Raw genomic sequence first — 144,179 nt, 5'->3', positions numbered from 1 at the left:
TATTGGTATTGGTATTGGTATTGGTATTGGTATTGGTATTGGTATTCGTATTGGTATTCGTATTGGTATATGGGTATGGGTATTGGTATTGGTATTGGTATTGGTATTGGTATAATGGCATTGGTATATGGTATTGGTATTGATATTGATATTGGTTTTGGTATTGGTATATAACACAATATTCATGACAGGAAGTGGATGGCTGTGGTTGCTGTGTTATCAAACCGCAAAATCATGTTAGATATTCCCCCCCCCCCCCGAAATGTGTCAAACCAAAATAAGAATGACAAATTTGGCTCGTGCTGGCATCATCACCTATTGTATCATAATATGTGCACGTTGTACAAACATCACTGTTCCATGCAAACGAGGAACGAAATGTCTCATTTTGTTTTATTTCTTTGCTATGTTTACATCAGGTTGTCATGTTCGCTTCGACGGACAAAGCAAACAATAACTGGAAAAGCTACGAGTGGGACAATTTTACCACCTTGGCCATCGGGGCTGGGTTCGATCCACAAATCATGTGCCACGCCCACTCAAAAGGGGTGCGAATCGTTGCCTACGGTAGGTAGCAGAAGGGATGGTGGAAAGCTTGGTGAGGGCAACTCCCTTCGATCTTCAGAGTTCAACTCCACATCATGAACTTGATCACTTTAATAATGAGTAGACTAAGATTAGAAGCTGCAGTTCCATCAAAGTCTGACTTACGCGGATGGGAGCACCAACGTTAACATTAAGTGTTTCTGCCGAAGAGTTATATACTGATGGCAGCCTTGATTGCATTTCACCGGAAGTGAAATCTTCAACTAGAAACACTCCCATTGGTTTGTCCAAAAAAAGATAATAAAAAAAAAAACAAAGAAAGAAACTTGTTTTTGGTTTGCAAGTTAGAAAGCGTCTTCCTACAATCCTTCGCCCAGAAAGTCACCCATGCCGTCAATCCCTCGTTTGAGGCGAGTCCCCAACTGGGGCATACCCAAAGTGGGGTGCGTATATTTGTCGTTTGGGAGTTGGGAGTCGAAGGACTTGTCCATTGCAAATAAACTTTCTGCTCAGGCGTGACAAACCTGGAGGCCAAGCCAGGGTTTGATGACTCCAGCAGCTGTCGTATTACGTAAGAGCATGATAAGGATATCTGCCTGTGGCAGACCATTCAAAGTGAACTCAATTTTCTCTATCCTTTCTAAAGTTTTCAATTTTATATTCTATTGAGAAATTCTATGGTCATCCATTTTACATTTCGAACGAAAAAAATTGACCCGTAAATAACGAAAATACAGGAATAAGAAGGAGAGCATTGCTAGTTTGCCGGTGCTGACAATGTGCTATTTGGCAGTGAGTTACAACGGGGAGGTGAGACTACCTCCCTGGTTACAATCAGCCTGCTGACTGGATCATTGAGAAAGCAGCTGTCGTATTACGTAAGAGCATGATAAGGATATCTGCCTGTGGCAGACCATTCAAAGTGAACTCAATTTTCTCTATCCTTTCTAAAGTTTTCAATTTTATATTCTATTGAGAAATTCTATGGTCATCCATTTTACATTTCGAACGAAAAAAATCGACCCGTAAATAACGAAAATACAGGAATAAGAAGGAGAGCATTGCCAGTTTGCCGGTGCTGACAATGTGCTATTTGGCAGTGAGTTACAACGGGGAGGTGAGACTACCTCCCTGGTTACAATCAGCCTGCTGACTGGATCATTGAGAAAGAGAGAGAGAGGGAGAGAGAGAGAGAGAGAGAGGGGGGGGGGGGGGGAGCGAGGGGGAGAGAGGGAGGGAGAGGGGGGAGAGATGGGGGAGGGAGAAGGGGAGAGCAAAATGGAATGACAATAGTTCCGGTCACTACAGTACAGGCATGCTCTGTCTGCATACGCTGAATGTCTACACTCACACACACACACGTACACACACACACACGCACCATGGAGCTACATGGCCCATGCCAAAACAAAAACAATCTCCTCCTCTCGCGGTGCCCCCCCCCCCCCTCCTGTGGCGCTGTGGCGATGACTGATGCTTAGATTAGGCCAGGGTCAAGAAACAGGTGTTTTATATCTTTGACTTTAAGTCATTGATTGCCAAGATATGCACTGGCATTATTTACTGGGGTGTAGCCTCTTCAAACGAGAGATTTGCGTCATGATTGCTAGATTGTTGTAAGACAACAAAACGTTCTTTGCGATGGGCACAATAATTTCTCTTTGATAATAGTTTATGTCTAAATGAAATTTCGTTGAAAATTATGTTTAGGTAAATGGGATATTTACTTAACCCAGGATATTGACAACTATCTAATGTCAATATCATATCGTTACTTCAAAATATCAAGGGGAAATTTCACCGGAATGATTATGTGGATTAAGGGAACTTGCAAAAATAACGTTGGTAGAACACATCAGTGAAGTATAAGAATACCCTATACAATCCGTCCAAACGTTTTACAGTTTTTAAATTTCGGTACCACCAAGGCTGGACAAGAAGACTGCAACAAGTTCTGATGTCACAGCAGTATAAGACAGCCATCAAGAGACGATGAGTGAGAGTGAGAATAAGAAGTGATGAGTAAGATGTCATTGATTGAGAATTCATAATTATGTCAAGCCAAACGTCCATAAATCGGTGCGATAAATTGTTAAAGTTTATCAGTCTATTAACCAAGTATTCGATTTATGGAACATTTATCTTGCCATAAGCGCAATGCTTGCGCGGAGCGTCTGACGTGACGTCATCACGCGTGCGGCAGGCAACTCTATGTTTAACGGACATTCTTTGACATTTTTGCATGGTGTACAGGAAGTTTCTCCCCCGCCACGCTTTTCAACGAGACTGCCAGCAACTTGTGGATTGAGGAGAACGTGCGCTATGCAGTGGCCAACTTCACCGACGGCTTCAACATCGACTACGAGACGCCTCTACCGGCGTCCAGGGCTCACTTTTTGACAGACGTGGTGAACCGCACCGCAGCCGCCTTCCGCAAAGCCCTGCCTTATTCAAAGGTATACAATAGGCCTATCCCGTGATATGGTTTCCAACAAGGGGCACACATAATTTTGGTTCATTTGTTTATGTATTGGGTTTTGTTATCTAGTAACTTTGCTGGAAAGGGATGTCATTTGAAAATTCTGTACTAATTAAGAGACGTGCGATCCTTATAAAAATTGTTCGAATAACATACGAAATCTTTTCTCATATTTTCAAACTTTTGTTTTCAGGAATTTGATCATACTGAAGTTCAGTGCTAGGAAAATAACAATCGTATGTATAGTCAAAGAATTCCAATTGCTATTATCCCGCCCCCCCCCCCAAAAAAAAAAAAAATCAATAATACTGCCCTGATATCAAGGTTGTGATGATGACAGGTTAAGCCCGCTGCACACTATACGACTCACGACTATACGACTGACATACTTTGAATCCTAAATAAATCACTGAAGTCTCAAAATAAACACGCTTCTTTATTTCAGATCCAAAAGTATCTCAGTCGCATAGTCGCGAGTCGTATAGTATGCGGCGGGCTTAATACACTATTGTTTATACTAATGACAGCAATGAGAGTGACAATCATGTCATCATAATAAATAAATGAGCGTGTAGCAATGTATGAGATCATTCATGCAAAGAGATCGGACGATGATGAAGGAACATTTATATAACGCCATTTATCTGAGTACACATTCAAAGGCGCCCTATATGCTCATGTACAAAACTGATTTCACTAAACGACTTCTCTCTCTCTCTCTCTCCATCTCTCTGAACCTGTATGGATGTGCATGGACTTATAATCACGCTTTTTCTGATACGTGTAAAGGATAATGTTGACTTTGAAGGAAAAGGCATTGTACAGTGGATCGACCCGTGAACGAAGTCCTCGGTACCGGCCGTTTTCTTTCGTTCTATCGAAGTTTCGTTAAATATAACCATAGAAATTAAACAGTAAAATACATAGAGTGGATAATGTTGCGGCCTGGATGATTATTCTTCGTTGTAACCGGAATTTCGTTATAACCGTGATCGTTATAACGGGAGACCGTTCAGTGCACTGTATATCAAACTATGTATGTTCCCCAATGTATAGGTGTCGCTGGACTCGGCGTACACGGCAAACTGCACGCTTTTCGGTCGCTGTTACGACTACGTCAAAATCGCCGAGATCGTGGATTTTATCTTCATCATGGCGTACGATGAGGTCAATCAGTTTAGCCCTGTAGCCAATGCGAACGCCCCACTTCACACAACAACATCTGGTAGGCAGGTTTTCTCGTCTAGCTAATTAAAGGTCCTATTCACCTTTTGGAGCAGTGATTTAAAAGATGTTCAAGATAAAATTACATTTTGATGCATAATATGTGTAGGTCAGGTGTATCACAAAGCATCCTACCGTATATATATATATATATTTATTTTTTTGCAGTTAAGCCTAAAATATAAGGAGATATAACTATTTTTCTCAATAAACCATAACTGTAGATGGTTTAGCCTTGAATCAGATTTATTATAACTATTGTGAACAGTTTGTATATCTAAAATACTTGACATCGACTACACTGGTTCAAATTTTTACACTGGTTGTTTCTATCCCTAACTCACATTTTAGAACCATTTTGAAGCACTAATGCTGGGTTTTTGTTTCATCTGCAAATGGTAAATAATGCCTTTAACTAAAGAACATAGTACAAATAAATAAAATGTTGATGTAAATAAACAGACAAACAATCAAACATAAGCGGTAAAACAGCTTCGACGAAGATTGGATATAAACAAACAAACTAAATTTATAAAACTTATATCTGGTTGAGCAGTCTTTTACGTCCAAAAACATAAAAACAAAAAACAAAAGGAAATTCCCACTGTATAGTGCTTTTCATATATTCTTCCGATAGTAGTTTCCATTCTAATTGTACATTTTACTTTCCCACTTCCACGGTTTTTTTTTCTTTTGTCTTTTCTCCTTTGTCTTGTTTTTACAATACCGTAACTTCTTGCTAATTTCAGGTGATATTTCTATCCCACCCATCCAATTTCCATTTCCCAACTTATTCCAAACAGGCCTGGGTATCCTTAGTCTGACTTCCAGATCATCTGCCCGTACTAACATGACTAATTTGTTTCCCAGAATGTTAACGCCCTCTAACGACGATAGAAGTTAGTAGCAGGTTGAGATGGATTGCAGCCCGCGGCACAAGTCCATGCCTTTGTCTTTTAATCATGGGCTAAAGCAGTTAGGTGGGAATAGACTCGTCCTCCCTGGCTAAAGCCTGCGACTCCGTCGAGGGTGGCGATTTTGTCGCCGCGGAGGGAGCATTTTGTGGAAGGGACTTAAGTTGGCAGATTGTCGAGAATCAGACTAGGGTTTAACGTCAGTAAGAAAAAAAGGAGAAAATTCTACTCTATGAAGGCGTATTATTGGTTCTACACACAGGTGTTGATGATTTCCTAAGACAGGGGATTCCTGCATCCAAACTGGTCCTCGGGGTGCCTTGGTATGGCTATGACTTCATTTGCAACAAACTGACGCCGGTAGGTCCATCTTGAAGCGCAAGTTACCTCGAACGAGGTTCACTGTATGAAGAAAGAATCAGTGAAACACTCGGTGAAATTTCGAGGAAAATTTGAAAAAAATCGTTCATAAAACATCGAGACCGTGGTTAATTCGATATACCGCCCTTTGTAGCTGGGAACTCTACACCAAATCGTGATGTCACAATAGTACAATATCATATCAATTCTCTTTATTTTTTCACATTGTTGTCCATGCATGACGTCGCTAACCTTAACTGTGGAAGTCTTCTACTCACTTCAGCAAGTAGTGGTGGCACCGATACTATAAACATTCAAGTTTTGAACGGATTTCCCCCATTTTCATCAAACTTAAAGGGACTGTACAGTACTGGCTGAGGTGGGGATTCATGTTTTGAATATTCCTAAGTGAGATAGTGAATAATATGAAAGATCATGTAATTTTAAGAAGGATTCAACGTTTATTTGATGAAAATTGGTTTTCAAATGGCTGAGATATCCCAAAAAGTGCTAATAATAAAAGGTGACATGCCACAACTTTATTAGGATCTCTTTGTTTCACCATGTTTTTGGATATCTCAGCCATTTCAAACTGATTTTCATCGAATAAACTTTTGATACCCCTTAGAACTGCATGCTCTTTGACATCTCATAGAGTGATTTCTGAATATCTCGCAAAACGTTAAAAGCTAAATCCTCACCTCGACCAGAACTGTACACACCCTTTAATCCACTGATTTTGTCTAACAATAAATATTGCTGCATTCACTCAAGCCACATAATGTAGATGTCATTCGATCTCCTACCTTGTACCTTGTACCTTGTACAACTGTAGTAGTTATTTGTTTGTTTGTTTTTATTTCTGCATTCAATCAGATGCAATTTGAATACAAACTTCAAAAAGTACAAAGAACAAAGAATTAACAGGTGCAGTGAAATAAATCGATAACAGTAAATAGATACACATAGGTGACTGCATTGAGCAATGTAGATACACAGAAACATAAAATAAGATATACAGTATTTTTTCAGTAAACAACAGAGATCATTGAATGCAGGAGACCACCATCATAAGCGATTAAGCTTGAAATGGATGGAGGCCCCGAAGACCTCCGCTAGGAAGGGTAGCTCAGGGCTGACGAGAGTGGTAGCACAAATTTATTGTACTTTATATGGGCTTTGATTTTTCAGTTTGGTTCTGAAATGGGAAATTACATCTGGAAGAATGAGTTTGTTAGTTCAGGGAAATTGATATTTCCACTTTATTGTAGCACAATAACTTTTCAGAAAACACTTGTGTGTGTGTGTGTGTGTCATGTCGTGCTATTGAGAATAATGATTTCGTAAGGACTCGACGTGGAAAGGCTGTGGTTGGGATTTACAATCATTGTTCTAATGTTATTTTATTCTCTCCTACATCCCACCCCACCCCGCTGTCTCTGTACCCTAATCTATCTCTCTCTCTCTCTCTCTCTCTCTCTGTCTTTCTCTCTCTTTCTTAAATGTAGAGCAACGAATGCTACAGAACGATTCTAAAATCAGAAGAAATATCTTACGGGCCACTGATGAAACTCCTCGCGCACAACTCATCGAGTGGACGACTGTGGAGCGATGCTGATAAATCACCGTACTTTAACTACAAGGTAATATTTTTTTAAAATTCATTCAATTATTCATTCATTTGCTTCTAAATGAACTGGTTCTGTTGTGTGGCATACAATGAGTAAGACACAATTAATGACTTTCAATCGGAGACCCCGTCGAGTTCGAATCCAGTCTAGTGTCTAGGGTGTACATCCTTAGACAAGATGTCCCTCTCGACCCAGGTGTATGAATGGGTACCTGACAATGCTATATTACATTTGGTACATTGTATAGGCTATGGTATTAAAAATGGCAGGTTCATAATCTGGTAGAACAGTAGGAACACTGCATGAAGTGGAAATCCTGGATAAAGAATACCACATTATTGTTATATCATTATAGTTATTAAACATATCAGATTCAACTGCATGTAGATCTTATCATATACGACTTTGACTTATGTTATGTGTCATTCCATCTACGACTCCCCATCTTCGTTTCCAAATTAATACAGGATTCTGATACCAACCTGACGCATCAGATATGGTACGACGACCCTTCTAGTCTTAAACTTAGGTACCAGCTGGCGAAGGACAAGGAACTTTATGGCGTGGGTGCGTTCAACGCCGATTGTCTTGATTACAGCACTGACGAAACGGCTAGGAAGGAGACCAAGGCAATGTGGGATGCAATCGGCGAATTCAAATACGGCTTATGAACGGGGACATATCGAGCAGCTGATGACCTATACGCGTAGTTTCATCATTTTGATGGTCGCTAGTTGCCTTATTCTACATGGTCCAGCGTACTCTCTAACTGACGAGGCTCTATTAACCAAATTCTCACGGTTTCCACTGAAATTGAACCACCATTTAAGCCTCTCTCTAAATAAACATAAATGATTAAAAAAAGAAACCCAAAAGTAGCCCGTTAAAAAGATGACAACCATACATTGTCTTCTGAGAATCAAACATTATTACAATGTATTATACATGCATACTCGGGAAAAAAATGTCTCGTTTAGCGTATACTACACGACTTGTATTTTTGTTGAACAACTTATTGATAATGATTTATGTAAGATTATTTTGTTTACCGCTTTGCCTTTTGGGTTTTTTTTTTCTGCTCAAACACGGCTAAGAAGTCCTTGAAGGAAGACTCAAGTCTCACGAGACTACCGTCTCACAAATAACAACAACAAAAAATCCGAGTTTGTGAATCTACCAATAAATCAAATAAAGAAGTTTCTCTATTTCTGAGGTGAAACATTTCCTGTGTCAAAATGAACTGATTTTTTGTTGTTGTTGTTGTTGGGGGGGGGGGGGGGGAGGCAATATTCAGAGAGATTTAATGAGAATTCGACATTGCAGGAGAGAGAGAGAAAAAAAAAAGGACGAAAAAGGGAAAGGAGAAGAAATTGAAGCTAACAGCAATGACAGAAACAGATAGAGAGAGAGGGAGAGAGAGAGAATAAAAAAGGAAGAGTGCAGAAAAAATAGAAGAGCCTTTAACAAAAATCAGTGTTATACATTGTGTTTTGATGTGGCTTGTACTGTGGATCGCAAGATTGATGTGCAAACGTCTTTCTTGTTATCGTCGTTATCATCGTTATCATTTGGAACACTCTCCCTACTCACATTCAGACCTCCACCTCCGTTGACATCTTCAAAAAGAAACTTAAGACTCATTTATTTTTAGAGCAAAATTAATGATTATGTAGGCCCTGTATGCATTTGTAGTAAATTATTTGTTTTCTAAGCTGATTTGTATGTTTGGTTGTTTAGCATTGTAAAGCGCTTAGAAACATGTTGTATTAAGCGCTAAATAAATATTTCATATTATTATTATTATTATCATGACTTCATTATGATTTCTTCATCATTCTGATCACCATGCTATGATTTCACAGCAAGAATGTTCCAACCCCACTGATTATGATTTCAAAACCCCGACGTCCCCTCAAAATAAATGACGAAGAAGAAGAGGAAGAAGAAGAAGAAGAAGAAAAAGAAGAAGAAGAAGAAGAAGAAGAAGAAGAAGAAGAAGAAGAAGAAGAAGAGGCTGGAAGTAGTAGAAAAGCTGGTCTTTCGCGGGTTCTATGGAATTGGCTGTGATTTTGTACCTATAATCGCTGCATGGGTAATGGACCATGCTCTTTGCGATGAACGAATAAAACGGGATCTCATACTGTATGAGATGTGTGTCTCTCTCCGGGGAGGTGAGACCTCCCTGCTCTCACTCACGGGTATCCGGGGGACAGAGTCTATGCCTCTTTTATCATGTCTGTATGATACAGGTTTATAGAGAGGAACGGCCGGGGAGATTACGCAGACCATTGCCCAGTTAGACTATGGAGCTTCTATAGACTATGGAGCTTCTATCATACTATGTGTATAGCTCCATATAATAGTTAGACTCAGGTCCTATGGATCTGAAGGTAGACGCACTACGAACTCAATCAAATAAACGCCCGTTGTTTCAATAGATTTCACTAGATTCCATGTATCATACTAGGGAAGAAAAAGAATTAAATCAAATTTGAACTGCTTCTCGTCCTCCTCTGCTGTCAGTTGCCATAGCAACCAATCAGACTTAAGGTTTTCCTCCTTGCACTTATAGTTTGGGTAGAGGCGATTTTGCTGTGATATGTGCGAGAGGACCGAGTACAGTATCATTTTATGGGGAATAAATATAAGAGGCTGCACCAAAGGCTTCATAATTGATGTTCCTAATGAAAAACGAAGTGAATAATGTAGAGAAGTGTACAAAGTGATGTTATCATAAATTGCATGTACGTCAATGATTATTATATTATCTATAAAACACACACATTCCCCCTGAATTCTTACAGGATACGTTCGTATCAGAATTCAAAGCTCTTTCATTATGCGAGAAAAAAACAACAACAACATATCATTAGTTTCTAACACGAACACAGCGGGCTTTTATGAAGTCTTGTCTATGATATAGGATTTCATCAGCTTGACCACTCAGCTTATTCGGAGAACACAGCTCGCTTATTTCACATCGTAAGATAACATGCAAAGTCCTGTCCAGAATCATGATTGACAGTTAATATAGTCTTTTAAACTTTTTTCGTGCATTTGCGTCAAGCGGTGCATTATTCTGGCTTGATATCGTCGCACTAGTTTTTCCAAGTAGGTAATAGTCGAGCACATCCTTTCTCGCCTAGTAGTTCCTTGGTGTTTGTATCAGGAGGTAGTACAACAAAGGAGGTACAACTATGTACCTCCTTTGTTATATCAACCAGATGAAGAACAAAGGAGAATCTCACAATGTTTGACCAAGTTTTGACGAAGGAGCGGCGGCTCTAGCCTTGATGATCACACCCACTCGCGCTATTATGACGTTGGAGAATGGGGGAAAAGTCTAGCGCCTATAGACTACCATTTGTAAGTGCCACACTTGTTCCTCCGGTTCCAGAGATTGGACCAATCAGCTTCGACGGCTAGAGTTTATTGACCTTCATCCTTTCAGCGTCATCACAGCCACCGAGATGAGACCATTTCTCTGAAGCGGTCAGCGTCTATAATGTACGGGTCCTCCTCCCACTTTCGATTCTCGGAGGAAAGGCCAGGGGGAAACAGTGCACTTCAATACCGTTACATGTAAGACGACGTTCTTTGGTTGTACATCGACAGATGCTGCAGAGCTGAAACCACGTCAGGTTCATTGTGCAGTTGTGTGCAGTTTACCAATTTCATCCAAGCAAGGAAAGGTTGACATCGATCGAGGGTAAGTCGTGAATGTATTTTAGGGCCTAACGTACGTTTCCCGACCCCAGATGAATGATAATCAAATAATAATTAACCATATTTTAATAGCTGTAATATGAAACTATGTTACTATCATCTTTAGCTCTTTAGGCACTACCTTAACTGTTTGTGCATGTGTACAAGCGCCAGTGTACTTCATCCTACATTGTTTGTAATTACAAAAAGACAAACGGAGCTCATCGTATAATCAGTGGGATGAATCAACGTTTGCGGTGACCTGAAGACTGTCTCTTTTTTCTTTTCGAAGAAAACTGACACTTCCCCATTACTTGACCATCAATTCTGGTAATGACATAACTATACACAGCCCAGTCGCTGTTGTTGTATTCGCACAGGGTATACAAACAGCGTCTGGTCGGGCTATATATAGTAATGACAACACATGGATGTAGATATAGATCGAAATTTAGTGATATCATATATATATATATATATATATATATATATATATATATGGATAGATAGAGAGAATATTATAGAGAGATTTTGCTATATTAATAAAAGAGAGAGAGGAAGAGAGTGGCTTTGGGTAACTGTACACTAAACAGTACCAACGTTCTTCTGTCCGTGAAAACCGATGAAACAAAGGCTCTCGATTGTGTGGACTGGCAAACGTCTCGCCACGCACACAGAGGACTGTGAGATGAACATCTGAGTCATATTTTGAGGAATGTGCGCGTGGTTTGGGGTGACGACCATGAAGCCACCGCATTTTTCGTTGAAAAGGCATGATTGTTTGGTCTCTCTCTCTCTCTCCCCCCCCCCCCTCTCTCTCTCTCTCTCTGTGTTTAAACACGGGTTTCACTCATAGCTGACACACTCTTCACTCCATCTCCCAAGCAAGTAAGTGCACTTTAGATAAGCATAAAGTCTGTCTTATATATCGCTTTCGAACAAGCTCTTCTTGTTCGAGGGAGATATAGAGGACCAGTCATGAAGGTCACGAGAAAGACGTTTATCGCGCTGCAGCCGGAGTATAAAGGAGAAGGACGTCTTTGAGCACATAGATGAGGAGCTCAAAGTCATAGGCAAGGAGAGGATACAAGGACAGGAGAAAGTCAAGATAAGAAGCAAGCACAGAGGGCTGAAGGGCAGTGAGAGTCAAGGGCAAAGGGAGCAAGCTGAAAAGGCTGAAGGACAGTGAGAGTTAAGGATGTAGGGAGCAGGCTGAAAAGGCTGAAGGACAGTGAGAGGCAAGGGCGAAGGATAACGGCAAGGACTCTGAAAGTCAAGACAAAGTTGAAGGTAGGAGAGTAAGGCAAGAGTTCTGAAAGACAAAGCAAAGTCAAAGTGAGAAGGGACAAAGCGAAAGTACTGAAGTGAGAGCAAGGTCAAAGCGAGGGAAGGACAGAATGACATGTGAAGGTCAGAAGAACAAGGTTAGTGAGCACAAGGTCAAAGTGGTGAGCGTATAGAATAGGTCAGAAGAACAAAGAAGATGGGCAAAGAGAGAACTCCGCTGATGGCAAAGCAATTGAGATTGGGCTAGCTAAACTTGTAATTTGCAATAGTGTTGGCGAGACATCCTTCACATAGACTTGTACAATAATCATGAAGGCAATGAAAAACATGCAATGCTACATACATAATGTTACATCAAATATCTGAACCAAAATGCGTGACAATACTCCTTAAAACAAGCACCACGACCAATTTTATTATATCCAATGTGGATGTGGGCCTACATGACATCGAGTTCTAGATGAAATGAAAGTTCGAGCTAGATATCAATTTGGGATAGGCCTATAAAATACAGCTCTTGTGATAGACCTCTAACATGCCCGCATTAAAGATTTAATGCGAACGTAAAATCATTCAGAACTGTCTGTCACTGCCAATGAGTTGCCATGGCGGCTTTCAACGAATGCACGTCACGAGACCGAGATCCACGAGTCATACAGCCCACGGGTTATGCAGCCCGCGAGTCAAGTCATACAGGTCACTAGTTATACAGCTCTCAAGATCGACACTAAGTGAACAAAGTCCACGAGTTCGACATCAAGTAAATAAGGTCCAAGAGTGATACAGTTCGATACTATAGGCAAATTTTAAAGCCCCTAGAGTTCGACACTACGCCAAAGAGGCTCACGAGACCGACACTACCCAAACGAAGCTCACGAGACTGACACTAGGCAAGGAAAGACCATGAGACCGACAGGATAAAGAACGCCATCTATAAACTAATAAAGAGTGCGTGATTGCATGTCACGATAATGGCACAATGAAGAAATGAGTGATGGAAAAGGGGAGTTGCTAAGGTGTTACTGCATCAGTTGCCCTCCCTCACCCCTTGGAGTTTTCAAAACCTTTATTTGTGTGTGCGTGTAGGAGTGTTTGTGCAAAAAGCGACAAATTTCACCAAACTTGTGCACCAGATTTTTCCACTTCAATTCCAGAAATGCAAAACCACGGTCTTTGCGTGTTAACTCTTCGACCTTTGTAAGTATTTTTGCCCCCCCCAAAAAAAAAAAAAAAAACTCTGCACGGCCATGATAGAAAAAAAAAGTGACTGCTTTTAATATCAAAATTCTTTGATATCTGGCTCTTTACAGTACATGGTGTATGAGTTTATAAGAGGTTTTTTTTAATGACATAAAAATTGCATCTTCGCCTTCCATTTGTATTATCTTTTTTTTTTTTCTAAAGGAGGTAGAGAAATTCAGCCCCGAAGCCGTCCTGTCCTCTCCTACAGAACATCCACTTACTCAGGTGAAAAAAAGTAAAATGATGTGCATATCAGCCTAGTAGATAACACGTCCAGTTGTGAAATGAGGTTAACAGGGGAAATTTCACAAAATGGTCAATGTCGAAGCGTACACCTGTTTCACCTGATCTGAAGGGGACGTAATCATCAGCGAAGGTGATGGATTTAGTATGACTCATAGAAAATGACGTAATCAGCTATCAATACACTTGTTAAGACTCAGGAAAGGAAGATGCATCCATGAAAACAGCAATAATATTCCTTTAAAAATGTACCGTTTTGAGGAGAATAACCATGTTACACAAAAACTCTCCTTAATGTTCACACAACGCCTGCAGTTAGATGTTGCTAACAATATTCTACCGATACCAAATTATGTAATGAACTGAATAGATGTTTTGCAATTTTAGGAGAGTTGTGCACACCTAACAGTAAAAAACAAAAACAAAAAAGTGAAAAGTATAACGATAGATGTAAGGGTGTAAAAACAGTAGGCCTACATATTATAAAGCATACACCAGGAACGGAATATGTTACAGACCTCCAAAAATGACTTTTAAAAAGTGACTACTAGTATTTGTCTTTACCTGTACTGTGCTCACTCATATATGAATGAACACATCAGATCCATTTTTACACAAAAGTTAGAACGTGCAGGCATACCTTTCAAACGACTTCACCTTCTACAAATCTTTCCCAACAAAGACTCTGCTAGTGATTTCATCTGTCTGTGGGTGGGTTTATCAACTCTTTTTCTCGGCAGAAACAGGTTTCCAAACAGCTTTCAAGGAATTTTAACGAGTTGATAAACGCAAAACTGTTTTGAAAGCCCTTTCGGAGAGCCTTTTCGAAGTCGCAAATTTGTGGCTTTCCAAACAGGCTTCCTAAACAGGTTTTCAGAAACCGGTTTGTAAAAGCCTTTTGAAGTTGATAAACGCAAAGCTGTTTTGAAACGGCTTTGTAGTATTGTACTGCAGTGAACAATGCACGCCTTATATGACCTCTTCTCCTCGATAGGGTCGAATTGCGCAATGCAGCTGTGCAGTGACACGCCAGTTATCGTGTTCGCGAAGAGTTGATAAACGCAACTATTTTGGAAGCCGTTTTTAAAGGGCTTTGGAAACGTCTTTTGAAAGCCGTTTAAACAGGGGAAAGTTGATAAACGCAGCCAATGACCTCTAAACTACTATATAAAGTAACACTATTTTCTAACGGGAAAATAATTATATATATATATATATATATATATATATATATATATATACCACATTACAAATAGACAGTGTATAAACAAACATATGCTATGACACACCCCAAACATGAGATCTTACTTTGACGTGGCCTGGTGTCTACCAGGCCACCGACTCTTGCGGATCTCCACACAATTCAGGTTTGATCTTTCCGTAGATAGCGCCTACTACTTTTATGTATCGTGTTTTGCAGTCAATAACCATAGTCTTACCCTGACACGCATATTCATTGTGATAGCTAGAACCTGCAATGAGAAAATTTTAAAAAAAAGAAACAAGCGGCAGACGGTAATATTCCAATGTTGCAGCGTATTCCGTTGAATGCAAGTTGAAATACATTTTGTCATAGAGTGCATGGCTACCCATCGCAGTTGGAGTTTCAGAATACAGGCGTTGTTGACTTGTTTTTGCTTCTTTGCTCCTTTTTGTTCTCATCGCTCGAAGCAATGAATAAATTAGAGCCTACAAAGTATAAATCCAAGGTCTTTGATAGACAACCATTCATTTTGCCTCAGAGCTCTTGTGTAATGCAACTGCATGTTGACCTGTATTGATTCATAATACCCTGGTCATCAGTCATGTTTCAAAAAGAATATCTAAAGTGTAACTTATTTATCATATTTTGAATATGCTTGGATATACTTGGATAAGCCAACAAAAATCCTTCCAAACTATGATTCTTCCAATGACTTCATCTGTCAACCATTGCCAAAGTTATATTATGGTCAACAAGAGAAAGGAGAATCCACCTTTCCTTGGACTTAGAATAACTTGCACGTTTCCATCTTACTTTAGTATCATTGACAAAAGACACTGCAAGGAAACATGCACGCTATGCTCTGTCAAGGGGAAGGTGCGCTCCAAACTGTTTCGTTAATCATATCAATGGGGGCGCTGTGGCATAATGGATAAGACTCCCGACTCCCGTTCGGAGGACCCGAGTTCGAATCCCGCCCAGTGCTTACGTCCTTGGACAAGATGTTTGTACCCACTATGTCCCTCTCGACCCAGGTGTATAAATGGGTACCTGGCAACGCTGGGGTAATGATAATAGCAGGGCCCTCTGGTAGAGCAGTGGCAACACTGAAGAGGCTACCCTGGGTAAATAAGACCGTATCATTATTATTATTATATATCATTATTATCATTATTATACATTATTATTATTATTATTATTATTATTATTGTTATTATTATTATTATTATTATTATTGTTATTATTGTTATTATCATTATTATTATTATTATTATTATCATTATTATGTATTATTATATATCAATAGGTGTCTAGATTAAACATCACTCTACTCCGCTAGGAAATCGTAATGGGAAACTGCACTCCATGTTCAAGTAAACTTAAACATGAAAGGAATATTTCTTTCAATGTATCTTCTTTGTACTTTGTTTTATAGGATTGTGGAAACACATTGGTTGAAAGGTGTATAAAGATGTGATAAAGGGTGCATTTGCCTTAAACGCATTATGCCTGAACATACACAATTTGCAAATACGTTGTTGCATGCATTTTGAGGGTCCTGTCTACGCCGTTTCCGCTCATGGGAATGTCACTATTGTGGTAGTACATCAATTTTCTGTTTGAACATAAAAGTACTTGAGAAACAATAAGAAACAATAATTTATGATCTTCTTCTCTTCTTCAGCATGGGTAACCTCTTCATTGTTGCCATTAGAGAGGGCCCTTATGTGGGGATAATAACCCTGGCGTTTCCAGGTGCCCACAATGTGACCCGTTCGTATATTTGCATGGGCCCCATTTCATAAAAAGGTGCTAAGATAGCAAATCATGTTGGAATGGCAACTTCCCATAGCAACAGCCAATCAGGAAGTTGAATTCTCTTGTCGTTATCACGACAATTGCCATTCCAGCGAGAGTTGCTGTCATATAATCAACTTTTGGGTTTGTTTTAATGAAATGGGGGCCAGATGGGTCGAGGGGACATAGTGGGTCAAAGTATCTTGCAGAAGGACGTATAGCACTTGACGCCGAATCGAACTCGGGACCCACAAGTGAAATTCAAGAGTTTTATGTACTGTGCTATACAGGGCCCCTACTGAATACGTAAGTACATGTATATCATCTTTTCATATATTTACCTGCCAATGCCGGATCAAGGATACAAAAGGCGAGAAGCCATAGGGCTTTCAGCCACGCCATCCTGTACGGCTTCTGTCACCAAGTCCTGTGAAAATAGTGTAAAATCATGTACGTCATTCTAGGTTTATGATTCCGCTGTACTCTAAAAAGTAATGATAACAATATGCTTTTATACTTATCTGTTATCGATGCACTCAGTGTACATACATGCATTTTTGATATACCATAATTATGTCCCCCCCCCAAAAAAAAAAATTACAACGGGGCCCTCCCCAATAATATCTTTAAAAGTCGTGAATCAATCGAAATACAAATTGAGGGTATGAAACTATAACTCATTGCCCACATCGTACAGAAAACCCCATTCGATTTGCTTCAGTGGTCAAAGAGAAATGAGGAATTTTGTAAAGGATATCAAGAATCTCTTTCCTCCAAGTTCTGTCTATTGTATTCACACACAAAAGCATCGAAGTGCTACACGTCGCAGAATCATACTCGTGACATGCTTTACAACTTTCCATATTTCTCTGTGACTGCTTAACCAAATTGAATGGGTTTTCTGCAAAATAGAGCTAAGATGTTACATTTTAAGACCCTGAAGTAGCATTTCGACAGTTTAATTATATATTGTGTGTTATCAATGCGAAAATTTGATTGTATTTTTTTTTCTTTGGGGGGGGGGGGGGACATACTGTATAGCCTACATTACCGCCACACTGTTTTTTTCCCCAAGTGATCTACGTTTTACAAGTTCAGCTTTTCCATCGCTGTTTACTTTTTTTAATCAACATATGAATGTTTGCATTGTTTCTCGTCATTGCTCGTATTCAACGAATATTTGTATCATATTCTATGACTTGTATTTGTACGATATAATTTTACAATGTATACTTTGTATGATGTATTACCTTTTAATTGTTGGATGGAATCAAAATATAAAAGAAATGAATTGAATTTGAAATATAAACGGATAAATGCGTGGGAATTTCGCTTCCGCGATCTGTGATAGCAAAATACAAAATACGTGTAATCACTCCGCCCTTACATAAAGCTGTGATGTCGCAGTTGAACACAAAAGGAGAGCACTCTGCGACTGAAATCTAGCTATGGATAGAGAATCAGAATCAGCTTTGCCAATACCTGTCGAGAAAGTATGTCATACAAAACGCGGTTGGTCTTCTAGCCAGATCTGTTCATTGGTGATATTTTCAAAACAGAAGTTAGCAAACACTTTGCTACTGTATTGTATATATATATATATATATATATATATATATATATATATATATATATATATATATAGAGAGAGAGAGAGAGAGAGAGAGAGAGAGATCTCTCATAAATACAATCATGTTCAATGATTGGTCTGGTAGTACTCTGCGTCACAAGACCAATCATATCATTGTTGTTATGTTCATAATGTTGAAAGCATTTCGTGTAGGCCTATATGTGTTATGAATTTTCTTTTTCAAACTGAACGAACAGTGTGATGGTGTATTACATGCTTTGTAATTTTGTTGTACTCTTTGTAAGATGTTGGATGTAAAATGAATGGAACTGATATGAACTGAGAGTAATATTGAAAACAATATTTCGATGGAGAAGAAAAAAAAATGTGATTTAATACCGTGACGTCATTTATGGTGACGTGCACTATAACAAGGCTCGACATTAGTGGCCCAGAGCCACCAGATCGCCGCCAAAAATGACCAAACTCAATCTATTTTAGGGGCAAATTCCTCAAGTCAGCTTTGTTGCCGGCAGATTTCACTTTGGGAGTATTTTTAGTCCTTCTTGTAACTTCATCCATTCCTAATATTAAGCTGTATGCTTCAAGTAGTGACATATCTTTTATGAGCTGCTGACATGGAAAATGCTCTACAACAAAGCAACATAAAAAAGCTGGGAACTTGACCGCTCTAATTTTTTCCCCTGATCTTCACAATCGGCTTTTTTTTTCTTCTGAAAATACATGCAATTACCTTGGGAAGAATAAACTATATAGACCCTACCCCCATCATAGGGATTGGGTAGAGATTTGAGAGTACAGCGTAGGGTGAAACGAAATAATTGCAACATCAAAACCTCTAAAGAGGGACATCATAATGCTTTTTTTTCACAACTTACCGTATCTACGGTCTCCTCAAGTTGGGCAAATCCTATAGGAATCAAATAAGGATGTAAAAAGTGATGCTATTTCACGAACTTGTAATCGTGTACACGACGATCAAAAGAGTCTCCACATAATACCTCTGACGTTGTAAAATGCAATGAAATCTGCAAGATTGCACAGTCCAAGGGAGTGTTCAAATGGTTTATCTTTTTTTACTGTTCTCCTTTTAGGGAGTGTTTGCGTTTGTTTTGTCCTGAGCGAGAAAAATCAATATGCAAGGTCACGTGTGATTGTTTGAAAGATTTCTGAATGCCCATGGTGAAGGGCGAAGGCGTAGAAAAATTCACAACAGGATGATTGCCATTGTTTGGGAGCGCAACACCTGGTCTGCGTCGGTTTGTGACATGATTGTAGAAAAAAAGATATTTCTTGCACAATCCAAATGTAGAGCCCGCAGTATTCTGTTTTGCATATAAGATGCAATAACTCCAATACATTGCGTCGATATTCCAGAGGGAAGGGTTTTGAATTTTCTTTTCTTTTCATTTATGTGCAAACTGCACTTTTTGTTTGTACAGTCGTATTCATTAGAACAGTTGCAAATTCATTTTGAAAATAAGTAATTGGAGATCATTCACACATAATGTTACAAAACTTGTCACCTCAATAAACAGCTAAACAAAATAGTTTCGTGGGATTTCACTTATTCAACCACACAGGCTTTCCCTTGATTTCCACTCATGAATTATCATATCACAAACAATGTTATCATTCAAAAAAATGAGGAAAACGCACTTAGTTGCTGTCTTTTACGAAGCCATTGCTATGGCACCATTCATTATATCCAAGTATTTATCTTTTCATTCATAATCAACGAAGTATTCCGAACGGAAAAAAAAAAACCAGCACGGTGGTAAAAACTATGCGTTCTTTATGCCGCTATCATGAATATGGATAAATAGTGGTCTACAACTCACGAGAATTGCAACACACTACCTGTATTTCATGCAAGAATTAAAGACAACGAAGCGTTTGAAATACCATTTTTTCCTCAAAGAACAATCTCTCCGTGAACATTCAGACATTTTCGCAAAATTCATGATGATTCTGTGAATTTACACATAAAATTCCAGTAACATTAGTCATGTCCAAAATAAGCAAATTCAAATTGCAGAGTTTAGGTCACAAAAACCATTGCTATTGAAACCAATAACATTGCTCGAATTTTCGTAACGATGTAATGTCATTGTACGAATTCGATTCCATTTGCCGCATATTCTGTACTTAAAGGGAAGATAAACCCCAAGAGCAATGTGGATTGAGTGAAAGCAGCAACATTAGTAGAACACATCAGTGAAAGTTTGAAGAAAATCGGACAATCGATGCAAAAGTTATGAATTTTTAAAGTTTTGGTGTTGGAACCGCTGGATGAGGAGACTACTAGAGGTTATGACGTATGAGTGGACAACAATACCAAGAAAATATAAAGAAAATACTACAAAAATCCATTTTTCATGAAAATTACAAATTCCATCAACTTGATATTGACATACGTTAAGGGTAGCAATTATTCCCCCTGCTTTCTGAAAGCGGTTGGTCCATTGCTCTTTCATAATTCTAGAAAAGTGAATTTTTGTTGAATTTCCTTTATATTTTCTTTGTATTGTTGTCCACTCATACGTCATATCCTCTAGTAGTCTCCTCATCCAGCGGTTCCAACACCAAAACTTTAAAAATTCATAACTTTTGCATCGATTGTCCGATTTTCCTCAAACTTTCACTGATGTGTTCTACTAATGTTGCTGCTTTCACTCAATCCACATTGCTCTTGGGGTTTACCTTCCCTTTAAGTAGCAGACGATATGCCGTTAACGACAAAGCGGTTTACACTTCCGTTCTGTCCTTGAACACAAAAGGCTCGGCGTTAAAATTGGGGCAAACAGCTTGTGTGCCTCCCACATAAGCCTTTACGACATATGGCGTGTTTACCATAGTTCACATCCAAAGACGCATCGATATCTCCTTGTTCACATCTATTGGACAGTCTGATTATGACAAAATGGTTGCTGTTTAAAAAGACCATATAAAACCATCCCAAGATGGTGGTACAATGAAAATAAACAAAAAAAAAAGGTTATGGAAGCTGACTGAAAAAAAGTTTACAAAAGACCAAAGACATCGAAACCTTGAAATCCAAAAAATAAAATGACAACTCTTGTTTTTCGGAATTGTCACTCAATTGGGAAAACGGAATGCCTTTTCTTTTTGAGATAAATTGATTAATACGATGGAAGACATTTACTTTTTCCATGCATATTACACGAGCTGCACAATAAAAAGAAGAAAAAGGTCCTTGAGTCATACACCCAGTTAGACACCAAGTTAAACAGGCCCACTAGCTAGACACTAAGTAAAACACGCCCATGAACAAGACACTATGCATATTAGGCCCATGAACTCGACATTAGGCAAATAAGGCCCACAAGTTCGACACTACGCCAAAAAGATCCGCGAGCAAGACATTGCGTACATTAAGTCCATGTATGTAATGTCCAGGTTGTGGGGGTCTTTTTTGCGTAGTGTCGAGCTCTGTGGCCTTATATTTGCTCAGTGTAGAGCTCATGGGCCTCACTTGCCTAGTGTCTAATCTGTGGACCGTATAGCTCGTGGGCCTATTTTAGTTCATGTCGAGCTCGCGGCTTGTTCACTTAGTGTCTAGCTCATGTATGGGCTGTAGAATTCTTGAGCTGTAGGCCTTTGACTCGTGGGCCTTATGATGTATTCGTGGGCAGGATGACTGGTGGGCTGTATGGCTCGTGGGTGTCGAGCTCGTGAAGTTCACCCATCACGTGATAGTAAATCATTTGCAATGCTCTCCCATGGGCAGAAAATTCGTGTAAATGTTCTCCAATCTGTATAAGCTGTTATTATGGCGTACAAATATTTTCGCGAATGAGGAGATGACAGAAATTTTCGCGAGATGTTGTTTTCGCGAATTGACATCGAGGCTAAAGATTGTAAATTCGCTATTAGCCTATACCGTGCATGACGACATTTTCGCGCGTTGTTACATTCGCCGTCCAACTGTGATTCGGGAAAATTAGACCCTCTTGAAAATAACAGCAAACGACCGAGAGGCTGTGCGAAATAGAATTAGGGGGCTCCATTAAAAGCGTGTGAGTGTATGATACTATTTGCATAGGAGCAACGAGAAGTATTGGAGGATTTGACCTGATGCTCTATTATGCATTTCTTTTTTTCTTTTTATTTCATCCGTCGGAGAAAAAAAGAATTGTTCCCTCTTAGCACATATTCACCTCTGGCATCAATATTCTATTACTTTATTTCGGATATTAGTACTTGACATTTTCTTTGTGTATTGTGTTTTATCTGATGCTTTGCATTCCATTTGCTATTGTTTTTTTGGGGAAAAAAAACACGTCAATGTATCAATGTGTCAATATACAATAACAAAAGCCCAAAAACAACAAGTGAACAAATGCACACATTAAATCAACACCTATTTCCATGATTATGACAAATTATCCAGTATCGGCCACTTGAGGGCAGCCTATCCCTATCATTCTCATCATCATCATCATCCCCTGCTAGGCGTTTTGTTGAAAATCTGCTCTCAAGCCTTTTATGAGTGCATGAGTAGACCTGCGTGTAGTGAAATCAAAAGCCAAAGGGCTTCAGAAGTTTGATTAGAACATGTGTAGAATAAAAACCTGCGTTTATCTCACAGTGTATCTAATCTTATTTCTTGTGTCTCCCGATTTAACATTCATTTGACAAAGTAGTTATTTTGAGTTATTTTCATTTTGCAGTTTACATTTAAGGCTCACTGGCGATATAACAATTCTTTTATTTTATCTATGCATTTACGGGAAATGTGTCTTTACATACTTTTCATTTGCTTAAACAGTTACTTAACTAAACAAAAATGCACACGTAGAAAACAAATATAACCCCCCAAAAATCATCAAGATACAAAAAAACAACTCGGGATCAAAATGCTATCCAAAATATGACATTTCGAAAAACTTTGCTTTGATACCGTTTTAAATTTTGATTAATCACTGGGTAATAGTAATAATGACAATTTGATTTATATAGCCTACTTTTACAACACAAATGCCGTGGAACCTTTTTTTTTCTTTTTCTTCTTCTTTTATGGGGGGGGGGGAGATGTATAATATATTCATTGAGAAAATAAAACTAATTACGAAATTAAAAAAAAAAAGTTCTTGTCCAACATTATTTTGACGTCGGACTGGACCGATCATATCGACCCTGTGTTGATTGAGATCGGGGGCCCGTTTCATAAAACTTGTCCACATTTCTATGACAAATTTGCTCTCAGCCAATCAGATGCAAGGATTTCAGTAGCTTGTCACATCTATCACAACTTGTCACTGATGACAAGTTTTATGAAACGGGCCCCTGGTTTTACGCGGAATTCCACAATTGTTACAGTGCTTCCAGTGCCGTATATACATGATAATATACGGCACTGAGTGCTTCCACGCAACAGCGCCCTCTACAATTTCGACTGTCCGTTTCCCTTTAACCCTTTGTGAGCTATGACTGCCAATTTTGTAAAGAACCACCAAAGTAACAATCGATACTCATTGACTCTTTACCTATTATGCGAGCACTAGTCTTACACCTCTCCATTATTTGGTTCACTTACATTATTGCTTTCGATCATGTTACTTTATCTTTGACGCTATGCTATGCTGTTGTAGGGCCTATGTTTTCGTTGATTGCAAATGGAAAAAAAAAAAAAACAACCTTCGAAACAAAACATAAAAATGCACTTGCCGTGCTTTATTTGACGGTTAGCTAGCTTCGCATCGTCGATATTCCATCCCAGTCTGTGACAATAGCACGATCATTGCACCACTTTACTTAGTAGCACCGTCTTCAATCATGGGTCAGTGTACCTTGAACAGTTACGGGCTCTATGGGGCACATTCTGAAGTTATGGGAAAGCACACAAACAAATACGAAAGATTGAATAAGATTCAAAATCAGTTTGCGGAAATAGTCCAGTATAGTGTACTTGCTTGTATATTCCATCGAATATGCACGAAATAAACACAACGTTGCAGCACATTCAAAGCAACTCTTTTAACCAAAACAGAAATATCTTTGCGGCTGCTCTCTCGCAGCTTCTACTGTTCTTAATTTCCACTCTCACAATTGGGCACATAATGAGTGTGTCCTATGCTGCGACCACAAACAGATATCGCGTGTCGCGCTTCCCAACGTATCTGTGTGTCAGCAATGAGCACTATGTGTGCAACTTTATAGGCTCGTCAATTCTGAGTGAAACCCAATGCATGATATGTGATGACCAGCAGTGATTGTCGTGTTATCATTACAAATGACATCTCCACTTCGCATCTTGGGTTTCATATGGGTCTCATATCCATCGAGTTGTTTTAGCATCAGCACATTACAATCGCTTGATCTTTGGAACAGACTACGTGACATCAAATTTAATGAAAATATCCGCAACACTGTACAATGAAGCTTCTTAGCTTACCTGCAGCTGTAGGTCTATTACTCATTCGACACCATTTTCTTCCGTTTCATTCAAATGGCAATCTGATATTAGATTTAAGACTCTTAAGGGGGAATATCTAAGTAGTCCACGCTCAAGTGAACAGCCACTTCAGGTTTACGTTGTTTTTACTTACAAGAAATAAACAGAACGCTTTTTGTTTATGTTTCTGGTGGACTTGAAAAGGGAGTTACAGAATCTTAAGTTTCAGGATAGATCAAACAATATTGTACTGTGGGTCATGTATGCAAATCAGTTCAGAGGTCTGTTGCATAAAACGTTTTACCTGAAAAACAAAAAACTCTGGTAAGAACTGAAAAGTTAGGTTAGTATAATTACGCCATTGTCTTTAACACAGAAAAAGATTGCTAAAAAAACAACATGCGTTTTTCTCAGGTAAAAGGAAATGTACAACAATACTTAAGTGATGATGATAATATCTTACTGTCGGACTTGGAAAAAAAAAAGGTTATGCCTATAGAATCTATAAGTTTCAGGACAGATATCAAAATATCTTTGGTTACGGTCACGTGATATGCAAATTAGATCAGGTGACGCAGACTTGGCATCAAAGGTTTCTCATTTGCTTGAACACGGACTAGGGATGTAGAACAATTTGTAATATTTTGAGATGCAAATTTATACGGCAAAATATGTAGCATACAACTTCATTACAGAGTTGCAATTTTCATATGATAGTGGCCGATAACGTTGTATACTGGAAATAAGTAAAAAAGATGGAGATTTATCATCTCAGTGTGTAATTTTCAGTCCAATTTTGGAGCATTTTTCAGACTTTAATTATCACGTCACAGCAGCACTCTCTACAATCATGGTTCCATGATCCCTTTACAAGCTCTTTATTACTAGATGTGAGCGGTGTGGAGCACATGTGAAGACGGAGGTGGCAGAAAATCAACAAAATTAAATGAATAACGCAAACAATATACGAAACACAATATTTCCCTTCAACAGTGATCAGACGTCCGCAGCGACAGCGTTTAATTACCAGGTAACCGTTCATTTGCTGTATACATAAAGAAGACACGGAATTTTAATGATGAGACGACTGCCATAACGACAAACATAAAGTAGTACGATGTACAATGATTAGCATTGTGACCATGCGAATCATGTTTATCCTGCAGAATGTCCTGTGATATGTATATATGACAAAGTAATGTATAAGTATGTGTATGTGTGTGTTTGTGTGTGTTGCGTGAGTGTGTATATGTGTGTGTATCAAGGACATTAGGTATACACTCAGATGAGACTGGTATCTTTCCCATTATTCGACACGCCCACCATTTCTATGTACTTTTTGAAAGAAAATCAGCCCAAACGTTTAGACGTAGAATATTTTTAGGTATATTATGTATGATACAGTGACCTATCACAAGAAACGAAACGACTACAAAGCCTTATCGCGCCCACATCAACCTCGCAAAAGCCAATATATAGAAAAAACATTTGAATTCCTGAATATTTATGTCAGTTTTACGTCAGATTATTCAGGAAATCAGAACCCACCTGCTTAATGTGCAGATTAATGCTCCGTCACTGACCAGGGACGCTAACCTGGAAGCATTAAACTGCACATTACTTGAATATGAGACCATTCTGAAGCAAATCATTTTCACACAACAATAGATATACAATGAACTCTTGAATGAATCCCATAAGGATTGGAACAATCATCTCCCAGCATTTCCACTGATTCCCACTGATCAGTTACTAGCCTTCCCCTTTAATCGTCGGTGAGCGCAGAATCATCCGAAACCGAACTTCCCCGACATATATACCCATGCAGATGAGGTATACAAGCCTGAGGCTGAACGTATTTTGAATCACTGGATTCACATACTTACGAACACACTATTTGACATACCTTTATGCGCATATAAACAGGATGAACAGACATAACAGAATCACAATTTTCATATCTGCTGCATAAACAAAAGTCTGTGCTAAGAGTTGAATATATAAAACAAAATTGATAGCCTATGTCACTGTCATCCATCAGGCATCGTATTTTGTTTAAACAGTCATTGTGCTGTCAAAATATAAAGAGAAAACAGACAAAATACATGAAAAGATTGGAATTTGATATGAACATTATGTAGTGCCCTGTTTTCCTGCAGCAACTCAAAATAAAATGTATACCATAACATTTCAGTTTGTTTTATACTGATGATACATTTCTGGGAAACAAGAAAGTAGAGGAGCTTAATTCAGTAAAACCTTGAGCTCGTTTAGATAGGCTCCATACTTCACAAATTTGAAAGCTAAATGAGCCTTCGATTCTCTCTTCTTCTTTTTTTTTTTTGCCAACTAATGGCCATGATTACGTGATTATCTGGGTCAGTGTGAAGTCTGACAAGTGCAAGGCGTCACGTGAGACTGCATTACCCGGATGTAGGCAGTGGTCTTCAGATGCAAAACATCATAACACAAAAGGGTGGAGTCGTACCACTTGCCACGCTTGCGGATGCGGTCACATGGCGTAAAGTTGACGCTTCACGTAATAGTAGCAAAATCCGTTCGACTTCTGTCGACGTGTGATGCAGGGGTATAACAATTTATGATGACATAGCTGTTTCTCAATCCGACTGTTCACGTGTCCATATGTTTGTTTGTAAGGTTTAAAGGTACAGGGGAATTACCAGCCAGGCTGACCAGCTTTCCTAGGTGTGTAGTTTTCTACAAATCCACAAAAGTCCACAAAATTCCTGCTAATGTTGATCCCCTATAGACAAGTAGATTTCTCCGAGGCACATGTTACAAAATGATGTGTTCGTAAGGTACATAAAATTGTTGCATGAATACACTTTAAAGCTTGTGAAATAAATCTAGGTTTTTCTTCTTAATATCAAAAATGGACTTAGCACCACGTCGAAAGGAACTCTTTATATCTTTATTTCGTATATTAGTACATTACATTTTTTTCAACTCTTGCGCTTTTCCAAAAAGGAGGAACAGTAAGAGGAATAATGATGTCAAAGCTACGCACCGATTTCTCCTCCCTTTCTCATATCTCACAATATATATATATATATATATATATATATATATATATATATATATATATATATATATAATATATATATATATATATATATGGATTATAGTATAAAGTATCATGCAACCAATACCAACAGCTTATTTGTGCTATTCAAATAAACTATTGATACTGACAACATAATACATTCCTGGAGTTCTCTTCTGTCATTGATAATATCATTTGACCAACGCGTGGGCTTTGGTTTACTTAATATATCTTTATTCATTATGGCTATTAGTTTCAATCGGGCTCCTCCCTCGACAAATTTGTCGATCACATCAAACTGCATCATATGGCTATGTAAACATATACTAATTATTGCTCCTCCTTTTTCCGTTATACATGTACTACTCCTTCGCCATATCATACTTTTCTGACTGTTTCCACGGTTACATCTCGTTATTCCGAAGGCTCTTTAGTCCAAAGAGTCGTTATTCCGAAGGTTCGTTTTTCCGAATTTCATTGTCGGATTTTAACGAATCTCCGGAATAACGAACCTTCGGAATAACGCCTCAAATGTTCCGATTAACGAACCCTTTCTCATCTTCTGATTAACGAACCTCTAGGTATAGGGAATTTGCATGTTTCGGATAAACGAACCTTCGGAATCACGAACAGCACCCGTTTCCACTACTTTGCCACCACGAACTTTCTATTCTGCATGGACACTCCCAAACTCATTTTTCGCGTCTAATATGTATTCCATGCATAACTCCTCATCTATTGTGCCCCAAAACCGCATGTGATCTGTTCGACTTTACTCAGATACCAAATGAGGGAATAGGCCTACTTGATCGTTCTTAGAAAATAAGGAACACTTTCGCTTCTCCTGAAAATGTTGGCGACAATTCAAACATGCTAAAGGTATATCAACCATCAAATATTCTCGAACAATTCTAGAAATTGCTATACAAGCAATGCTGTATGAATGTTTGTATAGATGCGAAGCCACGTTAGATCGATCCTTGATTGGTTGATTTCATTTCTGCAATTTTGTTTTCATACATAAATGTAACACAAAATCAACTGAACAAAGTAAGTTAGCTATTGTTTTGGACCTAATTATTAAAACAGGATAGTTGTTAATTAAAGTGTATGGTTAATTAAAGTGTACGACATTATTTGATAAAAAACCCAGAAAGTACAAAAACCCATCATACTCATATAATATATCGAACAGTTATCAGTTACAGGACTCGCATCTATTAATCATTTTCATTATATATACATATATTGTTCTTTTTGAGGGCGAGAATCGGCATGTTTGTCTATCTATCAATCTATCAATCTATCTATCTATCTATCTATCTATCTATTTATCTATTTATCTATTTATTCCCCCATCTATTTAGCTTTGATTAAAAGTGTTATATATATATATATATATATTTTATTCAGAAAGTCCTGATTTTGGGCAGAAAAAAAGAATGATAATGTTAACAATGATATGTACATTAAAAAGAAACAAAAGCTTGCCAAAATCTCACTATTTCATAATCAACATGCATTCTGATCTATAGCATTCCAGATAGTGTATGTGTATCTGTGTATGTGTGTGTGTGTGTGTGTATGCTTATCTGATGAGTTATGGAGGTGGAAAGATATCTCTTCCTTCGTCTCTTCCCCCAATTCTCTCCCCTCCTCTTCCATGTCTTTCTGTGCACGACTGTCTGCTATACTCCACATAATATTTCTCATCAGCTGTTGTTGTTTATACCATGGAGCTACTAAAGTCCATGGTATATACCAGGAATGTGGGATCCCCTCCTCCCTGTTTATACCAAAGATGAGAGCGCCGCGCAGCTATACCATCGGGGAGGTGTCTAGATGTGACACGAAAAAACAAAATACTGATAATGGTAACAATAACAGCTCTAATGCTAAAATTTGTAACAATTTAATGACATTACAACTGATTGACACACTGCTCTATACATCGATGTAAATAAGCACTGAATTGATCAGTGTAATGAAAACATCTCGAAGGAAAAATTTCGTTAATTTATTTAATGACTATAACATAGTGATGATGATGATAATGCTGAACTGGTATTGGTCGTTTATGTATCATATACTATTATAATGATCCAGGAATTCCGTAAAGAGGGGCGCCTTTACAAAATTAAAGGGGGGGGGGGGTGCGCACGCTTACCACCCACATTTTTTTCTTTTTATTTCGTATGTTTTAACAAAAGATAAAGGGGCACGCTCCCGGTTCACTCCCGCCTGGATCCGCCACTGATATCGACGCGATATGTCCTTTAAATGTCGTTATCGATCGTATACTAGTCACCATCGTTATCAATATTGTCAAAACAAACAAATTTGGTGAAGAAATCGAAAGTGAGGGGAAGGCCGACTTGTGTATCAATGACACCATCGCGTTTTTTATGACTGTGCCCGATTAATATTCTGGAGAAATATGTGAAAACAAACAATTAATCATTATTGTCTGATCTTAATTAAAAACTTTTCTCTGTTAGTATTGTTTGATTTTACCCCAGTCGTGCAGTCACGATTCATTGGAGTTCATTGTCACAAATTATCAGGAAATGGTTGCAATAAAGACATTTCACAAGGTAATGACCATTGCAAACTGCAGGTTCGCTATTGCGTAAAGAAGGATTACGAAATATTTTGTTTCATATTATTACTGCATTGATATTCTTGTGATTATTATCTAGAATCTTTATTCTCTCTGCCTGTTTCCAGATTACAGTCCTCACATTTATCGTCAGAGGTTTAGCTGCGATTCCGGGATTCCGAGATATTAACTTAACAGGTAAGTTTGTTGTTCTCTGCTGTTGTTGTTGTTTGTATTTGCTCCAATTTACTCCGCGGACTCGACGACTTGACATGATTTTCCAGCTTATATTTAGTAGTGCCACTTCCGCGTTTTATGAGCTGACAAAAAAAAAAAAAAAGGGGGGGGGAGGGGGCTTACTGCGTTTTTCTGGCGCCACTTCCGGGGTACAATTAAGAAGTGTATGATGTGTGTGTAGGGGGGAGTCCTGGGGGAATCACCAATGGTTACACATACCCTATGTATTTTTATGTATTATGCAAAAAAAAAAAAGCCTTTTACCCCGTACATTTCACTTCAGTGTAACACCCATCCCTCTCATCTATCATTCTTTCCCCTAACCCCTTTTGTTTAAAGAAGTATTATACATTTTACGCCCACGAACACACACACACACACACACACACACATAATATTACCTAAATCATACATACATAATTATGAATGATTATTTCCTCCTATATACTTATGTTATGAAAAAAAAGCGTTTTCCCCACTTCCCGTATAATGGACAATTTACAGCGCCTTATAGGCCTATAATGTCATTCGTTCGCTCTCCTTGCATGCGTTTTATTGTTTATGATCAATTTGCTACACGTTTGTACGCCAGCTTTTGGGCAGTCTGTTTCTTAAACACCTCCCTTTAAGGCCTTTTACGGAGATACTACAAACAGAAACCTATCGTTCCTTTGTTGTTAATTTGATGACCCCCTTCTTATGGTGGATCACCATTGTGTTGTTCCTGATCTTGTCAGAGTAATGCCTCCCCCATTCAGAATAATTTCTTTGTCCTTCGCAGATTACCCCCGGATCATCCGCTGTTCCTACCTCTATTTTTAATTGCTCGTTCCATTGCTTTAATTTCCTTCTCCTTTGATACCTGATTGGCTCCCTGCTTTTAGACACCCTTCCCTTTTGTTTCTCGTTCTGTGTATCTACCAAGAGTCTCCATGGAATGCCAGCTTTGTTTCTAGCATAATAGTACTAGGCTTATCAATGCTGCTCATCCTTTTTGTTCGTCAATTTTGCCTCTGACGAAAATTCTGCTTTCGGGGTCGAAAACTCAGGCCCAAGCCTGGCCATTTCACTCCACTGTACACTCGACTGTTAAATACGCAGTTTGCAGCTGCAGCGGCTCCCCCCCCCCCCCCCCCCCACTTCCCTGCATGAGATAAAGACAGAGACTCCAACTCTCCCGTATTCGACGGGAGATCTCCCGCCGAAAACCCATTTTTGCAAAATCTCCCGTTCTCCCGTTTGAGATTTAATTCCTCCCGCCCTGGCTCAATGTCTCCCGTTGGAAAGGATTTCTTATTTATTGCCATCGTATGTTGCAAAAATAAGCCTTAGATAGCACCAGAGAGCATCTATAACCTAGGAACTTCGCGCTTCGCACACATAAACTTGGAGTCTCCAGTTTGCTAGGGGTTTCAGGCGGGAGAATCTCCAGATCAGAAGGTGCTTGGGGTTGGAGTCTCTGTAAAGATACACTTTGAAAGATGTAGGCCTACTTGTATCTGTGACAAAGCTGTCAAAAACAAACAAATAAACAAGAAAAAAAACTACTACATGAATTGAATATTGCAGATAAAGCAGATACCAGTGTTGCTATTTCAGACAATAGAAAATTGATTGATTGTATAAATTATTATGCCTTTCCAAGGAAAAAGCAGTATCTGCAGTGTATATTGCAGATATTCCCGACAGTAGGCCTATAAGGCGCATAATAAAGGTCAAATACCTTCAGCCTTCACACTGTCATATCAACCTCTTTGTTTCTATTTATTAGGGCCAGCAGCGAGGGAAATAGCGTTGAGCTCAGGATAGTAAAGCATTTAACAAAGTACAGTGCATTATCTATTACAAAACTAGGAAGAAAAGCGTGGTATACACAACTTTGGGTCCTTCCATTTCATAAAAGATGTTAGGATGGCAACTCTTGCTGGAATGGCAACTTCCAATAGCAACAGCCAATCAGGAAGCTGGATTCTTCTCATTGTCATGGCAATTGCCATTTCAGCAACTTTTTTTATGAAACGGGGCCCAGTGAAGTCATACCGTGGGTACAGACCACAGAACTTAAGTTCTGTGCACAGACTGAGACGACAGTGCCACCAATGCTAGTTTACTAAATTCGGCCGGACGCATTTTTTTTTAAGACGGCACAGATTGGGGCATGGCGCGTGTTAAACCTATGGGAAAAACGTTGGGTTAGGGTTTTTGGTTTTGGTTATGGTTATGGTTAGGGTTAGGGTTAGGGTTGGGGTTAGGATTAGGGTTAGGGTTAGGGTTTGATGGTTAGGGTTAGGATTAGGATTAGGGTTAGGTTTAGGGATAGGGTCCCCGATAGATTTCTAGTTTCGATGTGAGCCCTCTATAGTCCAAACAACGCACTCCATAATATTCTTTGCAATGCACTGACTGTAATGACTGCATGGAGTATTGTTACAATGTACTGACATTCGTACGCTTGCTTTCGTCGGTTGAACTACTTTAGTAGCATGGGGAGAGCTGCTTACTGGCCGCGCTGCATGTGCATCGAGCTAGAAGCTAGCAGCGCAGCGGTCAGCCCCACACGTGTAAAACGGTGCGTGCAGTGAATCTCGATCAGTGAGTTTGTCTACAAGTTTGGCGTGAGAGCCAGCTAATTTAGCTGTTCTACCAAAATTCGGCTCTACTAGAGTGAGCTCATATGAGAGTCTGAATAGGACCATTTGCACGTAAAGCAGAATGTATGTTGGTAAGTTGTAGTTGTACCTGGCCTTGGCCTGGTAATGCAATATTTAATTATAATGAATTGTATTGTAATGTAGAACCTAGAAAACCGGTAAATTTAATTTACCGGTACTCGGTAGAACTAGCAGAACTCAATATTATGTTAATGTTTGCACACACTGTGTGTAGAGTTCTGTAGTAGAACCAACAGATGTTAGATGTATAGCCTGACCAGACGCCATGCGAAGCACAGTAATGCAGTAAATATTGCCAATGGCAATGCCAATGGATTGTAAAATTGATAATGTGCTGCAACGCGCTACTGTACTGGTATTAAATAAATGAAATGCAAATCTAATGTAATTTTATGTACAAGTAGTCAGTACTGTGCGCATACTAAACGAACATTCACGCATGCGACTACAACTAAGTTAAGTACGCACAGTGGTTTTGCATTCTTCACTGGGGATTTGAAGATGCCTAAATACATATTACTGAAAAACCCAATAATAAACACTGACCATGTGCTGGTGTGTGGGATCTTGCATTGGAAGTGTGCACGTGTGTGTGCGTACTACTGTAAAAGTGGTTTCTTTCGCAGTGGTTCTGCGGTTGAACCGCGAATTTAACATCATGCGAAAATGTTTTGAACTCATCGCTTGTTACAACGCTATCATTACCGACCGCGAATTTAAACACACGCGAAAAAGTCGGCACAGATGGAAACCACGAAAGTTTCTGTACGTGAAAGAAACCACTTTTACAGTACGTGTATAATGTGTGTGCATAATGAAAGCACTGACGGCAGCGCCCACACCGTTGCTGTAATGGCATTTCCCCTGTGCGGCATGATCGAGCAGAGACAGGCTGCTGTACATTGATGACTGTAGTTTCAAGTTGTTCATGGCGGAATCAGGGGTGCTCCCATTGGGACCCAGGGAAGGGGGTGGGGAGGGGTCCTAGTGGGGCGTAAATTGTACATTTTCTGATCTTCTTCTTGAAAACCCCATGGATGATGAATATTCACCAAACTTTGTGGGTAGTATTCCTAGGGGGGTAGAATCTCAATTCTCTCAATTCTCTCAAATGGGCACAATGCCCCTCCTGCGGGGCCACCAGGTGAGCCCAACCAACTCCCAGTAAGGAATTTTTTAAAGATTTTCTTTAGAACCAGAAGTTAATACAATGACTTCGTATATTGATGACTGTTGACAGTGTTGTTTCAAGAGCGAACCTTGAGGGGTGCTCTCTCACAAATTGCACCAGACTTGAGAACTTGGAGACAATATAAACCTTGCAAAATATTCGCCGTAATGGACGTCTGTCCGTCTGTCGTCCGTGGTCCGTCTGTCGTCCGTCCGTAATGCAACAAAAACTTGAATAGCTCTCTAATTAAAAGGATCTAAATTTCAATCAAACTTGGAGGGAGGAGTGGATATACAAAGTTACACATTTTTCCAAACATGAAGGTCACCTCAAGGTCAAAGGTCACAGGCAGGGGTCAATGAACTTTAGGGCCCAATGTTAAGTTTTTATGGCATGTTTCGATTATGGCTCATAACTTTTGATGTATATATGTCAGTTTGTGACCAAACTTGGATGGTAGATGTCCCTTAGAGAGTTGAAGGTCATCACGAGGTCAAAGGTCACCGACAAGGGTAAACAAATTTTATCGCCCAATATTAATTTTTTTATGGCGCGTTTGGATTATGGCTCATAACTTTTAATATTACTTCCTTTTGTGACCAAACTTCGATGGTTGATGTCCCTTTGGGAGTTGAAGTTCATCACAAAGTAAAGGTCACAGACAGGGGTCAATGAACTTTTAGGGCCCAATGTTAAGGTTTTACGGGGCATTTCGATTATGGCTCATAACTTTTGTTCCATGTCCGTTTGTGACCAAAGTTGGCTGGTAAATGTCCCTTGGGTAGTTGAAGGTCACCACAAGGTCAAAGGTCATAGGCGTGGTCAATGAACTTCCAGGAGGTAGAAAACATTAATACTTCTTCGTGAATGGGAGAGACACATTTTGGCTCTTGCCTTGTTTATCAACATCTCAGCCATTTCAAAATCAGTTTTCTTCAAATAAACATTAAATCCCTCTTGGAATTAATGCTCTTTTACATTTCACAAGAGGTTTCTCATTATCTAACCAAAAATATTAAAAACCTGAAGTTAGGTCCCAACCAGAACTGTACAATCCCTTTAAAATGTCAAGTGGTCATCTACATTGCAAATACGTCCTGCATTCTCCTGATACTAGAACATGACTTTCAATTCCATAACTTGTTTCCATTTTTTTTTTCTGTTTGCATGCATGAGATGCAAGGTGGGAGGAGGGAAACCACATTAATTTGATTCCAAACGCATTGGGGTACTACATGTAATCTTCAAGTTATAACCTCTAAACTTGATTTTACATTAGTCGCAAAATGGCAAAATGCTTCATTCAATACATTACATGGACTTGGTTTGACTTTTTGGAAGTTATTCTTTAGTAATTAACAATAAAAAAACAACCTCAGTTGTGTTTACAGATGTCTTAGCATGCTACATGTGAATTTGAAAGTCAGTTGGTGCTTCCAACATAGTTACAACTGCCTACAGTGAGAAAACCATGATTGCGTACCCTTGATTGTGCTTATCTGATCACCTATCTGATTTTCTTCTCATTTTTTCTTTTTTCTTCTTCATTCAGGCAGAACTGGCAGGAGGACTTGAACATGAGTGACACAAGTGAAGAAGAGACCCAGGTCAAGATGGAGTCATCATCCTCCGATGAAAGCAGCTTGACGAGTGAGTCAGACCAAGCGAGTGCAAGGGACAGAGTGTCTCCCGTTCCTGCCTCAAAGGAAGTAGATTTGCCTTCATGTGTTCAAGAAAAGGAGGATCAGACAAGAGGACGGCCTCCTGAAGACAGTGAATTTCTTGATAGTGTCACTTCGTCTGCAGGTGGCTCAACTGACAGTAGTAGGGATGATGATGATGGTGATGATGATACAGATGATGACAGTGCGGGCAGTGGAACGGATGATACTGCCGATGATGATGCATCCAAAGAGATCTCAGAGCAGTCATATCATGAAATAAGCAGACAACGTCCAGTCCAGGAGAACGAAAAGGCACGCAAAGGAGATGGACAAGAAAGTGGCGAGAGCTGTGATGAGTCTTCCATAAATGACTGGGACATGCAGATATATCGATGCATGAAGTGTGGTATGGCATTCAGCCAGCACAACCATTTGATAAAACACCTTCTCGTGCACACCTTCAAGTGTAAGCAGTGTGGCCAGCAGTTCTCTTCAGATGAGGACCTCCTAGAACACGAGGACTCCCACAGGGTGGGGAAGCCCCAGCAAACACCTGAAAAGTTGGACCAGAGACCTGGGAAGTCCCAAGTGCAGAAGCATGTCTGCCATGAATGCGACCTTGAATTCTGCAATGTAGCCGAACTTCTATCACACTGGGGGAAACATATCTTTGCCTGCTCCTTCTGTAGGAGGACTTTCACCAGCCATGCAGGCCTTCTAAAGCATGAGAGTGAGCACAGTCAAGCTGATTTTTCCTGCAAGGACTGCGGGAAGGTTTTCCAACGCGTGAGCAATCTCAAGGTGCACATGATGAAGTATTGTCAAGGGAATCCCATCAGTGCTGATGGGACAGACTCTGAAAATGACAGTGAAGATGACAAATCAAAAGTAAAGGAATCCGTGGGACAGAAAAATCTGTTTGATCTGTTTAAGCTGCCTGTAAAGGAGGAGGTCTTAGATGAAGAGGGCACATCAGGCCAAGCTCAATCATCTTTACCGCATCATTCAAATACGTGCCACGATGTTGAGGTAGACGATTCAGATGATGATGTCATCATTTGCGGCGAGACCTACACCGAACCTCCAAGAAATTCTGTTTATTTTAACTGTTCAAAGTGTCCTCAAGCCTTCTCTAGGGAAAGTGATTTTGTGAGGCACATGAAGACACATTCATCTGAGAAACCAAAGAAATCCTGTAGTGAGGCAGCCAAAAAGATAGCCAGCCCAGGAAGAAAGCATGAGGCTAGTAGCTTAGACTTTAAGTGTGAAACTTGTCAAATATCGTTTGCAACTGAAAGAGATCTGCAGAAACACATGTCCAAACACAAGTACCTCTGTGACAAGTGTGACCAGACTTTCACTTCCATCAAAAAGCTGAAACACCATATTGCCCTCCACAATGCTGATCAGACACACGAATGCAGCATCTGCCATCGACAGTATGCCAAGGCAAGTTTTTTGCAAAGACACATCTTCTTGAGACACCCCAATGCCAAACGGGTCTCCTCTCAACAGAGACGCAAGACCCAAGTCACATCTAGGGGGGAAAAGGTGCCCTCTAAGAGTCATGTGGTTCAGAAGAATGTTCCTTCCAAGTTCGTGCCTTCATCACCCAAGAGGAGACTTGCTTCCCCAAGGAAGGACCATGCAAGTGGTGGACGTAATACTCAGACGGGAAGCCCCTCTAAGAAACGCAAGTTTGCTAGTCTGAGTGATAAAGAGTTGTACACTATGGTGGATCCTGCAGAACATCAAGCAACAGCAAGGCATGCTCAGTTTACATGCAAACCTTGCAAGAAGTCATACAGTAGACAGGGCGATTTAACCAAACACCTGATCAAAGTGCATGCTATGAAGTTCACTGGTCACAAAGTCCCAGACAGTCTGGGACCCACCAAAGAGACACTAGATGCTGTCCAGAAAAGGAGGTCACCAAGTAAGGTTGCTGCAATTACAGGAAAACATAAGAGACAGGAGGTTGAGCAGAAAGAGGTTTCAGAGACTGCAGACATCAAGTCTGGTGATCAGGATCGCAAATCTCGTAAACAAGGTCTTCCTCAAGGCAATTCAAAATCCAGCAGTCACAAGGTCAAGACGGATTTCACCTGTAAAAAATGTGGGAAAAGCTTCAGCTCCAGAGGGGACTGTGAGAGACACAAGAATTCTGGTGTTTTCATGTGCCCAAAGTGCCAGCGGTTCTTTACAACGTGTGCCAGCCTCAAAGAGCACAAGCTAAGCTACCATGGTCAAGTCAACAACTCTCAGGGCAAGGGAGTCACGGATACAGGGGAGGAGAACGGCAAGGGTGTCAAGGTCAAGACAACTGGCAAGGGCAGGGAGGAAACATCGGTACTAAGTGTATCCGAACAGCGCGACCAGCAGTTGCAGTGCGGAACTTGCAAGAAGCAGTTCAAGAGGCGATGTGACCTGTCTCGTCATGCCAGCAGTTGCCAGGTTTTGAGCAGTGATGATGACAGTGAGACTGAGGATACAGCAAGCCTCCCCAGCAGGCGACAGCACAGTCTCAGATCCAGCGATCATGCATTGAGCAATACCGGAAGGAGGTGGTCTGATTCAAGGAGGGACAGCATAGAGGCTGCTGGTCCAGCAAAGCCAGTGTTTTCCCCGAAGCGCCCAGTACCAGTAGCCCTCAAGTTCACCTGCAATGTCTGCAGTAAGGCGTTCAAAGAGCTGGAGGAACTGACCAAGCACCAGCAGGTCGCCAAGCACACTGCTGGTAGGAAACGGAAAGCGCCCCCACCTGCAGCCGCTGTAGGAGCTGCAGCCTCCAGCAGTAATGAGGAATACAGCTGCGAGCTCTGCCAGGAGGTCTTCAGCACAGAAGCTGAGCTGGAGGAACATCAGGAGTACCACACCCTCAGTGAGTTTGGCAGTGAGGCCAAGGACGAGTGGGACGAAACCATCGTCAGCCAGCGCAGCCTGATGGTGAAGCGGAAGAAGGAGCTTCGCGAGGAGCTCTTCATTTGCCGCTTCTGCGACCAGACCTTCTCCTCCCTTGAACATGTCCACAGACATGAACGTTCTCACCCTTATTTGACCTCCTAGTTTCTCTAACGCTGAGTTATAATTGATTTATGTCTAATTATTGAGTGTTAACTCCACTCAGTTTGTTGAGAATGTTTCATCCGACTTTATTCGAGATCATCATTTATAATCAGTGACTAACTAATAACACCACCCAAATCATAACAACCATCCGAGCCATAGCCCCACCCCACCCCACATTGCATGCTTCAATATTACATGTTTTTACATCCTCTCAAGATTTGACACATCTTTCGAGGGCTACAGACAGTTTTTCTCAGAACACTTCCTTTAACAAAGTGTTCCTATAGTAAAAAGGAGCTTTTTAGCATTGTTGCATTAAGTTGTGTTGATGCACTCGATGTACATATTGAACAATCAGTGTACAAAGTTCACTATGTGTTGTGTTACTCTGTACAGACTATATATTATACAGTGCATATGTATTTACTTTTTTATGTATTTTTTGAACATTTGAGAGTGGATCTCTTTAGCATATTCTGCATATTAACTTGTTGCAGTACTAGAGTGAAACTTCCAATATGTGCCATAAACATTATCTTATAGTGTACTTTATGGGATCAAAGACTGCTGATTTACTCTAATTGTGACCCGCTACAACAAAAGGATCCGAAAGTCAGGGAGGACAGTTTTCCAAAAATGGCATGATATTGCTCCTGTACTCTTCTAAATTAATTTCATATATAGCGCAACTCATAAAAGTACTCGGTTGCGGAGATATTGATGATTTTATCAGCGCATTTCAAGCGGTTGAGGAAATCAGAGTTTCGAGAAAAATGCCTTCAAAGTTGTCCTTCCGACGCTATCATGGTCATGGGGAGGCGAGACAGTTTTCATCGCTTGACAATAGAAGGCACGCCCTAGCGACCTCCGCCATATTCAGTCAAGTTTAGCGCCAGCGGTCTACGCACGACCAATCGATAATCAGGATGCCATGCACTGACCAATAAGATCACTCCCTCGTTGCCAGGGGCGGATTCTAGCTGCGGCGCTAAATCCAAATCTTCGGACACGTTTCTCTTACATTGAAAGTCGGAAAATCATGGCCCAGAAAAAGGCTAATTTCTTGCCTTTTATTTGATCATTTAGCCTCAAAATTTTGGCAGATGATGGACAAAACATTAGACTACAAAATTATGCCAAAAACAGAAATCCGATTGTTTTGACCAATTTTGATGATGTGACTTCAAGCTCGATTTTCTCGGCTGGGCCGTCAGCGACTTTAGGATCCTTTTGTTGTAGCGGGTCACAATTAGTTTCAGTGTCACAATGTCATTGTATGATTCATGTTTTTCTTTTATGTGTGCTTTATGGTACAATGTATCAACCTTTCAAGCAGCATTACTTGTACTGTATTCTATTGGCTTGTCTGTTTGCAGAAGTATATTACTGTCACCACATACAGTAGAATAGCACTCCTATGATAAGCAATAACATGAGAAAAGATATTTTAAATGTTAGCCAGCAGTTCATGCATGCTTTCAGCAACAGTTTTTAACAAACTGTTCAGTGTCACTGTCAGTAAAGATCTCTCAGCTAACCTCTGTCCCTAGAATGACTGTCTTGAATGTGAAGGTCAAAGGTTACCAAGATGTAGCTGAATACAACATAATATTCAGGCTGTAAATGTTGATGGGTACTGGTTCACGTGCTGACATACAGGTACAGGGGTTTGGGTTATACAAATGTAGCTTGGGTTTGGGCTAAATCATGATAACTGTCCCCTCTTGTTCAGCATGTGCATCTTCACTATGTACAAAGTCTATGGAGGTTGAAAGCAGTCACCGGCTATGACGAGATGAATGGAGTGGTGGACTATTTCAAGATAATGCCTGTCTCGGCCATTTCTAAGCCAATTTTCATCAAATGTTGAATTTCTCTTGGAATATGGTGTACATGCTTTTCAGTACCTCATACAATTGTAAGAGGTTTCTCATTATCTCACCAATAAAATTAGAAACTTTAAGCAAGGTCTCGATCAAGTACATGGCCAAATGATTCAGTGCTAGTTTCAGATGATGATACACTCATTTGAGCATATCACAATTGAAAATTGTCGTTGCATAACAGCCACAACTACAATTATTTTTTCCTGTGTTTTTGTCTTTTTAAAATTTGTGTGTTATTATTAGCACATACAGTGAAACCTTGGTTTGAAAGATGTTTGATAGACAGTAACATTACGATGTTGCAGGTCCCAACTGTTTTAACTTCTTTTATTTACCTGTAAGTTACAGTGGTAAAGTGATAAAACTGATATAACAAGGGAATTGTCATGGTGTTTAGGTCCATGGAAGTTTAAGGTGGATGGTTTTATTTCAAAACAGCTGTATGCTGGACTGAAGGTGAAACAAACATTTTCTTCAGGGAATATGTAATTCCATCCAACAAGTTTCCTTTTAGTACAGGCTTTTGTTTTGCAGGTAAAGTGCAACAGCATTAGCCTCAGTTTCCTATGAAAATGGAGGAGCAGTTGTTTTTATTTTATTTTTATATTTTTAACAGTATAAAAGTTTTTATACTCTACAATACATTTGTAGAGTTGATTGTCGTTTTTTTTTTTTTTTTTGGTCTATGAGAGCTAGAGAATGTTGTGTGAATCTTACATTCAAATATCAATCATTTTTTTAAAGGTACTTTGCTTGTTGTATTGCATGACAATTGAATGATTACAATCCGAGCTTTGCTGAAGATGTGATGACAATCAAACATGAAAAAGAAAGAAAGGAAAACAGAGGTACATTATGCTTGTACAAATTAAGAATGGTCTGTTCAGGGGTCGTCATTTGAAGCACTCAACTTCTTCAAGCAGTGTTTGGGTCAACATTTAATACCATTCCAAAGCTTCCAGTAACAGTGTAGTATTGTCTGTGAGTATGCCACAAAGTATGTGTATGTTATGGTTTGTGGTAGACTTCAAGTTAACAATTGTACCTGTACATTTGGAAATGTGTAGAACTGAGATGTGTTCAGGAGTGTTTACTCATTGATGAATGTATGCAAATGTACACGTAAAAAATGGAAATGAAGCAATACAGAGTTGGAGCTTGAATAAGATTGCAACTGTTTCACTTGGGTTTTAAAACTACAAATGCAGAAATATGCATGAAGGAATGCTACTAGGTATGAGTGGAATGATTATAATCAACAGATATGAAACTGAAGGCTAGAAGAACACGAGTCTGCACTGTCAAGTTATTCTCACTAAACTGCTGAAATCTTATGTGCTAAAATTTCTTCATGTCTGTACTGGAGAAAATCAAAGTAGTTTTGCATTTCAAAATAATTTGGCCTGGACGAGCCTTTAGAGGCATGTTACATGTAGGCCTATGTTTCTTTCTATACCATTGTTACTTGCCTTTTTTAGAACCTCGAGATCAAAGTTTTGGGTGTGAATGTTGATAGCCAAGCTAGGTCCTGTTGCATAAAAGTTGAGATCAAAGAGAGGTCAGAAAATCAAACATTGGTCTCTTGATGCTCAATTTGGATTGTCTAGTATCTGATTTACCATAGTATTTTTGATTTTCTGACTTATGATTGATTGTAACCATACACATCCCTGTTGTTGTACACAATTGTCACAGCGTCTGGTCGGGCTAGATTGACCGCATCTTCAATGCGCAATAGGGCCCAAATAACATGGGTGTGATCTAGTTATGGTGAACATAATTGTTGCACAAAATATTGTTAGTGCAATTCGACGCCATGTTCAAGTTGGCTCAGGTTTCACTTGAATGAAGAAATTGGTAGGAGTTTCTTCATGAGGATACTGTATTAAGTTCACCTTAATATAAGTTCACCTTAATATACATGTCCTCTGAGTGATCGAATGCAGCAATGTGTTATTAGAAGTTATCAATGACAGTTTGATGAATATTGGACAATCAGTTCAAAAGCTATGAATTTCTGAAGATTCAGTGCTACAATCGCTTGATGAAAAGACTAACTGCAGTTTGTAATGTTACTTGCATAGAAAGATATGAAAATTCAATGTATTTCACTTTTCTTGCATGACAAAAGACCATATGACTTGCCTCTTACAGAAAGCCAATGAAATGTTATTACCCCCAACATATGCGAGTTACAAGGTAAGGAAATGTGCATTTTTCACAAAATTATTACCATTAAAAAAAAAAAAATCAATCATATTCTGCAGATGTGACATCACAAAACTGTAGTAGTCTTCTCATCCAGCAGTGACTGCATAAAAATGTTTAAAAAATCAGAACTTTTAACGGATTATCTTACTTTCATCAAACTGATGTGTTATGCTGGCATTGCTGCACTCACTCAAGCTATGTGTATATGAAAGTGAATTTGTCCTTTGAATATCCGTACAAAAGTCATTGAACTGTATTGAAAGTTTTGCACTTTCACCAAACATTCATCATATGTCAACTCAAAGCAGCAACAGTTTGCTGTGATGGAAACATGTCTTTTGTTCCATTATTGTGTGTTCATAGAAAGAAGGGGAAACCAAGCAAAGATATTTGAGGAGGTTAGTCCATGAAAATTGTGATTTCCTGTTACCATTGATCCATCTCATTTGCAGCTGTGGTTACTACTAATGTTACTTTTGTGCAAAACTAAATTTGATTTTAAAGTTGAAGTATCATAACTCAACCGTATGTTTGATTTCAAAGGAACCTCCACCATTCTTTTTTGTTTGATTTTGATCACTGCCCTGTTTCATACAGCTGTCCATATAAGTTACTCCTGACTTTACCAATGACTGGAATATGAAGTTCCAAATGTGCCCATTTTTTCCCCTTACATTTTAACAAAGTACGACTGTATGTCAGTATTTCATGTACATTGGGGCAAACATACACTTTCATCTAAAAATGTGTGTTTACATGTGTGAATAATCATCTGCAAATTTCAGTGTAAGCTGTTGAAAGTAACAATGATTACGAAACCCTCTTGGCTTGCCATATATTTACATGTAAGTTGTTTGTAAAGTTGTGCGTAACTTTACACATAGCTTTGTGAAAAAGGGCCCAGGTTCTTTTCACCGAGGCCAATTCAAACGTACTTGGCTCTCTTATTCTGCAACTCAATGTCGCCTTGCCTCGTTCCACCCTTGCACAGGGGCATGAACCTTCCACTTAGCCATATATATGATGCAACTCCATGCTTGAGACAAGTTTGATGATGCTTTACAAAATCACAAATCATTTCTCCTTGAAAAGTTCCCCCACGTATTCATCTGGATTTGTCACCATTTCCTTTGTGTGGTTGTAATCTTTATGTACCGGTACATTTGATAGCTGAAATTAGTTAATAAAAAAAAAAAAATGAAACTGTAAGAAAACTGGAAGTGCCTTAAAGTCATTTTGTATGCAAGTCTTAATAAAGAGAGTGCATGTACCGGTACTTTGTGGAAAGCAGGCACTAATACAATTGTATACATTTTGTGGAGACTCTGTCGATTTCATTACAGTGACTAGTAAATGTATCAGTGGTAAAGGAACAGAAATTTATGTTATAATTTTGTGGCCAAGTGCTGCTTTGTGTTTTGATTTTTACCCCAGACTTCTGTACCCAATATATTTTGCTGCTAGCATTCTTGCCACAGGCGTTTCTATTGTGGCCATCTTTTATCTCAGGTCATTTTACCTCAAACATGACTTTCTGATAGGTGTACAATGTACATGTACTTGAATTGTTATAACTGTAGGCCTGTACAGCCATTGCTTGATTCCACTCAACTTGTCACTGACCTCATATTGTGTGTAATTTTTGCTTCTTTCATCTAGATAATAAGAGCCCAATGAAGCATGGACATTTGAGCATCCCATTTTTAGGACACTGCCGTGTACATGTATAATCTTGAGCCAAACTTATACGTAGGTCTATGACATGAACCTTTAGTTAATTTCTAAAAGCACAGAAAATTAGTCAATTTACTACATGTACGTGTAGTTGTATATAGACCATGAGTCACAAAAGGTGTTCAGATCTAGTCCATGGATTGTGTAAATGTTAACAGTGCTAATAAATGTGCGTGTTAAGTCACATATGCCAGCATGCCTTCTTTGAATGCATACAAATGTCACTGTGCAAGGCATTAAAGCCTGTTTTACATATTTGTTATTGTATGGCATAGATCTAAATGCAAACAGTGCATTTGATTTAAATTTCTTTGTGATTTAGGATATAAGGTTCGGCCCTCTGGTAAGGCATCCCAGGAATAAGACCAAACGATATTAGCCCTGTCATGGAAAATTAGGCCTTCTGTTTCCCTGAATGCAGTGGCCTTTTGGAGCCCTGTGTTACTACCTGTCTGACAGAATTTCATCACCTTAACCCATTCCTTATGATAACCTAGCGACCTGTGTATAGAGTCTATATGGGGATTCCAGAATTCAGTATGGAAAGGGTTAATATAGGCCTATACGTGTATATATTTACAATACTGTGAAATGATGCAGTAAACTTTATAAGTCTAATCTATGGGGTCAGAGAAGAACATACCATGTAAATACCATGCAACAGTATTTGACATAGTCACAAATATGACGATGATAATAGTAGCATTTGTGTAGTGCCACTTATCTGCAGAAACATTCTGGCTTTCACATACGGGACTCACATAATTAGTATTATCTTCTTTACACTTTGTAAGATCGTATCTACCTTTCACATTGGAATTCCAATGAGATTTGCTTTTTGCGACCACAATGTGAACTTGACTGCATTTGACTTGCTAAAACATTTCTCTGGTCAAAGGTTCCACATTCTACTCAGTTCCTGCTGTATGCAGTAGGCCCGACATGTAGATGAAAATCAGTTATGCACCTTTAATATAGAAAGATGAAAATATAAGCTTTTGGAAGTTCACACAAAAAGAACGTCAAAGAAACAAAAACAAAACAAACACAAAACAAAACAAAATACCATACAAACTTAAGTTCACAAGGTATGAGGACAGCATGTTTTTATACACAATGCCATGCACAATTTGTGCATTGAAAAGTGCTGTACGGCTGTATTTGTACCAGGTAATTATTGTAGTGCTTGTTTTCCACATACGTATTGTACATTCATGTCTATCTTATAGCATTATCTTCCTTCTATTTCTACATCCAGTACAAAATACGAGGTTGATTGTTCAGTGTATGAGTTGGTGGGCAGCTGAGTACATGGACACTGTTTCTCCTATCCACATAAATGTATGTTTGAGGTTCAGGTGGAAGATTCACCAATTAAAGCCAAGATTACATAAGTTTGTTGTTCAGCAGAACAGGTGTGCTCTTGTTATTGCCTCTAGTAAAGACTGAAGATGATACATGTGGTTGATGAATGTCTGCGCATGTGCAAAATTAGAAGCCTTGGCCCTATTGCATTGATTGTCTGATTTTCCTCAAACTTTCACAGATGTGTTCTACTTTGTTGCTGCTTTCACTCAATCCATGTTTCTCTTTAGGTTTTGGTTTCCCTTAACACACATCACAGGAAAAAGGGTGAATCTAATCCTACTGTAGGCCTACAAAATGTGTCATGTGTTTGTATGTATGCGTGTGTGTGGAAGGAGAGACTGAGAGAGAAGGGCACAGGAAAAAACCCTCGGGAGTAGAAATTTGAATAGAAACACAGGTACAACATGTCAATGAGAGGGGAAGAGCAAGAGAGGAAGGGGAGAGGGGGTTTGATTTTGAGTTCATTTTCTTTCACCAAGGGTCCAGGGCACTCACTTCAGCCAATGGCTGTTCTTCTGTGAGTCTGTGAAGTAAAAGCCATACAATTACAAAGTACAACATTTTATATATACTATAGGAAATGTATAAAACAAACAAACAAACACACAAAAGCAAAACATACAAATGCATGCATATTACATAAAGAAAATGGGAATTACGATACTGAAAAAAAAGAAAAGAAAAGGATTGATGCACAATGTTACAGTTCAATGTAAACAATTACTATGCATATAATTTACCTAATTTTTAAATTTTAGAAAGGGATACCATTTTACTTTACATCATCTGATGAATTACAAGTGTATTTCATAATTTAGTGCCTCGATATGTTACACTATGTTTCTTGAAATTAGTTCTCGGGTGAGGTACATCTAGTTTCATTATTCCCTTTCTCAGATCATTTTGGCACAGCGGGTGGGCAGGGCCTGGTGGTGGTGGTGGTGGTGGTGGTGGTGTTGGTGGGTGGGGGGGGGGGGGGGGGGGGGGGAGATGAGTGTGCGTTTCATGGCTGCGAAATCACTTCCGGTATAGCTTTGGGGGAGTCCCCTTGGCCGTCGGGCTACTAGTCTGAATTCTAAACTGTTTCTCTAATCTTGTTTATGGTATAATTACGCTGTACATTTTATTTTGTATTAGTGTTTGTTAATTTTGTTGCAATATGATGTTTATGTGCGTAGACAAAACGTCCAGAATACAGAATATATCTAGAATTCTAGTATTGTTCCGAATTGGGCCAAATTCGATTTGACAAACAGGTGAAGTTCTTTACCTAGCTAGCTGAGCTGTGTCAGTTGCTGCTGTACTAGTACATTGCCATTACGACGCATTTGGCTTGCCATAATTAACCGTAGTCGTATTCAAAGACACTTATCCTTTACACATTTTTTTTTGTTAATGATCAAATAAAGCTAGGCGTTTTTTCAAGACTGGACACTTCAGCATTTTTTTTTCTAAAAAGGGAAGGGCACCCAACAGCCTATTGTAAGCCTATTTGCTGTTTTCGGCTACTCATCTCTCATGACAGGAATCTTTAATTTCCGGCTTCAGGTCACAAATTAGAGATCTATGCGCCTACGAAATTCACTGTCGAAATTCGGCGTTTCATAGATTAGGTGCAATCGTACTGCACTGACTGCACCTCGAGCTCGGTGCTCGTTCGTATCGGTATCGTCCGTATGCGTACACAACGTATCAGTATCTGTATCAGTATGTACGGGTATGTCAGTATCTGTATCAGTATCAGTATCAGTATCACTCAACTATCTGTGATCAGTATAAGTAGCGCGCCCGCCCGGGCGCAGATAATCAGATTGATTGAAAAGCGCCAATAAACACCACCACCAACCAACCCCCGTACCACAAACCAGTGCCTGCCGTGTGAACTCTTCGCTTTCCCGAAAAAGCTGTCGTTTGCTTTTCAAGTCGTCGTACGTCGGTAGTACACTTGCCGATATCCGATTTGTTCAAGTTCACGTGAGTAATTGAAAATAAGATAGTAGACCAAGTGTTTCGTGTGGTTTTGGTTAAATTTAGTTTAGCGGAATTAGATGTCTAGCACGTTTAGATATCGACATGCCATGGGTACAGTCAAAAGAACCAGCTAGAGTCTAAGTAGTAGAGAAGTCGCGACATGACAGCTAGCCATGCTGCGCACGGACCGGACGGGCGCGGCACCCAGTACGGCCGCGTCTGGCTGGTAGAGGCCTTAACTTTTCTATGATGTGCACGGCCACGGGGCAATGTAACCAGTAGGGTCTAACTATTAACATGTTAGAAGGTTAGAGTTTATCATATTCCACATACTAAGAATCTTGCTATGCTACAGGTGATAAGCACAATTGGCTATCCTGGGTTTTAGGGGTCTAAATTATTTTGGGCTTCTAACTTCAGCACAGCCTGCCACAGCGGCACAGGCATACAATACGGACTATGCAATCATGACTTTCTCACTTTAAAAAATTGTAACATCTAAAACTAGAATACACCAACTGACTTAAAAATCCACATGCAGCATGCTAAGACATCAGTAATCACATGCGGTAATACAATAGCTAATTTCTTCTCATTTACTGTTAATTATTAAAGATTAATTACCAAAAAGTCCCCCCAAACCCATGTACAGCTGTAATGCGTCAAAAAAAGCGTTTTACATCTTACGTAAAATCAAGATTTGAGGTCCAAATTTTTATTCTACCCCTAGTGTTTGGTACGGTACCAAATTAATGGATTTTTTTCCTGGCATTGCGTGCATGCAATAAAAAAACAGTGGTCCTTTCAGCTGGAGAAAGTTATGGGGTCTGAAGACCCGTCCTAGTAGGACTCTAGGAGGAGTGTAATCCTGGCTTATTTTTGTGACATTGTGACCTTTTAACCCATGCTGTACAGCTATACATGGAGAAACAGCTTATTTTTCTGCTTTTCCTTAAAGTACTGAAGATACACTACAATATGGTGTGCTGTTCGCCAATAAATGTTCAGCCAGTTTTGAGTTTTGAGCCATTTTCAAATGCTGAGGAAAGTCACAAGTGCAGCCATTTTTTGGTATTTTCAGTGAGGTATTTATATCCTAATTTGACTTCTTAAAAGAATCTTTTTCCCTTATTGAATATCCCTGGATTTTTAGCCATGAAATGTACATATGTAGTAATCTATTGTGTGAACTAATTTTAGCAAATTTGAGCAATAAGAACTTATTTTTTTATATTTTTACAAATTGCTGAGGTAAAATAAGACTGATCCACGCCCATGTTCTACTGTATGATATCATGATATGATATTAGTGTTCAGTGTTCGTATTTCAATGCTTTTTCAATTTGTAAAGATATCATATGCAAAAACATAGTATTTTGGCTTAATATGTCATTATTTGAGTGTCACAGCTTGGATATCAACTCAAGTCATCATAAATCTCATATTCATTCTTCTATCTGTGTTTACAAATATGAGAATGGATCCAAACATTATGCGCACATTCAAGGTCAAACTGTACAGATAATTTTTTTTCATGAAAAATATCATATCTTCCAAAGTACCGGCCCTATTTCCATAAAACTTTGTAATAATGGCCAATGTATGTCTGTTACCTGTTCCTGAAAGTTTCATCTTTTTACTCTTCGGCAAAAGTGAAATATTATAAAACATATTGTGGCGAATCCGGTCGCAGGGCATATCCCTCAGTCCTGACACCGCATCGTAGAAAGGGGTAGATCCCTCTGGTCCTGACACCATATATGTAGCGAATGACTTGTGTTTGGTGGCAGATGTGTGATGATAGATTGATTGGTATCAAAAATGGGGCCCTACGTCGAACTTCGATCAGGATGGCCGAGCTAGGCGTAAGTTCGTTTGGCCGCAATATACGGCCCAAGATACCAGTTAATTCTTGCTACCAATTTATTTCTACCAGTTATCTACCAGTTCTTCATCAACAGTCCGACATACCAGCTTCGCACTTTATCTATTATATTACATCTACCAATCTCTTTACCACCAGTCACCATCAAGGTCCACTCGACTCACCTGCACTCGCTCAGGATTCTTTGGTAGGAAAGATTACTCTTCCAGTCACTTCTTGGTATAACGTTCAACAGGTAGTCTTTAATTCGGGAATACTTCTGTACAAACACAGTCCAACTCGTTTTCGCTGTAATGTGCACAGTTCAGAATGCAGACCCGATCCCGCAATTTCCAAAGTCCCGAACTTCTAGTCCCGTCCCGGCCTTTACTCGTCTCGACTCGACTGCTATGTACGTTTTATACACAGATCTAGGCTTGGCTAGCAATCAGGAGTACACTATCCTGACCGTCGCCTTCACTAGACTGTTTGTACACAGCTAGCTCGAGCTTTGACAGCTCGATCAAACTCAACACGTACTAGACGTGCCTACCTTATCCGTCCCAACTCGACATCGAAACAGAATCTGAATTACCCAATTGTATTTTTACTGAATAATTGTTAGCGTAGTTAATCAATATTTCCACTATTAAAACACCAAACTTAAGAAGCGATTCTCACCAAAACCCTACAAATTTGGTCTCAAATTACTGGTATCCATTACCTCTCTCTGAATCTTCAATCATCTTACCTCCCTAATGCCCTTATCTTACGTAATAAGCATAAATGTGACCAAAACCGTGATTTTTGGACCTTGCCTATACCAACGTTACTACCAACAATGATCGATTACACCTTCATATAATCGATAGTGAAAAATCAATACACAGCTTATATACAGGCCATACAGCGGAATTGATCGATTTCGCTACACGACCCACCGACCCACCAAGCTCGGTCCCCGAGCTTATACCACTTCAATCCTAAACACTTTAAACGTCAACACTTTAAACACAAACTGACCTCCATCACATTCCGACTGGTATCAACTACCAAAATACTTATACTGGTGTCCACCACCAAATCCTTTTAAAACATCACCTTATGATTTATAATAACACTCATCATTCCTTTGAAACCATTAACATTATGTACATTTTTAACGCCACCTCTCCAACCTTGTCTAATACCCCCTTTCTTCCAACATGGACACAACCAACTCAAAATTTGAGAAGAAGAAGGCTAAGACACCAAGACCAGTCGTTACCATATATACCAATTGTAATGTGGATACCAATATGGTTCTACCAACTCTTCAAACCAACTCTACCAACACCTGGTATTGCTTCAATGACGTCCCTCCACTACTCCGTGGAATCACTACATCTCCGTACATAAGCTTCATTGAATCCAACTTAATACCATCGTTCTTCTAGAACAATTACATTAACAATGTCCATCAGTCCTTGGGAAATGTTCGCTTTTTAACAACTTAATGTCCAATTCAAAATTGGGCAGATTAAATTTAGCGTCCGTATCTACCCTTCTCTACCAATAATCGCTTCCACATCTTCCTTCCGGTATCCGCTACCACTTTCACTATCTTCGCGAACAGTCCTCAGAAACGTCCAATTATAACTTATTGTCCAAACTCAATTTGGGCAAATTATGTTTAACGTCCATATCTGCCCACGCGCTTCTACCAAAATTTCGCTTCCACTACTTTTCCTCCACGGTTTCGGTTACTACCTCCAAAAACTCGCCACCAGTCGTCAGGAACCGCTCCGTCTTCCTGGTCCACGTTCGGCCAGGCCGCAACACCAGCGTCTCGGTAGCGCTGAAACTGGTCTTCCCTCTGCGACGTAATTCTCCTAGCCTCCCTCAGATAATCCCCCCGTCAATGTCGGATGGTGACACCTGGACCCCGATTCCACATGTTACCGGGGATTTGACTTCAGGTACCACGTCCTCGATTACTAATCGCCGCCTTCTGCCAGTCAGGTCGAGGAGCCCGCTGCCACAGCTGTCCTCATCCAGCACCGGGGTACTGCTTCTCTCAGAGGTGACGCTCCTCACCGGGCTGACACTTCTCTCAGGGGTGCACCTCTCAGGCATGCACTGGGAAGGGGTTGGAGTAGAGGGGCACAGGGGGGATCTACTCCTGGGTCTGGTTTCCGTTGACGGCGGCTTCTTACTCCTAATTGGCGCATAAACTGGGGTTTTCAAATGTACCCGCCCTGGAGCTACATCGGTGGCGTGAGTCCCGTAGTGGCGTTCTAATTCTCGCTTGTGCAGCGTCTGGAAAGCACAGCGATCACACCTAAATTTGGGGGTGTGCACGTCGAATTCGTGTCGTTGCATCGAGCTTTTACTGGAAAAGGACCGCCGGCACACCTTACAACGGTAGACTTCTCCCCTGTCTGAACAGGACTTGGGTTTGCCGGGGGTAGACATCGTTCTGCATATTCAACAAATAATACCAATCGAATGTTACTCGTGTCTTTAGTCAAATTCCTACAGTCATTCATACACATCTTACAATCAACTCGTGCGAAGCTGGTATCTGACATGGTCCATATTTGCTGCTGCTTCTCCCCCTTCCGGTGTCCGCTACCTGGTATTACAGCTCCTCAGCCGTCCGGCAGCATTTCGTGGGGTTTTAAAATACAGCGCCGCTGTGCTGACGTTACTGGTAGATCCTGGCTCTGCTGACCCAGGCAGCTTTTTCTTCCTAGATAACGGACAGTACTTAATGGTGTGAGCCTCGTCCCCGGTGGCGCGACAAATCGGGCACCTGTATGCCCGAAGTACAGGACAGGTAGTTTTCCCGTCTATGGACTTCAGCGCGTGGCTTCCGTAGACCTGCAAACTTTCACCATTGTTTTTGCAGAAAACGCACCAAGAGACTGATCTGCTGAGTGGTCCATCACTTCCATCTCGTCCTCTTAGCGCGGTGATGTCTGGTAGAATCCCCTCGTTGCTCAGCCAACGGCTACCAGTTGACAGACACCCAGCTGCATCGCCGTCCCTCCGTAAGGTCGGATACCGGTATCTCGTCCCTAGGTCCTGGGATCCACTCTTCTTCGTCACTGTCGCTTCCCCTTCGTCTAACCCCAGGTAGCTATTGAACGAGCCTCGCACCTGTTCAAAATCAAAGAACTGGTTGCCCGTCTCTTGGTCCACGGTCTCCCTCTTCTTCCTCCCCGTTGATACCAGCTTACTCAGCCCGAAATAATCGTTGAAGGGACTGAACAAATCCCTCTTTTTGGAAGATGCCATGTCGTTGCCTGCACTGCACCTGTACATTAATAATACCACAGTCTTTAATCCTTGTTATTTAGCTCGTCGAATATATTCGAGTACCACTCGATTATTTAGATTCGTTACTTAGTGCCTAATTATAATACTGCGGCCGACGCCTATCCCTCTTCGGATAACGCCTTCCTCCATTCCAGTCATCACTGTCGTATGCCGTTGGCACAGTCGGAGACTTCCGGTTCCTAACTGGCGGTTGAGAATCCACTTCTCTCTCTTCATAGCTAGAGGGGTGAGTAGCACCAGCTTCTTCCAGCCCTGACTCGTCCAGCTCCACGTCGGCAGCAGTGACTTGCTGCTGGTCTCTAGCCTGTACCACCTCCGTGTTTGGTTCGAACTCCCAAACTGGTCTTGGTACCCCTGTGTACAGCTTCAACCGATCTACGTGGACAACCAATGGCTTGGAGCGAGGTGTCAACTGGAGTCGAACAGTCACATCCGATATTTTGGTGACTATCAGGTACGGTCCCAGCCATTTGGTCTGAAGTTTTGGACTCTGTCCTTTCACCCTCATCTTCCGCCGTAGCCATGCATACTGGCCCTGGTTGAAGGCAGATCCATGGGCCTTCTGGTCGTAGAATCGTTTCTGCTTTCTACAGGCCGACATCTGTTTCACCCTGGCTCGGTTGTGGGCCCTCTGCATTCGAACCCGTAGCTCCTTCGCATAATCGGTCTGGAGGTCCTGCTGGCTGTCAACATCATCTGGTGTGACGAGGTCACCGGGTAATACCACCTCTCGCCCCAACATTAGCATGTTGGGAGTTTCCCCAGTCGAGTCCTGAGCACAGCTGCGGTAGGCACAGGTGGCCAAGGGGAGAAGTTGATCCCAATCCTTTTCCTGCCTCTCCACGTCCAGTAGTGCAGCAACTGTGTCTATTAGAGTGCGGTTGTACCTTTCTACGAACCCGTCTGACTTTGGGTTGTAGGCTGTGGTCCTGGTCTTTTTCACCCCCATCAGCTTGCAGACTTCACTGAAGACTTCAGAGATGAAATTTCGGCCTTGATCCGAATGTACGAATCTTGGTACCCCAAATCGACAGATGTACTCCACCACCAGTTTCTCTGCCACGGTCTCCGCCCTTTCATCTGGTATTGGGTAGGCCTCCATCCATTTTGTGAAGTAGTCGCCAATCACCAGGATGTACTTGTTCCCATGCTTGGTCCGGGGGAAAGGGCCCATGATGTCCAATGCCACCCTCTCCAACGGGAACCCACTAATCCTTTGTTGTAGTGGTGCTCGAGCAGCTTTACCAGGACACTTCCTTCTGGCACACACGTCACACTGTCTGAGGGTCGAACGAACATCAGCTGCCATGCCGACCCAGTAGTACCGCAACTTCAATCGTCCCAGTGTCTTCTTGATACCAAAATGTCCCCCAGTAAGAGCAGAATGGACCTCATGTATCGCATTCTTTATGAGCGCCCTTGGTAGGATGGTCTGTCTCCGGGTGTTGGTACCATCCGCTGACTCCCATCTGCGGACCAGCACGCCGTCTACCACCTCCAATGCGTCCCAGTGCTCCAACAATCGAGTTGCTTTTTCCGGCCAAGATGACACCACTTCATTGGCTGGCTTCACCCCTTGAATCTTTGCAGCTCTCACCACCAGTATGTCCCCATCCTTCTCCTGAAGACTCCCAATACTCGGGGCTCCCAACGCCTCCTCTGTCAGTGCTCTGACTTGCCCGGGTGGGGTTTCTTGGTCCCGGCCACACTGCCTACATGGTCTCCGAGATAGACCATCAGCATTTCCATGGCTCCTCCCCTGCCGGTGCTGTATCTCGAAATCATACTCCGATACCAGCTCCAACCATTGTGCCAGCTGCCCTCTGGGGTCCTTGAATCGAACCAACCACTGCAATGATCCATGGTCAGTGCGGATGATCACGTGCCTTCCATAGAGATACTGTCGGAACTGGTTGAGGAAGGCTACCACTGCCAGTAATTCCTTCCTGGTGACACAGTAGTTGACTTCTTCCTTACATAGTGTGCGGCTTCCGTACGCAATAACTCTCTCAGTTCCTCCCTGTACTTGCGACAGCACGGCTCCGATTCCATGCTGGCTGGTGTCTGTGTCCAAAATGTAGTCCCCTTCTGGGCAGGGATACGCCAGAATTGGAGGTGACACCAGTCGTTGCTTCAATTTGTCGAAAGCCTCCTGGCACTCCTCTGTCCAGAGAAACTTTTGGTTCTTTCTGGTGAGTTGGTGGAGTGGTCTAGCGATCGAAGCAAATCCTTCCACAAACTTCCGGTAGTAGGAGACCAGTCCTATGAAGCTCCGCACCTCTTTGACACTGTTTGGTTTCGGCCAATTTTGGATGGCCGCGACCTTCTCTGGCTCCGTGGTTACCCCAGTAGATGAGACGATGTGCCCCAGGTATTCCACACTAGTGTGGAACAGTTGGCACTTAGCAGGTTTCAGTTTCAGACCAGCCCCACGCAATCGCTGGAACACAGTTTTCAGTCGACCAAGCTCCTCCTCCACCGTTTTACCAAAAACGATGACATCGTCCAAATACACCAGTAGCGTCTCCCACGTCAGGCCCGCCATCACTCGATCCATTAGCCTCTCGAACGTGGCCGGTGCATTGCATAGGCCAAAGGGCATGACCCGCCATGCATACAGACCACCATTGGCAATGAATGCTGACTTCTTCTTTGCTTGTTTGTCCAGCTCCACCTGCCAATACCCGCTTGCTAAGTCGAGTGTAGAGAACCACTGAGCCCCACTCAGTGCGTCTAATGTCTCATCGATTTTTGGTAGAGGGTATGCGTCCTTCAGTGTGACAGCGTTCAGCTGCCGGTAGTCCACACAAAAGCGCTTACTACCATCCTTCTTCCGTACGAGAACCACATTGGATGCCCAAGGGCTACTGACCCGTTCGATCAAACCCTGGGAGAGGAACTCGTTTATCTGCTTGTCAATTTCCTGTCGTTGCTCCATTGGGTGCCGCCTTTGTGTTTGCCTCACTGGCCTAGCGTCACCGGTAGAAATCGTGTGTTGCACCAAATCAGTTCTGCCCAGGTCCGTTGGTCCTTTGGAGAAGACATCAGCAAATTCGCACAGCAATTCGGCCACCAATGAGTGGTATTGCTGCGGAACCTCTTGGATACTACGATGTAGCAGCTCCGTCAAATGTGATGGCACCCCATCACTAGCTTGTACCCCACTGTCTCGAATCGCCTCCACATCTTCAGTATCACGTACTCCAGTCAAGCAGGCAACTGTCGTCCCTTTCTTTACTACTCTCTCTTCCTTCGTTGGGTTGAAGACTCGTACTGGTAGTATCTCAGCGTCTGCTTCGATTACTGCTCGTGCTACCAGTAGTCCCTTATGTAGAAGCTCGGTGGAAGTTGTCGGTGCTTCTAGCAGACCAACCCCAGTCGCCTGTCGCCGTTTGTCTGCTACCTCTCCCTTTATTATGGCCTCATGACCCGCTGGAACAGCCGTGGTTTCACTGGCAACTATTCTATGACAGAATGGTTGGCCCCGGTAGTCTCGGCATGGAATGATGGCCCATGGCGTCCGGAGCTCCATCTTCTGACAGTCCAACACTGAATTCGTCTGCATCAGGAAGTCCAACCCCAAAATTCCTTCACTGTTGACATTAGCTACCACTACTTCCAGCACGAACAGTAGCTCTCCAAGCTGGATCTCGGCCATGGTTTTACCCCTGGTCCCCAGTGGAGTACCGTCCGCCTGATGCACTATGCTGTCCACACTCTGCAGCGACGGCTTCCGTGCCTCTGCAATCATGTCATAAATGGTGGTAGACACGATTGACTGGGAGGAGCCTGTGTCGATCAAGAAGGTAATTGGCTGTCCGTTGATTTTGGAATTGATGAAGAGGCCCAGTCGTCTACCATCTGCGGTACCCAATGGTCGTGCCTGCTCCCTTCCAGCAGGTTGTGGTTGGAGAGCTGGACCAGTATTACCCTGCGCAGATACTGGTTCTCCCCCTTGGTTGCTGCTCACTGGTGGTGGTCTCTCCATTTGCCCATACGGACAATATCTCCACCCATGGCCCACCTGATTACAGTTGTAGCATCTTCGTGCATCTATGACGGGTGTATTGGAGACTGGCCGTCTTTGTGGAAAGGGGCAATCCTTCCTCCAGTGCCCCATTTGGCCACAATTGAGGCACCTCTCATTCTGGTAGATTCCTGTTGGAAGAGCAGGTATCTTTCCCGTGTTGGCTGCTTTCTGGTTGGTAGACTCAGACCGTGCAATTAGACTTTCTACGGCCTTTGTCATTTTGCTGACTACTCCCTCAGCCTCCTTGGTGGTCCCCTCCTTCTGTTTTCCACTGGTGTTTGTTAACACCCTGCTGTAGCGTGGTCCCCTTCCGTCACACCTTTCCGCCTCCATCTTTAAGAATGCCTCCGTGCTTAGTGCAGCCTCTATCGCCTCATCTAGCGTGCGAGGCTGCGCATGGAACATCCCCTCTCTTATTTCCGGCCTCACGACAGCGTCCATGAAGTGTCCCCTAGCTAAGCGGTCCTGCCCCGCCTCATCAAACTCTTGGTAGGCTAGAGCCGTCAGCTCCCGAATGCTCTGGCCCAGCTCTTGAAGTGACTCTTTGGGTCTTCGTCGCCTCGTTCGTAACTCCGCCAGAAACATCTCTGCCTTCCCTGCAGGACCAAATCGGTGTTTAAGTCGCCCCACCAGCTCTTGGTAGGTTAATTTCCTCCCTGTTTGCTGCACCAGTACCTTAACTGCAGGACCTCTCATGCTGGCCGCAAGGTATTGCAGGGCCTCCTCTTCTGACCACCTGTTTACCCCAGCACATGCCTCGAAGTGGGTTAGGTAATCTAGAATAGGCCCTTTGCCGTCGTACCGGTCTGGTGTCATCTTTATTATTACATCACGTCCCCTCTCGTGATGCTTGAATTGCCCTTCGTCCCACAATTCAGAGCGGCGCCATGGGGTGCTGATTCTTATCGGGACTTCTCTCTCTGGTACCGGGTTGGTTGCCGTTGTCTCTCTGGTTGAATTTGATGCAGTCTGCCATTGCCTTTTGTCAGCTGGAGGTGGGTAGTAATCGTCTTCCAACGTTACATCTGCCCTGCTACTGTCGACCCAGCTCCCTGCTGTAGCACCAGTCGTCCTCCCACTGCTGTTGGTGCTGGTTTTAGCACCCGGAACGTCATATTGTGGTGGTAAAATACCACCCCTGACGCTGGTCCCGTCTGCTGGCTTCACTCTACCAGTACTTCCTGATACTGGTGGTGGTGGCCGACTCATCCCCATCTCAGCCCGAAGTTCGTCCATCATCCGCTCCACTTCTACCATCTCCGATTGCAGCTTCCTCCATAGCTGCGCCGGTGACAGCTGCTTTGCCATGGCTGATTCCTAACCCACTGGTAGCGCTGGTTCTTTCAATCCCACTCCTGACACCACGTGTGGCGAATCCGGTCGCAGGGCATATCCCTCAGTCCTGACACCGCATCGTAGAAAGGGGTAGATCCCTCTGGTCCTGACACCATATATGTAGCGAATGACTTGTGTTTGGTGGCAGATGTGTGATGATAGATTGATTGGTATCAAAAATGGGGCCCTACGTCGAACTTCGATCAGGATGGCCGAGCTAGGCGTAAGTTCGTTTGGCCGCAATATACGGCCCAAGATACCAGTTAATTCTTGCTACCAATTTATTTCTACCAGTTATCTACCAGTTCTTCATCAACAGTCCGACATACCAGCTTCGCACTTTATCTATTATATTACATCTACCAATCTCTTTACCACCAGTCACCATCAAGGTCCACTCGACTCACCTGCACTCGCTCAGGATTCTTTGGTAGGAAAGATTACTCTTCCAGTCACTTCTTGGTATAACGTTCAACAGGTAGTCTTTAATTCGGGAATACTTCTGTACAAACACAGTCCAACTCGTTTTCGCTGTAATGTACACAGTTCAGAATGCAGACCCGATCCCGCAATTTCCAAAGTCCCGAACTTCTAGTCCCGTCCCGGCCTTTACTCGTCTCGACTCGACTGCTATGTACGTTTTATACACAGATCTAGGCTTGGCTAGCAATCAGGAGTACACTATCCTGACCATCGCCTTCACTAGACTGTTTGTACACAGCTAGCTCGAGCTTTGACAGCTCGATCCAACTCAACACGTACTAGACGTGCCTACCTTATCCGTCCCAACTCGACATCGAAACAGAATCTGAATTACCCAATTGTATTTTTACTGAATAATTGTTAGCGTAGTTAATCAATATTTCCACTATTAAAACACCAAACTTAAGAAGCGATTCTCACCAAAACCCTACAAATTTGGTCTCAAATTACTGGTATCCATTACCTCTCTCTGAATCTTAAATCATCTTACCTCCCTAATGCCCTTATCTTACGTAATAAGCATAAATGTGACCAAAACCGTGATTTTTGGACCTTGCCTATACCAACGTTACTACCAACAATGATCGATTACACCTTCATATAATCGATAGTGAAAAATCAATACACAGCTTATATACAGGCCATACAGCAGAATTGATCGATTTCGCTACAATATAAAAGTGGTTTTATTTGAATTCAAAGTAATGCCTACAAAATTGATCATCCATTTTGAGTAGTGAAAATATGACATTAATTCATATTTTGTGATATGTTATGGCTATGTGCTGGCGGTGAATGAAAGGGATATTTATCAGGAATATCTAAAAGCAATTTCAGATGAAAAAAAGCATTCTGCTTTTTTTAAATGAATTTTTCCAATATATTAGCCATTTCAATGTAATTCAACACCCCTAATTAAAATGCTAATTTATGCGCAGTTTAATGCAAAATTTTGACTCTTTTTTTACAAGAAATGAAAATTTGAACACTCAGCTACAACAAACAGCAAAAAAAGCATTTTCACCAAGTTTTTTCATTTTTCCCCTGTTACACAATTGCATACCCTGATTGTGCTATTGACCTATAGAGGATTGGTCAAGAGCTGATCACGTGATAAAGCGTAATTTTGCCCATCACATTACCTAAGAATAAAATTTTGTTACACTCTATGAGGATAGACCTGGGTCAAGTGATAGACCACAGTGCAACGCACTTTTATTTCGGTGCCACACACTGGGCGCGGAGCAAATTCAGTGTTTTGTCATCTACGCGCATATGTCTAAAAAGTAAACTACACTCAGCTGCGCTTCGGAAAGATAGCTACATCCAGATCGCCTCGGAAGTGATAGTTTGTCCCATCGCCTTCACCAACGTTGATTATTTGCTTACTACTTAGTAATCTACATGTACTTTCATTTCTTGTCAACAGCTTTCTAACCTTGTGTTCGTCACTTCTGAAGGATTCTCTTTGAACGTAAATTGAGGGAATTTACAACTATAGTGAACGGGAGTCGAGTGCAGAGTGAAGTTAGTTAAACATGATTAGTTAAGTTACCCCTAAAAAGTTAGTCTGGTTGGTAGCTGTAGGCCTAGGCCTAATTTACTGCAGCTGGTCTAACGTTACAGTTACACAGGCATTAGAAAAGTCTATGTAATCGTGTGTGAGACAACTGCACACTGTACACCTGTATGATAGCCCTACTACATATCGACCACCCTCTTTTAAGCCGACAGCGTATCAATTGGCGCACTGAACGCTTAGTACGCACTTCACTGCACGCAAAGCACATAAAAATGGATTGGCTTTGACTGTTGATGAGGATGGTGTGGGAAAACGCGAAAATTCACTGATTCATTAATGGTTTTAATCAAGGACAAAATTTCGAATGAATGTTTTCACCGAATCGTAATGACTAATGTAATGTCTATGGAAGTTTCTAAAAAGCTTCGTACAACACGGTGTTCAATACAACTCGGTTTGCGTGCATTGTCAGTGCAAAAACAGCGGTCGATCTCAATAAGGAGTGTTATCGCGGGGAGCTGAAACGAGGCCACACAAGTTCGACGGCGATATTTTTGCACTGAAACTTCGAATCGAAAAGAGAACAACGGCATTTGATAGAGCTGGATTTTCTCAATCATGTAGGTCAAGTTTTTTACGTGAATTTCAGTGTTAAATATTCTTATCAAGCAAATAAACATTAGGCGGTCGATGAGTAGTAGGTCCAACCATACATGTAGACACTGTGAGACAGTGTACATGTACCGTTCCTTTTTTCAACAATCATCAAAACTGTTAGTGTTAGTATAGCTGTTTATAAATATAATTTCTACAACCAGATAAGATTCTATCTCCTTTTCTCTATTTTTTATGTTGATCCTCCCTACCTAGATACAGAATGGCAGTGTCGGAAAGTACGCCACTAGACTCGCTGGAGCTCCTCTCGGTGGCTGAGAACCTTGGACCGTACGCATGGCGCAAGCTTGGCCTGTACCTGGGCCTTACTGAGGTGAGGCTAGCCAACTGGGAACGGCAGTTCCACATGAACACGGAGCAAGCTGCCCACCAGATGCTGATCACCTGGAACAACAGCCAGGACGAGGAAAAAGGGCGACGGTTGCTGATGGCTGCCCTCGAGAGCTGCAAATTACGCAATCTGTCTGATAAAGTCCAGAATGGTAAATAAAAGGAGAGTGTACAAAGTAGTTGTCTGCTTTTATGCATAATTTACCATTTATGCAGATGAAACAAAGGACCATCATTAGTGCTTTAAAATAGTTCTAAAAAGTGAGTTTGGGATAGAAGTTACCGCTGTAAAAGTTTGAATTGGTAAAGTGGATGTTAGTTATTGTTAAATATAAAAGATATGAACAATAGTTATAATAAAATTGTATCCAGATTAAACCGTGCACAGTAAAGGTTTATTGAGAAAAAATACAGATGTCTCTTTATATGATAGGATGCTTTGTGGTTCAACAGACCTGTACACATGAAAGTATGCATTAAAAAATGTAATTTCTTGGAAGTTTTTTCAAATCACTGTTCCCAAATGTAAGCGGGACCTTTAATCTACTATTTTTTTAAACAAAGTAGTTTTCTCGTCCGGGTTTTTTGAAAGCAGTAATGAGGGCGGTCCTTACTATTTACTATTTTTGATCGAGCAGCCATGTCAGGCTCCATTTTGGCACTTAGGTGAAGCATGCTCAACATATGAATACAGTGAAATCTAGAAAGTAAGAGGTCTGATATAAAACAAAACCATGTATGAATATGACAAGTTAATTTTACTGGTCCAAGCTCATGTGTTTTGACCCTGAGTGATATAACAAGAAACCCAATCATAACAATGTTGGTTTCATGTTCCGATGGACTTCAAACACAAATTCAAGTTTTCTGATCTAAAAGGATTTGGTTTATTTCAAGGATAATTTTATGTTGTACCTAGCATTCATGAAATATTACTTCCAAGACTTGTAGGGTGATTTATAAATTACCGATTCATAAGCGCGACAATTCATCATGTACGATCTGGCTCAGGGGAGAGTTGTACCAGATCAGTACAACTTCTACACGTTGCATGTTGCACATGGGTACACACGCGCGTACGTACCGAGCGCGCGAACCACTCGCTAATGGTCAATTCCATTGTGACTTATGGGACAAAGTAACAATTTTCGGCAATTTCAAACCAGTATTTTGAGAAAATAGTTGCATCAAATGCATTTTTCTCAGTTCATGGTTAGATCCATCATATCACAGTTTATAAAAACACCATACTTAGTTTGAAAAGTATCATTGCATTACGTACAGCAACGAAAAATTGCTGTCGTGACTTATGGGACATTTGAGGACCACCGTTTTTCACATGGGAAAGTAAGTTCTGAAATATTCTTACACACAGAGTCTCTGGAAAGATATTTTCTTTCCTGAATGTAGCAAAGGGTTGGTGCTTACCCTGAGCCAAGTGGTATGAATATCTACTCATTGGTACAGTAGCAGGATAGGGAAAACCAGTGTGACTGATGGGACACAAAAACGTGACTTATGGGACGCTATCAACTACCACTTTTTGAGATTGAGAGAATAATATTTACTGATGCCGGAACAAGTTCTAGAACATCATAAAACCAATCTATGACCAAAGAACATTCAGAAAATAAGCCATCTGAGAATTACACAAGCTGTATTACGGTCATAATAGTGTATCAGAAATGATACAAAAATTCTGCAAAAATTAGCAATTTTCGTGAAAAATGAAGGTTTTTCGGACATAACTCCACTCCACGTTCACCGATGTTCACAAATGAGGTATCAAAATATCCGTTGTGAAAGGCTGCTTTGAGTAAACACACTCAGATCATCTAATTAAGCTTCATTAATCATCTATACTCAATAGTTTGATTTTCATAAAATGCAACCTTTCCGTGGAATTGACCTAATGAGAATGACTTCAATGGCAAAGCATTTAACATTTTACACACAACAAACATCCTTCACAATTATTGCTACGTTGAATCATATGGCACTTTTGATTGAAAAAGACTACTTGACTCAAAAAAAGGCTAATGTACATGTATACATGATACAATGTACTTACCGTACCACGGTGAGCTGAGGCGCGGAGACATACTGGAAAGTGTATGTAGACCTACGTAATTTTCAGTGTAAACAATCGCAGTCTGTATGGAGGATTTTCTGAGTTTGCAGCGGGACAACCGCCCGATAAAAAATAGTAGATACATATATCATGTATCAAAAAAATTGATGCAGCAATCAAAAAGGGGTGCAGGTGGGGATGAGAAACAACAGTTTTTGATATTTTTAAAGCCAATTTTAGAAAATAGTAAATAGCAAAGGGCGGCGGCCAAAATAGATGTGCGAGAGGATGAGCAACTATGTACTATCTTCTTTTACTTTGTCTTATCTATTATATTGAACTGGCTTTTCCCACAAAAAGCAACAAAATCAGGCTATTTCTTAATTGAAATTTGGATAGGAAAGTGAGTCCTTGACATCAATTTTTGTTCATAGATGTATTTCTTTTTTTCAACTGTAAAGTCAACTTTGACGTGGTATGGAATTGCTCTGTAAGGAATGTCACATGATCACAATTGTTTGACTGTCCATGTCAATCAGAGAAGAAAGTAAAGCATGCAAATGGTGTATATTTGCAAATAAGGCACAAGATTTTATGCTTTACTGTGGTAGTAGATTTGTAAAACTTTGGATAGTGGCATTATGCATTTTTTTTTGGTATTTTCTAATATTACTGACATTACAGAGACTCCAACCCCAAGCACCTTCTGATCTGGAGATTCTCCTGCCTGAAACCCCTAGCAAACGGGAGACTCCAAGTTGATGTGTGCGAAGCGCCAAGTTCCTAGGGTTCTAGATGCTCTCTCGTGCTATCTAAGGCTTATGTTTTTTCAACATACGATAGAAATAAGTAAGAAATCCTTTCCAATGGGAGACAAAGAGCCAGGGCAGGAGAAATTAAATCTCAAGCGGGAGAACAGGAGATTTTGCAAAAATGGGTTTTCAGCGGGAGATCTCCCGTCGAAAACGGGAGAGTTGGAGTCTCTGCTGTGAAACAGCAACTTGTACAGTATTAGGCACATGTCAGGTTGATTGACATGACATAGTCACTTCGTTCTGAGCCATAAAAGACAGGCTGATTTTCTTATACACATATATCCTATTTGCCCCAACCTAAGAATACTCGGGCTAGTCTTCAACAGGGTAATTGTAACAACAATGTAGCTGCCATGTCCATACAAAATTTTTGAAGTTTTGCAGATTTACCACTAGTTTGCAGAAATGTGTGAATTACAGTGATTCTGCTCACTGATGATAATAAAATGACCATGATAAGTTGTGCCTTTGTTTCTTGTTCTCAATGTTCTGTATTTCTCTGGGACCACTGTCAAAAGTTATATTTCTTGCAGTTGTGCATTCTGTGCTCTTTGCACATTATTATGCAGATTAATTATCATTATTTCACTGCATTTTTTCACTTTGACTTTTTCTTTATCTCATGTACCTGATTTCGCACCCTATAGGTCCCATTTTAATATTATTATTATTATCATCATCATAATGCCCTTTCTGTCACAGGAGCATTCCGAGCCCGCCTACCAGACGGAATGAAACCTGTCCAAACAACGGAGGCAAACAGCTCTGCGCATCAGATGCCCCATCCTCAACAAGCCCATCGGCAGCCACCCCAGGCCTATCCCCTGCCACCTCAGCAGACAGCTCAACCTGCCCCGATAGCAGGTGGAGGAGGCGGAGACCACCTACAGTTGGAGTTGTCCGAAATTCTCTTGTGCGACGTGGCGATGAAACTTGGTGCAGAGTGGCGATTTGTAGGAACGTATCTTGGATTTCTCAACTCGGAAATTGAAATCTTACAGCAGCAACACAACCTTGTATCTGTAAGCATTATATTCTATTTACTTTTTGACCTTTTGTTTCGAATGTATTTAGAAATTCTATCTAACTAGCCAGGGCTTGTGCCCAACAAGGGGTTTGCGCAGCATCTATAAGCCAGTTTGGAGAAAGCTCATGTGCACACAGGTACAATTGCTTTAATAGGCACTTCACTCAATTCAAAGGGTCATAATGCTCAGCTTGCCTCACATAGCAATTTATAGAACTCGTATTCAAACAAAGAATGAACCTGCATAAATCTGGTGACCAGAATGGTTCGTCAATCAACTTATAAGAAACTATTACCCACGTGTTTTTCCTGTCAACTTGTGATACTGTTCACTCTTGATTTTTAGTGCTCTCTGGCATGGCGCGGTAAGGTACGGCATCTTTTGGAGCGCATTAGCAAGTTATGTGTAATTTACAGCCTAGTGTCTTGACACACAGAAGGTCAAACAATGCGCGATAAAATCTATTGATATCAGAGTTTTTAGTGGATTAATTCAATCACTCATGTGTGTGTTTGTTCTCGTAAACAGCTTCAATGGGGGACATTGTAGTGTTTCACTCCAGGCAATTGTACATTTCACACTGGGTACCACATGTATATGCCCATTTGTTCAGAGCCTTTAAAATCAAGTAATAAAAAGTGCCCTCTTAACCCATTCCTCCCGCAATTCTCTGAGCACCTTTAACTACATGTGCCATGGAACAATGAAAATATCGATCGGGTGCGATATATGGATAGAGAGTGCGCTGATGTGCTCACACACTCTACACAAAAGAGGCACCTTAGTGGAGTCAGTGAATGCAAAAATTTACTGTGATCAGCCTTGATTGCTATGTACACCTTCAAACAAGTTTTATATTAACAAGCACACACTACATTGGAAAAAAGGCAAATAATACTGTGATACATGCAGCTTGTATGTATACAGAAAGATAACAAATATTGATAGAAGAATCTCTAATCTTTCTATTAAAGCCATTTTTCTGGGCAGCATAACACTTGATTAACATGAATTTAGGCCACCAATGCAGGCCCTCCTGTCTATATTTTGGGAAAACCTAGTATATCAGGTTCCCATATATCAGTTGAAGCCACAGGTTAACATATAATTTGTAATGCGTACGGCCTAGGGGGTACCCCAGCATTAATGCCCCTGCCCGTTAGACAGGTGTAGGCGAAAACTCTTTACACTATTCAAATAGGAAAATTTGAAAGTTTGTACATACATGTATATCCTCCATTGTTGTGTATGCACCTATACATAACATGATGCCTGTGTACGTGTATATATATATATATATACATGCTAAACTAATAGTATTTTTTCATGGTGTGCAATTTCGATTACCGGTAGTCAATTTATTTAAGAAAAAAAAAATGAAAACAAATTCCAGAAGCAAACAATGCAATATAGCTGGTTACTTAATACCTTGAGCAAACTGTCGTATCCCTGGCTGCAGCATCTTACGAGAATGCGTGTGTGTTAGCCTTACAACTTGATTTAAATACTGTGTATGCCTACATTATTTTAACATGTATGTGTGTTTCACTCTATTTTTTTTCTTTCCCAGGAATGCATTTTCCAGATGCTCCTTCAATGGCGGAAGAAAAATGGCGTCAACGCGACCAAAGCCAAGCTCAAGAAAGCGTTAGAGAAAGCGGGCCGGAGTGACCTATCACTGTATGTGGACAATCCAGATGATTAACCATTATCTACCATTATTTTATTATCTTTTTTAAGGAATCCAATCATGAGGATGAGACATTTGTTGAAGTGAGGATGCGATGAAGAACGTGAAACGTCAGTTGATATCCTCAGGGTTTGCCTCATACGCCAATGCCTTCAGGGACGGTAGCTGCGTCTATGTGAGCTTCGCAATGCATGATGTACTTTATACTTATGGAGGCAAGTCAAAGCAGTGTACGAGGTCCTGAACAGAATCATGAGATGAAAGCTGAGGGTTTGGCATCTGTACATTGTAGAAACCATTTCAGAAAAAAAAAAAAAATTATGAAGAAGATACTTTTCATCATGGTGTGCAGCTGGGCATATTCCATGACAGAATTTGCTGTATCCGTGGTACACGTTCACTTCCATTTCTTTGTAATACTGTATATGCCATTTATTTAGCAAGCCTAAATTTTCTCGAATCGGGACTTCCCCACCCCACGATTTCACATGTGGACAAATTTGCGATTGTGGAGTACAGTACTATTTCTGAACGGAAAAATGGATGCACGCATGTTGCATTCATGTACGTAAGCATCAGAGCTAATATATGCACATGTTTTTAACCCGTTGAGGACGGTTTGATTTTGCTACAACACGCAATTCCCATAGACACCTGCCCGAGTATACTCGGGACTCGTCCTCAACGGGTTAAATTCACCAATAGCATGCAACTCGCAAAACTCATTTTTGTGTGAGTCACAACTTGCAGATATATTCCCACCTGTAATACAACATATTAGTGCTTTGTACCTAATCGGCATGATGGAATCTCTTAAAAAGGGATAATGCCTTTTTTATCATTCTGTCACTCTTCTTCTCTAGTGGAAGAATTTCATTTCTGGTCAGTTTTCTTCTGTTTGCGTTTGTTACATACTCTAAAAGCTGCATCACTTCGGTGATCCCTCGCATTTATCCCCCAAGTTGAATTATCCTTCGGGTTTATGCCAGGTTCAAGTGTGTAGGTATGTGTCACACACAAACACACTGCTACATTGTATAGCTTTTGACCATCCAAGCATTGAGAATTTAGGGTTTCTGGAACAAACGCTGAATTAGGGCTTTCAATAGCTCAGTCGGTAGAGTACTGGGCTAGCTCCGGAGGCCTCAGGTATGAATCCTGATGGAATTCCCATTTTCTTTGCTCATTTTTTTCCACTTATAAATTATATTCATTTCTGGTCAGGTTCTTCTACTTGCACTTGTTACTCTTCTCTTTTTAAATATTAACCTCATGCAATTTGCAAGTCCCAATTTGCAAAATGTTCAATCAGTACCCAAGGAATACATGCTACATGTACTGTTGTATTAAAAAAAAAAAAATAGTCACACCAGATCACCAGCACTATCCTTTGAAGTAGAGAAGTCTCCTGAACTTGCATTGTTTTTTTGTTTTTTTTGTTTTTTTTGTTTTTTTGTTTTAAGATGAAACCTACCTAGGCATGAGGAATATCTGAAATTTTGTACCCATAGTATCCAAAATTGTGGGAAACTATAGTTACTATGACAGAGCTCCCAACCATTCTGAATACAGGGAAAAGAGTGAATTTTGACCATTTTCAGCTCTCATTTCACGATATTCTTTTTCTTGATAATTTTCTCACACATTGACTACAGTTATGACAAATCTCAATCCTCTTGACCGGCAGGTTTCTTATGTTATATCAAAAATATTATGAAGAAATAAACAATACAAAATAAAGAGCTGACAATGTTTGGGCCTGGATTTTTACTTCTTTGTAACCGGAATTTCGTTATAACAGTGTTTGTTATAATGAAGATGTGCTGTATTTTTTAGTCAGACAAACATTAGGAGGTCTGCAATGACGAGGCTTTTCCAGTGGAAGTTGTGTGGAGTGTCACTGTTCCCTCAAAAAATAAAAGAAATAAAAAAAAATAAATAAAAATAAAAATACAATAACTGAGGTCACAATTGCACTCACATGACGGAGCTCATTGTCTCACCAATCTTGTTTGCCTGCAGGAACATCTTCACTAGGTAAATTCCTCTTTTCTGGTGCATTAATGAAGGAGAAGAGTGCAAATTTGTTCATGTACCAGTATTTTGATATCTTCATTGCATAAAATCATAAGAGTAGTTACGTAACGAGTGAAAGAAAAAGTTGGTATGCTTGAGTACAGATCATCGTGAGAGCTTGGGACACTGGTGGGTATAGGAGTAGAGGTATACTGCTATTTGTATGGAGGGGGGGGGGTGAAATGGGGTAGAAGGAGAATTTGAAAAGTGGTGAAAAATAGACATTTTAATGATATCTCTCCTTTCAACTTAAGGACAGTTGTATGAGAGTCTTGAGACTTGATTTTTCTGTTTTTAAGTTTGGTCTGACCTTTTTAGATACCGAAGTCAACTTTATCGAGGGAGTATAAAATTCTGTGTGTGTGATTTGCAATTACTGCTGACTTGTGATATATTTACCATAGTAAAAAATGTTTCAAAAGAATACAACTGATAATTTTGTTCATGTCTGCTGCCATGTTATTTGTATTAGCAAATAAAGTTAATCAATCTTACACAACAATACCATGGCAAACGAGGAAGATTAGTTGGCCACTTCCTAGAGTCACAAGTAGAAAAAACAAGAAATTGAACAAAACAAACAATGTGACACAGCATCATTGCTCAGTTGTGGTAGATGGGAAATGTATACAAATTTCATTGTGTGCAGCTTTTCTTGAAAAAATAATTCTAACAAACACTATTAAAGTTATAATGTCAGAATAATATCAAAGTATTTGATCTTAGTTTATTTTCATTATTGTTATTTTATGATGATGATGATGATTATTATTGTCATCATCATCATTATTATTATCATTATTGTTATCTTTTTTTTAATGCAAACGATCCCTCTTCTTGTGTTTGAGATGATTACCAGTAGATCGAGGCGAATACAGGTATGATATACAGAGGAGCTGTGTCATAACGAGCTACCATTCAAAAAGTCCTTGCTATATTGAGTATCTCATTAAACCAGGGAGAAAAATGAATGAATTTAGAATGAATGGGATTTGCAAATTATGTCCTTTTATTAAGTATATTGCTATTTCTAACCTTAATATATCAAGGTTCTATGGCATTATTTTCAACACCTCTTGATAGAGTTGCATTAAGGGCTCTTTTGTCGTCCAAGAATTTTTTTTTTTTTTTTCATGTGAAATTGTCACACAGAGGTATTTGTCCTGTTTTCAAGTTTAACCATGACAGCAATACATAGGCCCTTGTGTTTTTTTTTTTTTTTTGAGAGAAAAAAAAAAGTAAATAAGAGATTGCTCACCAAATTCTTTGATGATAATTAAACTTGAGTCTTTCATTGTAGAAAAATTGTGCTTGTATACTGGTCAAAGTACAGTTAGTGCTGATGTGCTTGCATCAAAACCCTTCAGTAACTGGCCAATACATGAATTGCTATGATAATGCTATATAGTCTGTGCTGTTCATATTATATCTTTGAAATTTTTCCAAGTTTACTTTGATTTACAAAATGAACAACTTTTAAAATGTGTCTTTGAACACAGAAGCATCATGTATGTACTGTATGTAAAGATGTGTTGTAATCCAAGTTGGGAAATTTGCTGTATTTTTCTCTGGATGAATACTAATAAGACAGTGGAAACTCAATATAAGGAGATCTGATATAACAAACTAATTTCTTTGCAACTGATTGACAGATTGCCCTTCACAATCGATCTGTTGCAATGAAAAACACTTTAACGGAAGAATTTAAATATATTCGAGTAATAACGCTGCATGCATTAAAGATAAGAATCAACACTTGTTGTCAGGCGAAAGCTTGGTGCTCTATTGGAGATGACGTCTGTATCAGGAGGTCGTAGGCTACTCGAGTACATATGTACGCCCATGATTTTTTATCATGGCTACTGCTAAAACACTGACCAACTCGGTGTATATTTAGTCGATGTGTGTAGAGCAATTTGTCAGTCATTTGCAATGAAAAACATCTCGACGGAAGAATTTCATGTATTTGAAAAACTAATTTCTAGGGTCCAAATGAATGTCTTTCCTTTGTTTTGTATTGGTTATTAACTACTGATATAACATATTATCTGACATGAAGAACAGATTGCCTTGGGCCCAAGGATCTCTTGGTACAGAGTTTCCACTGTACAGCTGTGTATGCACGTATAATTTCTCATTCTTTCATTTTGTTCCCAGTTGCTGCTCACAAAATCATTAACTCTTAAGAAGTTCCAACTCGAGATATGTGGTGTGCTCGCAAAATATACAGCATGTACAGTAAGGTTGTAATTCGTTGTTTCACTATATAACCTAATGTTCACTTTCAGTCGTCAGGCTGTGTCTGGACCGATACCCATACAGATGAGCGATTTGGCCGAATGTGAGACTAATAATTTGGCATTTAATCATTTTTCATCATTTTTTTGCATATTCTCCATGTGGATTCACATCTTTCTTCTGTACTTTATAGGCTTTTAGAGCATTCATTGACAGTGGTTTGCTCTTTGGCAGCGTTGATTAGTCCTTTCATCTTGCTTTCTCAGTTTTCTTTTCTTCAGCCTTGTTATTATTGATATTATTGTTATTAATGCCAGGGTTATGATGATGATTAAAAAAAGAAATAATAATAATAATGATGATGATAATGATGATGATAATAATAATAGTAATAGTAATAATAATAATAATAAAATAATAATAATAGTAATAATAATAATATGAATAATAATGATAATGATAATTGTTATTGTTTACTATGTTACTTGTTTACTATTATTATTATAATAATTATTATTATTATCATTATCATTGTTATTTTAGTATAGTCATCGATTATCATTATTGATATCACTACTACTGTGATATGTACTGTACGAGCTGAAATTTTCGCGTACAGATATTTTCGCAAATTGCTACATGGAGGACATTTTCGCGTGTTGTTAATTTCGCGATTGCGAGGGTCTATTACTGAACTTAGCTATTCGAGCGTTATTTTCGCGTGTTATTTTCGCGGTTCAAAGGCGATTCGCGAAATTCGGGAAAATAAAACCACCACGAAAATTTCAGCTCGTACAGTAATATGGAGTGTAACTGCTCAGTGGAATCATGTCAAATGGAACATTCTGTAACTGATTCTTGCTTAGACAACATATTTTCTTGCCTTACCAGCAAATTTTGATGCTGTTATACAGTAGAATGTTTTAAACATTGTGTCACAAATTTTGCGTGATTTATTAATATGAGTTTTGTAAATATTCTCATTCCATATCCCAAATGCTATTCTATTCTGTACCCAATATAGCCAGTTTGCTGATGTTCAAATGCAAAAGTCCGAAAGTCATGTGGATTAAGGGCTCCTGTAGTGGTCACGTACACTGTGAAGTTATCTAGTCCAAACACAAATCATGACAAAATATTGACAAGGAACATACGATTCCCTGGGCACAATGGAGGAAGATAAAAACAGAGTAGTCCAGTATACTTTATATCAACCTAACACCTTTCTTTCTTTGTACCATTTAATGTTGAAGGCATGTGTTGTATCTATATCGATATCATGTGTAATTAATTTCTTATGTCACTTTTTTTGTTTTTGTACGTCCTGTATGAAGAAACTTGCCCATACTTGATAGTATGAAAAAAAAAAATACATAAATGCTTTGAATTTGATGTTGTATCAGGAATGGAGCTAGGCTTGTCACGTTTAATAGCAAGGAATGAACACATTGCTAGAGATACAGGCAGATTAGAGTAGAAAATGGATTTATGCTGTATATAGGGTTGTTGTAAAAAAAAAGACTATGAAATATATTACCTTTGGTTCATATTTACCAGTTCCTGTGATTGTTTTTATTGTGTGTTTCTCATCTAATAATAATATTGATTGGTCGCGTGGTATGAATTGAGCGTGCACCGATGGCTTTAAATACTGTTCTTGAAAACAATTGTGTTGAATCCTCTTCAATACAAGTACTGTTTTGTTCATATTTTGCCAGTTCACTTTTTACAATTTTGACTGTGACATAAATTGTTTGATCCTACATAATACACAGAGCCACAAAGTCACTACATTGCATAATTATTTTTGATTGCAGTCAACTTTCTTGTTTTTCGACCAGTTGTGTGATTTTCTTTTTGCTTCTACTGTATTTGGTGGGACAAAATGCTAAAGCATAAGGTCTGAAAATTTTGTACAGTGCACTCCTGTTGTAACAAAAACGGTTATAACAAAATTCTGGTTCCAACGAAATAAAAATTCAGGCAGCAACATTATCCCCTCTATGTATTTCTATTCTGTCTTTCTTTGGTTGTAACAAAATTTTGCTATAACGAAAGAAAACTGCCGGTCTGGAGCTCTTCGTTATGACGGGAATCCACTGTACTGGCAATGTAACAGTAAATCGGGATACATGTATTAATGCTTGGCAATGTCATCACTCATGTTGAGATGTCATATCGTCGCTGGGGTGACAAGATCTCGTAGCTACAAAATGCCAAATGCTCATAGGAGAGCCAAAAAACATGGCTGCCAAAGCATTGACATGCTGTGGTGGGGTGAGGCAGTTAGGATTTTGACAGGACATCACTCAACCGATTATTTGACCATTAATCTAAAAAGTGATTTTCAACAAAATTTGAGATACACAGTGTACAAGGTATTGTCACCCCAGCGATGATATGATTATGTACTGTGTACGCTGTGGGGCGCTGTGGCATAGTGGATAAGACTTCCGACTCCTGATCGGAGGACTCGAGTTCAAATCCCGCCCAGTGCTTACGTCCTTGGACAAGATGCTTTTACCCACCATGTCCCTCTCGACCCAGGTGTATAAATGGGTACCTGGCAACGCTAGGGTAATAATAATGGCAGGGCCCTCTGGTAGAGCATTGGTAACACTGAAGAGGCTACCCTGGGTAAATAAGACATCATTATTATTACTATTATTGTTATTATTATTATTGTTATTATTATTATTATTATCATTATTATTATTATCATTATTATTATTATTATCATTATCATGTTTAGTGAACATTGCATTAATGAGTGAAAACTTGTAAAAAAAAAGCAAAAGATGAAAAAACAAAAGATGAAGAAGAAGAAGAAAGAATACTTAGAATTCTGGACTCCTAAACAGTCCAGGTTTCAGCTTAAATGCATTCATGTAGGCTCAGAATGTAGGGCCGACTGAAAATTTTGGCTGAGAAGTGGCCAAGTCAAATGAAAAATCCAGCCTTTTTTCACTTGAAATAGCCTTTCTTTTCACGAGTATAATTGTACAGGTCAAGTCTTCCCCCATCAACCTCATAATGCAAACTTGTTTGGGTCCACTATGAACAGTCAATCTTAACCTATAAAACCAAAGGAGTGTTTGTGTTGGATGAGAGTTCCTCTGCTATATGTTAATGAGTGATTTTCATAATAACACAAGTACTGGAGACAGGAGTGTATTTGTTGTTGTTGTTTTTTTTCTGCAGAGTTTGTTTGTGTAGTGTATTTCTCTGATTAAAATCATGACCGCAACAGAGTTTATATGGCTGTGGTGATTGCAGGTATATGAGAGAGGTCTTGCTAGTCAATGACTCCGTGTCTAAACTGAGCATACATTATGGTATCAAAAAACATAGTAATAACAATGACTGGCAATGTCATACAAAGGCACACACTCAGATCAAAGCACTACTTTACAGGACATCAATACAATGTGTGTCCAATCCTTACAGGAACCATCAACAATGCTGAGAATCACAAACACACAACATGAAATAAACAAATGAAGTATTACAACAAGATGCAATCACAGGGGTTGATGGAAGATGATACATATCACGATTTACTCACATCATCGCATTGGTCAAATCAATTCGCGAGTCAATTATCAAGAAGTTCCATTTGTGGGACTCTTAGTCATGGGGTAATGCATGGTGAACAAATAATACTGCATCACAAAAACTGGACAAAATCAAATTGATTCTGTTTTGAGTGAAAAATAACCAAAGGGAGGCACATGTATGGTTTCACAACATTTGCTCCTGTGACAATTACTCCATGAAATATCTACCACGTTAAGCCAAACATAAATTCTACCCACAGACATATTATATCCATGACCCTAATCCTAATCTTCACACTAAACTGCAATGTATTGATAAGGCAAAAAACCCTATCACTAACCTAACCACAAGTTGCAACTGTCGCAAGAGAAATGTTGCATTAAAAAAACAGGACAAAAAAAGAAGGCAATAAAATCATGTTTTTTGCTATAAAAGTGGAAAAACTGTGCAGTGCATTCTATGCACGCTGAGTCATGTTTCATAAAGCACACAAGTAACATTTGCTGAAGAGAACATACTCTGTTTAATATCATTACACCCATTCTAGTAGGCAGATCTGCAGTACTGACAACCCACATACAATGTAGCTGTGTAACACAACTACATTGTGAATCCATGATACATATCATAGGTGTATATAGTGGGCATACATTACATCCAGGAAGGGCAATTTGCTATAATCAGTTGCAATAAAGTCATCTTCTTCTTTTTTTTTTCAACACCTTCTCTCTCAAGCATGTGCATTAGCACTGGTACTACATAGGATAGTAACTCAAGCTCTGATTTGTTCACACTGACAATACAGTACACAGTTTTGATTCCTTCAAAATTTGACAAATTCTTTGCTTACAGAAAGATGACATTGATATATGGGACATTAAGTGCAAATTGTATCTTCCCACTAACAACCCTGTACTGCTTGGATAATGAATGCTACACTATCTATTAAGGTAGTGACAAGCCTTCACTGCTGGTCCCGGTCTTTCTATTTAGCCTTCTTCTGTTCCAGCTTCTTCAGGTTGATGCGACGTATATTGGTGTGCAGCGACATCTGTACCCGGTTCAGCAGCCACTCGGGAGCCAAATCCACCACGTAGGCCTGGAAAAGTCAGCGAGATCACAACATTTAGTTAGGCACCGGTTGGCGTGGGAGGAAATGGTGAACAGGCAGTATATTTTTTTTGTGAATTGTTCAAGTTCACAGATATTCCTACAATAAAAATCTCACAAAGGTAACTACCGGTATTGTCTCAAATATGTGACCTTGCATCACAAAACGAACAAAAAGTCGCACCAATTGATGTTATGTGAGGACTCAAAAAAGGTGAAACGGCTCAACCAAGTCAATCTTCAGTTTTTCATTTTCTTTAAAAGAGCTATTATTCTTCTGCGTTATTTCTAAGATTGGGATCATAAAACAAATGGATAAGCGTGTTTTCAGCAATTTTTCTACAATCGTTTTTTGTTTTTTTGTTTTTGGTAAAGTTATGACATCAGGTATGTCTTAGAGGCCTCTTTTCATTTCTTAGAAATCCTTTGCACACTCTTCACTTTCAACTCTAATAACTTTTGAATGGACAATGCTACTGCTTTGAAAGTTGGCATTAATCATGGACAGAATGTGTTAATAATGCATGCCCAATTTCAGCTTAATCTGATAATCCCTTCATTGTTGTTGCTCCGGTGTTTTGTCCCTTTCCTCGCACAGATAGCATGGTTTGGTTTAGATTATGAAAGCGCTTGAATAGATCCTGTACTTCAAAGCCTCTTTTCTCATTTCATACTTTTCCAGAGTGTGTGCTTTCTTTCCAATATCTAAATAGGTTAGGAGAGTCCATTTGAATTGAGTTACACATCATTTTAAAGCTTAGAGACTGCTCTTCCTGATCTGGCGACTTTTAGTTGGTTTTGTGATGCAGGGTCACATATGATAAATGTGCTGTGTGTCCTATTAAATCCAAAGCAGAAAGTTTCTGAGATTTTTTTTCCCCTTGAAAAGAGGTAGTACATATATAATTACAGCTTTACAATTATGTATATTCACAGCATCAATTTGTATGTCATTTCACTGTTATATTTGTGTTCCTTTTAAAAAATGCACAAACAAAATGAACAATGTTTATGTCTTGAGGTTGTGCATACCACAAACATTTATCCGGATTTTGTCGATAAAGCATCGCAAAATTCTGATGAAGTGACAGATTTACGTTGAACACTTTAAATGGCACTTTATTCACAACATCAACCTGTTCATAGTGCTACCACACACCATTCTCCCTCATTTACTTCACCATGCAAACCTTCAAGCAACACATCAACCTGTATGCACAAATGTGTAATTTTATTTTAATTTCAGCATTCATGTAAACAAATGCTGACGAACAAGGCAAGAACATTATACCTGGAGGTTGTGCATAAGGCAGCCATTTGTGCGATCCTGGAGACCGACGGTTAGGAGGGCGCTCTTTACGTACGTCTTGGGACTCGGTATGGTAATAGTCTCACGGCGCAGCTTGCTCAGTTTTGTAGTGACGTAGAAGGGCAGCACAGACTGCACAAGATACCATGAAAATTCAAGTCAAGAGTGAGCTGTACACTGAATGAAGTCACCATCATCTTTTATTTTCTTTTTTTTTTTGTATTTTACAATTCATGTATACACATGAGGCAACCTTGTCATTATGTAATCATGCAAATTTGCCTTCATATACCGGTACATGCCTGTGTGTATGCTTGTGTGTTTAGGTGTTCACGCAGCAATCTGCACACACAATAGAACTTTTTTTTTTAAACTCTCAGACATTTAAAGAACACACAGTGGTTTCCATTCACTACGACAGGAGGGTCCAAATATTTAAAATCTACTTTTCCTTCTCGAAATCAAATATCAGCATGGCTTTCTAATGCCATAGAAAACAGACCAAATGCATCACAAACCCCTGGTGAAGGTGTGATCTGCACATAAAAATCAAACAAGCTGACAAACTTCCCCTGAGTAGAAAGAGTGTGCATGGTCAGTATTAAAAAGCCAATTATCACTTCTCAAATATCTTGAGAACGAGGTTCCAGGACATCAAGAAACGTGTCACCTGAGGGGCAAAAGCAGGTCATGTGTCTATTCATAGAGCGCAGTTCTAGCATGCAGTATGTGTACCGCATACCCGACTCCCCAGCTGGCCTGATAAAATCTCACGATGATGATGGGACATGGGATGCAACGCTTTCTCGTTTGCCCCCCCCCCCTCTACTTTTTGCCCCTCAGCAAATTGAGCCATAGTTTGATGACATAATTGAACTTGTCTACAGCACTATGAGTGTACTCACCTGAACAATGATTCCTTTGGAAGCGTACTCTGTGTTGAGGCCCCTGGAGAAAAAGTCTACAAACGCCTGAAAAGAGGGAGACAAAAACAAACAAAATCTTTAAAAGCATGCGAGTGTGAAGAAGCAAACTTCAATGATAATTTTGTTTGTCAGACATAGATATGCTTTATAATATCAAGCTATAATAGCACTTCCAAATGAGTAGTTTAGTCATAATAAATGAATTTCTAACCAATTTGGTCATATCCCTATACTTCTGAATCGAAACTAACTGCTATACATAGAAGAGCACGGTCTTCTGTATGTCCACAGGTGTTCTGTTGCAAACGCGGTGTGCTTAGTCTTTATTCAAGGCAGCGAAGGGAATATCCAAAGGGTTATGATATCCACAGCTGTCACGCGGTGCGCTTAGTCTTTATCTAGAACAATGTACCGTTATCATATCTAAAGTTCCTATTCAATAAAAAGGATTATCTATACTGTTTTTACACTACCCTCTCAACAAATACATCAGTTTTAAACAGAAATCACTCTGTTCATTTACGACATTATTTATTATAATGTATTGTACTGTACCGGTACATTGTTTTTGCATCATCTTTCATTGTTGGATGGAAATAAAGCAACATTGGCGTGGTATTAGCATTTTCACCATTGCGTTTTCACCGGAAAATGATAAATAATTGAAAAATACAGTAAAATTCACAAGGAATTGCTTTTTGTTGTTGTTTTTTTTTTAGATAAAGGGATATACACTGTATCATAAGCTATGGATATTCCCTTCGCCATCTTGAATATTAGACTAAGCACTGTGGACATCATAACCTTTGGATGTTCCCTTCACTGCCTTGAATAAAGACTAAGCGCACCGCGTTTACAATAGAACACGTGTGAACATATATACAGAAGACAGTGCTCTTTGCTGTTGTTGTTGTTTTGGTTTGAATGGCGTGTATTTTTAATGGCGTGTATTTGGTTTTAATGGCGTGCTCTCCTTTGTATAGCGGTTAGTTTCGATTCAGAAGTATAGGGATAAACAATAAGACCAAATTGGTTTAAAGGGGATGGCTAGTAACTGATCAATGGGAATCAGTGGGAATGCTGGGGGATGATTGTTCCAATCTTTGTGGGATTCATTTAAGAGTACTTTATATATCTATTATTGTGTGAAAATTATTTGCTTCAGAATGGTAGCATATTCAAGTAATGTGCAGTTTAATGTTTCCAGGTTTAGCGTGCCTGTCAGTGATGGGGCATTAAACTGCACATTACTAGAATATGACACTGTTTTGAAGCAAATAATTTTTGGATTGGAACAATCATCCCCCAGCATTTCCACTGATTCCTACTGATCAGTTATTAGCCATCCCCTTTAAAATTCATTTATTATGACTAAGCTACTCATTTGGAAATGCTATCATAGCTTGATAAGCATATCTATGCCCGAAAAACAAAATGACACCAAAAAGGTTTTGCCACCTCAGGTGGTACCAATATCTGGCCTGGCCCATGGACTATTATGGGTTGGAAAGAAAGGAGGTTTGTAAATAAAAAACAAAACCACACATCACAAACATGAAAAGCAAATCTCTTCTCACCTCCCCTCAAAACAGAAAAATAAATGAAGAAAGCGTGTAACACAAAATAGACTAAAATGCACTATTCAGGCCCGAATTCATGAAGGTGGTACAATCTTTGTCCATGGCTTAAACCATGGACAAAGATGGAAGTTTTGTATGGGGTGCAAGGTGTCCCATGGCCTACAGTATGTCGTTACAAGCACATCTTGAATGTTGTTACCTTGGTTGCAGAGTAGGCGGTGAGCATCGGGCTGGGGTTCATGGCCGACGCTGAGGAGACATTGATGATGACACCCTTTCTCCTAACGTGTGGATGGAAAGCAAATTTCATGTGTGAAACATCCTGCACACACAGAGAGCTTTGCGGCACAGTTACAAAATACCAGGAATATTCATACATATAAATATCTTCCTTTTTTTTTCACTGCATTCTAAAAGTACTGTTTACTGTTGGGAGCAGTGATTTGAAGAAAATGTTCAAGATATCACATTTGATGCATATGTGTAGGCCAGTTGTATCACAAAACATCCTACCATGTAAAGATTTCACAATGAAGCCTAAAATATCAGAAGACATCACAAGAAACGTTTTCCATTTTTCAAATTTTGTATACTTAACATTACTTAAAAATAAGTTTACTGATTCAAATTTTTACATAGGTTGTTTCTGTCTCTAACTCACATTTTAGAACTACTGTATAAGCTGTTATTTTCGCGACGGTTTTATTTTTCCTGAATTTCCCAAATCAAATGGTTCACGAATACGATTTTAATATCTCGCGAAAATGTCTCCATTGATGCGCTAGGGCAATAGTGCCTTAACATTGGCATTGGAATCAATTCGCGAAAACATCTCGAAAAAATGTCTATGACCTCCTCATTTGTGACAATATCTGCATGAGAAAATAACAGCGCATACTTAAACCACTAAAGCTGGGTTTTTGTTTCATCTGCAAATGGTAAATAATGCCTTTAGTTCACTGAGAGTGGCAACACTATTTAAAAAAAAATGAAAGGTTGGAAACTCCTTGACAGGCACCTTGAAAGAGTACCAATGCAGTTGAACAAAAACTTCTTTTACTGATTTGTATGATCCCATATCAAACCAATGCTGTTGTTTTTTTAAATATTGAAACCTATCCCAGAAAAACCTCAAATATGTGGGTTAAAACTGAGAAAATTGCACAAACCAAGCCTGCTTAATATATTTTCAGAAAAAAAAAATCAATATAAAAATCATACATGTGTTCTCACTTTTTGAAGAGAAAATAAGACAGCAAAGCACCACACACTACAAGTAGAGTCAAAAGCACGCCACTTGAAAGCCTTGCTTTTGTTCCCTATACAATAGACATTGCCTCAGCGCACTTCAATATTACCCTTTGTCAAAGCTTTTTTTCTCCATAGTAACATCAATAAATGCTTCATTTTTCAAGTTTTTTTTTCCACTTTTTTGTTCCTTTAAGTAGGTACATGCATGAGCATAAAATTGTCACGGGTCATATGCACCGCTTCAACGCCAAAGCAACCCTCTTTGAGAATGCGATTGTTACCCACATTCCCTCTTTGTGCGTTTTCTATCTAATAGCAATTATGAAATGGGAGTAGCTCGGAATCTTTTACTATTCCAACTCACATTATGCACGTCCTGTGAGCTACTGTATTTGAATGAAAGGAGAGCTTTCAATTTGGGTCTGTAGGGTATACAGAGCGGAGAGCTAGTCGACTGTTATATATTAACGCGCCGTGCGCCATTATGATTTGGTAGCCGTTTCAATTTCTGTGGACAGTGACGCTTGCATCCACTGATCTGTGTATCAATGCTGTCACTAGTGTGCGCTGAACCATAAGTACAGCAGCTAGCGACTCCATCCAGTTTGTTAATACAGAATGGATGCTATTTCTGTCAACAACTGTCCTGATAATATAAAGGATGGAGAGATGTTTGAGTATTGTGTACATGCTCCACCCTCTTTGCCTAATGTCTGGAAATCACAGGCTTGCTTTATCATCACTGACAGAGTGATCTGTTTGGGTTGTGCTTCAGTTAACACCTCAGTTAACACCTCTTCATGTGCCATTGTGGCAACCCCCTGTGTGCCACATTATTCTGAGACACCAACGTAGTCATGCTTTGAGAAAACATTATGTTTTTCAAATCTATGTAGATTTTATCTATTTCCGTTAAGGTGAACATGTAGTGAGTAAAGTTGTAGAGAAAATGCCAAGCTTTGCTTTGATGGAAATTTGCAAGACAAATCGATGATTGTTTTTCTTGATATGACCAGTAGCTACATTAATGTAAAGGCATGACATTTGCACATAAAACAGTGCCAGAAACTTAGAATTTACACGCAAATCTATTGGGAAACACAGCTTGATAGTCAATCAACACATAAAATTCAAGCTCTATGTGAGACAAACGGAAGCGCGAGAAAAGCTTTCATTGCACTGAGGCATTTGGCGATTTATCGATAGGTTTGGGCGGGTTTGTGGGTTTGAGCAGAATATGCGAAGTTGGTACGCCGTCGACTGAGTCGAATGTGCAAACATGGCACATAAAGAGTTAATGCAAAAGTGTTCAGTAAATGGCTGGCACAAACAGAGTTTAACAATTATATCTGGTAATCTCTTACTACTGTTTGCTTCTCTTTTGTGGGGTTGGGGTTGGGGAAAAGAGTCAAATTAGTAAATCATAGTTACATAGAGGTCAAACAGTGTTCCAGTTCAAAAGTTATGGAGACTGTTTACTTACTAATCTCCATTCAAAATGTCTGCTCATTGCTGGAAAATAAATGCTTGAGTAGCCACCTGTCCACTTTTTACCCAATCTATTGATGTACCGTATTCTTTCATTAAAGTTACTGTTTTTTTTTCCAATTAATGTTATGCATACCTACCTTTCTATCATGCTGGGTAGAACCAAGTAACTCATCTGCAAAAAAATGACCGACATGGTTTGCAGTGTAAGCATGGCCTCAATAGGTTTGCTCCGATTATAATGACAACAAAAATAATCACACAAATGCTAGTGTTAGTAGCAGAGACTCCAACCCCAAGTATTTCTTAACCTGAAGATTCTCCTGCCACATGGACCCCCTAGCAAACAGGAGACTCTGCGGTCGTGTGAACATGCGCACCATGTTGTGTGCGTATGGGGCACAATCGCAAGTATGAAGTCCTTTGTGGTTGGGGTCCTGGGATCATATAGGAGGCATGGATTTTCTAGTGTTACGGATGCTCTCTGGTGCTCTTTTTTTTTTAAAAGCCCATTGAGGACAGGCTGATTTTGCTGCAACATGCATTTCCCATAGACCCCTGCACGAGTACACTCGGGACTCGTCCTCACTGGGCTATGGAACATACAATTCAATTCAATTCAATTCAATTCAAAGTTTATTTCATTTTTTGACAAAACATGTTTCACTTCTTTTGATAACAAAGAATAAGGTAAATAGAACATAGTGATATGAAAAGACTGTACAACAATTGAGGACCTATAGTAATCATACATTGTATAGTAAAAAAGAAACAGAAGTGATCAAAGTGAAGTACATGTATACCGTTGCTTAAAGTGCGAAAAATGGAGGGACCCACTAAAAAGACAGAGCTTGTAGTATACAGCATGTGACAGAACTCGGACAGTGGGTGAAAGTAGGAGACGTGGAATCTCTGTAAGAAATTATAGACATTTCATAGATGAAGGAGGAGAACAAACACTTCTACTACTACTACTACTACTATAAATGATTATAATGCAAAGGGAAAAGGGTCATTATTAATCCTCCTATGATGATGATGATAATAATAATAAAAAATAATAATAGTAATATTATCAGTATTATTATTACTATTGTTATTATTATTATTACAGTCACTATAAAAAATAATTAGAATATGATTTTACTATCAAGGCTATCCTCTTCATGGTAGCACTGCTCTACCAAAGGGTCCTACTAATATCATCTAGCATTATTGGAGAGACTGCTGAACCACTGCTGAAACATTGCCTGTTCTACCAACCAACTGACACATGAAAGAGACTTTCAGCATTCGTAAAAAAGGAAGAGTTGCCACCTTGCTTTGTAACACCCCTGCATCTATGACACAAACTATTAAAGACATCCACAAACTCAGAAAATCTTACCATAACCACGGTGAGACAGTTAATGTTGATGATGTTTGGCAGAAACTGCAGAGAAAAAACCATTAATAAGAACACAAATTACGGTGGGTATAATACTTTCAGTATCTCATCCGATAGAGCCATTAAAATAGCCCACCTCAACATTATTTGCTACAATTTGAACACAAAACGGTCCTCATGCTGAAATTTCATGACTTCATTTTCTTTCATATCATACACACATTTTAAGACCCTACTTGTGAAAAGCAGGGTTTGGATTCAAAATAACACAAATTTACGAACAATGCTAAAAATCTGGCAGGTGCCAATGATAGCACTGACTATACTGGGATAATCTCTCTAGCAGAATTGCCTCGGGGTGTGATGGGTTAAGAATACCATCATACAAGCAGCAGAGCTATAAATAGCCCTGACCCAAAAACCTCTGCCAGAGCAATACATTCAGACCCATTCACCCAGTCTCACTGTAGTCCCACGCTTACAGTAATATGTACCTTTTCCACATCCTCAATCTCTGTGAGGAACTGCGGAAAGCTGTACGACATCCCGACGTTGTTGATGAGGACACCGATCTCGAGTTCGGCCAGGGCTTCCTTGATCCTTCCGTAAATGTCGGCATTGCCGCAGAAGTCGACGGCCAGGGTCTTCGTCTCAACGTTGTATTTCTCTCCTGCGAGTGGGCAAACCAGACACATTTACCTTCCTGTTCATTTCCAGGTGCAGATATACTGTATGGTATTAGGAAATTACCCTCCCACCCACGTCAACCCAAGGACAATTAACCCCCCTTGGTTAAATACTTGTTAGTGATAAGAATATCATAGTGTAAAGATTGGGGTTAGGTTAAAGGTTAAGGGTTACAGTTTGATTTAGGGTTAGGATTAGGTTCAGGATCAGGATTAGGGTCCGATAAAGGGTATGGGGTACTTGTCCAGAAGGTACATGTAACTTGGTTAGAACCATACTGCATATATATGCCATATATTTAGCAATTTATGTGAGTTAAGCGAGTCGGGTGCCATTTGTGAATTGAAGAACATGTGAAAATATCAAACTCTGATCTTAGAGTCGACATCAATGCAATGTGCACATATACATTTCTGTGTTTATTACTGTACTCCACAATCGCAAATTCAACCACTCTAAAACTTTGTTGGAAAGTCCTGATTGGTGAAAAATTAGCCTCATTAATTATGTGGTGAACACAATATTGCACTGAAGTCCTTTCAAGTGACTGGAACATTTTTGTGCCAGTGCCCTGAGCTTAACTCGCCATGCTCTTTCATCGGAATTCAGTTAATCCCTCTAGATCTGACCCAATTGTTATAAAGATCCCAAGCCCATATTAGTGTGGCAAAGTGCCTCAGTATCACACAGGAAAACTGTAGCAACACATTAGTGATAAGGGGTTTACATTATACACTCGTACGTTATGTCTGTTAATCAAAGACAAATTTGACTGTATTTTTTCTTCTTTTTGCATCCAACAGAATGAGAAAAAAATGTGAAACAAGGTAATTTTCAGGGGTCTTTAGGTCCTTCATATAGCCTTATAGGTACTATTAACCTGTTGAGGACGAGTCCCGAGTATACGCGGGCAGGTGTCTATGGGAAATGCATGTTGAAGCAATATCAAACCGTCCTCCACACGTTAAACAAGGTTCTCCCACAGACATATTTGACCCCTCAGAGCCTTACCTATCTGAGTAGCCACATCCTTCAGCTTGTCCGCTGACCGACTCATAAGAAAAATACTCATTCCCTTTGAGGCAAGCTGCAATGAACCATAAAAAGCAAAGTTATGCAAAGGCAAACACAACAATTCAAGAGCAATATAGTTATTAAAAAAAAATGTGACAGGCATTGAAAAAAAAAAACATTTAACAAAGAACATAACAAAATGAAAAAAACAAAACCCTCATATTTTAGTTACGGTACCAAGAGCCATTTTCTATTGCAGTGTTTTCAGTCACCACTATAAAGAGAGGATATTTTCAGGACATTTCAACTATAAAAATAAAATAAGAAAAACTCTATGAATACAGACACCTACAAGTAAGAAAAGAAAAGCATAGAAAATGTTCTAGTTGGTGCACAAAGTTGATCTGCCTTCAATGGCATTTAGGATTTCCAGCGCCAAGTTGTTCATGGATTGAAAGACAGTGAATAATGAGCAGAGTTGTGAATTAACATTCGAGCTTTGTACAATTATTTCACATTTAACATTAACATGACACAAATAGAACTTTAAGAATCATTTTTATTCTTAAATATTCTTTTCTGAGAAGATCGTGTTTTGGTATGCATGCTGTCATGCCTTTAACTGGCAAGCACCATGATGCCACAAGTGTAGCATACAAGTTCATGATTGTGGGACAGAATAAATATGGGACTGTTCTCTCAGCCTCATGAGACTTTACATAAGACTCTAACAACGTTAGGATCTACCTACCTGTTCTGCATATGCTTTTCCAATACCATCAGTAGCACCAGTCACAACTGTAGTAAAAAACACAAACAATGAAACAATTCATGCGGAAGTTCTGCACTCAACTTTGAATCAGAGATCAAACTTATGTGCATGAGCTCTAACGTTAGCTATGTGTAGCTCTGAATACAACACCAAAAAATGATCACACAGTCTTTCACAGGACAGAACAGGATAGTCAATGTGGAGTTGTATTCAGTCCGGGAAACCTGTTTGTGGCGGGGGCTCTTGCTTGTAACGATCCCTCCTCGTGAGCAGGTTTCCTGGGCTGGAATTGGTTCTTAACTAGTCCCACACCCATCGCTTTGAGGAAGAAACACATGAACTAGAATCTATGCTACATTCAGGCAGTAAAGTTTAGTTAGGGAACAATCTGTACAGTCACTGTAAAAACGCGACGGTGACGCCGTGCTCTGCATGATTTGATGGTGTCTGGTCGGGCTAACCGGCTGGCTAGTATACTGTATACGCTATAATTTTCGCGTACATAAATTTTCGCCAATTGCCGCTGTCACACATTTTCACGAGTGGTTAAATTCGCGATTGGGGGACCAGAGAAAATATGAAGTGGCAAAGAAAGTGTGAATTTTCAACTTACTAGCAAATAAGAATGATACTAGTTATACACTGCATGAAAAAGACTTGCCAAACTCTGCGAACTAGTAAGTTAGAATTCAACATTTTTGAAGTGGTTAAGTCCATCGCGCTAGATTTCTGATGAGTGGTCCCCTTGCGATAATGGATTGGCTCTCTATAGTATTTGTAAGTAGACGTGGACGTGCGTAAACAAGCTTAGCCAGTATGGTCTGTTCGGTAAGTAAGCCGTGACCAAAGAGGGCCGTGACATGGTATGCTAGTACTGAAATGTTCGTATCATCAACGCAAAGGATTCATTTTGGAAGGTAATATTTTCGCGTGTTGTTAAATTCGCGAATAGCTCCCGACTCGCGAAATTCACGAAAATAAAACCCCCGCGAAATATATAGCATAATTGTTGTTAGTACAGTAGGGACAAATGCAATCTTACTCTTATGAATATTTGCCAAAAGTAGACCTAATTTTAATCTAGACCCTTAGCCCTTGTAAACAATTAGTTCTAAAGATTATACCCCACTGATTTGTTTGTTAATTTTTATTGTTTCTTTTTGTTTTCTTCCATTCTTACCAAGTTAAAAGCCATTTTAATCCCGGTATTAGTGGCAACAACTCATCAAACGTTAGGCAAGACATTGATTGACACATGCACATGCACATTCTGCTCTGTCGACCGAGCCCATTGATATTATTACTTCGATGTTCTAGAATCTAGATAAATTTAGTACCGATGTGTTGGCTCAGTGAGTAGAGTGGCTGCCCTCACAATCGGGAGGTCATGGGTTCAAACCCCGGCCGCGTCATACCAAAAGACGTTAAAAGATGGGAGTTGCTGCTACCTTGCGTGCCGTTCAACAGTTGAAAATGACCTAACTGTTAGAGCAACGTCGATCTCAGTCCGGGAAACCCGCTCATGAGGACCGCCCCCGCGTACGAGGATGGTCCCTCCTCATGAGGACCTCCCCCCGCCTCATGAGGCCCCCCGGGGAACGCCTCATGAGGCCCCCCATTCACTTCTTATTCATCTCACATCTGACGTATAAATTGTCGCAACTTTGCACGGTGATTTTTTGTTACACACACATGTCCACTATCCATGATGAAAAGAAGAAAAAATCCTGTCTGTTTTTTTTTTTTTTAAATCGAGTTTTAATCACCCGATGCAGAGCGCCCATCAAAACACGGGCGCCAGCGCGTTCGCACAATGCAAGACTGCCGCACCTAGCGGCCTGATCCGACTAAATATTTTCGATGCTTTTTTCTGCGGCTCTCACCTCTCCGCGCACGAATCAGCCTCGTGAAGCTGAAGTCTGACATCTTTTTACACAAATTCGTAACGAGAAAAATTAAATCAGTACTAACCTGATCTTGTCCATATATTCCAAATTACTATTCCACACTGATAGAGTAGGTGGGTAGATGACATACTCCCAGTTTGTTAGCAAAATAATCACTTTGTAGGTATGACGAGTTCACTTTCTTCGTCAATTCCGCCCACGATTCCGCCGTTTGGGCGCTTTTTCTGGAATCATCCCGCGACGCGACGTACGTCGCATCACATCACGCATCCAGCACATACTAAGTACCAGACTGGTATGTGCTGGATGCGTGATGTGATGCGACGTACGTCGCGTCGCGGGATGATTCCAGAGAAAGCGCCCAAACGGTAAGCGGGCCGCGGAATCGTGGGCGGAATTGACGAAGAAAGTGAACTCGTCATACATGTACCTACAAAGTGATTATTTTGCTAACAAACTGGAGTATGTCATCTACCCACCTACTCTATCAGTGTGGAATAGTAATTTGGAATATATGGACAAGATCAGGTTAGTACTGATTTAATTTTTCTCGTTACGAATTTGTGTAAAAAGATGTCAGACTTCAGCTTCACGAGGCTAATTCGTGCGCGGAGAGGTGAGAGCCACAGAAAAAAGCATCGAAAATATTTAGTCGGATCAGGCCGCTAGGTGCGGCAGTCTTGCATTGTGCGAACGCGCTGGCGCCCGTGTTTTGATGGGCGCTCTGCATCGGGTGATTAAAACTCGATTAAAAAAAACAAAAACAGACAGGATTTTTTCTTCTTTTCATCATGGATAGTGGACATGTGTGTGTAACAAAAAATCACCGTGCAAAGTTGCGACAATTTATACGTCAGATGTGAGATGAATAAGAAGTGAATGGGGGGCCTCATGAGGCGTTCCCCGGGGGGCCTCATGAGGCGGGGGGAGGTCCTCATGAGGAGGGACCATCCTCGTACGCGGGGGCGGTCCTCATGAGCGGGTTTCCCGGACTGATCTGGCGCTGCTCAGTGGCTGCCGGGCCGGGCCCACGATCAATTGGGCAAAATGAATTTCCATTTTCTTGGACAATAAAATTTGGAGTTTATATCCAAAACAATTATTATTATTATTATTATTTCGGGTAAATTACAGAATACCGGCAACCAATCACGGAGAGCGCAAATCGCTCTGAAAAGAGCGTAATTACGCTTGCCGATAGCAACCATCTGAAATATTAATCCGATCTGCGATACGGTCCGTGATTCGGCTGCCGACGATTGCATTTGTTTACGTGTGTTTTCCTTGATCTGTGCGGTGAGAAGTGTGGTATCTTACGTTGTTGGGGGTTTCGGGGGTGTCCCCCGAATAATGTAGTTCTAGATCCTGACGATGCTAGTCTAGACTAGCCGTTAAAATTTACCCGAATTTACGATGAATACTCACGTTTTTAGGAGTTGAGGATAGTCCGTATCACAGAAATCGATAGCAATTTAGGTGAGACTAGAAAACAATCACTTATCTAATTGCTGGTGCTAGTTTACAGTAGAGCTTACGCACTGTGTGGGTGCTCTTGACAGCCCACCATGTTGACTCTATGCAGTCGTACAACAGTACCTGTACCTACACACAACAGCTTATGATGCGTACGTGTGCAGTGGTAGCGCGTATTGAGTCTGCAGAACGCGCGCATGTTTACTAGTACAGTGTACAATACGTAGATCTCTATAGCAGTTGAGTGCGCACTTGTCTCTTGACAATACGCGTATACGCGCTGCCTTGCCAAACTACAGTAGTGTGTAGTGTGATTGATCGTGAATGACTTGTGTCGAAAAGAGTGAAAGGAAGAAGAGCTGCTAGCTGTGATGACGTCATCACCTTTAAAATAGTTCCGTCAAAATCGGCTCGATTTTCTTTATCAACGATTTACTCGAGTTATCTTGATTTAGAGCAGTTTTCCTCCGAAACCACGCAATTTTCATAAAAATTGTGTGGTCAACCTACTTTTTGAAGGCCGTTCCGTTCCCGGGCTTTTTGGGGGCCCCAGACGACGGGAAAGATGAATTTCAGCCCTTCGGGCTGAAATTCATCTCTAAGGGAGAGCCGCCGGAGGCGGGGCCTTCGGCCCCGCCTCCGGCGGCTCTTATACGCACCAATATGCTAATTTATATGAGGCAAAACCGGTATTCTGTAATTTCCCCATTATTTCTAGTTCTACAATGCTTGATTGGGGCTACGGCGCGGCGGCAGGTAGAATCATGGAGCTACCACCGAAACGGTAATAGGTTTGGCTCCATGTAGAATGGAGTGTCTACTTTCATTTGCATGTATTGCACCGATATGCGATAATACAGCCTACATACTCAAGTAGTACAGGGCCCTAAAGTGCATGAAAGATTACAAATCTTACCTGCCCATTTCCCCTGACGAGCAGGGTTAGTCCCCAAGCCCAAGGGACCGGCCAAGAAAAAGGTGTTCACATTTCTCAGAATTGAAAGAAAAACTTTTGTCGAGGCGTAGATCGTCGTGAATAGCCCAAGAGTTGCGAATAAGTGGATGAGAGGCTCTGGAATAATGGCCATGATGAAGATCTTCTGTACTGGGCTAGTAGACTGGATGCAGAGTGGTTACGATGGTGTGCGCGTGCATGCAGCTCATCTCAGGCGCTTCGTAATTCCTGTGTGATGTGGTTTCTATGCAGTGATCATAGCTCCACCACACACATGTGTGGTGGTGTGGAGGATTATTGGATGATTGCTGTAACCCCTTGACCTTTGACATCCAGACAACGACCCTGGGGACGACGCGCACGGGAAATCTCACGATCTGTCGTAGGCCTTACTAGTATTACGTGAAGGGTGCCCGCATTCGCACGCACTGCCCATGAATGGAAGAGAGGTAAACACAACGAAACACCCCGCCCACTAAAAATGAATGAATTATAAAGGAATGAAATGAGAGAACGTAGATAAACAATGAATGAATGAATGAATGAATGAATGAATGAATGAATGAATGAATGAATGAATGAATGAATGAATGAATGAATGAATGAACGAACGAATGAATGAATGAATGAATATGGATGAATGAATGATAATGATAATAATGAATAAATAAATAAATAAGTAAATAAATAAATAAATAAATAGATAAATGTGCAATTAGGTAAAGGCATAAAATAACGGAATTGAATACATATAATAGATAAATATAAACTAAGAAAGAGTAAACAGAGGCCATAAAACGTCATTCACTTTATCCAAAATGGCATGCATTGTACAGGCCGCCCTCTCTTCAACGTGACATTTCCACAGACATTGGATAAAACCTACGTTGTAGAATACATTCATTCATTCATTCATTCATTCATTCATTCATTCATTCATTTTTTTTTCCATCTCCAACAGAACTTGTAAACACAATTTTCACATAAAATATAAGTAGGCCTACATTTTTTATGTCAATATTACAAAATATGATAAATGAAATTTATGGATGTACAAATGATAGGGTGAAAAAGAAAAAGCACAAAGAACATTCTGAAGTTTATAGAAGATGCTGGAGATGAGGAGGAATGCTGTTCGCGTGAAGACATAGGCCTACATTATCAATATGCATCTAGCGTTCGTAATTCCACACATTATTCGAGTTGCTTGAAATTAAATAATTTCTGGTACTTGAGAAAAACTCACATAAAGAGAAATGAAATTTGATAGAAATCAACAATGAGAGAGGTTAAAGGTCAAGGACTCCCATGTACCTGCAGGTGTATGCTCCGTGGTTAAAGTATACTTTCTCAAGTTCACAGCATAGTGAACTTGAGAGAGTATGCTGAAACTATTCCTTTACGACAATCCACTCGTTCTACTTATAAAAGAGCACCAAGAATGCCTTGGGTCACCCAATATCATGACAAGAATAACTTATTTTGCAAATACAAAAGGAATCCAAATGAAAATACGAAGAGGAAATATGTTCGTTATTGCAATATTCTTACAACTTCTCTGAGACTTGCTAACAAGAATTATTTCACAAGGCAGTTTGATCTTCACAAAAAAAAAAAATGATACCAAGAGGGTACGTGGAAGGTGATTAATGAAGTTCTCCGAGTTAAAGATAGATCGAAACAAGTGAAGGAAATATTTCGACATGGCCGATATTCTGATCCAAAATCCTGAACAAGTAGCGATTGCGTTTAATGATCTTTATTGTTGCTGTTGCTGTTGTTGTTGTTGTTGTTGTTGTTGTTGTTGATTTAGGCTCCAGTCTTGCTGGTAATATCCCTGCAACAGATAAAGAATTTCGTTATTTCCTAACTAATCTAAATCCCCAAACTGTGTTCATTACTCCCATCCAAGAATATGAGGTGAAAGACGTAGTTCACAAAGCAAAAAAGAGTATTGGACATGATGGCATTGCGTGTTTTTTTTTTGTTTTACTGAAAAATGTAATATCCAAAATTTTGTCTCCTTTAACATAAATATTGAATTTGTTCCTTCTCACTGGTACAGTGCCTAGTCAAATGAAAATGGCTTAAGTGGCTCCAGTTTATAAAAAATGGACAAAAAGAAGATTTAAGTAATTATCGTCCAATTTCCCATTTGACCACAATTTCCAAGATTCTTGAACATTCGATATATTCTCGTGTAATTAAGTTTTTACATGAATGCAATATTCTTTGTGACTCTCAATTTGGATTTAGAAAAAAAACCGCCCCCCTACTCACGCTCTGCTTGCTTTTATCGACAAAATCGCCCACGCCATTGACGATTCATCACATAATGATTGAATTGATAATTATATTATTCCTGGACCTGTCCTGTCCAAGGCCTTTGACACTATATAGATCGATCACGATATTTTGCTATATAAACTCTCGCACTACGGGATACGTGGAAAGGCCTTTTACTTGTTCAGGAGCTATCTAACCAACAGGAAACAGTTTGTACATAGTATTAAAGGTTTTAGTTCTAGTTTGAAAAAAAAAAACAACTCTCTTGCGGGGTCCCTCAAGGATCTCTTTTGGGTCCGCTTTTGGCTATTCTTTACATAAATGATTTCAAAACCTCATCTGATGTTTTGTCCTTCCTTCTTTTTGCCGATGATTCCACATGGTATCCCAACAACCCTTTTAGACGAAGTGAACAGAGAGTTAAAGTCAATTCAAACGTGGATTCAAGGAAACAAGTTATCTCGCAATGTAAATAAAACTATTTATGTTATTCAGTAATTCTTCGGTACAGGCCTATACTTGCCTGGGGGAATTGTACGAAATCACACATTGAGAAAATTTTCAAAATACAAAAACGGGCTATTCGTTCAGTCAATTTAGCTGGTTTTTATTCTCACACGCATTATTTCTTCTTTGAAAACAGACTCCTTAAAAATGCTGATTTGTTTTTATACAACTTAGGCACATTTATGTACCAGTTATCAGCCAACGACTTGCCCGACATATTTATGCATATCTTTCAGAAAAAACTATGCGGTTCCTGCATACCCCACTTATACTAGGCAAAGGGATTCGTTTCACCTTTCACGTACTCGCACACTCTTTGCTCAAAAAACAAATTTTGCTTTCACCGGACCCAAACTCTGGAATGATCTTCCCGCAGATATGATAGTCAAATGTTCTTCTCTGTTTACTTTCAAACAAAAACTCAAATTAATGTTACTTAATGAGTATAACATGTCTGATTAAATTTATGTAACCTGTTATTTTATATTATTCTCTTTCAATGCATGGCAGATCAACTTTAAGTGTACGTTTGCTTTACCTCTGGTTTCAGCTTTTCTCGTGTTTGTATGCTCCCATTATACTGCGCTATAATGTACTCATACTTTGAACATTGTATTTGTTATGAAACAGATTGTAGAAAGGTCATGCACGTATACCAGTGTATTTTTTAAGTATCTTTTATCAATCAGTACTTATTCTCTTCCTTTTCTCTTTTTTTCTTTCTCTTTTCTTTTACTTCTTGTGCTCTTTGTACCTTGCTGGTTTAGCTTTCAAAATAGTTTCTTCATTAGTACTTTGTGTCCTATCTCCATTGCAAAACGAATTTACATTGATACTTTTTTTTTCCTGGAACACGCGGTTACAAGCTTTGCTTTTCCGATTCCTTCGTATTTCACATGTTAATAGAGAATTGTCTTTTATGCTGACACACTTTCTTGTAATGACCAACCTTACATCATATTTTGTATTTTGTTAAAATTTGCTTGTTTGTATTTTTGTTTCTTTTTTGTTAAGTACATGTACAGATATGATGTGAAATATGAAAATAAACAGCTGGAACTGTTCACTGTGTCTCAAGTGCAAGACCAGTGCATTGTCAGTAATTCAATTCAATTCAATTCATAGTTTCGTATTGCCTACATTATAGGTAAACTATATAAAATGAGAACGACTGTATTTCTATAAAGTCTTAACCACTTTACACTCCATGGAATTTGTATTACATTCTTGTTTTGTATTTTGGAAATGGAGGGATGTTCTATTCGACGTCCATATGGAAACTTATCAAGCATTACGGTAACTTTGTTATATCAGTCTCCTTAAAATAACCCAGTATTAAGTCATGACGATTGATGCACAATTACAGCTAAATCAAAATTTTTCTTTTTCTATTCCATGACGGTAATTTGATTTTCTTACTCTATTGTGGAACTTATCGATCTATACTATATTTTATTTGTGGTACAGATATGCTATGTATACTAGACATTGATGACGTATATATTTGAGATGGACAAAATCAATTCAAAGTTAGAGTTCAAATTTCATTTTTCTTCTATTGCTGTAAAACGAATTAAAGGAATGCGAAAAGTCTTCACAAGTTGTACGTGACATGATTTCAGCTTTTCCCTATATAGTGTACAATATAAGACAGTCCGATATGTGAAAACCTTGTCGTCATAATACACTAACTGAGCAGGGATCGTCAGAGAAAACCACATTTTCCATATAATTCATAACAATCTGTAACTATCCGTAACTCTTCGCAAGTATTCAGAAGTATTCGGAAGCTTACGCAAGTCGAAAAAAAAAATAAGGTGTCAATTCGTAAGATTATCCGCAAGTGGACGCAGGTGTCCGCATCTGATCGTATCTGTCCGTATCTTCTGCATTTTTGCCGTATTTTTTTTATTTAAAAAAAATTCTTGCGATGGCAAGGGATCCGCGAGAGTCCGCAGGAAAAATGACTTTTTTTTGGACGTAACTCCGGACGCAGAGCATTACTATAATATGTGACTGGGGCCTTAAGGATTTAAAGCGGATTTTTATACGGTTCGATACGGCTCAGTCCGAGTCTCTATACGGCTAGAACCGGGTCAATACGTTTTTAATTCCGCATGGACCCGGTTCGAAATCCGGCCGTGTGTGACTGTAGCATTACCCTCCATTCCGAGACTACTCCGGCTCATTTTCACCCGGATCAAATCCGTTTAGTGACCCGGCCGTGTGTGACTGTAGCATGACAAAGAACATGAGCATGAACAAAAACAGAAAAGAAACAAACAAAAATGTTCATATGCTAAATTGCGCACCTATTCTTGACACTGAGTCCATTAAAAAACTCACCTGGACTGTGTTGGTGCGAATTGTATCTGGTTTCATCAAATACGTATACGAAGGACATTTGTTTTGAATCAGATTTTTCAGAAAATAAAAAGATAGGTATCGACAATGCACATAAGGATGTTTCGTCAAGGAATTGAAGATGGCGCCCAGTGTCTAACTTCTCAACCAAATTAGAAGAAATGATGGTTTCATCACCGACGGAGAAAAAAGAAGAAGATATGTTTAAATTTGTAAAGCTGCATATGAATTTGAATAGCGTAAACTGCAACAGTCACTCTAAGTGCAAAGTATCAATATTATTGCTGAAAGCTTTTGAATACAGTTATCCGATCCATAGACGCATTGTTACACTGAACAATACGTCGAAATACTCACGTGTTCGGTATCGCCTGCCAAATAAGTAAAAAATGGTGCCGCCATGGTCATACGTCTCTGCGCACACGTAAAAGCTTTTCCGAAGACAGCTCCTCTAATTGGCTGATTGTTGCTGCGAATGTTTATGTAGGACATGACAGGTCTGCCAAAGGTACGATTCTCGCGGTGGCTTCATGCTTGCGGATGGATAGGCTCCGGACCATGATTCGTGGCGACCCTCTAATCGCTTTGGTTGGAATTAGGACAAAAGAGGGTCTTTGTTGAATGTGTTGTAGCAAGGTCAAAGGTGACAAAAGGTCAAAGAATTCCACTGGCTGAAATAAGAGCTTTCTAACATGGGGAGTACACTCGTGCTAGCCATTGCAGTCAACGCCCTGAATTGCCTCCAGTACGTTTCTTCACAAGGTAAGATCATGACGTTTGCCTCTGCGTATCTGCACACAGTGAACTTCAATCACCAAAGTCCTATCGGGGTATAGAATGTTCATAATGACTTTACGGTAGGACACTATTATGCATGGGAGAAAGCTACATTTGGGTGCTTTGATAACGCCATGCGTTCACTCACATTCAAGATGCAACGAATCTGATTGACAGCGGCGATCAGTGTTCGAGGGTTTTTTTTTGTTTTGTTTTACGATAAGTTAAATGAAATTGATCAAAGAAAATGGTAGACTCGATGAAACCTCTGGACGTGGTGGGAAAAATTCTAAATTTTCTTATGAGAGTAAATGCACATGTTCGCGAAACAGTAATATGAGATTCAAAGTGATACAGTATTGGTGGAGATGAGAACTAAGCTTTTAACTTTTTGCGAGATATTGAGAAACCACTTACGAAATGCTACAGAACATACCATTCTTAGAGGAATTCAAAGTTTATTCGATTAAAACAGATTTTGAAATGGCTGAAATATCCATGCAGAAACAAATAATAAAAAGATGGGTCATATAGTTACTTAGAATCGCTTTGGTTTTTGATAGGTCAGACATTTCAAAACCAATTTCCATCATAAGAAAGTTGACAACCTGAAGCCAGGTCTCAACCAGAAATATGTCACCCCTTTAATGACGTATTTTACAAAAATCAAAGACCTGCACAAATTGGTTGTATTTCTTATAACTTTCACCAAAGCAGACAAATCTTTAATGACATACCACCACAACCTTTGTGTGAAAATAAATATAATTGTTGTGTTGTATGAACAGAGTATTGACGTTCTTTAGGGGTTAATGGATATATATATATATATATATATATATATAATGCATATATATAATATAATGCATATGTATATAATATATATATACATATATATATATATATATACATACACACATATACGCATATATTTGTTGTTGTCGTTGTTGCTCAGGACTGGTCAAATATATGATTTTATGAATACGGTAATATACATTGTAGTGTTAAAAGCATGCAGTTGGATAGTAGTGGGGTGATTGATTTTATCATCAATTCATTAAACATTGTTGTGCTGAATTTGCATAGTGTTCCTTCAAACAAAATGTTGACTGAAAATATGTGAAAGTCGCATTCTTTCACGCTGTATGATTTTGGGTTAGACTTATGCCATTCAATTTATTTTTTCCATGATGCAATCACTGTTATATGATAATATAATTATTCGGAAAACAAAATTATCAAGATGAATGATTTGTGTTTCTTTAAATTTGGTCAAATGTTAAGATGAAACAACAATGAAGGTAGAGTTTTGATTAAGATGTGGGCTTCGGATTCTGTTTGAGAGATGAGAAACCAGTTTATTGAATATGAAAGATCACACAATTCTAATGGGAATTCTAAGTTTATTTGATGAAATCGCTTTTTAAATCGCTGAGATTTCAAAAAAAAAAATAAAACAAAGTGGTCATAATAAAAGTTTGGTCCCACCCTTTATCAAGACGTGGTTTTGGATATCTCCGCCATTTCAAAACCAGTGTGTGATGTTCATCAAATAAACTTTGATTTTCTCTTTCAGAGAATTTTCATAAGAGGTTTCTCATTATCTCACAAAAGTATAAGAAACCTGAGGCCCCATCTCAACCAATACTATACAATGATTTCCCCAAACAAATCCATCCATACAATACCCAGAACGCAAATCGAATTGATTTCATTTACCTGTGACACGCATAGTTTTTACAGAAATCTGTTTTGTCTGTAGTGGTCCCATGTTTCGGAAGTCCTTTGATGTTAACATAAAATGTGTACTCACTTTTAACGCCCTCAAGTTGCAAGATACCGTAAAGAAATCTCTTCGAATCCATTACCAAGTCTCATCTTAGGGTCATCAGTTTGATACGAGTTGACATTCGCATATCTACATCTTCCATATTTAGACGCAAAAATCATTTATTGCCTCTTCTTTCATGACTGAAACCAGGCAATTCTGCGTTGTGTAAGATAATGTAGGGCCTACTCCGGCTAACTGGCAATAGGTGTTTGTCATGCTTTGTGGAGTACCCCCGTTGTCTTTTCCCAGAGAGAAATACTCCCACATTGTCATTTTACCCCCACAGGACCTGACTATCAAAGCGATACGCAAGATGGAACCCCCCACAATACAACACCTCATGCTCGTCCCTTGTTTCTGTATTGTTACCTTCTGTAACGTCTCGTTTTCCCACCCCCTCTTTAATTTCTGCGTTTTCCTGAATGCGGCACATTGCATTCAGAGAGCGCTTTTGTTCTCATTTTTTGTTCTTTTTGTTCTGCATTAAAGATTGCTCACTCTTGTGAGCTCTTGTTCATTCTTTCTTTTTCCGGAGGGGACTTTTTTTTCAGCAGTACTACCTTAGTACACGTTATTAGACTTTGCATAAACTTATGTTATCATGTAACAATTCACGAGCCATTATGAAAAAAAAATAACTAAAACTTTCCTTTCATGCAATTACGTTATGCTTTAAGGGTGTGTATAATTTTTCGTTGGAAATAGAAAAAATGATATGAAATGAAATGAATTGTCAAGGCAATCATGAAGATGTACTTGACTTTCAATCCTACTATCCTTTCAAGCAATGTCCAGCCACATGTTATTACCATGGTTACCGCAAATTCTCTCTTCCTCAATAGTTTACATCACTTTACAAACTTTCAAACACTCCATCAATACCGAGCCAAATTTATATTCATTTTAAACACGTAATATTTCTTTTAGTCTCATTCACTGCGGCAAATGTCAGAGTCTAACATATTGACGTCAATTTCATGCATGAAGGGCTATACAGATGCTGCAATACATAGGCCTATCTGAACATCCCAAACAACAACAACAACGACAATAATAATAATAATAATAATAATAATAATAACAACAACTACAACAACAACAACAACAACATCACTACCACCATGAACAAAAAAGTACACACAAATTGAACCAAACAGAATGAATTTTATAAAGATGAGTGAGTAATCTTTATTTCGCTTTTCCAGAAATAGAATATACACTGCAAAAAGTCCGGTGTTAAATAGTGAACACCGAGCTGGTGTTAAATTTTCGGTGCTCATTTATGGTGTTAAATTAACACCAACGGGTGTCATTTCCAAATTTTAAACTGTTTTTTGAAGAGTTTCTTAGTAACTGCACTTCTTGTTGATTTTTAATTTAAACAAGACGATCAAGAATTTTACATTAAAATACTCGATTTTTGAAAAAATGTGAAAATAAATTTACACCAAAGTAACACCAGCTGGTGTGGTCTGTTATTGAAGCTGGACGGGTGTTAAACCATTGATATTAACACCAACAAATATCACATCAACACCATGTGGTGTCATTTTTGAATTAACACCAGTACAGTGTCAAAATAACACCAGGTACAGTGTCAAATTAACACCACGAAGTGTCAGGTGAACACTTTTCAACACCATCACCGTGCATTTTTAACACCTGTGGGTGTGGTCCTTTATTGAAGTTTGATCGGTGTTAGATTTAACACCCGTGGTGTTAAATCTAACACCGATGTTTAACAGTGTAGCATTTTGACTAAATTCAATTCGAATGTTAGGAAACTATGAGGGGCAAGAATATGCTGGGGCTATGCCTGTGATATCTTTTGATTATGTCGTGAGTATATGAGTACATGAATAAAGATGCGATTTTAACTGATTGCAATAAAATGCCGAAGATACATCAAAGGGGAAACTCACCGGTCCAGTCCAATAAGTACATCTATAAAAAAGTAAGTTTACGAGTTCAACAAAAAAAAAAAAAAAAAAAATGAGTGAAATCGGATGAAAAATAGGGAAGTTGTAAAATTTGGAAGTTTTGCTAATTTCTACAAAACAGTTCTTGAGCAGTGGATATGACCATGAAAATGAGTGAGCTGACCATGTCATAAACTCACAATTTCTCTTTGATCGTGTACAAAAAATAACGAAAATTCAATGTTTCTGTCATTGAAGCGTGAAACATGATGTTATTCCTGGTTAAATAACTTCAGAATAGTGATTAGATATATCAGGATTTGAGCCTCGGGCATAATTGCGTCTGAATGAAAGACTGGGAATTTTAGAACTTTTTTTATACAAACTACATGGCAAGTTGTGAAGGGATGACATGTTCACTTGGCCATTTGCATATTCATTTTATTGACCGTTTCAAAACTGTTTCCGCAGTATTAGCACAAATTCAAAATGTCATAACTTCCTTATTTTTCATCCGATTTCAATCAATTTTGTCTTTGAACTAAAAATATTTCACTCTATCTTATCAGACTAACTTATACTTGGACTGGATTTTCTCCTTTAAGCGGGAGAAGGAAAACACTGTATCCCAGGTTCTATAAGTGGTTTGGAAAATTTCCACTGATAGCTGACATTTCTTTTTTCCCCATTAATTTCAACAAAAGAAGGCCGTTATTAATCTTTAACAGATAAAGGAGGGGGTGTGTGTATCATAAACCTCACGATCTCATGAAAAACATGCTGTATCCCATTATGCACAAGACTTACTATGTACATTCATTCATGCATGCTCACCACCCATGGTGCCCATTATTCGCACAAGTCAAAGCACGGCGGATGGATAACGTATTTTTACAAAATGCCTCCCTGTACATCAGGCATGTGGTTCATGATTACTGATTTTCGAGGATATCTCCTCACATGACTTGCACTGTATGATGACTGCGAAAATCATGGCGTTTTTTTTGTTTTGTTTGCCAAACAGAAAAAAAAAACGTCGATGAAGTTGATAACCTTGACTTCTTGTATTTGATCTGAGACTTTGGCATATACAGTGCGTATCAAAAAAAAAAAGCGAAAGAAAGAAAGAAAAAAAAAGGTAATCCAACTTTGGGGGGCTCCCATCTCATGATTGTCAGCTGTGGAGAGCACAAATGTTAGTTGTATAATAGTAGTTGGCATTGTTGTCTTTTAAGGACAAGTGCTTAGCCATGCGTGACAACTGTCAAATTAATTAGGTATCAATGGAAAGAAGAAGGGTTCCCTTCCCATTCTCTTACAATTGACACTGCGTACTCCATAGCTGACAATTATGAAATAATAAGCCTCCAAAGTTGGATTACCTTTTTGATACGCACTGTATAAATTATAGAGTACACACTAAAGTGGTCCATGTTTCCTGCTGAAAAGCTTTTACAAGAAAACAGAAAAGAAAAGGAAAAGTGCACAGAACCAGAACAGACGGATTATCTCTATGAATTAGGTATCCTTGATACAGATACATTTTTATCATTACAACGTACCTTTTTTTTTTCTAAACTAGGTTGGGTTATCAGACTTCCGCGTAAAGATTTCCACAGCCGTAGAGGTATAAGTTAACGCAGAACACGCATTATTTGATTGGAGGGATTTCCCCTTTTCGAATCAATTTCAAGAAAAAAAAAGAATGTGTTTCTTCCTAAATCAGGGGCTTGTGAGACGGGTAGATCGGTAGCTCATCTTATATGACATTATCATAACACATCCCATGTTACGATGATATAATAACAATTGGTCCTACTGCTTATATCCGACTCACTCCTCGTATTAGTTCTGGAGGAATGGCGTGTATTTTCTTTTTGTTTGTGTGCTTGTTTGATTTATCATTCTGAACATATATATATATATATATATATATATATATATATAATATTATACACATTCATTCATGTTCCGTATTCTACATTTCATAAATAAGTGACGTGTAATGAGGAACCTACTAAAAAGCAAAGCTTGTATGATGTAGGTTCCAAAGGTATAACATAATTAATTAATATATGGCTACCTTTATATGTAGTGACCAATATATCATTTAAAAGGTATTATTTTGTACTTTATGACAGATGCCGTACTTCAAAATCTTCAAAACTGGACTTATCGGTTTTTGCAAACAAACTCTTCATATATTCCGTCAAAAAAACTTATGTTATTGTTTTACTAAATCTAGCCAAATTTTACCAAATTTTATGCTGAAGGACTGCAAAAATGAGCTCTTGCTTGAACACGTGGCAGCCCAGAAAACCTACCTGTATAAATATGTTTGGAAGGGAGTGTCAGGGCGGGGAAATAATTATACATTGTGTTAGCACAATGGGGAAAGAGACTTGCACACATATATAATCATGCAATATAAGTGGTCTATATTATAGTGCACATACAAGCATATACTTTTCGAAGGAGATTGAAACAACCTTCATAGTAGGTAAACACAGTTTCAAAACGCAAGAAGCTGAAAGAAAAAATGGAGAGAGTGAGAGGGGAAAATACCTTGTCCCTAAAACCAAATATAAAGTTTTCTCTTGATGAGCCTTGAGTTTTTGTCACATGCTTCCCAACACGCAATCACGAATTTAACTGTTTTTCCTCTACCAGCTTGATTTTTTATTGTTGTTGTTACAGAAGACGTCCATTTAACCATACTCGGGATAAATTTTTATGACGTACAGTCTACAAGTGACACTTCAATCTTCCAGTGTTACCCCAACAAGGGCGAAGATGGTATCCCGTTTGAAACTGGTAGAACGGCGCCTATTCCCAGCGAGACAGCGCGCGACTCTCCACCGGGCAGGTTCCACCGGAACTCGGACAATCCGTCCTACCTGGTGGAATTCCTGGACTCCAGTGACTGGACCGAGGACGGTTTTGGAGCATTTTTCTGTCGACGCGGAGGCACCACCGTTTCCACATTTTTCCAAAGAGAAGATGGTATTATTTCTTTTTTGTCTGCTTGCGCCTTATGATTGTTGTATGATATGTACATTACAAGTGAATTATGTCCTATGAAATGGTACTCCACGATACCTCCTCCGAAATCAATTTTCATTTCATTTCATTCCATTTTTTCATTCCATTTCGTTTCATTTTATTTCATTTCATGTCAAGTCATATATTTCACTTTATTTGTTTTCTTTTCAAGAGTGTCAGTGTAGTAAGCAAAGCATGTAGAAAGAAACAAAATACAAATTTTACATAAATCGACATACAATATTATTATAAATAGAGAATTGAAGAAAAAGTAAATACATGTTTATCAATAACTTATATTTAATAACCTTTTCCTAAATTTCATTATATTTTTTTTTCATTTAAAAGATGAATGTTCATTATTCCGAAGGTTTTTTTGTCCGAACATGAAATGAAGTTCGTTATACATTCTTTACAATGTCGGGGTTCCTTTACTGCTACCTGGTAGGCGTACACAGAACACGCAATTGGTAATGAATATAAAAAGTTCATGTCGGTAAACCGCCGACCTCCTCATCTTTGTCTGTGTAATATCAAGGCAAATAGTCCTGTTATCATAACTAGTTATTTTCATATACTGGTATAACATCTGGTAAGCATAATATGGTTTTGATATAAAAGTGCCCCTCGAAGAAACGCACACACACAGACAAACACGATTTCCTCTTGATAGCATGCAACGTCAACAACAATACTTTCATTCGCTTCTCGCGATTCCTCTCAAAAAGCGTATTTCATGTCCGCGGACGAGTTGGTAACGCGAACGGTCAATGTTGGCGACACGGGAGTTGCTATTGAGATGGCAGTCACCACTCCTCTGGAAGATTCTCGTATATTTTGGAGGAAGAACGGCGGACCACCAATGGAAGGTAGCGAGGTGTACCGTTTCAACGACTCCATTAAGTCATCTGACGCTGGGATTTACGAAATCTATTATAACGGCACGCGCCACGAAGGAAGAGGTGCCCTGTATAGGCTAATTGTGCGAGGTAGGTGATGTAACCTATGCACGCTCGTTATAGTAACTTGGTTACAGTTTGGTATTCCGAAGGTTCGTAATTCCAAAAATGAAATAAGATTCGTTATCCCGCACTTGGTATACCTAATGTAAAATACATTTTCCCCCGATTTTGGGTTTCTTGTTTTGTTTAGTTTGGGTTTTTTGTTTTCTTTTCATTTTTTTTAAAATCCCTTATTTCAAAAATGTAGTACATGAAGTCGATGATTTGAAAATGGAAAGAATCGTCATCGGCATTCAAAAGTATATCAATCGTGAAATCGTTATCGTAATATTCCACGGATGACATAAACTTCTTCAGGGTAATTAGAAATATTAGGATACTATGCAATAAAAATAAAGTGAAAACACGCAAACACACACCCCCAAACTCTGGTCCTACAGCTAAACGTTAACTGTACCCACAAGATTCAGTCCATCAATTGAGATTCGATGTGTTGCGGAATAATCATTATGGTTTACAAGTAAATCAGCTTGTCGAACGTTAACAAAAACAATCGATTTGCGTTAGGTGTTTTCTTTTCAAATCGTTCTCAACAGTCACATAGCACGTACGTGCTTTGTGAAACGAAAACAATGTTTATGGTCGAGAAAACGAGTTCAATTCCACAACTGCAACGTATTTTCTTGAAAGATGTACTGAATTTCTGCATCTAATTTGCGTATGTGGATGGTTACAACATGATATATCTCTCTAAAAAAGAGATAATGTGAAGTTCACTGGTAAAAGATTTGAAATCACTACTCAGTTTGACTTAATGTATTTTGTTATCTAACACAACTTAGACTTTGTGGAATTGCATCTTTATAGGTGATATCCAGCGCAGTTGAGGTGGTCTAATAAAAAGGATAATGAAAATTTGATCAAAATCGAATGAAAAATAAGGGTGGTAAGACATTCTGATGTTTCACTAGATTTTCAGTAGTGATGCTGTAATTTTCTCAAAACGCAATTACACAAAAGTCTCAAATCCTGATATATTCAACTGATCGTTATTCTTAAGTTCTTCAAACAGAGATAGGACCATGTTTTACACTTCGATAACAAAAACCTTAAGTATTCGTCGTTTTTTTTTTCCCGTACATAATAAGATGGAAAATTGGGAAGTGATAATATCATCAGCTAACCATTTGCATTATTCATTTCCAATGAAATGAATGACAATTGTTCTGCAGAAATTCGCGACACTTTATTTTTTCATAATTTCCCATTTTTTCTGATTTTGATAAAATATTCACTGTTGTACTTTTATGATTCTAATCTTTGATATAACCTACTGTAGCACCGGGATTCCTCTAAAGAGAATTCTTGCTACAATTCGCCTTTTCCATAATACATAATGATTATCCGTCGTGCGAGAACGTACCAGCTATATCAAAGCGACTGTGAGAGAACAGATTCCGGAAAATTTATACCCGGTTCGAGCCGTCGAGACCAGTATTGACCTGAAATGAACCGTATAAAAATCCACTTTAAATCCTTAGCTGAATCCTTTTCGACCCCTATCGACCCGTGTCAACCCGTTTCGACCCGTACCGTCCCGGAAGTAAACCTTGTCATCATCCGTTGCCTGAAGGCAATGCGGTATACGGCAAGGGTCCATACAGTTTTACGCTGCCGGTTGCGGCAGGTCGATGCGAGTCAATGCGGTTCGAACCGGGTCATTTCCGATACCAATACGGAATTGAAATCAGTGAGAAACTTTTGAACATGACCAACTTTTTTCACCGCCGTATCGTAGCCCCCGGAGTCCATCAGGAATTGACACGGGTAACGATACGGGTCAATGCGGGTCTGTACGGCTCGATATACAGTTTTAATTCCTTATGGACCCTTTTCGAAATCCGGCCGTGTGTGACTGATATAGCATTTATATCCTGTTATCCTTTTCTACCACTATAACATGCATACTGTAGACACAATGCCAAATGCCTCGGCTCACACATAAGTGTATTTTCCATCTTAATATTTACTGTGGTTGTCTTGTTGTCTTCGGTTCGTTTTATTGTTTGTAGCCCAAAATTTACTTGCTGTCTTTCGTTTGCCTCCCCCATGAGTCCGATTCCGTTATTGTCTGTCTGTCTGTCTGTCTATTATGATATTTCTCTATATATATGTATGGTCGTATTAATTGTCTGTCTGTCTGTCTGTTTTCTTCCTCTCTGTATGTATGTTTCTGTATCTCTTAGATTGTTCCGCTGCCAAATGGGGCCCACCTGCTTGCGAAGGAATCTGCGATAAATGCTACAACGGAGGCATCTGCAATGCCCAAACTGGGAGGTGCATTTGCCCAAATAATTTTCGGGGGCCAAACTGCCTGAACAGTGAGTTCAAATTAATTAAATCTCCACCCCAAATCACCGAAGTTCCACTTCGCGTCGATCTCTTTGTTGAACTCTCGCAGTGGTTGATATCACAATGTAAGTCTGACAAAGTCATCGCATTCTGGCAAGAAAAAAAAATGAATTAACTAAAGGGAAAAGTGTGGCTGTAAATTGTGAATCTCACATAAGATTTGGCTTCCTCTATAAAGAAATACACCCACGCCTTTTCGTAAAATTGTCTCCTTGCAGATTTTTCCCAGTGAGGCTATTGAATGTATACTTCGTTTCTTAAAAATCAAGGTCAAATTTCTATACTGTGTTTATACTAGCCAGCTAATCACGCCTGCTGCTTTATAGAGAAACACAGTGCAAACAACTCCAATCATTCATTCGTTTCATTTCATCAGTCACTGGGGTCACGCTAGATTACTTGATGATAATAATAGTAATAATAATAATAAACCCCCCGACTTATTCAGCAAAGAAGTAGAGCTTGAACGGCACTTCTGTCACACAGTATGGAGACAAAGGAAGAGCAAACACAAATTTATTAGGAGAACATTTTAATTTGAAAGAGAAACGATTAATACAAACACGCTGACAAGGATAGCTTGCTGTGTACATGGTGTATGCCTGGGGAGGGGAAGATAAACATTCGATCTTGCGATTTCCTTGTTCATTGCTGTCCCGTTTCCTCAATGGCAGTCTCTTGGCCTAGTGCAGTTATACAAGGCTGCTGTGATTTTGTTTTTGCATGTGTGGTCTGTTTTTATGTTTCTTTCTGTACTGAATGTCCATGATCTTTTTTTTGCCCCCCCCCCCCAAAAAAAAAAGCGCCCCCAAAAAATTAACAGATAGATAAAAATAGATAATATATATATATATATGAAAAATTTGTTCGCAAAAAACGATAAGTCCATTTTTGAAGATTTTGAAGTACGGTCTCTGCCATAAAGTACAAAATACTAGCTTTTAAATGATATATTGGTCACTACATATAAAAGTACATTTTTGAAGTTATGGTCAAAAGAAGCAAAAATTTTCTTATCTCCATTCTCTTTATTTTTCTTGACCTTCAATCGCAAATATCTCCATTTAGCATATACGGACTTATCGGTTTTTGCAAACAAACTCTTCATATGAATAAAATACAAATAGGGAAATTTATTAGCTAAAACTAGTAATTCTAACTACAACTACAACTCATTTTACTACAAACGGCAGTTTGGGGATTTTAAAATGTCAACATTTTCAAGCTCGCTCGCTTTGCTCGCTCACATTTAATCGTTATGCCATTCTCCTAACGTTGCTGCCAGTAATTGCCAGCAGTTGAGCCCGGTGCGCCTCCCCCTTAATTTCCAAAGTGAAAAACATAGCTACAAACGGCAGTTTTGGGACTGTAGAATGTCAAAATTTTCAAGCTCGCTCGCTTCGCTCGCTCGCATTGAACTGTTATGCCATTCTCCATTAATGTTGCTGCCAATAAATGCCAGCAGTTGCGCCCGGTGCGCCCCCCTTAATTTCCAAAGCGAAAGCAAACGGCAGTTTTGGGACTGTAAAATGTCAAAATTTTCAAGCTCGCTCGCTCCGCTCGCTCGCATTTTATTGTTATACAATTCTCCTGATGTTGCTGACAGTGCTTGTCGTTTCACATCGTCATTCCATAATCCATGTAAGGAAAACTTACAATGTTGCTCAATAGGCGTTTTTCACATCAGCCCGATAAAAATCCAAGCTCGAGATATTTTTTAACTTCCCAAGTCAGAAAATAGCGCGCTATTTCGAAACATCGGGCTGATGTGAAAACGCCTAATGACTGCGTTGTTGAATGTATCACATTCCGTAATGTATTGTAGTCCCATTAAGTTTGCAGACTGACAGCGCACGCACACAAGCACAAGCATACACACCCTCAAAATTACTCTTCCACAAGGTGCCCCCCCCATGTCTCGACCCACGGTACGCCATTGTACACACACACATATATATATATATTATGTGTGTGTGTGTGTGTGTGTGTGTGTGTGTGTGTGTGTGTGTGTGTATGTGTATGTGTATATTGTGTAACATATGTATGGTCTATCGTGAGCCCCCTCCAATATTTGCCCCCAATCCAAAACTGCTTCCGGCGCGCCTGATATGGACTCATGGTTTCCCCCTCATGCTATATTAACCTGTTCCATACTGAATTCTGAAATCCACATAGACAAAACATACAGACCACCAGGTTCCAGAATGGGGCAGGTTAAGGTCATCTTGTAATTTTTGTACATGTATATTCGGTATGTTCAGTGGGGAAGAGGAAAAATAAGATAGATGGAATTGCACTACAAATCGAGACTCAATATACGAAAATTGACTTACACAAATAACGTCATAAACAAAGATTACTATAACATTCATAGAGGAAGTTTCGAGGTAGAAAGATTGCAGAAAGTGAGCTGGTAGAGATTATTCACTTGAGAGTTGAATTGCCACTTCTGAATGTTATTGTGCATCTTATATTGGAGGACGTTTAGATGAAATGCCGATGTAATCCAGAAACACAAGAGCTCATCAGTTAAAAATGTCTAACCAATCTAAGGGCCAGCAATTGAAATTGGGACTTTTCCCAACTATAGAATAAAAAAAAAAAAATACAAGACAAAATAAAACAAAGTATGGCCAAATGAGCGTTTGGTTCCAACGTATAAAATAATGTACTATGGAGAAATAATAGAAAATTGTAAGAACAGATTCAGTATTGAACCACAAATTCATTTGGTTTCTGAAACATGACGGGAAATTGCATTGTATTATTATTAATATAATTATTATTATTGTTATTATTATTATTATTATTATTATCATTATTTTATCAAGTTTGCAGGGAGGATGGTGGCAATCGATTTGGGTTCGATTGTGAATATCGATGTTCGTACACGGAGTCCGACCGTGCCCACTCGTGTCGTAAGTATTTGTTTTGTCTGCCCGATCCGTATGGCTGTTCGTGCGAGACAGGAGTTCGGGGACACAAATGCTCATCCGGTAAGACAATAATCAATTGAACCAAAATACCGTATTAACCCACCCCCCCCCCCCACCCCCACCCCCCCCCCCAAAAAAGAAAAAAATACAACGGGATCCTCCGCAATGATATCTTTAAAGGATAATGCATCAATCCAAATAAAAATTCAGAATATGAAACTATAACTCATTTCCCACATTTTACAGAAAACCCCATTCCATTTGCTTCAGCGGTCAAAGAGAAACGAGGAATTTTGTAGAGGATGTCAAGAATCTCTTCCCTCCAAGTTCTATTTATTGTATTCACACACAAAAGTATCAAAGTGCTAAACTTGGAAGAATAAGACTCATGACATGCTTTATAACATTCCGCATTTTTCTGTGACCGCTAAACCAAATTGAATGGCGTTTTCTGCAAAATAGAGCTAAGATGTTATATTTTAAGACCATGAAGTAGCATTTAGACAGTTTAATCATATTGGGTGCTATCAATGCAAAAATTTATTTGTATCTTCTTCTTTTTTTGGACATACTGTACATGCTCGGGGAGGACAAATCTCCACAATAAGCAGGTTATTTCATATACCGTATGTCAATAGTGTGTGTGTGTTTACAGTTGTAATCGTAAGGATTAACTGGAATAATGGGAGACGATAGCTAGAGACAATTATACAGTACGGTATCAAGGTATAATTTCCAACACTTATCTTAATGCTTTTAATAACGGAATTCGACTTTGGTAAAACAGACATGGATTTCAGTCTGATGTTTATAACAAAATAGAAGCTTCGAGGAAGTCTTTTTAAGGTGGCATATATCATTAATGAAGTTGAAAAATTAGCCATGGGTATGCTTCAAGGATTCTATTTATTTCACACATGCATGTTCACATGCATGTTTTTTTTTTTTTATTTTCATTTCCAATCAAACACAGGTAATACACTTTGACATGATTACATATATTGGAACATAATAATACATATTGGTTCTTAAAAGAACTTCATGGAAATGGAAATTGAGGGGCTGCTAAAAAGCGAACTTGTAGATTGAATTCCCCTCACTTACGTTACATTACTACAATACATTAATTATCATGACTTTATAACACAATACAACGATACATGTACCGTACAAGCTAATCATTGAAAGTATACAGTTTTCATCCAATCGAATCGGATGGTTACATGAACTATACGCTTTCACATGTATACACATACACATACACATACACATACACATAGACATAGACATACACATAGGCATACACATAGACAAACACACAAGCACACACACGTACACACATACACATATACGCACACACACGCACGTACACACACATGTATGCATCCACATACATTGTGCACACACAGAAGAGAGTAGGGAAAGAGAGGGAGGGAGGGGGAGAGGGGCAGTATATAGAGAGAACGAAGGGCATGGTCAGCATTCTCGATGCAGGGTGAAGAAAAAAGAACAACAATTCCAAACAGTCAAACTAATCATTGGGTACATATGAGCTAATCATATATTTCTTTAAATTACTAGAGAATGATTTCAAATTAATGGAATGTTTTATACTTTTCTCAAGGGAATTCCAAAATTTTGGGCCACTGTAGATAAACGTGGATTTTGTAAATAAAGTTCGGGTAAGGGGCAAATGATATTCATCTGTTTGACGAGTGGGGTATTTATGAATATTTTTATTCTTATTAAACATATTTTCAAAAACTACAGGAAGTGAATTATTATACAAACTGTACATAAATTGACCAAGGTAATAATAATACAAATCCCTTACTTTCAAAACCTTATTCTCCACAAATAATCCGTCAGTATGGGAATATTTGGAGGTGTTACATATTATTCGAAGTGCTTTTTTTGTAACAAAAATAATCTATCCAAATAAGTTGAATGTGTATTTCCCCATACTATAATTCCATACGTTATATAAGGTCAAATTAACGTTGAATATAATATTAACAACTTTTTAACAGAAAAACAAAACTTTACTTTATAAATTACACCTATGTTACTGGAAATAGTGCGGCATATACAATCTATATGCTGTTTCCAAGAAAGCTTACTGTCTACAGTTACACCAAGAAATCTAACAGAATAGACCTGTTTTATCACTTCATTTTCAAAAATTATATCATGTGGCAATTTATCAAGGGTATTACTAAACAACATCACATTTGTTTTCTGCAAATTAAGCGATAATCTATTTGGTCTTAACCATTGCATTATCTTGTTCAATTCTATATTCATGACATCAACTAATGTATGAGGATTTGAATGAGAAAAGAAAAGATTAGAATCGTCTGCAAATAATATAAAAGAAAGAACATTTGAAGATTTTGGAAAATCATTGATGTAGATAATAAAAAGTAACGGCCCTAGTATACTTCCTTGTGGAACTCCACAATCAACTGAGCGCAAAGAAGATTTTTCATTGTTATACAAACAAATTGTTTTCTGTCTTTCAAATAGCTTCTGAACCACTCCAAGGCCTTCCCACGTATATCATAATGATTAAGTTTATAAAGAAGAATGTCGTGGTTAATCGTGTCGAAGGCCTTGGAGAGGTCCAGGAAGATTCCTGCAGTATGTTGAAACTTATCAATTGCTCGAGATACTTTTTCAGTGAGAGATAATATTGCATGTGCTGTGCTGTGCTATGTTTCTTGCGAAATCCAAATTGAGAATATATTATCTTTTCTAATATTTTAGATATATTAGGCAAAAGTGAAATAGGTCTGTAATTATTCAATTCTTCCCTATTACCCTTTTTAATATTTTTGATATTTTCATAACATCTGGTACCTGCCCTTGTGATATTGATAAATTAAGAATATGAAACAAAGGATCAACAATATAAGGTACTATATTTGTTAACAGTATATTATCAATATCATCATAACCAGAACTTCTTTTAGAAGGTAAATTATGAACAATATCTAAAATCTCATATACTGCTACAGGGGGAAAAAAGATTGAATTTTGATTACCTACGTCTAGATAATCATAAAATTCTTTAGTAGACAACGGAATATTTGCACAGAGATTCCGACCAACAGTTGAAAAATGTGAATTAAATATTTCTGCTATCATACATAAATCTTTTATTTCAAATCCATCATTCCTAATTTTAGAAATAACATTTCTTTCCTTATGCTTATCTAATGTTTCATTTATCAATTTCCAAGTATTACGCATATAATTTTTAAACAAATCTAATTTTCTCATATAATAATTTTTTTTTCTTTACGCAATACCATAGTGAGAGTATTTTTATATGTAGTATACTTATCACGGGATTGCTGTGTTTTTTTTAGCCTTACTTACAAAATACAAATTATAGTTTTACGATTAATTGAACGTAATAATGACTTTGACACCCATGGCAATCTTGGATCACGTTTATAACTACCCAAATTCTTTTTAACTAATCGAATATGTGTATCTAACAAAGTAACAATCTTATTTATAAAGATTTCAAAAGCTACATTCAATTTCCATCAAAGATTCTTGAAAACGGGCTATATTCTGAGGTGTAAACTTACGCATTCTTTCATAATTCTGAGGTATTTTAGTCTTTAACTGTAAGGATGAACACATATAAATGGCATAATGATCAGATATATCCGTATTAATGTGTAATAAAGGTATATGGACTAGTATTATCACGTGACCCACACAGCGGACGCAATGACCAGCTGTTTTTCATATAATCATATTCCATTGTTTTGTTCATATCTATCCTCATTGCATACTTGCTGGAAACGAGATAGCTTCTATCACAAAGTTATTTGATTCTTCTATACTTAAATGTTTAAGTTGTTCCTTTCTCTCTCTCTCTTACGATTTCCATTTTGTCCGCACGCTGCTTATCACATTCTACTTTATGCAGTAAAATGTTGTAATCATTCCTACAAGCTGTAACGGTTGTTGATGATTTGTTTACTTTTGATGTCTAGACTGTGAATGGGGCACTTTCGGTCCAGATTGTCGACTGACGTGTCATTGCATTAATGGGTGCAACATTTACTCGGGGGCATGTTTATCGTCCACGACAGGCGATACGTGTCAGCCAGGCTGGTCCGGGACCAACTGCCAGAGTAAGACTTATTTCCTCATTACATCTATGTAATGTGTGTGTGTGTGTGGGGGGGGGGGGGGGTATTCAGATGTGCGTCACACTAGCTCGATACCCATCACGTCATACGACCCACGAGTCACACAACCCACTAGTCATACAGCCCACGAGACATACAGCCCACGAGCTCAACACTAGTTAATAAGGTCCTTAAGATCAACACTCTGGGCAGATGAGGCCTATTAGAGAGTTCGACATTTCTCATGAGGCTTAATATGCCTGATGTACGCAGTGTTGAGCTGTTTAAAAGCGAATCTCTAGCTAGTGGGCATCGCCTTGCAACTTTCAATTTTGATATACATTGACATTATGGTCAATACATGAAATTGAACTTGGTACTGTAATCATGGCGTGTTGTCAAATTGCCGAATACTATCCTACATGTTGTTCCTCAGTTTCACTTTGCTTGGTTTGATGAGTCCTTGCTCTTGCTTGAAGTGTAAGAATTTCTGCTTTTCACAGTCCCAGATATATGTGATGTTGGCTACTACGGACCAGAATGTATCGACAAATGTTACTGCATGGACGACGAACCGTGTGACAAGATTACCGGGCAATGCTCATCCGGAATCTGTGCAATCCGCTATGGTGTCTTCGGAAACCAGCTGAACTGCCAAGGTATATAGATACACTATCGAAAATCTTAGGATTATGATAGAGTTTAAACGAGAACAAGATCAGACGAGCACAATTTGTTGAAAGATATTCAAGTCCTATTATTAGACATTCGTTAAACTATAAACATGTGGGTAATGCAAAAAAAAAAAGTGAGTATTCGACTTTCATTTGTCCTGGTTTTAATGTAATTCAGACGATTTTTTTTTGTTGCTTTGCCTTATTTAGTGATGTTAACTTGAAAATGGTGCTGTTCTGAAGTTTCAGCTTCAGCAATTTAATATACAGCAAGAAAGTGAGATCTTAGAGTAATGGATTTGGCTGAGGGGATCAGGGTGGGTAGGCTAGAGAGCTGGGGACCAGCAATGTACAATGATGTTTTTCAATTGATTGAATTCATTTACTTTCATTCTTCTTTTTTCCAACAAGACATAACACAAAATAAATCAGGAATTACATCATAAACATAAACATTTGCCTTTGCAAAATACAAATGATACCGATAAACATAAAAATGCATACTGGCAAAAAAAAAATACAAAGTATGCTTCAGTTGAAAAAAAAAAGAATTGAGAGGTCCACTAAAAAAGCTAATTTGTGAAATTGTGAACCACTCAAAAAATTGTGCACCACTCATGTAGGGGGTTGACCGAGACTAAACATGGAACTGGCATAGTCAGAAGTTCTTGAAAGTGATCTTTCGCCAAAAATTATCCATCTTCACTTTATATATTCTTCTGACCATTTTGTATTAAAATATGAAAATTCGCATGTGAGTATTGAGATTTGCGTGTCCTATTTTTGGTTCTTGTATTATTCTTATCAGATAGAGAATATTAATCACGGTCAACAGTTTGTGGCTGTATCAATCCAAATTTCGTTTGATTTTACTTGTATCATCAAAGTAAGTTAAGGTAAAGGGCAAAGTGGTTGGGAAAATGCAAAGAGATGATTAATTAATTTCTTATTTATCATTACTGGTAACTTTACCAAAATGTTTGCCCGACGTATTATGCCAATTAACACATTAATTTCAGATGAATCTATAGCTGCACCACAGAAAATAGCTTTCTGTCATCGGCAAACACTGACAACTCAGCCTTTGTTAAGTATATCCTACAAAAATAAAGAACAGTGGAAAAGATTCATTTTACCTGCCTAAATAATACGAGAATCGAAGTAATGTTAATCACGATAGAAAAAAAAATACATGTAGTCTTCTAGAATGTTTTGCCAACTTTTGGACATTATTGAATTTTGCAATTGAAATGATGACCTTCGTAGAACTTCATTGAAAGACACGTCTTACACTGAACTATATGAACTCACTATTAGTGATTAACTAGCTTCAGATCTGCCACGCGAACGCCAGGACGACGCAGCCTCCCGGGTATAGGGCAATGGAAACAGCTGTCTCGGGCATGTGTAGAACACCACTTTCGACCCAGGTTAGCGTCGTCTTAGCGGTCGCTTCGCGCATCCAAAGCTGAATAATAATGAAAACAACGTAAGAAAAATGTCGCGGTACCTAAAACTGAGAAATGTGGTTTCTTAGATATGATGGGACAAGATAAGTTGGCAGAAAACAAACACCAGAAGGAAAAATGTAACTCGCCAGATCTGACTGCCGACTACTAGTATCAATTACGAGGTCTGTGGTTGAGTCTCCTGGGTACAGTAATATTCAAGACACTTTCATACTCGCCTAGTCCTTCCGTACGTTCTGATATGAAATTGCGTCGTCGTTCAAAACGATTGCTTGCTTCATAACTTAGCGGTTCCTGAGAACTTCTGTTGAAAGTAGAATCAAATCCATTCAATTCCATGACAGTTCCATGAAAATTATTGAGAAGGTTTGTTAAAAATCCAATCCAATCCTTTCAATTCCATGCAACTCGATTCAAAAGCGACCAGCTAATGATCATTTTGACGATACCCTACAGAGTGCCGTCCAGGGTTCTACGGTGTGAACTGCGTGGGGGAGTGTCGCTGCTCCGATGAGGTGTGTGACATAGAGACAGGAAACTGTACTGGAGACTGTCTGCCCAACTGGCTCCTACCGAATTGCGAAACCGGTAAAAATGATTAAAAAAAATAAAAGTAATTTATATTAAACTTCCGCACACTTGTATAGACTCGTGCATTATGTGTAATGTATGTGTATCTTTCTATTTTACATGAATGTATGATTGAATACAAATCAACAAACAAACACACACATTCATACATAACTATTATCTAACAATACTGTCACATAAGTCTGTTATGTTTACTTTTTTCTCTTTTTTGTGCTTTTTGTGTCTACACCTAGTGATCCATGCTATAATGTATTGTAGTAAATAATATTGAACAACAATTTGTAATAATATACCGCTCTTTCCACGGCTCGCGTCACACTACCTGCAAGGAAATATTCATACCATTGTTTTGTCTATGATGCATATATTGTGATAACTACTAACACAACCTGTCTGCAATTCTGTTTGTGCATTTGTTTTGTTTCGGTTTTGACGCATCAGGAATACTCGAGGCTATAGCCAACGAAAAAGTTAATCCCTCCCAACAATCTTCTTTCACGTGTGCGGTCACTGGAAGCCCGCCCCCACCGGCCACTGATGTTCACTTTTATCGCTCTGGTAACGGAACACTCGATGAACTAGGAATAGAGCGCGGTCAAGTCTCTCTGTCCGCTTCGGGACTCGATCGATCTATAGTCTTCGTCGTCAATCAAGTAATTCCGGGTTATTACACCTGTTTGCTGCGTGGCAACAGCTCGGATGCTTTGCTCGAAGTCGAATCAAATGTCTACGGTAATGATAACTATAGTTCGACCTCGATTATCCGGCCATGTTGGGACGGGCACTCATCCGAATAAGCGAATTGGCCGTATATGGGAGACACAATGTTAATGTATATAGCTGCCGTCCAAGTTGCCGTCCCAGTGCACTGGCAGCCAGGCAGGTAGCGTACCCCGCAACGATGGTGTAATCTATGCTAGCCTGCGCAAAATTGTAGTCCCGATAGATCATGACTTCTTACTTTTACGATAATAATGTGGTGTGAATTTATATAAGTTCTGTCGGGAACATTGTAGGTAAATCGTGTAGTAATATTTTAATTGAGTTTAAAGTCACTGTTTTTCTCAATTTTTGGATGAGAAAAAAAAAATCCTTCACTGCGTGAACGCGTCCGGATAATAGAGATTTCCTGATAAAAGGAGGCCGGATAATCGAGGTTGAACTGTATTCCAAATTTTGGGAGTTGTGCAGCTTTACCTCCTGTGCCACGTCGTACAGTGGACTCCCGATATAACGAACTCCTCGGGACCGGCAGTTTTCTTTCGTTATATCGAAATTTCGTTAAAACAACAACAACAAACAATTTAAGAAAAAATACACGCGGATAATGTTGCGGCCTTAATTTTTTACTTCGTTGTAACCGGAATTTCATAGTCACCGTGTTCGTTATGAACGGTAGTGCACTGTCTGTGGCAATATAATGAAATTTTGTTCATTTATCAAAATAAGAATGTTCGGTGTGCCATGAGCTCTACTCTGCAAGACCGCCCTGTCGTCAGGACTACAGGATTGATGGGTAAAAGTCCCACCATATCGTCTGTTTCAAAGCTATGGTCTCACCACTACACTCCAAACTGCTGCATATACTAAATATGAGCTGTCGCCTAAATTCTGCTAACAAAAAAGAAAACAAAACATCCATATAAAATTGCTATAGAAACTTTGACATTGTTGATGGGGAAATGACATTTGTTATCTAACTATTTTTGCAGTTCTCCCTGTTCTTGAAAGTGGGCCGCTCGTAACTGAAGTCATGACTACAAGTGTAAATCTCCAGTGGTTACCATGGCTACAGGGCGTCAGCATCGGAGATCCTCCTCTGACGTCATACACAGTGTTTCTGAGAAATCCCGCTGAAAACTGGGATGAAGGGCCGGTGCTGAATAGCAACGTTGTGACTGCTGCTTTAACTGAACTGCTGCCGGATACGGACTACGAGGCCAGTGTGGCGGCGGCCAGGGAGGGTCCGGGTGGCATTGGGCCGAGATCACCGGTAACTCAATTCGCCACCCTGTGCAAAGGTAAGTGGTACCTTTTTTTCACCACCAAGACATGAATGAAATGAATGAATAACTGAATATTAAATGAATGAATGAATGAATGAATGAATGAATGAATGAATGAATAAGTGAATAAGTGAATAAGTGAATGCATAGTAACTCAATGTTCGATTCCTTGAATTCCAATTTAACTTCATAACGTAGAATTAGCCCCCCCCCCCAAAAAAAAAAAAAAAGAAAAAAAGAAAACAAAGATACACGCACGTTTTTATTTCATGATTGCTCGATTTTGACCTAACAAGCATTCTGTTGTTGCGTTTTTCGTCCATATAAGAAACAGTGCCGCTGAACGTCCGGAATGACGCATAAAATTTTGTTGACGTGCATGCACGTAGACATAGATTTCAAAACAACAACAAACAAACATGGTGATAACATCTATGAGAAAAAGATATAAATATTTGGGAATTATCATATTTTCAAAACTGAGTAACATGCATTACGTTGATTCTAGTTTGAAATTCCGATGTTGACTGACAAGGCATTATGTGAAAAAAAAATGTTAAGTTAAAAACCTAATCATAACAATGCATTCATTTCATATCATTTATGTTTTATTTCTATTTCCAAGCAATTTACCTAGGTGATACAAACGTCAAAATGATAATATTATTCCTGTAACGTCAAAATGAATATAATTTCTTGTAACATTCACAACCATGACGTTACTTAATGTAGCCCTTTGTCATGCACAATGAATTTGATCGGTAATCATAATTGATTTGATAGAATTGATAAATTGACTATATTGGTCATCTGTCATTCATGAACTTAATTCTGACGCAGGCATTATATTATACACGTATATTAATATATATATATATATATATATATATATATATATGATTATATATATATATATGTATATGAATATATGATTATATAAATATATGTATATATGTATACATCTTTAAATGACTGTGACATCATCCCCATTAAACAACAAAAAGGTAATTTTATAATTTCGCAATTGTATTTCTGAAAACCTGGGACAGAAAATGGCTGCCCACAATATTATAAACAAGTTTCTTTTCTTATGAAGTCTGTTTTGAAGATAACGAGTAAACAAGTGGGCAGGATATAGTCAATGCAAAACGTTATATCGTATACCTAGAAACATTATTAATTGGTAATCTGAAATGATAAAAAAACATTAAATAAAAAAAAGACTCAGTAGACATTGAGTTTCAGAAAGGTGGTGGGTAGACAAACTTTGATTTTTTTTTAAATGATACTGAATTTCCTATATTCACCCCGTCACCTAGTTTTATTACTTCAAATAAAAGGGAGACAGGCAGAACACATGTACAGAAGCCATAAATGAAAGGTTTTTTTTAATTTTTTTTGTGGGTAGGAGAATTTGATAATAATCGTTAACTATCTCTGTCTACCTGTCTGTCTCTTTCTTACTCATGCACACACACACATTCACACACACACATACACCCCATTTCGATTTCCTAACGCAGCACCAACATCGCCACCTACGCTTGCGTCTGTAACAGCAAAAGCCCCTGGACAACTAAAAATTGCTTGGCAGGTACGTCACATAAGTAGTTTCTTATTCCTTAATTTCGATAATGGCACTTCAAAGTATTGATAATGACACTTAAGTAATTAAGCATAAATTTGTTCCCTGTTTTAAGGGCAAAACTCACCATAATAAGGAAAGGAGAAACTAAAGTAACACAACTGTATGGTGACGAAAACAGCTTAACGTATCTATAGCAGCTGATCAAATAACCAAATCACGACGTCAACCCCCCTCCCCCCCCAAAAAAAAGACACCCCCCAAAAGAAGACCCCCCCCCAAAAAAAAAAAAACAAAAACCAAAAACAAAAACAAAAACAAAAACAAGAAAACACACACACACACACACACACACAAAACAAGTACCGTCTGTTTCTTTTGATTCTGCGATGGAATAAACGTGATCCGAATAACACTGACATTGTCACATCAATATAGTACTTAATATGAAAATTGCCAAAGTGTTCTAAAACGTAAGGGTTTGGTTGAATACATACCTTCGGGAAGTCAGGTGCGCTGGTATTCGGCATTACAATGTATGCCTGTATGTCGTTTGTTTCTTTCTTTTTATTTTTTGCTTGTCAGTTGAAGAAACCCGGGAGGGTAAGGAGAAAATTGCGCTGAAGGCCCTAATAAAACAAAAACTAAAACAAACCCCCCCCCCAAAAAAAACAACAACAACAAAACAAACAAACAAACAAACAAAAAATCCTCCCTCCCCCCAAACCCCCCCCCCCCAAAAAAAAAAACAACGCAAAAAACAAAAACAAAAACAAGACATGGGGCCGGCCATGCATTAAGGGTCAAAACTTCCACACCCCTCCCCGCCCCCCCCCCCCCACCCCCCACTTGAAAAAGCTGGTGACGGCCTTGTAATGTTATTGTTCTATAGTTTAGAAAGTAGGGAGTATACTCTATTCTCATGAACTGATATTTATTCAGTCCCTGGTTTGAATATGACTAGTAGACATGAATGTTGTTCCTTTCTTTTTTTATAACATGAGGGAGTACAATTTGTCTGTACACTTATTACACGCTATGAAGGCAGTACCTGATGACGTAGCACGATGCAGGAGCGGGGTTACCAGTTACGTCGTCTATTACTTGAATACTCGAACCAAATTGTCTGCATCTGCACGGACCAGCAATGGCTCAGCGACAGAGCTGACCTTGATCAGATTGGAGCCCTATCTAACTTACGAAATTCAAGTGGCGACGGCCAACAAGGACGGGGAAAGTAGCAAGAGTAACATGCGATCTAATCAGACGCTGGAAGAAGGTGGGCGTATACTTCTTGTAATGATAAAATTGTATCCCCCCAACTGCAATAATAATACAATAATGTAGAACATCTTAACCCTAAATGTAATAACTGGCGATAACAAAAAAAAAAAAAGCGGACAAAAAATATGCTTCTTATAATATTATTAAAATTAATTTTGATATTAGTCCATGGTAGGATATCAGTATATGGGGTATCATATTCTCAACGACAGCATTTTGGGCTGAAATTTTCTTTGTGTGTTGATTTCTAAGGCTCTTCATGAATATTGTCACTGTATGGAATTCAGCATTAAATAACAGCCTAAACTTGATGCATGAATTATTCAATTTTGTGCATGCCCACAATGACAAAGTTAGTAACGAATTCTTTGCTTTGGATTGTTGAACCTATCTGTTATTTATTATTATTATTATCATTATCTTTTTTTAATTTTTTTTTTTTTGCAGAAGGAAGATACAGGGCAATGTCAATCCCTCAATTAATTAATCAATTCATCAATGAATGAATGAATGAATGAATGAATGAATCAATCAATCTATAATCTATAATCAATCAATCAAATCAGTAAATTAATGCGAACCATAAAGTATGGGTCGAAGGTATTCAATGTAAGTTTGTCTCAGTAAAATGTTACAAAATTACACACTTTAACATCATGAAATATATCAATACTAAACGGTTTTAACAATATAATGAGAGTGGCTTCAAAACGCTAAATAAGAGCTCCATTGAGACAACCTAATTCAATGCTGCATTGTCATAAGACATGATTAGGGATTAGCTGCCATCCATGTTGTAAGTTGGACATTGCATGAGGATCTTGATGATTATGTTTGTATGATCGAGCTGCTGGAATCACAAGCTAAAACTCAGTGACTTCATTTTAATGAAAATAAAATGGTGTAAACGGAAGCATGTCATTGCATTACTAGGAAAATACGAGAAGCTTGCCTTGAAATACAAGTTGAAAAAAGGACAAAAAAAGGACAAAAAAAAAAACCAAAACAAAACAAAAAACAAAATCAGCAAATATGGCCACAGTCGCGTATCCGTTGTTGTATTATTGTAATATTCATTGAATTGCTCATCGGGTATATATTTCTATCTCTTTCTTCTCCAACCTTCTTATGTACAACTATGATTATAATGTATGTTATTCTCTTTATAATTATGTCCTTCTGCGCCTCAGAATAGGCTACTACATCGATGGCGCATTACAAATGCTGCACTTATTATTATTGTTGTTATTGTTGTTATTATTATTGTTGTTATTATTATTATTATTATTATTATTGATAATTATTTGTATCGTTTGTCTTTTGCATAATTTTTTCTTTGTTTGTCTAAAATAGTTGCTCCGCCCCCGATTAAAGTCATGGCTGTGGAGATATCCGCACACTCATTCAAGCTCACGTGGGAAGTCGCATCTCCGCAAAACTTAAACGGTGCCCGCCGAGGGTTCGAGATCAGGTATATCGCTGTAGCACCAGAGCCGTGGCAAGATTATGAGTTTGAGCTAGAAACGAAACAAGAGATCACACTCCTCAACCTATCAGCGCAGACAACATATACTGTTGAGGTGAGGACAGCATATTAACCAATTATTTTTTTGGTATGTTTTTCTGTGATATTTAGCCAGTTATAGTTCGCAGTAGTTCTTAGCAGTTTACCTTGCAAGGCTCTTAAAATCACTGCGTACTCCAAGTTTGATTTATTTATTTCCCCAGCAAACACATAACGTTTTCAAAACGTTTCCTAAACGTTTTTTGAGGTTCGTACGTCTTCGTATAAAATGGACGGTTTTAAAACGTACACACGCCGTCAAAATTGGGACTTAGCATTTACCGCAAAGCACAGGTTTTTGGAAAACGTTTTAAAAACGTTAATGGACGTTACAAAACGCTTTATTATGTATGCTACTCCTTCGTCCTTTATAAACGTCCACACACACACACACACACACACACACACACACACAAAATTATTAGGTCTGCTACGTCGACTTCGTCTTCAATGAACGTTTAGAAACGTTTTTATTTACCTGGTCCGCTACGTGCTCGCAATTGGTTTCTTTATCATGAATATTCATGCATATTTATCAATATTCAAATGAGAAAATATACGATTTGAAAGCTGGTTGAAATATATAAAAAACATTGAAATCGAAAGATTTATGATGTGTTCAAACTTTCTTGGTAAAAAGAAAATACCTATGTTATTGTCCAGTCATTCACAATTTCAAATTGTGTTATGAAGAGGTATTTTCTTGCGTTAATAGGCCTGATTAAGGTGTGTGCAATTTAATTTTAGTAACCATGTCTTCATGCAATCTAACATTTTGCTGGCATATAAAAGAATGTGATACGGATTCATCAATTGGGAATTTGATGTAGTATAGGTATAGGTGGTAGGACATTAGGAACAGGTTAGGGTAGGATTATATAAGGATTAGGGTACATTAATCCCAGATTATGCCTGTATCATTTCCTACCTATAGTATATATATATATTTTTCTAAATACCCAATAAAAAATAAACATTAGACGTCCTGGTTTTCTGGACGTTCTAGACAGATATGAAAGGTTCTCAAAACGTTGTCGAACGGGTCATAAGACTTTTTAGACGTTCTTAAAACGTTTTTTGAACGTTCTAGACGGTTTTCAAAGGTTTTCTGGACGTCGGCACAACGTCCACAGAACGTTTTGAATATTCTTTAAAGGTTTTACTGAAGTTTATAAGGTCTAAAAGGTTTTCTGCAGGTCCTTAAAAATTCCGAAAGGTTTTTTATTGTTACCTTTAAACGGTTTAAAAACGTTTTTATAACGTCCATATGAAACGTTTCAAATACGTCGAAAACCTTCCACAAAAAGTAAACGTTTTGGCATCCAAATGACGTCCAAATGTTACCTGGGTCAATATTAATTTTGTTTGTTTCAGTAGGGTAGATCTGTCAGGGGCTTCAAACACTGTTATTCTCAGAGACCCTATATGCATAAATAAGTCAAAGTCTGTACCTGCTCTCTTTACTAAAAATGATTTGTACAAACAGAGAAGAACATTTGTTTTATTTTATCTAATGAAACCAGAGCGTTAAAATCAATGAAAGTGCAAAAAGTTGCATTGGTTTGGTATCCAAAGGAACGACTAAATCTATGGACTCAAACAGCATACAATATTATTATCATGTACTATCAAAGGGAAATTTCCTTTAATGCAATAAAATAGCAGGCATCGTTCGGATTGACACGCATACACACACATAATAGTATCGTGAGAAATATGGGGTACTTAACTTATGACGTACAAAGACATGATCCTTCCGAGAATGGTATGAAAATATTGGAATTAATCATATTGTGTCGGGGTGAAAGATGATGTCTTAACCCTATAAACCCCAAGATCCCTATATCATGTTTTAATTTCATTCATTTCATTTCATTTCATTTTATTTGCCACTCCTTTACCAAGTATAAACCAAATTTGGTGACTTTTCCTATTTTTCCCAACATTTCGATACATAATTCAAATGTGTCCGATATTGCTGGCTGTCATGGCAACCGTATAGGCTGACAGCCAATTCGTCAGATTTTGTTAGTTTTTCTGTTCCAACTTCAGGTAACAGTATGATATTGGATGAAATGGGGATTTTCTTGGTTGTAATTTGCTGAAGGACCAACATGTGAAGTATCTATGGTCGTCGATTATACTATAAAATGTGTTTCTTATTATTTCATTTATATCTTTTATGTCATAAACATCAAACAATAGATACAATAAAAATAATTCAAAATACATTGTTTTCCAAAGACAACCGTTCTATTTTGTGTCATTTTCACACAAGGTTTGCATGTACAAAGTGTAGCAGGGCTCTATCATTTATTTATCGTTGTATCAATCTCCTAACTCACAATCTTAAAGGCGTAATTTACCATTTGCAGATGAAACGAAAACCCAGCTTCAGTGTTAGAAAATAGTATTAAAATGTGGGTCAGGGATAGAAACAAGCAATGTAAGAATTTGAATCAGTATCATTAATGTTAAAGCAGAATACTAAAGGAAACGCATATTTTGTTGGATTATTCCCCCATTTCAAGCATAGAGCATGTTAAACACAGCGGCCTTTCATTCATCCATTCAGAAAATTGCGTTTTGGAGAACGGCTGCTTAGAAAAATTGTATCCTGAATCATGCTCAATCGGAAGATCCGTGGTTATTTTTGGGGCGTGTCCATGACGTCATGGGATGAAAGGCAAACCCGGAAGTATCACACAACAGCCTAAGCTTACCTATGTATGCTCTCGATGAGAGCGTGATGTCGAGGCTCATACCTTGAAATCCCAAGACATTTTTTATCAGAATGTCACAAAAAAATGAAATAAAATTGTTTTCTACTTCAAGTCTCCTGTGAAATCACACATTTCCTCGTTTAAATAGAGTCTGTTACGTGTTATTTAGGCCACGAATACAGAAGCTGTCAGGCCTAGTGCCTGTACGATGGTGCTTCGTAGTCAATCAGTCACATGCATGCGCCCATCACCGGCCGCGTATGTCGCAGTGCAGTAGCCTCCGTGTATCAAAGAGCGGAGAAGCCTGAGCTTCGTACCTCTTTGATACGTACAATGTATTATATCGGTAGTTCCTCGGTAGTACTACAGCTGTGTACGCCATATACATATTGTACATGTATTTAGCGAGTCTATTTTTTCGCGAATCGGGACTTGCCAATAATTTCGCGAGTGCTTAAATTCGTGGTACACCACGGAAGAAGGAAACATATATGGAAAGAGAGTTAATATTTTCTCGTGTTTTTAAATTCGCAAAAAGCACCAGGTTCGCGAAATTGGCGAAAATAATAATAATTAAAAAAAAAAAACCTCGCGAAACATTCGGCGTACGTGGATCGCTAATGTTAGATACAGGTACCACGCAATCAATGCGCGGGCATCGGCTAAGTCGAAGTCTTGACTAGGCCGGCCGGCCTATCTGGTGATAAAATAAACGATACAGAGCACTGCGATTTTCATCGATAGTGATAAAACTTTGATGGACTCGGTGAAGTAATGAATGGATCGTGCAGTACCTAACTCTTGCTAGATAGAATGCTGATGAGCTGTGAACGGGAGTACGGAGTGAGTTAGCCCGACCAGACGCTGTAAGTACACTGTGCGAATACCTGTCGCGACGTACCTACGTACAGCGACTGGGCTGTATAGGAGTGAGTGTGATGTGATTGATAATACGTAGCCCGACCAGACGCTGCGCTACTTACAGCGACTGGGCTGTGTTCAGTTAGGCCTACTGCTGCTCTGAAGTACGAGATCAAGTCAGCACTAAGCTCGGTTCATTTTCAGTTCAGAATAAAAAAAAAAACTCTTACCCGTCTAAATTTTGAAGTCTACCTGGTATTGGTCCTGCATCACCAACATTGTCCCCTGGCCTGCCGTGTGGCAAGGGCTCGTACTGCCAATCTCCACTAAGTCCGTCCGCTTCAACCGGACTGCCCTGGGCCATCCCCACTAGCTCGCCCGTAGCGTCTCCCTCCGCTCTTGCGCCCCGCCGTGCGGCTCATCAGCAACATCTATCTCTCCAACTTCACCAGGGTCATCATCACTAGTTTCATCATCGTTATCATCACTAGTGTGTACTGTATCACTCAGTTCATCATCGCTCCCACATTCAAATTCCACCAAGAAATCATCCTGATCATCACTGCATGGCGTGCATTATCGAAAAACAAACTTTTAAACTTTGTATGCAAATACTATCTACGACAACTTGTATGATACAATGCATGCATTATGCGCGCGGGGGCCTGCGGCGCTCGAGACCTTGCGCGATTCCTTTCATCCCATGACGTCATCGGCAAAGCCTCGAAATTTACGCTGTGACCTAGATTTCAGGGGGGTGACAGGTGTAAATTTTCAAAATCCTCTAACTCCACTTCAAAAGGGCCATTTTAAACGATGTAAACGACAAATTGTTCTATGTGTCCCACTCTTTCACTTCATATATAATTTTATTTCTTTAGTATTCCCCTTTAAGCTCTGTCAAATATACAAAATGTAGCAAAAAAAAAAGCTGCTGAAAACTGCTTATCAAATACTGGCGAGCCAATGGAGTAAAATGGAGTCAAAAGGGGAATGAGCTTTCGATCATAGCAGAATCTTCGTCAGAGGCAAAATGACAAACAGGCAGGGAAAGCAATCACATATAAGGACTTCACACAACAAGAACAGTCAGGGACAGGCGGTTACAGCTCGTTATTCCGAAGGTTCGTTATTCCGAAGGCTCTTTATTCCTACGATTCGTTATTCCGAAGGTTCATTGTTCCGAATTTCATTTTCGGCTTAACCAATCTTCGGAATAACGAACCTTCGGAATAACGTCACACATTTTCGGATTAACGAACCTCTAGGTATAGGGAATGTGCGTGTTTCGGAATAACGACCCTTCGGAATAATGAACCTTCGGAATAGCGAACCTTCGGAATAACGAACAACACCCGGGACGGGCTAGGGACACTTTAACAAAAGGAAAGGGTAGGAGGTCATGGGCAAGGAGCCCAACAGGTAAAGGGAGAGGGGATTAGGGCAGGAGGGTGGACAGACAAAAGGCAAAATGCTGGTTCGGACTGTGTCTGGACGAGTGCCTAAAGATTCAATGCCCTGTATATAGAGTCATATCAGTGATGGAATGATTGGGAAGATTGAAATGGTGGCCCACTGGAGTATCGAGCTTGGCTGTGTTGACAGTAGATCTGTGTCCATAGAAGCGTCTTTTGAGTGCTGTCTTGTTTTCCCCAACATACTGGATCCTGCAAAAATTTTTTTTCTTTCTTTGCGCCTTTTCCCATTGCAGACCATCTCTTTTCCGATTGATTCCTTCCTCTTGTCAGAGTCTCTTTTATACAGCCTATGTCCACCTACACACACACACACACACACACCTGTTTTGGTTTGTGTTTCTACATATTTGTGTTTACTATGCCCTTTTATGCTCGCTTTTCAACATACATACATTTTTTCTCTCCCTTGGACTTTGTGCCCCCCTTTTTCCTCATGTGCTTTAATTATTATTATGTTAATTTCTTTTATCAATATCATTATCATTATTGTTGCTGTTATCACCATTATAGTGTATAATATACTTTGATGTATATGCTTCATTACTTGCATTTGTTGGTCGACTCTCTTTCATTTTGTTGCCTCCTCTTGGTACACCTTTTCAGGGCTTGCTGGTTGCTCAGCCCCCACCCACCCCCCCCCCCCTCTGCTGTTGCTTCTTCACTCTTTACCTTTCTTTTTCTCTCTGTTGTTCCTCATCTTGTTTGATGTTGCCTCCCTACTCATCCTTTTCCTTCTATGGTTGCCCCCTTGGTCCTCAGGATCATTTCCGACTCTCCTCTGCCTTTTGTCTGTCCACCCTACTGCCCTAATCCCCTCTCCCTTTACCTGTTGGGCTCCTTGCCCATGACCTCCTACCCTCTCCTTTTGTTTCCTTTGTTCTGTGTTCCTAGCCTGTCCCTGACTGTTATTGTTGTGTGAAGTCCTTATATGTGATTGCTTTCCCTGCCTGTTTGTCATTTTGCCTGTGACGAAGATTCTGCTAGAATAGAAAGCTCAGGCCCCCTTTGACTCCAAATATACAAAATGTGAACAATATAGTTCACAAAAATGAAAATGTTGATAGACTAAACCGTATACAGTTATGGTTTATAGAACAAAATAGTGATATCTCCTTATATATTAGGCTCTATTGCCAAATTTTTACATGGTAGGATGTTTTGTGATATATACAATTGACCTACACATAATATGCATCAAATGTGATATCTCGAACATTTTGTATTAAATCACTGCTCCAGTTGGTAAATAATGCCTTTAATATCATGGAAATATTAAATATGATACCAAATCATGTAGGTCTGCCTATTCCAAACAATGCATCAAAGGATTCATATATTTCTTGATATTGTAATGAATAGCACCCCATGTGTTGACCTTTAGAAATTTCAATCATAACAAATAGTGAAGGTTGACTTGCTTTTCCTTTGTAGCAAATATATAAATGATTGAAATGAAATCATATATCCTGGAGGTAAAGAAATGTAAAGAAAAACATGATTTTAGCATATTATTTCCTATGTATTTCTCTATATATTGGTAAACAGCGCCCTCAATTGGTGAACTTGACAAATTTCAAATATTGTGTCATGGAGAGTATGAATTGCTCTACCAATATGTATGACAGTGATACATAATATGAAAAAGAAGTATGGAGGGCACAATGTGCCCCCCTCGGGTCCGGAAGACTGGGGTCGAAATAGCTTGGGCTTTATAGATGACCGTGCATCACAAAACCAACAAAAAAGTCGCACCCCTTGATTTTACGTGAGGACTCAAAGAAGGTGAAATGGGTCAACCAAGTCACTCTTGAGTTTTTCATATTTTCTGAAAGAGCTACCCTTCTTCTATATTATCTTTCACTTTCGGATCATAACATGAATAGGGAAGTGTATTTTAATTAAGCAGTTTTTGTCTACAACTTGTTTTTAGGGGAGAGTAGAATGAGCAGGTATGTCTTAGAGGCCTCTTTTCATTTCTTGAAATCCTTTGCACACTCTTCACTTTCAAGTCTAATAACTTTTGAAAGGATAAAGTCACTGCTTTGAAAGATGGCATTAATCATGGAGAGAATGCTTTAATAAAAAATGCTCAATTTCAGCTTATGATAATCCCTTTTTTGTTGTTGCTCCAGTGGTTTACATCCTGCGTTTTGTCCCATTCATCCGACAGCTAGCGCGGCTTGGTGAAAGATTAAGCGCTTGAATAGACGGTACTTGAGAGCCTCTTTTCTCAGTTCACACTTTTCCAGAGTGTGTGCTTTCTTTCCATTATTTAGATAGGTTAGGGGAGTCCATTGGAATTGAGTTATACATCATTTTAAAGCTTAGAGGCTGCTCATCCAGAATCGGTCCTTAACTAAAATTCATGTCTGGCGACTTTTTGTTGGTTTTGTGATGCAGGGTAACATAGAGTTTAGTATACCCACATAACCTATTCTCCTTGTGTGTGTGTGTGTGTGCGTGTGTGTTTTCAGGATTTTTCAATACGTCACATGAGATTAATTACCAACCTTGACGTAGACACCTTTTAAAGATGTTTCCCTTTGTTTATCTCCTATTTCAATAATACAGGTTAGAACATTAAATGGCGTCGGAGACAGCGCGTGGTCTTCGGACATTTTTGTCCACACCATGGGAGAAGGTTTGTGTCCTGCTTGTGCAATCATACGTTCTTCGTTCGCAAATGTCCCATGCTTCCAGAGGTGGTGCTAAAGGGGTGCACGTCACGAGACCGACACCCACGAGTTATACAGCCCACGAGTCATACAGCTCACTATAGTCACAAGTCATACAGCCCATGACGTATACTGCTCACGAGTCATACAGCCCATTAGTTCGACGCTAAGCTAACAAGGCCCACGAGACCGACTCATTAAGTCCCGTTTTGCATCTGTCGAACTCGTGGGCTGTTTTTACCTAGTGCCCGAACTCACGGGCCTTATTAGCCTAGTTTCGAGCTCATGGGCTGTATGACTCATTGACCTGTTTTCAATGTCGAACTCGTGGGCTGTATGACTCGTCGGTGTTGGTCTTGTGGGATGACCCCGTGCTCAGGTTCTCCGTTTTAGACATGCACAAACATCGACCAAGGCCCCGTTTCACAAAAAGTGTTATCAATAACAAGATGATAATTGTTATAAGCTACTGAAATCCTTGCATCTGATTGGCTCATAACAGTTTTGTCATAGTTGTAGCAGTTGTTACTGATACAAGTTTTATGAAACGGGATCCAGGAATTGCAAAAGTACTTTGAATCTAGTCCATGGAATAATTATGTAAATGCACACATCTATTTAGAGTGAACGTGGATAATTAATAGCTGTATATCAATTAATTTGAAATGTAGTTTCATAACTAGTTTCATAATGAGCTTGGATGTAATCCAGACTTAAACGTTAATATTCAATGAAGTAAAAGGGAAAACGAAAATTCCATCTTTGAGTTTACCTTAATAAAGAGACTGATACACGGAACAGCAGATAGGATCATTAATAGAAACTGCGGCATACAGAGCATTTGTTTTTATCATAAACAGTGATGTTGTGTGTTTCGTACGATGTCGTACAGTCAATTATGGAAGAAGGATGAGGTGATAATTATCATCAACCTTCAAAGTTTCCGTTGACTTGTAAACCTAGGTGTGTTTTCCTTTTTAAAGTGAAATCACAAACACATGTTATATTCTTGCTTTGAAATGCAGATTAAATTTCTCAAGGTAAAGTGATTTCAAGAGTAACATCCCCTAAAAACAACAACCAACTATATAGCAAAATAAAAAACAACAACAGCAACAAAAATAAAAAGGAAGCTTGCACACATTTGGTTATTCTTGCTTCGTTTACTCTCTCGCGGATCGCTTAATTACTTGTTTCCTAATTTTGGTTTAATGTCACATAATGCATTGATATTATTATTTTCTATATCATTATGATTTTTTTTCTTTGCATATGGATCCCTCGAATAATATACGGTTTCAAAAATAGTTCTGAGAATGGGAATGTTGGCTATAAGCAGGGCTCGACACTAACGGTGGCCCGGTGGCCCGGGGCCACCAAAAATGAAAGTCGGGCCACCAAATTTCAAAAAAGGGCAAATTTGGTGGCCCGCCTCGGGCCACCAAAATTTTTTGAAAAGTATGTCAAGAAATTCGTAACTTTTTGCGCCGGAAATTAGCAGTTAAATTTGTTAAAAGGATGGATGAAAAGGACTGAATGAGTGCCTGAGAGTGAGTGTTGCAAGTTTGTTGAAGTTTATTTATGAGTAGATATATCCAACTTCTAATTCTTACTATCATAAATCTTAAATATTTGACTCATTTAAAAAAAAAAGGACTTTTAATGTTTTTTATTGTTTGTTTTTTTCGGGACACCAAATTTTTCTCTCGGGCCACCAAAAATTTGAAATTTAGGATTTTGGTGGCCCCATCGGGCCACCAAACAAAAAAGTTAGTGTCGAGCCATGATATAAGGCTCGAGAAGGCTCTGCCCTCCTCTTTTCTTCTTGACCTGCGTTGTGTTGTGACGTCATCGTTTTCTCTCTTCCTGCTGCAATATAGCGTCTTTTTGTCACGCGGGAAGTCGTTCTTTCTGCTTTTTATGCCTCAGCCACATAGTGCCGCCGGAGGTATTGTCTTTCCGTCCATAGTATTATATTTTTATTTGTTTGTTTGCTTTTTTTTTGGGGGGGGGGGAGGGGCGGGACAGCGTAAATTAAAAAAAAAACTGTTTGAGGAATAACGGAAAAAAATGGCATCATAAAACTTATGTATGTATGGGTGGAAGAAGTCGTGCCTCGCAACTTTTGGGTCCACGCAATGCCTAAGGTGAAAGGTCATGGTCAAACTTTTAGCATTCGCTATTTTCCCCCATGTCTACGCAATGCCTGAATGTATTTTCCTGAAACTTAGAGTATAAATAATTTATCAGATAGAAATTCTCTAGGGAAAGGTTTGGGGCATGGCTCAAGTGGCAAAGGTCAGAGGTTAAGTAAAAATTTTAAAATCAATTTTATTTTTCTCCACCTTGGAAATGCCATATGGTATCTTTATGAAACTCTGCACATATTCATATCCTGCCTGACAATTGTTTTCTTTGGAATTTTAGAGTCATGGGGTCAAAGGTAGGATCACACGTCAGGTTAAAATGCTAAAAAAGGTTCTATTTAATGCCGGAATTTCACGTTTATCTCCATACCTTGAAGATAATTAAACAATGCTTAAAATGAGTCAACCTAGGTTCATACATGCAATACTGCGAAATGATTTTGTGGAAAGATTTTGACCATGGGGTCAAAGGTCAAATGAATCTTACATTTTAAAAAAAAATCACAATTTTCCCAATATTTTGAAAATAGGTCAAAGGATTACCTATGGGACATGGGGTCAAAAGGTGAAAGTCAAAGTTCAAGTAAAACATGCTGTAATTCCAAAATACTTGCTCTCTAAAAGATCTCGCCATCCAGCTAAATGAAACCTAGTTCAAGGAAAATAGAAACTCGACACTTTTCTGACAAACTTGCCATTCATTTTTTTTTTTTTTTGGGGGGGGGGGGGGGCAATTACATAAAATGTTTGTCTTACACTGTTAAGACGTACTCAAGATCTATTTGGAGAAGTATGCGTAATGGCGGAGGCATACCAGTTGCCATAGCGAAATCTCTTTATTTTGCTTTCTTTGCGTAATAAATTTTGAGTGCATGTATATCTACTGTTTTTGTGCCAGATTTTCCATAGACCGGCTCAAGAATAGTGTGGATTTTCATGTCCTCCTATCTATCTATCTATCTATCTATCTATCATTCTAACTATAAATATGATATATATATAATCATTTATATAATATAGAAGGGATGTGTCATATTAATGGTTGAGGTGAGGATTCAGCTTTTAACTTTTTGCTAGATACTTAGAAGCAACTTTATGAAATGTTTAATGGCAAATTCAAATTTTGTTTGGTGAAAATATGTTTTGAAATGGTTGAGAAATCCAACAACTGAGTTAAACAAAGCGATCCTAATGAAGATTGGTCCCACCTTTTATTAGGATTGCTTTATTTGGATATCTCAGCCATTTCAAAGCTAATTTTCATCACATAAGCTTTGAATTCCTTTTAGAATTATATGCTTTTTCATATTTCATCAAAGATTTCTCATCATCTAAAAAAAAATCATCATTCAAAAACGGAGAAGTGAAGCCCCATCTCAGCCGATACCGTATCACTTTCTTTAATTTCCTGCAACGTATGATATCAGCCATAAAATGCTCTAACTGTGAATTATGTTTAAATAAATTTGGATCTATACCATGATTTTGGCATTTTGATTTTCGAGTAATCTACGTTTCACAAGCTCCGATTATCTGTAGATCGTTCTTTTCCATCGCATTTGGTTAATTCAAGGGTTATTAAAGACACTGTGCAACTTTAAATAGTTGGACAAAACCTGGAATGAAACTGTCTACACGGAAGAATTTGGAATACAAACGTTAAACATAATGCTCTATAATCTTTAACTCTTTCGTCGATGGAAAACCGTTGATAAAGAGTGTCTGCAAGGTCTTAGAGTTGCAGCAGCTGTGCAGCTGTGTGGAAAATACACCAAATGTCATCGAGCTGGTGTTATGTGCTCATTTATGAAATGATAAGTAAGAGTTTCTTAGTAACTGCACTTCTTGGTCAAGACGATCAAGAATTTTACATTAAAATACTAGATTTTTGACTAACACCAGCTGGTGTGGTCTCTTATTGAAAACCATTGATAATATCAAATCAACACCATGTGGTGTCATTTTTGAATTAACACCAGTTAAAATAACTGTGAAATTAACACCACGAAGGAGGTGAACACTTTTCAACACCATCACAGTGCACTTTTAACACCTGTGGGTGTGGTCCTTTATTGATTTGATCTCACCCGTGGTGTTAAATCTAACACCGATGTTTTTACAAAGTATGGGTCTGGGACTTAAAAACCTTTAATTCTGGCCATTACTGGACGGGATGTTGAAGAATCTCTAGGAATTGACAGGTTGCCGAATAGAACAAACAATAAAGAAGCTTTGAGATTAGAAAAGTCGATTACGGTAATAACTTTACATGCACAAGCACATTCTTCCCTTTTACAACATTGTAGAAAATACAACTATCAATTCATTTACTTTTTCTGCTCAATTTCCTTTTTCCTTCTACATCTGAAGTATCTGATGATCAAAGTTCCACAGATTCTACGCTAGGTCTCGCTTTTGGTGTCGTCGTCACGATACTATTCCTTGGATTTTGTGGTGTGTTCATTGTCTTCTGGTAAGCATGTACTCTTAAAATGCTTGTTTGTGTGTGTGTGTGTGTGTGTGTGTGTGTGTTTATCTGTATTACAAATTGTGCAACTACGTCAGTCATCCGATGAACAAAATCGTTAATAATCAACTGATATTCCACTGAGGATTGCGTCCAATCCTGACCGCCCTCCTATCCTAGAAACAAGTAACAAACAGCAAACCCCCCCCCCCCCCCAAAAAAAAAAAAAAAAAAAACCATAAAACAAACGTACTTGAAATAGGTGAGATGTGGTACCCAAAATCGAAAATAAGAAATTCTTTTCCAAAATTTAAAGGTACCGTACTCTTAAAGGAGGTTAGGCATGTCAACACAATATTTCATTTAAAGTACAAATATAATTCTTAAAGCTTTAAAACATCAGAAAACTTGTGAAAAGTTTTGAAACGCTGACATGTGGTGTGTGAGATATAACACTGTCGAAAATAATGTATTCTTTCTTTTTAAATTTGGCAACAAACTTACTTTCTGCCGTTCCTCGGCATTGCTTCAATGATCACAGGACTATGACGGATCGCAGGTACATTTAATGTACGTACTCAAATTATTAAGTGTACATAAAACCGATGGAGTCATATCATAATTATGTACAGTATAACATCGTGGATACATGGTGTTGACCGACATAATGAGTGCCATATTTCATACGCATTCCCTAAAGTGTTCCCGCCCAGCCTGATTGAATGGCAATCAGTCTTTATTCAGAGAAGAGGGTAGCAATGCCGTGAAAAAACGACACACACACACACACACACACACACAAACAAAACAAAACTGTAGTATCAACAAGAAATACACAGATGAGGGCGGTTTCGTTCTTGTTGTATTATCATTTGCAGTTGTCAGTCCTGCGTTTATGTTCACCATTTTTATTTTTGCCGCAAAACATAAAATCCATGCATGGGTAGTTACTTTGATTCAACTTTAAGAGTTTTTCTTTTGTATGCTGCATTTAATTTCTTTATAAATAGGCGGAAAAGGAAAACGCGTGTACCGCGCACAGTGGAAGAAATAGCCCCAAACCAGTCGAACAATGCTTATGAAGAACCAGTGGTCTGTGTTGATGCCCCTGGAATCGTTTACCAAGATCTTATAATACGGGACGCAGACTACATGGCCGTCGAGGACTACGCATATACGTTCCCTCAGGACGTCGCGGAATCTGTGGCGGCCGATGGGGAACGACCCCTGCCAGCCGACGGTGAACGACCCCTGCCAGCCGACGGTGAACGACCCCTGCCAGCCGAAGTTGAACGACCCCTGCCAGTCGTGCCGCGTGGATACATCAATGTAAACCCCACCGTCAAAGGCCGGAAACACGCTTTGCAGGAAATGAAATAATATCTCAATATTTAATGCTTTCGCTCTCGCGAGTAGTCAGACGCTTATTAGGTGATCCGAGTAAACTCAGATCACCTTCTGTATCTTTATTTATCATTTTTTAATCTAAATTTCAGTTACAGTTCGACCTCGATTATCCGGCCTCCTTTTATCCGGAAATCTCTATCATCCGGACGCGTTCACGCAGTGAAGGACTTTTTTTTTCGTCCAAAAATTGAGAAAAACAGTGACTTTAAACTCAATTAAAATTTCTACAAAACTCACACGATTTACCTACAATATTCCCGACAGAACTTGCACAAAGATATACTATATTTTTGTGAAGAAGGGACTACAATTTTGCGCAGGCTAGCATAGATTACACCACCGTCGCGGGGTACGCTACCTGCCTAGCTGCCAGTGCACTGGGACGGCAGGTTGGACGGCAGCTATTATATTGTTACGGTCCCAGAGTTAGGCAAATTGGGACTCCACTTGAAAGTTGGTAGGACAAGTCTTATGGGCGGACACATTAACTGAGAACATTGTTTGTATCTGTGGTTCTTCCTTTCCCCTTACCACGGACGAGCCCCCTAGAGTTTATCACCCCCAAGTAGACTCCCTGTCCCCAGACCAGACCACAAATGGTCATTGGTAACGGTCACTGTAGAAGACAGTCATTGTATACAAGAAGGTGATGAATGATGCTTTGATGTTGTAAGAAATTAAGAGTGAGTGTTGAGTATACAATTGTATCTTGGGACGCTGACTGGAGTAAAAGGCAGTCTTGGAATGAGCACTGGCGTGTGATAGTTATGTGATCTTGCGAGCTGGAATAAAACACTACTTTTGAGACATGAACCATCGAAATGACTAGTTGCCTGGTTTCTTCTTGTGTCCCTTAGAGTTTAACTCTAACTGTTTTGGGTACCAACTCGGCGGTCCCAACAATATACATTAACATTGTGTCTCCCATATCCGGCCAATTCGCTTATCCGGATGAGCGCCGGTCCCGACATGGCCGGATAATCGAAGTCGAACTGTACCTGGAATTAGCGTTATAGCTTATAGCTCGATTTAAGTGGTAGGCCTAAATGAAGTCAAGTTGTTTCTTATCATTTCACTGATAGCTGATATGGGATAAAGGAGCTCCACTTTTAACCCTATTAAGCCCAAGCTATTTTGACCCCTCGCAGGCCCAAGGGGGGGGGGGGGGGGCACATTGTGCCCCCTATATAACTTTTTTATTATTTGATGTATCATCGTCATATTTGGCACGTGGGTAGAATAACTCATACTCTACATGACTGTACATTTGAATTTTCACAAGGTCACCCATGGAGGGCGCTATTTACCAAAATATAAAGAAATACATAGGAAATATGCTAAAAACATGATTTTTCTGTATAATTTCTTTATCCCCATTATATATGTCTTATAGACCAATCATTTTCATATTTGCCACAAATGATAAGTAAGTGGAATTTTATTATTTGTTATGGTTGAAATTTCTCAAGGTCACCACATGGGGGCGCTATTCATATCAACATAGTGATACATTATGAGACCTGGGATGAAATGTTGGGGATGGGTACATGTATAGTTCTGACGTTTCATATTTGCATAATACTGGAATTTGAGATTGCAAATTGATAATATGATAAACTAATGATATTAGAGGTATAACTTGGGTGAAGGAATCAAAATAACTCAAAATATAAGGGCAATCTTTAGAAAATATCATTGTTTTCAATTATCTATATTATATCTATTGTTGTATGCCTTTGTCACATAAAAACAAAGGAAATAATAAGAAAAACTTTCCAGGACCATAATTACTTCAAATTTTGCTCCTTCAACAAATTTCAGCCAAGAAACACCCATTTCATACACTGTAATGCTGTTAAAAGAAATAGGAACAGAAAAAAGATGCAAAATCTGACTGACATGGTTGTCAGTTTATGGTTGCCATGGCAACCAGCAACACCAAATATAGCTAAATTATATATCAAAATGTTCGCAATAGGATTTTAGGAAAAGTCGCCAAATTTTGTTGAAATCGGATTAAGGGCAAAGGAGTGGCAAATGAAAATCTGGTAGTGGGGGGGGGGGGGGGGCACAAGCCCCCCCCCCCCCTTGGCCTTTATAGGGTTAAGCATGAAAACTCACAACCTGTAAGACAATTCGATGCGGTTCTTAACCCATATATTTCATTTATGAAAAAGTACATTTCGGAGAATGGACCTGAGGAGGAATTTCTCTGGGTCTATTTGTTAAAGCACTTCAAAGTTAGGATATGATTAGTCTGCCTTTCAGGGACTAGTCAAGAATTCTTTACTCCACTCACCACGTGACAATAAAACATGGCTTAGAATCCAGTTTGCATGGTGCTTATTATAGTCTCGGTTGTTTTGAAGAGTACTTCCTCATCTCTTTTCCAACAAGGAGACGAATACAATTTGAATGGGTAACGAGTAATACGCTGGTCTATTTTCACATTGCGGCTGATTTCCTTGTGACACCTCTTCCCTTGTTATCAAAGAGTGGAAAATCAAGTGTCATATCTTTTTCTGTTCATTGTAAGTATCTATCTTTACAATGAATAACTGTTTTAGACACCTTCGACCCTGACTTGCCTTCCTATGTATAAGTGGTATACGTTGGAATACAAATATGAAAATATTATTGGGTAAACTTGGGTTAATTGTAATACTCGCAGTCTTTATAAAATTGACTGTCATTATCTTTTTTTTTTTAAAGACATGGATAATATAAGGTGCATCGAAACTGTAATTATTGTTAAGAGGGTTCTTAGTTTGTAAATACGTATTGATAGATTTTTAGGAGGTAATGGTTATGCCTTTTTCGTTTTTCAAGAGTAATATTTCATTTTGTCTGATATCATCTGAGGGATGAAAGATGAAGCAATCTCATTTTGTAAATGCTTATTTGTGGAATTGTAAGAAAGCCCAACCGAAAATCACGATTGGTGTGATACATACAGAAAAATCATGTATAAGTACCAAAGGTGTCTCTGCAGAAGAACTAGGCAAACTTTCACATGAAATACAACATAATTATACTTATCATTACAAGATATTATCTTCATGAGTGTGCATGGGAGAAATCCACTGTGGCGTTTGTGTCTACTTAACGTATACCATAACGCAACTTTTGATCTTCAAAAGTAACATCGCCATGACTAGTTAATATTTCTCTAATATTATGTTACACTTCATTACAAATCAATGGTGCTCTCCGTGTATTACGGCATGATGAATCAAATTTTACCTGCACTACGCAGGAAAAAAAAACAACAACAATCTAGCCAGCAAAAAATGCTGATGTGGCATACAGTTTTCTTTCCAATTTCAACTTTTGATTATGAAACACATGTTCTTGTGATGAAACAATTAAAAGTGATGGGTACGTCATACTTAAATTAATTTAGGATAAATACCACTACTTCTTAAAAGTGAAAGTATGAAACAACTTTTATTTTCATGTAGATAAACTTAAATTTCGTAAGATTGTTTGAGTGTCTGAAAAGGAAGACTGCTGCAACAAAAACCATTTATCATTACTTTACTAGTTGCAATTGATGATAAAACAATTGTATGTATTGGTAGAGCATTAAAAATCAATTTTGATTTATTTGTATCTAAATTGTTTGAAACGTGTAATCGATTATACTCTTCTCGCATTGATCAATACATAATGGATATCTTTAACACTTCATTTATGATAAATGATATGATATTAGGCAATGTTATATTTCATGTTGATTGTACAATTATTTATCTTTTGAGTAATACTTGTGTAATATTGTCTAAACTTTCTCTTTAAGGTTCACGAGGTCTCCGACTGAATGCACTTTGATATTCATCTTGGATATTATTTTAAATCAGTACCCTTTTTGAATAACAAACAATCTGACAATATTCTGAGAACTTGCGTTGTCCCAGGGGGATTATGGTGTAGTATTTGCTTAGTTGTTTATAACAGATGTAGGCCTATAGGTAACTCATCCATTTAATGAACTTGGTGTTTTCGGTATTTGTCATTTGTCATAACATTTTTTTAAATCATATTATATCTCGCTTCATCACGTTGCTGTCCTGATTTTGTGTCACGTGTATTCAAGCGATTCATTGTAATTATATTATTGGAGATTGAATAAACAATTTCAACTTAAATTTAAACACATCCCGTAGATTTCAAGTAATTCTTAATTCTCGCCTGCTTTCTTGATCAGCAATATGGCGTCATATCAGAGTATAAATGTGTACAACATTATCACGCCAGAACGTGTTCAAAAATAGCGTTCATTTTGTGGGTGTGTTGCAAGTGTACGGATACAATGATAGTGTATGATTAGGTATAATTTAACCGATATGCGATATCTTCCTTATACTGTGTATATACTTTAACTTACTCTTTTCGGAGAAAATAAATTTATTTTATTTATCTTTTATTGATATTTTTATTTGTAGACGAATTTCAAGAAGGCAAAAGCTGTATCAACTTTTTAATACTTTCTTGATTATATCTCTATTTAACGTAATTGTATAGAACAAAATAATGACTTTATCGGGCATTCCCAAGTTATTGATTGCCATCTTTTATTTGAACGTATAATCAAATTTTATGTGTGGGCAAATGGAAAGGAATCAGAATGCAGCAACAAATAAACAAACAAACAAACAAACAAACGGGAAACATAATTTACCAGTTGAATCTGGCATTAAGAACAGGGTAATCATGAATACAAGATATAGGGGTCCTATATACACATACACCTGTCTTTCATTGCGGACTTTTCCATTGGGCTAAACTTGCTATGTGATACGATTCCTGTGCTTGAGGTTGAACACTACATTCAAATGCCAATATTAGTGCAAAAAGACAACAGCGTTAAAAAGCAAATGAAATATAAACATTCACTTCCGGAAACTGTGATGTTGTTCACAAATGTCTACTGTTACCTTCCATCACAGAATATCTATGATAAGGAGTAGCAGTTACAAGTTACTTCTGCGTTTGAGAACCGTAAGTTAACATTTCTTGTTTAATGACGCATGTTGTCACATTATCCTGTATATTATGTCATTACCTTTTATATTTTGTCAGTGGTGTGTTTATCTATATTCTCGTGCATGGAATCGCTACAGACATTGACATTATATCCTATGCCATGTCCAGAACTAAAATGTAAATGCACATATATGCCTATTTACCCACAGCATTGGGAAATAATGTTTATATATCATAAGTATTGTAGTTTATGAAGCTGTGTCTTCAGGTTCTTTTGTCATTTGTATATTGTTCAAACGTCACTATCTTACGCTATCCGGAACTGAACCTGGCAAACATTATCTTATCTCTGTATGTTTTGAATGATGAAAACACAACACAACACACACACACACACACACACACACACACACACACACACGTACACACCTAAGAAAAGAAACATTTAAATGCAAAAACCGCTTTGAAATCACATGCCCATTCATTTCACTGAGTGAGCTTTTATTGATTGCAAAATAAACCAGGAATGTTAGACTCAAAGGCCTCGACTCTGAAGTTGTCATATTAACTCTGACGGCTGATACATCCATTGGTATTCAACTCATGATTATGTGAAAACATATTCCATGTTCAAAGTATTAAACCTAATGTAAACTTTAACACATTTTCTACTAAGTCTTCGTAGGAACTGCCTGTAATTTACCTGTGTGGATAACGGTGAAGAAAAACCACCAGAGGGGGAAAAAACGATCAGTGTGTACGAAAGTGTTAAAAGCTATTTTAGTTTTTATTTTAACGCCACTTTAAAATTGCAAAACGGAAGCTGTGTCTCCCCCCTCAAAAAAAAAAAAAAAAAAAATGATGGAAACCCTAAACAACACTCTGCAATATTTCGTGTATTTAACATTCCTTCACAGCGTTGTTTGTCTTGTCATGCAAGCAATAATCTATAGGACTGAGTAGTTGCTAAAGTTTGCAAAATGTTACGACTGAGGCCAAGGAGAATAATGATGCTGTATACGATGAAAACCATTGAATATGTATACAGCTGTTTGGAAGATGTGTTCATAAACAACTCCATCATGCCAATAAATCGATCAAAAGGATCATTACTTCAATACAGATTTGTTTCATTTGTAGTATTTTCTTTCTTGCATATACATGTACATGAAATTGAATTTGACGTTCACGTATTTCATCCCGGAATAGCTGTTAAGCAGTGCCTCAATTGAGTACAATATTCAAATGCTTTATATCACATATACACATTTTGTAGTAATCAGGTCATTGTACTCGACAATGCGCTACATTCAGCCTGAGAATAATATGAATTGCGCATTAAAATAAGCAAAACAAAATAATACCTTCATTGGAATAACTTATCTTGTAATTCAACTTGTTCGTATCTGCACGTGAATTCATCTTTAGTGAAACTCATACCAATGCACGTTAATAAACACGAAACGAGACAAAACACACAAAAAAATTGATATTGTACATGCACCATGAAGTAAAATCCATTATTTTGCATTGGAAAGATTTCAGTCGCATCAACACCAAGGCACGGCAAGAGTATAGGGAATACCAAAGTCATAATTCAAAACTTCAAATAAATATGTATGTGCATGTATATCTAACGAGAGTTCTCACGCAAACTGAAACGTACAGATTGTCAAGTACTGCTAAAAGTGGTATTGCTATACAAATAATCAACGTATCTAAAAACCCTCAAAATAATAGCGTGTGTAAAGGCTTTGGACATTATATACATCAATGCGTCATTTGCTTACAAGTATTTTATAACTTTCGACCACACCAGTAAAAAAACAAAAACAAAACAAAACAAAACAAACAAGCAAACAGCTGTACGTGAAAATGACTCTGAAACAGTGA

At 38.9% G+C, this 144,179-nt stretch overlaps 6 protein-coding genes across 6 annotated transcripts in view; 4 read left to right on the top strand and 2 right to left on the bottom strand.

Moving 5' to 3' along the window:
* The window catches only part of LOC139730177 (di-N-acetylchitobiase-like), an 8,811-nt gene extending 986 nt beyond the window's left edge, over positions 1 to 7,825 (top strand). Inside the window, exons 2-7 of the mRNA XM_071641073.1 lie at positions 420 to 567; positions 2,800 to 3,002; positions 4,082 to 4,250; positions 5,426 to 5,523; positions 7,032 to 7,166; positions 7,622 to 7,825. Of these exons, the coding sequence (XP_071497174.1) occupies positions 420 to 567; positions 2,800 to 3,002; positions 4,082 to 4,250; positions 5,426 to 5,523; positions 7,032 to 7,166; positions 7,622 to 7,825 (957 nt within the window). The remainder of the gene's footprint in view (positions 1 to 419; positions 568 to 2,799; positions 3,003 to 4,081; positions 4,251 to 5,425; positions 5,524 to 7,031; positions 7,167 to 7,621) is intronic.
* Positions 7,826 to 33,020: 25,195 nt separating this feature from the next.
* LOC139730176 (uncharacterized) lies at positions 33,021 to 39,114 on the top strand. Its single transcript, XM_071641072.1, has 2 exons — positions 33,021 to 33,263; positions 35,937 to 39,114. Exon 2 carries the CDS (start codon positions 35,962 to 35,964, stop codon positions 39,112 to 39,114), a length of 3,153 nt encoding a protein of 1,050 aa, XP_071497173.1. The 5' UTR covers positions 33,021 to 33,263; positions 35,937 to 35,961.
* Positions 39,115 to 48,174: 9,060 nt separating this feature from the next.
* Positions 48,175 to 67,746, top strand: LOC139730193 (uncharacterized). Its single transcript, XM_071641088.1, has 4 exons — positions 48,175 to 48,290; positions 61,713 to 61,999; positions 65,436 to 65,755; positions 67,332 to 67,746. Exons 2-4 carry the CDS (start codon positions 61,720 to 61,722, stop codon positions 67,464 to 67,466), a joined length of 735 nt encoding a protein of 244 aa, XP_071497189.1. The 5' UTR covers positions 48,175 to 48,290; positions 61,713 to 61,719; the 3' UTR covers positions 67,467 to 67,746.
* Positions 52,762 to 53,430, bottom strand: LOC139730175 (nanos homolog 1-like). The gene has a single exon (XM_071641071.1). The coding sequence runs from the start codon at positions 53,428 to 53,430 to the stop codon at positions 52,762 to 52,764; it is 669 nt and encodes a 222-aa protein (XP_071497172.1).
* An 8,141-nt stretch (positions 67,747 to 75,887) lies between the features above and the next one.
* Positions 75,888 to 91,315, bottom strand: LOC139730174 (very-long-chain 3-oxoacyl-CoA reductase-B-like). Its single transcript, XM_071641070.1, has 10 exons — positions 91,144 to 91,315; positions 86,827 to 86,873; positions 86,073 to 86,148; positions 84,869 to 85,044; positions 84,375 to 84,419; positions 83,128 to 83,162; positions 80,448 to 80,529; positions 78,648 to 78,713; positions 77,725 to 77,874; positions 75,888 to 76,422 (listed from the first exon to the last, which is right to left on the bottom strand). Exons 1-10 carry the CDS (start codon positions 91,313 to 91,315, stop codon positions 76,309 to 76,311), a joined length of 963 nt encoding a protein of 320 aa, XP_071497171.1. The 3' UTR covers positions 75,888 to 76,308.
* A 13,392-nt stretch (positions 91,316 to 104,707) lies between these two features.
* LOC139730173 (angiopoietin-1 receptor-like) lies at positions 104,708 to 137,273 on the top strand. The gene is made up of 12 exons (XM_071641069.1): positions 104,708 to 104,897; positions 107,117 to 107,251; positions 110,114 to 110,278; positions 114,873 to 115,028; positions 116,969 to 117,100; positions 117,545 to 117,756; positions 118,899 to 119,124; positions 121,743 to 121,973; positions 123,332 to 123,558; positions 131,176 to 131,245; positions 135,797 to 135,899; positions 136,904 to 137,273. The coding sequence occupies exons 1-12, from the start codon at positions 104,708 to 104,710 to the stop codon at positions 137,271 to 137,273; spliced, it is 2,217 nt and encodes a 738-aa protein (XP_071497170.1).
* Positions 137,274 to 144,179: the final 6,906 nt, after the last annotated feature.

This window comes from Diadema antillarum, unplaced genomic scaffold (genome assembly GCF_040938485.1).
Source record: "Diadema antillarum isolate AM-2024a unplaced genomic scaffold, OU_Dant_1.0 seq00000297_RagTag, whole genome shotgun sequence".
Taxonomy (NCBI): domain Eukaryota; kingdom Metazoa; phylum Echinodermata; class Echinoidea; order Diadematoida; family Diadematidae; genus Diadema; species Diadema antillarum.
Note: the sequence above shows the minus strand (reverse complement) of the source record. Positions and strands in the feature narration are given on the sequence as shown.

Bases quoted from the DNA above. Each gene is read 5' to 3' on its own strand.
- LOC139730173 (XM_071641069.1), top strand. From the start codon at position 104,708: ATGGCAGTCACCACTCCTCTGGAAGATTCTCGTATATTTTGGAGGAAG. The intron at 117,757-118,898 runs GTAATTCCGGGT...CCATGGCTACAG, and splicing joins TAGTCTTCGTCGTCAATCAA to GGCGTCAGCATCGGAGATCC. The intron at 123,559-131,175 runs GTGAGGACAGCA...TCAATAATACAG, and splicing joins AGACAACATATACTGTTGAG to GTTAGAACATTAAATGGCGT.
- LOC139730176 (XM_071641072.1), top strand. From the start codon at position 35,962: ATGAGTGACACAAGTGAAGAAGAGACCCAGGTCAAGATGGAGTCATCA.
- LOC139730193 (XM_071641088.1), top strand. From the start codon at position 61,720: ATGGCAGTGTCGGAAAGTACGCCACTAGACTCGCTGGAGCTCCTCTCG. The intron at 62,000-65,435 runs GTAAATAAAAGG...TTTCTGTCACAG, and splicing joins GTCTGATAAAGTCCAGAATG to GAGCATTCCGAGCCCGCCTA. The intron at 65,756-67,331 runs GTAAGCATTATA...TTTCTTTCCCAG, and splicing joins AGCAACACAACCTTGTATCT to GAATGCATTTTCCAGATGCT.
- LOC139730175 (XM_071641071.1), bottom strand. From the start codon at position 53,430: ATGGCATCTTCCAAAAAGAGGGATTTGTTCAGTCCCTTCAACGATTAT.
- LOC139730174 (XM_071641070.1), bottom strand. From the start codon at position 91,315: ATGGCCATTATTCCAGAGCCTCTCATCCACTTATTCGCAACTCTTGGG. The intron at 83,163-84,374 runs GTAAGATTTTCT...ATTTTTTTGCAG, and splicing joins ACTGTCTCACCGTGGTTATG to ATGAGTTACTTGGTTCTACC. The intron at 76,423-77,724 runs GTATAATGTTCT...TGACTTTTCCAG, and splicing joins GCCTTATGCACAACCTCCAG to GCCTACGTGGTGGATTTGGC.